We start from the raw sequence: 121,896 nt of genomic DNA, 5'->3' as shown, positions 1-121,896 counted from the left end.
ATGTTATTGACTTTTCTGTGAATTGTCATTGTACAGAGCCTGCGGGCCTCACCTCACCACACCTTCTAGGTCGTGAAATTGCACCTCGCATGAAAGTAGAGCCCAAATGAGCTGCTAGCGGGTCATAGCTCTGATTGTGTGAGGACTATTTAATGACGTGTTCCAAAGGTGAAAGGAGCTCCTTGTTGAATGTGTATGGCTCAGGCCCTGAAGCATGGACACATTATGATTCATTAATCTCACTGACCTCCTGGCACAGACATCCATTGATCCCTTTTCCAGGAACATCTGCCTTTGACATGAATGATATTCCGGCCTCTTTGACTCAATTAGACAGTAAGAAATCAAGTTTAGATGCTTCTTTGCTGTCGTAGACTACAAGATCTGGAGGACTGCACACACTAGAGGGAAGACCATGCACTTTAGTGAAGGAAAAGAACAACCAGAGAGTAATGCACCAGCTTCGCGGCTTGCGTTTTATTGTACATGGTTATTAGCATGGTTATTAGCATGGTTATTAGCATGATTATTAGGGCTCTAGTATGAATTACATTCCAAACATCTTATTCTGAAAGTCACAGATATGTAAAAAGCACCTGATCACGTGCGAACACAAGTCAAATATTTTGTTCACTAATTTTTCAGTTTAACATTAAATATCATATTCTTAATAAAGTAAGCTACATTACAAGTCATGTTCAATAATGACACACTGTTCAATTAAAATCAGATCTTTATGCTCCTTCTCAGCTTGAAGACTGGAATATTTGTTACAGCCTGTAGAAAAAGGGGGCAAAAGTTAGAAAATACATTTTTGCAGCCACACATGAAAAACATCACATTAAACGTTTAGCAGTCGAAACAGTATCTTATCTAGACTGATGCGTCAAATATTAGGAGAAAATAGCAATATTAAGTGTAAGGACTCTACGTACTATTTTTGCTTGGTCAGCTGGCTAGCTAAGCAACTCAGCCGGTAGACTAATGTTAGCCAACTAACATTAGCTAATGTCCACTGAATTAATTAGATACAACTACATTGACCTTTTCAGTAAAACTGTGAACACATAAAGCTGCTTCAGTACCAAGAGGCCTTCCAGCTTCAAGTACGGCTCGGCCTGACCCGCCATCCTTTAAGATCCAATGGACAAGCGTCCAGGCTTTTTTCTGTCCTGCACTGAAGTGGTGGAACGAACTTCGCCTGGGTGTCTGAACAGCAGAGTCCAGCGCTCGCTGTCTTCAAATGTTGACTGAAGACCCTCCTCTTTCGAGAGAAGTTGGGCGAAGTGTAGTGTAGAGTATTGGGGTCTCCATATTGACTTCTGTATTTAGTAGCATCTAAGCTTAGAGGGATCTTCAGGATCGAAGGGTATTTTCTGAGTGAACAGTGAAGCACTTTTGGAAGTCCTGTAGAAATAACCCAGCAAAATCATCCCACAGCCTCAGTCCAGCTTTTTGGGCCCTGAAAAAAGCCCAGTAGTTTTAGGAGTGTTTCATTTAAGAATATTAACATGCAGTTTCCCTCCGTTTTTAAGCTACCCTCAAAAAGTTGCTTGCCCACACTGAACGTGTACGCCAGTCCTCTCTATGCATTCAGTTGACAGTTATTAAAGAGTACTGCAGAGCCCTGTTTCGTCCAGTAATAATAGCAATCCATGGCTTTCCATACATCTCTCTTTCTCAGAAATCATGACCCCTGCAGGATCCGAAGTGTGGCCCTCTGAAAGACCGGCTGGGGTGCAGAGCGCCGTTGCCCACAGAGTTCCTCAGCTGCTTGAGCAACATCCACAGCAGGAGCCCCATCAGCAGCAGCAGGAGCGTGAGGATCCCCAGATACACACTCACATTCCAGCCCCATCCCACTGCAAGAGGCATGGAGGTGGAAGCCACCAGGAACCTCCTCGGGGCAGGCATCAGTTGTCAGAGACTTGAACGCAACAGCCCTGGTTTTTCAGGGGGGTCCCAACCCAGGGAGATGTTTTGGCTTGAGATGTAGCATCCTAGGTTTTTGAATCTAGGACTAGACCTCCTCCTTTGTCCTCATTTCTCCTTTGTCCTCACATCTCCTTTGTCCTCACGTCTCCTTGTGAGGAGGAAGGTCTTGTAGTGTCCTCTGTTGCTGGCAGAATGAGGCTGCCTTTCCAAACCTCTCTCTGCGTCTACCGAGTGTTGACCCCTCCCCTAGTGCTGAAGGACATTCATTGCCCTGACTTATGAGCCGAGGAAAGTGTGCGCGCACACGCACACACACAGACACACACACACATGCATGCACATGTTCATTCTCAAACAGATCAAGTCTCAACTCAGCAGAGGGAGAAGATAATGAATATCAAAATGTCTATCTAGTGCTTTATTAGAGAACCACCGTGTCTGTTTGACTGTCCTCGTCATGCATGAGTTTCATGCAATAAGAAAAACTGACAAAATGTTCTCGGCATCATCAAGACCAGATGAAGGCTTTTACCCTTTTATCCATATTGATGCTAAGCTGCATGATGATGAAGGCTTTGTGCACCCTGTTGCATGCATTTGCTTATAATTAGGATAAATAAGCCCATAAAAAAATCAGAAAACCTGTTTAGCATAAGCTTACATTGGTTTTAATAAATTGTGCATATTCCCTAATGCACAGCATCCTTAATAATATCATTATCACACCGCTTTTATTTTTATTTTTCATTATGCAGACGTATTCCCAAATACAGAACATGACATAATCCCATTTATTCAGAACATCTCAGCAGGTGAAAAGATATCCATGTTAAGCATGACAAAGCAACGTTAGAACACACCCATGGAGAAAAGGCCAGTCAATAACAAGAAGGTTATGCATCAGAAATTTACTGCTTTTACTATGTTTATGAGACTTTTGCATTTGAGAAGTGAAATTCAGAATTTGTTGTTCTTTTACAGAATAAGAGTCACTGTCATATTAACTCACCTGAAAGAATTGATTCTTAGACAGACGAGTATAGCAGGCTGAACAGTTCCTAGAAAGCCTCTAGCCTCTAAGTATCTAAGCAGACAAATAATATTTATAAACTTAAATAATTTTCTGAATTGTATAAATCATTTATTTAATTAAATAAATAATTCCCTCAATTTAATAAATTGTTCTTTTAATTTAATACATAATTTCCTAAATTATTTCCTTAATTTAATAAATTCTTTCCTGGATTTCCCTAGAAAAAAAATATTTAGAAACTTAAATGGTCCTCTCAATAATAATCTAATAAATAATTCCTTCAATTTAACAATCTGATCCCACAATTTAATAAATCATTAATTTAATTTAACAAATAATAATTATAACTAACCGTCATTTCTAAACTGAGGGAACGTTTTAAATTAAATTAAATTAAATTAAATTAAAGGAACGAATACATGTAAATTATGCTAAATATTACTATTTTCATATTATTTTCCTATCTTAATATTTTAGAGGCTTCATACAGTTCAGATAAACAACTTAACAGCTATTAAACATCAAAATTAACGTTTATAAATAAGAATAAAATAAACGTTTAATCAACAGAGCTTCAAAAGCACACGTTTTTAAATGATAAAAGTCACAAAAAATTTTTATTAATATTTTAACTTTGTCTTATTGGACGGACTATATTTCTGAGGCAAAAAACACGTCATTCTCCTGCTTAATATTGATTAATATATTTAATTGATTGCTTGTTTATAGAAGAGCGCGCGTTAACACATCTCCATGGAAACCCGGGATGCGTCAGAGACTCCAAACATGGCGCGTCCGAGGACACTAGCAGTTTGCTAGCTTTGCTAGATGTTTGTTTACATATTCGGCAGGTTTATCTGCTCTTCTGATTTGCAGCTTTGGGGTATTATATATATTATAGGCAAATGTCAGCTTGTTTACGTCCGTCCAGATCAATAAGTACTAGCTGCTACGAGGGAGAAGCCTGTTTTAGTAGCTAGCTAGCATGCTAAGCTAACTAGTTAGCCTTCCAGTTAAAAGCAGCAGCACTTAATCCCGGAGTTAATCCACTCACTGAGACCATGCCTTCATTCTCCATCTGACCACGATTAAACCTGCAAGAAACAAGTGGGGAAACATAGCTACATTAGCTATACATGACATTGCTGTCTATCAGCACACAGCAGCAGCTCTCAGTGACTGAGACACTGTGATCTAGTGCTACATCGACATATCCACCTGTGATCAAGACAAAAAGAGACGATGGAGCTTAGCTTAAACCATGTTGATTACCTTCAGGTAAGGAGCTTCTCCTGATACTCCAAACCAGGGACTGTAGAAACTACTAACTAACTCCAAAGTGCTGTTGGCTGCCTGTATGTGTACATGTGTATTGCACTGCTGTGCTGTGAGAGTGTAGGTTTGGTTCATCTGCAGGCCACACAACCAGCCATCCTGGAGGAAACTGAGAAGCATGTTGCTGACACAGATGAGCAGGAGTTTGTTTTCTTTCTTTGTCTTCCTAGGTTGGAGTAACATCTCAGAAAACGATGAGACTCTTGCCTGCAGTGGGACGAAAAGCAACACAAAAGGTGATTTCTAAAAAAGGTCCACTAAAAATCCAATATACGCATTTTCCCCTTACTTTAAATGTAGTCGATTGGCCAGACACCGTCTCACCCATACATGCACATACACAATCAGACCAAACAATTCAGATGGGCAAATGTGGAGAGAAAATGTGGAGAAATAAGCTTTTAAGAAATGAGTTTCAAAAGCTAAAGCACATTTTTGAACCATAAAATTTACATTTACATTTACAGCATTTAGCTGACGCTCTTATCCAGAGCGACTTCCATGGTTACTCATATTACAGAGGAGGGCCAATGCAGTGTTAGTTGGAGTCTTTCCCAAGGACTCTTATTGGTGTAGCGCACCCAGACTGGGAATCGAACCCTGGTCTCCAACATGGTGTAATAGCTCACTGGCAGCTAGTGGTTTTATCTGTTGCACCACACCAACCACCATAAAATAAATAATAAAATAAAAAATAACATGAAATATATAATATATAATAAAATGAATGTCTTTGGCCTTATTGGACAGACTATATTTTTGAGGCAAAAGACATGCCCATTCTCCTGCTTATTTATTAATTTAGTTTGTTTGCTTGCTTGCTTACAAAGGTAAAGGTGCACGTATTCGTCACTGTACAGTGTGGACTGTACAGAGAAATGTGTCCTCCGAATTTAACCCATCTGGTAGTGAACACACACTCACACACACACATGTGTTAGGGGCAGTGAGTACACACACACACACCCAGAGCGGTGGGCAGCCAACTCCAGCGCCCGGGGAGCAGAGAGGGTAAAGGGCCTTGCTCAAGGGCCCAACAGTGGCAGGTTGCCGAGCCCGGGAATCGAACCCACAACCCTGTTATCAATATCCCGGCGCTCTAACCGCTAATATCTCCTCATCTCAAATGTGTTTGATTGGTTGGAGTTACACAAGTAGTTCATTATTTTGACTTTCATTGCACCTCAACCTAAACGTATGTATTAGAATATGATCAGTCGCACATTCTTAAAGCAGCATAATGTATAAATTGTTGGGTTTTTTTGCTCCTGGGCTCCCCCTGCAGTTGCAGAATGTAATTCACTTTTACTCCACTGTTGTAAATACAAATCAAGCTTTGGGCGGCCCCTCATGGGCAGCTGTACACATGCGTTTGTTGACTATGTAAACTGACAGAAGAGTGTGGTAGAGTAATTCTACAGGATTCTGCACAAATATGACTCGGATTAAGTAGTGTTAACCCACACAGTTCTGGAGAGAGGTCTGAAGCTGCGATTTTAAGGTAAACTTGCTACATAATGTTGCTTTAACTAGAGTTTTTTTATTAAGTGCTGTGTTTTTTTGTCTGTATTTATTCATTCAGGTTGCTGTTGCAGACCACGATGGTGTAGTGAACTGTTTTGGGATGAAAAAAGGAGAGGCTGTTGTGCGTATTTAAATTGTTATAAATTTGATAATAATTCATCTCTGCACCCAGTGGAAATTAATAAGAACAACCTGTCTGTTTTTTTATTTGCCCAGCCTGTGTTCAAAAGTCTTCCAGGGCAGAAGATCTCCAGGCTGGAGCTGGGAGGTGCTTTGGGCACCCCGCAGGAGAAGATCTTTGTGTGTTCTGGCTCTGAGGTCAGGGGCTTCACCAAAAAGGGCAAACAGTTCCTCTCCTTTGAGGCCAATCTGACTGAGAGCATCAACGCCATGTGAGTTGGTATTTCTTTATCCTATGCTGTGTCTGACATGGGTTCATATGAAGCATTAATATTTGAATGTTCTTGGCAGGCATGTTTCTGGGGCTGACCTTTTCGTTTGTGCCAGCTACATCTACAACCACTACTGTGACTGCAAAGACCAGGACTATTACCTGTCAGGAGACAAGATCAATGATATAGTTTGTTTACCTGTGGAAACAGTGGGGCGCACTGTGCCTGTACTGGCCTGTCAGGACAGAGTACTGCGTGTATTACAGGTGAATGTGCTGAATTTTTCCTTGTCTGCCTATTATTTTACAGTTAACAGTGAAAGTGATCATTAAAAGATAGTAAAAGCCAATTAGTATCATGTGAATGAGACCATGCTGACTGTTATTCCAGGTGTCTCCATGTTTTTGTCCTAGGTCAACCCTTATCATTCACTCAGAATATATTAGTAAACGCCTCAGGTCCTTTAGCCCAGTATGGTCATTTATTCCACATTCTTATTTCCTAAAGGGCTCTGAGCTGTTATATGATGTAGAAGTTCCTGGACCTCCATCTGTTCTGGAGCTTCACAACAGAGATGGAGGTAAGCACTGAAGTCTATCTCTGAAGCAGAACAGTTAAAAACAGAATGGAAATATGTAAATATGAGTCTGCGTGTGTCTGTGGTTGTCTGTATGTGTCTTCTTCATGTGTAGGTAAGAATGGAGAGGAGGTGCTTTATGGAACGGCGGATGGAAAACTGGGTCTCATCCAGTTAACCAGTTCGGCTCCTGTCTCTAAATGGGAGGTGGACAATGAGAAGAAAAAAGGAGGTATGGAATGATCTTGTGTAGTAGGGGCAACTATAGTGTATGAACAAAAGTATTTGGACACCTGCTCATTTATTCTTTCTACCAACATCAATGATATTAAAAAGAGATTAGCCTCTTTCTGTTGGAGTAACTATCTCTGTCCAAGGAAGAGAGCTTTCTGCTAGATTTTGTAGGCGAATTGCTGTGAGGATTTCATTGCATTCAGCGACAAGAGTGTTTGTGAGGTCAGGATGTTGGATGATCTCCACTCCACCTCATCTCAAACGGATGGATGGAGCACCCACCATCATTCAAGAGAACACAGTTCCACTGCTCCACAGCTCAGTGCTGGGGGCTTTTTACTTCTCCTATTTTATTGGTAATACTTCTGTACGTGGACTAGACAGGCTGTGTTTGCACATTTGCACATCTGTGTCAGCAATGGGTGCAACTTAAAGTAGCTGAATGCATTCATTAGAAGGAGTGTCCACAAACATTTGGATATATAGTGAAATGATGGGCAGATACTGTAGATTCAAAATTATAAGAACTGTTTGTGTCTCATTCTCTTCCCAAGGGGTGCTGTGCATCGATACGTTTGACATTCTGGGTGATGGTGTGAAAGACATCCTGGTGGGCAGGGATGATGGGACAGTTGAGGTCTATGGATTGGACAGCTCCAACGAACCCACACTACGTTTCGAGAATGTATGTGTGACGACTAAATCTGCAGAATAGGTGCTGAATGTTGTTTGCTCACTAATCTGTGATATTCTGTGTTCAAAAGGTTTTGTCTGAAAGTGTCACATCAATCCAGGGGGGGTGCGTGGGAAAGGAGTCATATGAAGAAGTTCTAACAACGACCTACACAGGTCAGAGACTGATGTGTATAGCTTAGAGCTGCACAAATGGGTATGCTGAGCTGAGCTTTACATTGTGCCATCTATGTTACTCAGTTTCTGTCAGCGTTTTAAGATAATTTAGCCAAGACCTTAACTTCTAACCTCCTTTTCTGGTTGCAACGTCGCTAGGTTGGGTGTCAGGCCTCACAACAGAGCCACAACAGATGGAGGCGGGGCCAGGGGACGAGGTGAAGATGAGCCGAGAAACCCAGGCCAAGGTGGCCACGCTAAGGTACAGAGTAACACGCGTAATGCCTAACACAACACATATGCAGTGCTTTTCATTTATGAATGATTCAAACAGCAGGTGCTTTTAAGGGGGATCTCTGTTATTAAAATGTTACACATTCAGCAACACATGGTAGTGATTATTTACATAAAACTGACCTCTGGTTCTCTATAGAGTTTCAGTTTATTCATATACAAGCCCATGCTAGGGAATACTGGAGATCTAAATCACTCCTGTATTATACATAGGCATATAAGTACACCATGTGGACAAAAGTGCTGGGACACCTGCTCATTTTATTGTTTCTTCTGATATCAAGAGTTGATCCTGCTTTTGTTGGGGTGTCTCTACTCTCCAGGGAAGGCTTTCTACTAGATTTTGGAGCATTGCCATGAGGATTGCATTGCATGTAGCGACAGTAGTGTATATGAGGTCAGGATGTTGGATGATCACAACCCCACCTCATCCTGACTCCCCAACTCATCCTAAAACTATTGAATTGAGCACCATCATTCCAGAGAACACAGTTCCACTGCTCCACAGCTCAATGCTGTGGACTTTATACCCCTGTGGCCCACGCATGGCATTAGTCACCAATGGGTGCAACGTAAAGTAGCTGAATGCTACAACATTTGGTCATATTGTGTATATTTGGCTTGTAACAATGTAATAATGTATTCTTTACTGAATAGTATTATAGGAACATAGAATAATCAGTATCATCACAATATATGTACACATTATTTGATTAATAATCAAATAATAAATCATACAATAATTCTTACATTCTAAAGTTGATTTACTTAAATTATTTAAATTTGATTACTCTCTGGTGTTGTGTTGTTTGTTGTTGTTGTTTGCAGGGCGGAGTTGGAGCAGCTACAGGTGAAGGTCATGCAGGGTCGGGAGAAGTATCAGCAGAGCTCTCAGTCCAGCACAGCCGTGTCCGCTGTGCCCGTCTTCAGCATCAATGACAGATTCACCCTGTGCCAGGATGACGCCAGCTACAGTCTCACACTGGAAGTGCAGACTGCCATTGACAACCTGCTCCTACAGGTCAGCACTCTCATGTGGTCAGGAGTTTAACTGAACTTGAAATATCTCAGAAATTTGCTCATTCATCTTTTAATGGATTCAATTAAATAATATATCTTTATGCATGTTGTTGAACAGAGTGATGTTCCTATAGACCTCCTAGATGTGGACAAGAACTCAGCTGTGGTCAGCTTCAGCGAATGTGATTCAGAGGTAAAACGCCACCATATCGTCTTCATTTATGCTGCACCACAAAACAAACAGGGCTGCCATTTTTTTTGTCTATTCAATTCTTCACTTTTTCTCCATGTTTCTTACTGCCAATTAATCCACCCGTACATAGCTCCCCCTAGCACTAGCAATGCTCCCAACACTAGTAAGAATCTAGGAATCCTCTGATACATGCAAAAACCAGCCTCTTTTTTTAGCTGGAGGTGGGCAGCTGTTGGCAGACCCCGGTCCCACAGCTTCACAGGACCAGCTAACAGAAGCCTGGCCTGGCCAACATTGTTTAAGAGTAATGAAGGGGGAAAGCTCGGCCAATTGTGCTCTCTCAGACTCTGAGGCTGTGATGGTAAAGCAGCATGGCTCGGGATTCAAACTAGCGACCCCCGGGCCATAGTGGTAGCGCATTAGCCTGCTGAACCACTCTAAGTCCAGGATTTTCCATTTAAATAACATGGACCTATTGTGTGTTTACAGTTACAGTCTGTTTATACACTTTTTTTTTCCTCCATAGCCAAATGGAAATTTCCTGCTTGCCACCTACAGATGCCAGGCTAACACCACAAGGCTGGAACTTAAGGTAACTGATATTGACTGACTGTCAAAAATGATTTTCTATTGAAATTTCTATTAAAATATTGTGTCAGCAGAAACAAAATGTGCCGTTACCAGCTCACAATACCATAACATTTCCCAATTGTAGTGTACAGTGCATTTGAAAAGTGGTTTTAGGACTCACATACTGGCAACTGAAAGAGGATTCCTTCATCTGTGTTCAGTTATTTAAGATAAGATAAGATAGTCCTTTATTAGTCCCGCAGTGGGGAAATTCACAATATTTATATCCATTGATTTCCAGGTGAGGTCAATCGAGGGTCAGTATGGCACACTACAGGCCTACGTAACTCCACGTCTGCAGCCCAAAACCTGCCAGGTGCGACAATACCAGATCAAACCACTCTCCCTCCACCAAAGGACTCACAGCATTGATCAGGACAGGTGGGCATCACATGCAGTTACCACAGAGCAGTACAGTACTGTGCAAACAACCATTTTAAAAGCTGTTTATATTGCCAGTACGAATACAGTGCTGACGAAATGATGGCGCACACATGCCTCTGTATTTATTCTGCTGTTAGTGCCAAATAATTGCTTTTCCTGACCTCTCTCTGCCTTCTGCTTTCTCTAATCTCTCTACAGGCCTATGAACACTCTGCGGCTGGTGGGCCAGTTCAGCTTTGCAGAGATCCACTCGTGGGTCGTGTTCTGTTTGCCTGAGGTGCCAGAGAAAACCCCAGCGGGAGAAAACATCACCTTCTACTTTCAGAACACTTTTCTGGGAACGCAGCTTGAGGCCAGCTACTGGTGAGGCCAGTAAAGAACGCCTTAGTTGAAGAAGTACAAGTTCTCAGTAAAGATATGAAATGCAGTGGAAGGTGGGAGGTGTACACATAAATGATTAGGGATATAATCATGTGATGATGCATGATGTGAAGCATTTAAATATGACTCAGGAACTACTGTGCGTACATAGTATTGGGGTATAGATGATGAACCTGAATGTATTCATAGGGTTTATTATGGTCAAACAGAGATCAGTTATAACAGTACAACTCAACAGCATGGATGCATTGTTATACTTGTGTAATTCTAACATACAGTAGATGCCCTGGTAGAAGAACTGCATGTACTGTAACTAATATTTATTGTGTGTGTTTTTGTCCTCAGTAAAGGTGAAGGCAACTTTAAATCAGATAATATTTCAACTATATCCATACTGAAGGATGTTCTCTCTAAGGAGGCCACCAAGCGCAAAATCAACCTGAACATTTCCTATGGTGAGTTTCCACTTACACAACAAGGCCCTGAATGGATCTGTTCCAGATTAGGGAATTTACCATATACAGTAACTAAGTATACAGTATATAGTAATGTTTTATATATTGTTTTCTATTAATATGCTGCGCTGACCTTGTTTTATTGGCACTGCTTCAGAAGTGAATGAAGATTCTGTAAGCCACACCCTGAAGATGATTCACCCCAAGCTTGAGTATCAGCTCTTGTTGGCCAAGAAGGTTCAACTTATTGATGCTTTAAAGGTAACCTGCAATGTGGAGTTATGAATCAACCAAAGCTGCTTATTTGTAACGTATTTGACTTTATGTACTCTATTGTTTGTGTGTGTGTGTTTGATGTACAGGAGCTGCAGGTGCATGAAGGGAATGCAGATTTCCTGATTCCAGAGTATCGCAATATACTTGACGATTCTGGTCGTCTTTTAGAAGAATACAAGAAGCAGCCTGCCCATCTGGAAAGACTGTATGGTAAGTGTGTTTTGACTATATGGTTTAGTTTGTTTTGAAAAATAAAAATAACTCTTAAACTAACATGTTTTTGTCTTCTCGCAGGCATGATAACCGACCTCTTCATTGACAAGTTCAAATTTAAAGGGCAAAATGTCAAAACTAAGGTTTCCCAACTTCTTGAAATATTAGACAACTATGACTTGAATTCCCTGATGGATTTTTTCAATGATGGTTAAAGAAAAACAGCCAAAATCAGATTAAATAGATTATAAATGGTTTCCTCTTATTTATTTGCTGTAGAACAGATACATACGTTGTATCATGTTACAATAGTGACGAGTCGTCTGTGTCATTTTCTTATTGTCCTGTAAGATCATATTTGTATGTAATAAATTTCTCAAGTTCTTATATGTTTTGTTTGTGTTGTCAAGGGCTGTTTCACCCTCCTCCTGTATGAGAATGTTAATTGTGAAAACTGAAAGGGAAAAGCTGTATCTTTCATTTAATCTGGAATCTGGATATTATGATATCACAACTTATGTAGACTAAGGTGTAGTCATCAGTCATCGGCCAATTTGGCTGTACATGTTTCAGAATCAGAGCTGGACATTAAACAGAGGCAAGCAAATAAATCATCAGAAATTCTGAAAATAAATAAATAAATGAATGGAAGTTGTTCCACAGGTGGGGAGCATAAAAAATGAACTCTTCTTAGTTTTGATTCTGAGTCAGATAAACAAGTGAATCAGAGATTTATCCATTTAATGCTTTATAGATTAAAATAGGCTTTTAAATAAGAAGAAAACACTGTGCACTCCACTGTATTTGTGGATGTCCTCTCTCCTCTCCTTCATGGTTGCAGTGTACTACACATATAATCAGTGTAAATTTAGCTCTCTTAGAAGCCTACATTCAGAATTTGCAATATTTTCTTCTTGTCAATTTAGAAGGCTCTAAGATAGATCCAGCATCAAGCCATCCTCTATTGCCCATATCCACATTTCTCCCTTTTTAAAATATATAAATTGTGCCAATATTTTCATCTGACATGAAAACATACCTGATCAGATTAGTAGAATTCTAGTGGAAATAACATTTGCTATGTGTAAAGCGCTTCTAATATAAACATTTTATAGAATTTATATGTGAATAACTAAAAACTACTGAACATGCAAAAATGGCTTAGAAAATCAATAATAATGAAAAAAAAATTGTCTTAAAAACAAACAAAAATATGAGTTTTTAAATAAGAGTTTTTACTAGTATTTTTATGTTGTCTATATATTGGTAATTTATCTATGTTTTGCATCTTGTCTTGCTATCCCTTTGTGACATTGTGAAGCCATCAGGTTCCTGAATAAGATGTGAACCTTTACCAACACCACTGCACTCGGACACTTTATTATTAATACTATATACATCACTGCTATGGACAACATTACTAAGTCACTTTATACAACAGGAATAAACATAATCATACATATTTATATTTAGCTCCACTCTCTCTCAGACTATACCTGTCTCATAAATGTACACATCAAAGAATTTCTACAGATCCCTTCTGTCTTTGTATATTCTGTATTTTGTGTATATTTAGTATTTATTAAATATATATATATATATATATATATATATATATTATATATGTTTAGTATGTATATAGTTTTGTCCTCCTGTAGAGCATCAACCTGAGCCTCACCACAAGCATTTCAATGCATAAATGTCCTGACATGTTGTGCATATGACAAATAAACTTGAAACTTGAAACTTGAATTTCTCCACTGTGGGACAAATAAAGGATTATTTTATAAGATAACATAAGATAAGACAGTCCTTTATTAGTGGGGAAATTCTCAGTGTCACAGCGGAAAGGGATAGCAACAAAAAAAAGTAGATAAATAGATAAATAATTAAATTTACACTATATACACAATATAAATAAGAATAAAAAATATTGCAATAGCAATATTATTTACAGGTTATTGCAAATGACTCTTAATTGCACATATGTGTGTGTGTGTCTTATTACAAAGAACTGGTGGTGGATTTCCGCAGGTGCAGACACCCCCCTCCATCAGTGAACATCCAGGGTATGAACATCGAGAGTGTGGACTCTTATAAATACCTGGGTGTTCATCTGAACAACAAACTGGACTGGTCAGTCAACACTGCTGCACTCTTCAAAAAGGGCCAGAGACTCTCGCAGGCAGACTCTGCCTACCGAGGAGACTGAGGCCCTTTGGGGTGCAGGGAGCATCTGCCATCTTTTATGGAGTGGTCTGCTGGGGCAGTAGCATCCCGACGACAGATAATAAGAGACTGGACAAACTCATAAAGAGGGCCGTCCGGCTCTGTCCTGGGGTGCTCTTATTTTTACACTATCTTAATATCTTTTTTTAGCTCTTATATTATATTATAATCTAATATAATGTAATATAATATAGTATAATGGCCTTTTGCCCGTTTTTAAGGGTTTGAAGTAGATCCAGCAGCAGGCTGTGTGTAGTCTTTTGTCCTCTGAGGTCCATATTGTCCTCATCTCTCTTTTTAAATTTCCTCTGAGCCAATGAGCCTCTCCCCCGACTTCTCAACGGCTCAGGCGCTGCCTCCCTCCCGCTTGCCGTAGATCAGTGACGCAGCGCCGTGCCGCGTCCTGATTGGACGGATTCAATAGTCGCGCGCTACTTGAACTGAGAGCAACAAGCCGAGCGCAGCGGCGGCGGGTCCGGACAGCACCGACACAGCCTCGGCTCAGCCCGGTTATAGCGTGTTCTGCGGGGCCACACACACACACACACACACGATTATGGCGCTTGTTCTGTAGCTCAGCTCACACTCCGGACTGTTGTTGGGTCGCGCTGTTTGTTTGTTTGTTTATTTGTTTGTTTGCCGCACGCGGTGATTTAGAAAGCTAGCACGCTCTCGTTTGTCCGGCTGTCTCCTACGGTAGGTCGCCTCCTCCGCAGCCGCGTAAACGCACCCCTGCCCCGGCTTTAATGGTCGTGGAGCACCGCTGCTGGATCGTAACGCTACTTTAATTAACTGATCCTCGAGTCGCCTTTTAATCTTCTCACTACAGGCTGCTGCTGCGTTTATCTACCTTCACCCCCCTGCGAAAATGTCCTCGCACGGAAGCGTGGTCGATGCTAGCGAAGCGGCCTCCGTCCGGAACCAGAACCAGGAGAACCGGCTCTCTCTGCGTGGCGGTGGCGGTGGCGCTGCTGCCGCCAAGAGCAGGCTGGAGAACCAGGAGAATGTGAACCCCAGGCCCTCCAGCAGGACCGTGCTGGGTGTGCTGGAGAACAACCCGAGGAGGCAGCCCGCCCTGCGCGGCTCCAAGCAGGTCGGTCGGTGCTGCTGGCTGGCTGGGGCGGCTTGGGTAGCTAGCTTGGGTACATTTGCCGGGGTAGCTTCAGCTCTTTCTTTGGGCTGGGGACGTTGTTTCCCTCCTAATTTAACTCCATAGCTAATATTGGGCAACTTCCACTAGCTGGCTAAGTGGTTAGCACTGTCCTGCTTGAATGGCCTTCATTCATTCACACACACACTTGTTTAGGTGTAGCTACCTGCCTTTCATGGGGCAAGTTGGTGTTTTTTGGAGCTTTAGCTATCTAGAATTGCCTAAGCTGGTTACTAAACCCTTGATGGCCCGGTGACATGTGTTAAATACCCGAGGATCTTCCCTCCTTGTCCCAGACCGCCATTTTACCGCCTCAATACATGGTGTGTTGACACTGGGCTTCAGCAGCCTCAGTGCTGGCTGGCCAGCTTGCCCTGCAGCCAAATAGTCCTTTAAAGTGTGTGAATTTAATTGATCAGTCTTTAACTGCTGTGTCTTGCTCTGTTTACTCCTTACTTATTGACTAGGAGGTGTAATAGATTGACTTTTCTCATTTCTAGGCCAATGTACACCAAGCACAGTCCTGCAGACCAGAAGACCATGGCAAGAGCTATGCAGAGAAGCCCACTGTCAAGCAGCCTGCTTTTCAGATCCACGTTGATGAACCGGATGGTGCCTGCTCCAAGAAGCAAGTCTGCACCAGGAAAGCAGCCATGGACTGCTCCCCGCTAACACTAAACCCCACAGTAACCCGGTTAAGGCAGCCCCTGGCTACTATCGACCTGCCTATGGACCTTAGTTATGGTATGTGAAATGGCAGCTGCTGCATGCAGTGCTCATGTTTCTTGCAACGGCGTGGATTGGATGTTCTAACGCCACCTTTTGTTTTAGATTCTCCCATGGACATGTCGATAATCGATGGTGAGGAGAGGCTGGTGAATGTAAATGAAGTTACAGACTACGCTGCTGAAATTCACACACATCTGAGGGAGATGGAGGTAGGCTGTAGACCTTCTTGAATATGAATCCGTGTGTCAGGTTGTTGTGTTTTTAATAACTAGTCCTTCTAAGAGTCCTTTTATTAGTCCCGCAGTGGGGAAATTCAGTGTGACAGCAGAAAGGGATAGCAAGACACTCAGTTACAAAAATTTAGATAAATAATTTACACTATATACACAATATAAATAAGAATTAAAAAAGCAATAAACAACATTATTTACAGCAAAAAACTCTTAATTGCACATGGGGGGGGGGGTATTGCACATAGTATTCCCTGTGAATTTCCCCACTGCTGGACTAATAAAGGACTATCTTCTCTTCAGCTTAAATGCAGGCCCAAAGCAGGCTACATGAAGAAGCAGCCGGACATCACGAACAGCATGCGTGCCATCCTGGTGGACTGGCTAGTGGAGGTTGGTGAGGAGTACAAGCTTCAGAATGAGACCCTATACCTGGCGGTGAACTACATCGACCGCTTCCTGTCCTCGATGTCTGTCCTGAGGGGGAAACTGCAGCTTGTCGGCACTGCAGCTATGCTATTGGCTTCGTAAGTTTCCTGAAAGTCTTCTGCCGTTCTCTTGTGTTCCACCTGTGTGCAGCTCTGCTCATGTGCTTACTGTTACCCTGCAGGAAATTCGAGGAGATCTACCCCCCGGAGGTGGCGGAGTTCGTTTACATTACGGATGACACCTACACGAAGAAACAAGTGTTAAGGATGGAGCATCTGGTGCTAAAAGTGCTGTCTTTTGATCTGGCTGCACCAACGATCAACCAGTTTCTCACCCAGTACTTCCTACGACAGCGTGTCGACAACAAGGTGGAGAGCTTGTCAATGGTGAGTGAAGTCATTTGTGGTGGAACACATTTGTTTTGAGGCTTGGTCATCTTATTAATTCCTCCTTTTTTAATTTCAGTTTCTTGGAGAGCTGAGTTTGGTGGATTCTGACCCCTTCCTGAAGTACCTTCCTTCTCAAACAGCTGCTGCAGCCTTTATTCTGGCCAACTACACTGTTGCAGGGGGTTCATGGGTAAGTTGTTCATATGCATACATGCAAAAGCTGTCTCCTGACATCAGTTTGTTTACCAAGTAATCTTCCTTATGCCGACCTAACTGTAAACTGTGCTCTTGTGTTTCAGTCCAAGGCTCTTGTGGAGATGACGGGCTACACACTCGAAGGCCTTATGCCATGTATCCAAGACCTACACCAGACTTACCTCGCTGCTGCCCAGCATGCACAGCAGTCAGTCAGGGAGAAATACAAGGGCTCAAAGTAAGCTATAAGTGCACATGATTTTATAAGCTTGTGTTCCTGTACACCTGAATACTTTCTGACCTGTGGCTTCTCCTCTCTTCTAGGTACCATGAGGTTTCTCTTATTGAACCCCCAGGAGAGTTGATGTTGAATTGACTTCGCCCATCCTGTATTATATGCTCCCAGATTGCAGACTCTAACAGGAATTTGTCTTCGTTTTAAAAAATGTTACAAATTCCTTGACTCCGATAATGGACACCATGACCTTTTGTAGAGGTTGTGGTGAGATTAGCTTATGTATATTTTTATGTGCAGTCCTGTAGGATTGCGGTTTTAATGCTTGATGTACCCAGATATTTTGTACAGGAGGTAATCGAGCACTGTTTTGATGCTTTTTTTTCATATTTTTTAATGAAACTGACTCCAGTGGTGCTCTTTACAGATTGTAAAGAATTTTTTTTCCCTCACAGATGCCATCTTAATAAAAGTTGCCACTGGTTTTCTACAATGTTGACTCCTGACTATTTCTCAATGTAATTGAGTTGTGCTGTTTGTGCAGTGATGCTACATTCAGCACTGACCCTTTCTTTATATGCTAGATGATGTTGATGGTTAATGTTTGAGTGCTGGTGTGATGAGGGCATCAACATTGCTATTACATGAAATGTACCCAAGTCATTTTCCTTAAATGGTTGGCTGATGCCAGGTTTGCAATAGGAATAAATGCCTGGGCAAGGTAGAGTCTTGACTAATCTCTTATGCAATCATTCAGTTTTTCATAGTCTGTCATGCCAATCATTTTTACAGTGGGTGCTGTGTTCTTTACACATATGAATCAATAGAAATGTGCAGGTGACTACAGCTAGGGTGAGGAACCTTTGCCTTTAAAAGATGGGTAAAGTTGAGTAAACTTTAGCATTGCTAGCATAATTTTGTACAATTACTATTGGGTGGTTTAAGTCCACCTAAGGTGTAAATTGGTCTAATCACAGAACTTAGGAAAAGCTTGTAAAGCAGTTGTTGACCATTAACCTAATTTAATGATTAGTACACAATCTTTCCTTGAGAGTCGTATTGAGTGGCCATCAAATTCCTTAAAGTAGATAAGGTGAGCCATTTGTGGATCTGAAATTCAGTCTTTACACATGCAAAATCTGCATGCTATAGGAGGGTGTACATGCATATATATTGGCACTGTCACAACCTTTCATCTCCATAATAGCAACTTTACAGAATGGTAAAATAGTTCAGTGGGAGTCAAAGAAGCAAAAAAAGTATTTGTCTAGTAATGAAGTTATGATGCAAAAAAAAAAAAGCAGAAATGGAGAAACACTGTGATGGTGATCTGAAAGACCACTGAATGGTAAAATAAATATAAATAAAGTGTAAAACATTTGAATTAGAATTAGTTTATTGATTTTTAATTCACATACAACAAACATGGTAGTCAGCCGAGATAAATATAAATCTTAAAAACATCGGAGCAAGGGAACAACCAAGTTTTCTTTTATTAGGAAAAAACCCTAAAAGAAATGCACTTACTTTGAACAGGTAACATTCAAGGCAAGCATTTTTTGGCTGAAGGGGCTGCAGGTTCTTAGGCAAGTGGGCAGTGCATGAAAAATGACAGTTAAATGGTTAAACAGGTTGTTTAATAATGTAAAATAGGAAGATCCAAACAAATGAAGCAGTGATTGTTCCCCACTCCACCTCTTAAAGTTGATCATCAGTTCTTCACTACTCGTTTAAAAATGAACCTAGTTCAACAGGTTACATTTAGATTTCAAGGTAATCCAGCTCAAGACAAACAAACTATACAATCATAAAAATGGAACAAATGTGAAACTGAAATATACACATGGATAAAGACAAGAAAATCTCTTTCCCTGCATGGGGACATCTAATAAACAAGAACTACCTATTCATTTTTTTCTCTATGTTAAGCTTAAATATCTTCATCCAACCCTAGGAGAAAAATAACAGACATACAGACACAGTTGCCATTTATAAATAATCCCTCGAAAGCACTGACCAAAGAGCTGCACTGATGTTACAGTGCACGGAGTGCAAAAGCAAGTCAACTAGTGTTGTGATGCTGCAGCTCTTCCAGTCTGTGTTCAGCCTGTGTTCAGCCTTTTCACTCAGTGAAGTCCCTCCAACGCAGTAGCTGCATTCCATGCAGAAGAAGAGATTGGTAGGAAATCCACCTCTGAGGACTCAGAGACTTTGTCAACCTGCTTAGAAATCTATCTTGGAGCAACGTCCTCCTACCTACTGATTTTGTAGGAGCCTGTGTGCGTGTGTGTATGTGTGTGTGCGCATGTATGTATGGGTCTGTAGGTATGCATGTATATGAGTGTTTATATAAACCAGTGTGTGATGGTGGTCTCCAAGTTGGGTTGATATGGAGAGTGAGAAAGAGAGCACGCGAACAGGACAGAGGGTGGTTAGACACCTGTAGGAGCCAGGCGGCTAATGAAGGCGATGCTGTTTAGGCACATTCTTCTGAAGAAGGCAGGGCAGGCGGGCTTCATCACAAAGTGCTCCAACAGAATCCTCAGCTCTGTGAATAGGGTCCTAACAGGAAAGACAATCAGAGCAAATCTTACAGTGAAGACACGGCACGCAAAGCCACTGATGCTTTAACTACACTCGCTCCCAACCCTGCTCCTAAAACTTTTAGTGGTTTCCTGCTCCAACACACCACCTTTAACTCAGGAAGGGCTCATAAATGAGCTGATTAGCTGGATCAGGTGTGTTGGGAGCAGGATGTCCTACATGAACAGGGCTAGGAACCACTGACTTAGGCCAGAACACGCAATAATAGGTAGCACTCACCGACAGTAGGGGTTTCGTCTGGAGGAATAACGCAAAGTGAGGAATCGGTAGTAAATGAAGGGCTGCAGAAGACTGCCTTGTCCACTGTAAAGACCAAGCAGAGGTCATTATGGTCCATGTACATTTGAAACAGACTTAAAAACAAAGCTAATTAGATCAGACATGCCTTTTCATGTGAGTGGGGGTTTCTTTCCACAAACCAAAACATAGTGTTTTATATTTAACAAAAAGATAAGTGACTTAAACCAGAAATTGAGTGTAAAACTACTCATTTTCTGTAGAAAAGCTAAACAGGACTCATACTACTTCCATAGCACACAAAGTTTTCTGGCTTCACACACTGTGAGTGACCAGCACAGAGGAGAATACAGCCAGGAGTGTTCATTCAGGGCCTCAAAACCCAACCATAGCAGCAGTAAGTGCCGGCCTTGGTTAATATTCATGGATCTTTTCCTCCAAAAAACTCTTTTGCCACAATTGTTGTTGTGTGTATTCATGACTCCCTGCCTACTAGTTTTGCTCAAGCCCTCATTGGCTACTGCTTATGACTGAAATTCTCGAGCAGTAAGAGCAAACATCTCTCTTTGAACTGTTCACGCTACATAAGCGGCCGGATCCGGATCTATGTATAGCTGCTCTGTGACAACACCCATTGTTAAAATGGCTATAAAAATAAACTTGTCCTGTCACAGGCGTACGCAGCGTTTTTTCACCAAGCTAGGGGGTCTGTCCCAGATCTTTATCTGCGACAGGAAAATCAGGGCTGAAATCGCACCGTGTCCATTTGCCATTAGGCTCGTCTACCTTACTAAAGAGGTTTGACTGTGGTGTGCTTGCAGTGATCCAAATCCAAATCTGGCTAAAATGTACTGATGGTGCTTTCTGGTATGCGTTTATTGGTATTTCTCTACTGTAAAGCATAAAAGGTCTACCTGAAAAGCATGAAGACGGTGGCTGGCATCAGGAAAATCTCATTGCAGGCTATAAACTTGAGGATGTTCTGCTGGTTGGCTGTGAGCTTGTTCAGGAAGTTCCTCACAAAAAGGAGACTTTCTGGCCCCATTGTCTGAAAAATATTAAAATGAAATGCAGAATTTAGATGACATGATAATTTCCCATAATACAGGTATACATGATACTACACTAGAAACAAAAACTCAATGATGAGCAGAGATACTCACATCAAGGACCTTCTTAGTGTAAGTGGTGGCATGAAGTAGAGAGAAGAGGAACACTGGAAATATGCTCACTGAAAACAGCAGTTAAGGACACTTTTCACATCTCATTTCACAACAGTTTTACAACGGACGTCCGTCTGCTGCCCCACAAGAGGCTAAAAGTTACTTGTACAAGTTCGGTTCACGTACAATTGAATAAATAAACGTCAGCGGTGCAGCGTAAAAGAAAGGATACTAGTGATGGGGTAAGAGTTGACTAGGATGAGGGAGTAGAGGAGGTAATGGCAGCTGTCCTCCTGTAAAGCCTGGGCCAGAAACGCTCGGCTCAGTTGGAAGCGAGGCAGCCTCTGATGCAAGCGCAGAGCACTGGTCAAAGCGTTGGCCAAGAGCGCCCTCTGGTAGAAATTTGCAGCTGCCAGGGGTCTAAGAGAAACAAGAATAAGTCAGCCACCTACTGTCAAATTGAGGTTCTTCCTTGATAATTTCATATCTTAAAATTAACATGTCAGTCACAGAAACATGCCTGCCTCCAAACACCTGTCAGCTTCAGTTATCATTTGGCAGAGGTTATTAGATGTTACTAACCCGAGCAGAGGAAGAATAAACATGATTGAGCAGTACACTGTGAAGAGACGCGAGAGCCACATGGCCGTCTCCAGTTTGTTACTCAATAGGAATTGCTGTGAACACACACACACATACCCACAAACACACTTAAATCTGCAATCTGGGAAACAGCATTCAAGGATTTGTGTTTGATACCGTAAAATATGACTTTAAAAACCAGGGTCTATGAATCAGAGACTCATTATTTGAGCTTCAGTCAAATATTTATTGCTACTTACCGCTGGTCCAGCCTGGGGTGGTGGAGGCGGCGGCGGCGTCCGCTGCTCTGTATCAGCCATGTCTCAGGACAGGGTTTTGGTCTTTCCTCTGACAGAAGAAATATTAAAGAAAGATTAGAAAAAAATACTGTTAAAAATAAAACTTGTGATGTTAGTCGTTTCTTCTTTACTTCTTAACATTTATCAGATTATAAACTAAACAACAGAATATATTGTGGGAACTCCTGTTTCCTGAAAAAGGCAAGTCTGATTTGATGCAATACTATGGAAAACTGGCATCCCTTGCTCCTGGGCTCCACCTACAGTCAGGAAATGTAATTTGCGCTTTTAGCCACCCCTAAAGAATTTTTTTTCTGGGCAAGCTGAGATGTACAGAACCATCACTGAAAGTGCATGAGGACTGAGACGGTTGCGCAATATTAGCATATGTTACACCATTAGAAATAATACACAGTGATACACAGTTGTCGCAAGCGTTCTTCAAAGTTACATGCTGCACTTCGCAACAGCATGAAAAACCCCAAAATGACAAGGATAGCGACGCTGTTCTCCCCATTACTGGTCAGTGAAGCATCAGCATGATTCTGAAGCTGCTATTTAAAAGGTAAAAATGCTACATAATATTGTTTTGAATGTCTGATCAAATTAGCCATGTCTGTATTTCCCGCTGAAACACAGGCTGTAAGAATTTGCATTAACAAGTAAATTTTAATATGATTTTCTTTAAAGTGGCCTCTTCTTGGTCAGATCCAGTGACACAGTGAGGGTCAAAGCAAACGTTTGGTAGTCTATTAATACATCTGAATAACAAATGTCTATGTTTCTCTTGAGATAACTACCATTATCTTCATCACAACTTATTTTTTCTAGTGCTCTCTAATAATAGTGATTTTTTTTTTCTAGTCATTTATATTTGTTTTCTAATGAAAAGCAAGTTGTGATCACTACAAAACTTCTGGCCTTTCTGGACTCAACGTGGTGAAAACGTGGCGGTTCACTGGTCAGTTTGTATAGGAAACACAGTTTGTGGACATCGCAAACTCTGGTTTCTTTGATCATCACTGGAAAGCAGTCTGTGTATATTAGGACTGTGTGTTGGCAAGAACCTGGGAATACAATATGAATCACAATGCAGGGGTTACGATTCAATACAATGCGCTATACTGCGATACTGTAAGCAGGGCAATATATCGAGACTTTCTACTTTCTAACTGAAAGTTAGATTATTAAAAACATACCTGCACGTACATAAAATCTTTTGACTTTTTATCCAATCAGAACAATAGGATCTGAAGACATCACTGCTATCTAGCAGTCGTTGTTTAAATCCACTACAAGATTTAATAAAACACTCATGTATTGATGCATGAGTTAGTGAGGGTAGTGTTAATAAAATGGCATATCACTTCATTTTCCAAATATGTCACAGTATTAATAAAGTTAAAAGGCCTGTACTACAAAAAAAATCATTACTCACCTTTTTTTTTTTTTTTTTTAATTAAGTGTTTGATATACACTGATAAAAGTACTACAGTATAAGACCCCTGAGGGACTTTTGAGATTTTGCAGTTTGAAACTGTGGAGGAACCTCTTTGAAAGTGCTTTGAGGAACCTTCAACAACCTTTTCTTGAAGCTTCCTCAAGACACCTTAAGAGGTTCATCCCCCGTTTCAAATTGAAGAACCTCCAAAAGTTTCTCAAGGATCCTAAACACTGTTTACACATTTCCAAAAGTACCATACATTCTGATAAGATGGGGCTAATCCAATTAAACAGCCCACATTTAGACATGCATCAAAAATCAATACTGTTTTTTCAGGAATCGAATCAGTATTGCAAAACATAATATTACGATACGCTGATATATCAATAATCTCTTACACACCTAGTGTACAGAGTAGCACTATCTCTATAACTGACTACCATTTACTCCACTATTTTTACAGCGTAATGATTATATTTATGGCATTTAGCTGACACTCTTATTCAGAGCAATTTCCAAAATCACTCGTATTACAGAGGTGGGCCAGTGCGGTGTTCGGAGTCTTGCCCAATGACTCTTACTGGTGTAGCGCAGCACAGTCACCCAGACCAGGAATCGAACCGAGAACCTGGTCTAGGACATGGTGGTCTAGGACATCTGTTGAAAACTAATTAAACTAACTGACCTCAAATGTATTAAAAAATATTAAAAAATTAACTAAGGGGTTTATTAAACCGAGGGACTGTTTCAAAATATTGTCTCATTATATTTTGCATATTCATTGTTTTCTTCCATCACATCTTAAGGACCTCATAGAAACCCCTGCCTTTATTTTTTATATTATAAAATATAATAAAATAGAGAACATCAGACAGGCAGTACCAAACCCCAAACCCCAGATCAGCCAATGTCCACTAAACTGACAGCCTGGCTTCTTTGGCCATTAAGCAAAATACAGGTGCTAGCCACCAGTAAACCTGAATAAATGCAGCTTTATAATGAATTATTCGTGTTATTTGACCAACTAAGCAGCTAAGAAAGATGAAGCTAGATAGCTAGATGGTGGAGTGGTTAGAGGGACGTTAGCAGTGATGGCTATCTGGCTGGCTAGCTAAGCTAGCTAAGCTAAATTCTTCAACGTTTTCTGAACCTGATCCCAAACGTGTCACCCTGATTCATTCAGCTAGATATATAGCTGGTATAGTAAACGTCTAAACCTCTATCTAATGTGACTGTAGTTAACCCCAGTGCAATCAGCTAGCTAACCGGTTTCAATAGAAAGATCTAGAAAGGGGAAATTTTGCTAACGCATGCTAACCTACCGCTAGCCAGCCCACCGCTAACACAGCTAGCTAGCTAGCTAGCTACTAGCCGCCAGCCTCCTCCGCGGCTCCACCCTTATTAAGACTTACGTACGGAAACCTTAAACGCGATATCCAGATGTATCGGTACCTGAGATATTTTTAAAGAGCCTGTCCCGGTTGGAGACTTCAGTCGAGTCCAGATCTTCTGCTGGTTCTGCTGGTTCTGCTGCTGCTGCTAACGGGACTGTCTGATCAGCTGACCTTGCAGCTCCTGTTCTTCTCAGCGGGGCGGCACTAGCTCACACAGGCCGCGCACTGCCAACTACCGGACGCTCGTTGAATTACACTGTAAATCAGCATCAGTACAAGACTAATGCCGTTGTGGCTGAATTCAGTCAAATCCTCACAGACATGTTCCAACATCTAGTGTAAAGCCTTCCCAGAATATTATATGGATCGATAGGATCCCTTATTGGTACTGCGTAGAGTGCTTGGTATTGCAATATTTCATTACTGCAATTTGTGGCTGGATGCAAACAAATCCTCATGTACAGCAGAGCGTCTCGCAGAGCGTCCCATTCAACTGCTTTGAATGGGATTTGGCATAATAAGAAGGGGTGTCCACAAACTTTTGGACACACATGTCGATATTGTGTGATGACATCATGAGGTTCTGCATTTACAGAATAAGAGTATTTACACTATGTGGACAGAAGTATTGGGACACTTGCTGCTTCGTCGTTGTTTCTCGACTGTCTCGACTGTCCAGGGATAAAGGCTTTCTGATTGATTCTGGAGAAACATTGCTGTGAGGATTTGGTTGCATTCAACGATAAGGGCGTTGGTGAGGTCAGGATGTTGGATGATCACCACCCCACCCCAATTCAGTCCAGATGTATTGGTTAAAGTACCATCCATCATTCCAGCGAACACTGAATGGGGGGGGGGGTTATGCCCCTCTAGCCCACGCCTGGCATTAGGCATGGTGCATGGTGATCTGCACCAGAGAGTCCTATTCTATTGGCAATACCTCTCTACAGAGACTAGACAAGCTGTGTGTGTGGGTGTACATCTCATTGAATTATTCACGTATGCAAGCACGTGTGTGTGTGTGTGTGTGTGTGAGAGAGAGAGAGACTGTGAACGCAGGCCTGTGTGAAGATGCCGCGAGCCCAGCAGGTGCAGCAGGAGAGCCCTGCAGCTGCAGAGATGCACCGGCGCGGTGTGGTCAGCTCACAGCAGACACAGGCCGTGGGGAAGGACACTCTCGCTGCTTGTGGAGTAGAAGGACACTGGGGAGACACTGGTTTTATATTTACAGGGGTCAAACACAAGCAGAAGAGGTCAGTGTAGTGGTTGCTAGTAATTACGTGCACACTGGCTGCAGTTTAAAGCCTCGACTCCGGACCTGTAGTCACGTGCGCTAGCTAATTAGCCCCCTTAGCAATTAGGGTTGAAGCACAGAGGCTCGGTGGAGCTGCTGAACTGATAGCCCTGCTTTCCTCCCTGCAGCGCGGTGCAACGTCTGAAATAGAGCCATAAGATCCAGCTCGTGAAAGTTTAACATGCGGCTGACTAGCTGAGTTGATTTGTTAATGTGTGTGTGTGTGTGTGTGTGTGTGTCTCCACCAGAAATGCTGCAGTTCGAGACTTTGCTCCTGAAGCAGTTGCAGAGGCAGCAGAGCAGGGCAGAGTTTTGTGACACTGTCCTAAAGAGTCAAGGTGAGACCTGTGACTTATAGACAGGCCTAATAAATCCTCCAGTTAAGGCCCTTACTGATGTGTGTGTGTGTGTGTGTGTGTATGTATATATATATATATATATATACACACACCCCTGTTGAAGAGTCTGATCAGTCCAGTCAATCCACCGATAAGCTCAGCAGAGCGAAATGTGTCCTCTGCATTCTGCATTTAACCCATCTATGGTAGTGAACACACACACACACACTAGTGAATTAGGGGCAGTGAGTACACACACACACACCCAGAGCGGTGGGCAGCCAACTCCAGCGCCCGGGGAGGAGAGAGGGTAAAGGGCCTTGCTCAAGGGCCCAACAGTGGCAGCTTGCCAAGCCCGGGAATCGAACCCACAACCCTGTTATTGATATCCCAGCGCTCCTGATTGTCTCCTCATTGGAAAATGATTGTTGGGCACTGGAGGCATGTCCCGGTTAGAACTTGTTTACAAGCACTGCTAATACTACTGATGCTGTGAATACTGTTAGTACTACTAGTACAACTACTGCTAATACTATGAATAGTACTACTACTACTGTTACTGCAACTACTACTACTGCCGCTACTACTATTACTGCTGCCCTATACTATTGTTATTATCACTACACCTGCTGCTAGTAATTCTACTAGTACTACTACTGTAAGAAATTCAATGTGAATCAATCTAAATCAGTCTAAAAAAAGTCAAATTATCTGTTATATTCACAACTGATACTCCGAAATGTAATGTGAATTTACATTTCCCCCTTTTATTTATTCAAATGAGACCACTTAAAGCCACTTGTTGCTCCAAACCAGTATCTGCTATTGGCCAATTTATTATTTTTATAGTAACATTAGGTACGATTAGCTTCTATGATAATCTTATTTTCAGTCTAGCTCTTTATGTGTATGATTTTTTTGTGATTATTTTAATTGGTAACTATTAGCAGGAGTTTATGTTAAAATGGAAAATGCCAGTTTTACAGTATTAAAAAAACAGTTTTTATGGGAATACTGGAAATGTTTTATGCGTTTGTTTAGCCTGCATAGTGAACATCCTTCTTAGAGTTGGCCTTAAAGCAGCATAGTGTAGCAATTATACCTTAAAACCAGCTTCAGGGTCATTTTGAAGCTCCACTCACTGTAGCAGGGAGAATGGCGTCTGTCATTACCACTCCAGGCCCAAATGCTGCTACTGCCCTATGGAGCTTTGGTGGACCTACAGGAAACGTCCCGCCAGAGCAGTCATAAATGATACCATAAACAATGCCTCAGTCCACATACTTCTTTACGTTTAGAGGCTGCATCTGTATGTCTCAGCTTGTCAACAAATGCATGTGTAAAGCTGTCCATAAGGGAGCGCTTAAAGCGTGATTTGTATTTACAGCAGTGGTATGAAAGTAAATTCTGCCCCTGACTGTAGGGGGAGCCAGTGAGCTCACATAATCCTGCTTAAAGAAATCTTGATTAATGCATTGCTGTAGTTTTCTATGACAGATATTTTGGTGTATCCCACACAACTCTCAGACAATCGAGGAATTCCTGGATATGTACGTCTGGTGGAAAAACACTGTTAGCTGTACATTGTTTGTACCTTTATCTCTCTCTCCTGTCACTGTTTTCCAGGTGTGTCAGTACCAGTGCACAGCTGTGTGCTTTCTGCCTTCAGCCCCTGGCTTTGTGGAGCTCTGTCGACCATGCCAGCACCGCTGGCTGGACAGAGACGGCTCATTGAGCTCCAGCGTGTGGAGGCCTGCACGCTGCTTGGCTTGGTCAGCGTGCTGTACTCGGGTGAACTGGACGCGAACAGAGAGGACGTCCTGTCAGCAGCAGAGCTGCTGGGCATCGAGCTACCTGAGCGGCATGTGGAGGAGAGACGAGGGGGCAAAGAGAGTAGAAGAAAAGATGGGGCAGATGCCGAACAGCAGAAGGGAGGAGCAGTTGGACCACAAGGAGCAGTTGGACAGCAACACAAGAGTGGAAGCGATGAGGAGAAGATAAGGGAGAGCAGCACACAGACTGTGTGTGACCGAGAGACAGATGAGAGAGAGACCCAAACAGATCATATAAGCTCAGACCATCAGCAGAACTTCCATATGACTTACAATGCAACATGCTCCTCCATCGTTCAAGGACAGGGCACTCCGATTCATACCGGCTCTCCTCAGGTCACGTTTACAATGCAGGGAGCTCACAGGCCTCCAGAGAAGACGTCTTCTTCCAGTAATAATGTGCTGGCTGTGCTCCCTGAGACAGAAGTCAGTCCAATAGTGAGTGAGCCTCTATGTGTATCCCAGTTCTACCTGCACCCCCCAGAATTCTTGCACCAGCAACCCCCTTCTCCTGTCACTCCCCATCCTTCAGCTTCCAACAACACCTATGTGGAGCTTGGACCCTCTCAGTCTGGAGGTGGGGTTGTGTTGGGGGGTGTGGACGATCATCTTGTGGAGGGATTTGAGCAGTTTGAGGGAAATATCCCTGCTTTCATCAACTACTTCTTTGATCCTGTGCACTCTCAGACCTCAGGGAGAAGTGGGCGGGGCCGTCCAAGGCTTAGGGGAGGTGCTAGAGGGGTGAGGAAGGCCAGAGCCATGTCCAAAGAAGAGACTGTTAGGGGAGGAGGGACAGGGAGAGGAAGAGGGAGAGGGAGAGGGAGAGGGAGGCAGAGTTACACTGAAAGGTGGGGATGGGCACCGAGGCTGGCCTGGAGTGGACAGGGTGGGGGCAGAGTTGGCAGGAAGTTGGACACCAGACCAACGGTCAGACTGACTAGAAGACGGCGAGGCAGAGGGGCATTGCTGGAGGTGGGAGAGGGGAGAGGCAGAGGGAGGCAGAGGCAGAGAGGCAGGAGGGTTGCACATGCAGGCAGTGAGGGACAGGTAGGTGTGTAAACGCATACCAAGCTCATGAGCCTTTAAAGGGTCTGTGTCAGAGGAAACGGGATTTTCTGGCTTGTTTAAAATAAAGGTGAAATACACTATATGTCCAAATGTTTGTGGACACCTCTGGCTAATCGAATAGGAATCTCTGGAGCAAATGAACATGAACGTATTGCGCTATTTCTAATGCCAGGTTTGGGCTAGAGGGGTATAGAGCCCACCAGCATTGAGCTGTGGAACCGTGGAACTGTGTTCTCTGAAATGATGGTGCTCCATCCTGACATCCTGACCTCACTAATGTTCACTGAATGCAATCAAATCCTCACAGCAATCCTCCGGGATCAAGCAGAAAGCCTTTCCTGGACAGTAGAGACAGTTACTCAGTCTTTTAATACCTTTAAATTCAGAAAAATAGAATGATTGAGCAGGTGTCCCAATATTTTTGTCCATATAGTGCAGAATTTGTTAAATATAATAGACAGTTTAAACTGCAAAAAATGTCTCAGTGACCTCACAACACTATTTACATATGACCGCCTTTCTTAACCAATCTGTCTCTTTTGTCTCAGGGTGGTCCACTATGCTCGAGCAACCCGAAAGGTCAACCTGATTTATGCCTTTTGCCGCTTCCTCCTTGTTCCTCCAGTTTCTGTAAGAATACCATGGACGCTCCGGACCCATCCCTGTTGCACACAGTATCCCTCCCACCTGCTCCACAGACGTGCACCAGACCTATGGACTTGCTTCTGAATGACATCATGGCAGGACTCAATTTTCTACCTCCCATTCATGCAGACAACGAAGCCATCCAACATGGTTTCGTGAACACCACAACTCCCAGCGCTCCATCTGCCCCAAAACCTGCATATCCCAAGCCTGCGAGTGCTTCCCAACACCAGCCTGAAGGCGAGCTGTGTGATATCCTTGATCAGTTTCTTAACACCTTTGAGCAGCATGTTGGCAGGTGTGATTTAGCCGTAGAGGAGGATATGTCAGACGACCAGTCACGTCATCACACTGCTGCCAGGAACATGGATGGAGCTCAGGCACTCAATGGAGACTCCACCACTGATTCATGGAGCAATATATACACGCAGTTGCAGCCTGTCAAACTACACTCGGTTCATCGTTGTGCAGACATTCCCACGCACTGCAAACATGCTTCTAACACATTCACCCCCAGCACGCAACCTCAGCCAATCAGGACTTCTTCTTCTAACGTATCTGACATCCACAGTCGACTCCGCCTCTCGACAGCCTTGAGGCGGCTGAGTTCATCCTGGGACAGACGAGCCAAGGGAAAGTTGGACAGCACTGAGAAGGAGCTTGCAACTCAAAGGATGACCAGAAGCCAGACCATAAAGAGAAAGCTAGGGCCAACTCCAACAAGCCTTCCAAGTCCACCTCCGGTGAAGAAGACGTGCAGAGAAAAACAAAATAGAAGGCAGAGGCGAAAACGGCGTCCCCACAGGCGAAAACGTGTCCAGCGTAGGGTTGCTGCGTGCATATGTGAAGGTACAGCAAGGAACACGGAAGCAAGCCAAAGCAAAACCACACCAACACAGTCAGCCAAAGGCACGACACAGTCCCACAGTGAAGAAAGGCACTTGGAGGCAAGAACCGAAGACAGTAGACACGTGTTAAATGGTCATGAAGCAGGAGGAGACCTGGAGGCCGAGCCTGTACCTGCAAGTTCCTTGACCTGCCAGTCGCCTGTAAAGAGCAGAGGTGGTGGAGATTATATTCAGATTGCCTCCTCAGCATTTGAGAAGATGAGAATGCTCCTGGAGGACCAACAAAGGAGAGAGGAAGAGCGCTTGAGAGCAAAGAAGATTGAGAGAGCATGCAAAGAAAACGAAAGAGTAGGAAATGCGGACGTCCAGAGAAGTGGATTCAGAGCTGAGGGGGGGAAAAACACTTCACATGGTCATTTGGGAAAAAGAAGAGCAGAGACGACTGCTGGAAGCATGATGGAGGCACAAGAAGAAGCCAACGAAAAGATGAGAGAAGAGGCACAAGAGAGAAAATGTGGAACCGGAGAAGTAAGATGCAGGCAGGAAAACGAGGAAAGCATGGCCACAGAACTGGAGCAGACGATGACTGACCACTGCAGCACACCATCCCAGATGAGCCGGTCGCCAGGTTTAGGTAAGAGGTCAAATGAACTCCTCATATACGCTGAGTTGCCAGTTTATTTAGGTAACCACAACCATCACCATCAAAAGACCTGAAAATGGCATGATGGTTGATTCTAGATATACTGGTTCACCTAGTATCACCTAAATGACTGATATGCTGGACTTTGGGTGTGTCCTAATTGTGCACTTATTGCTCATACTAACTAGTTTTTGAGTGTGTAGTATAGATAAAAGTGTTGAGTTGCAAAAAAGTTGAGTATACTCAAATATCCACGATGCACACTCAGAAGCGGTCAGTTTTTGAGAGTGGTTACGATGGACACTTATCCCACAATGCAATCTAAAACTAATACCATGGATGCTCCCAACACTAGGAGGGTGAAGATTAGCACGTCTCCTACTACCCAGGAAGCCAGCCAGCACCTTTTTTCCAACTGCCGCTGATGGAGCATCGCTAAGCAGCCAGTGTGCTTAGGGGAAAGCGTGGCTCCCCAGCTCCGATACAACAGCTAACAGACACCTGTGCTGACCAGAATGTTGGGAGGAAGTGCTCTCTCCGACTCCGGCTGCTGATGGCACACAGCATGACCCAGGGTTTAAGCGATCCTCGGATCAGAGCAGCGTCTTAGTCTACTGGAGACACCTCAGTCTGGTTTCATGAGTCCATGAACCATATTTTGTGTTAGTGGTCAGTGCTAATGGTGATGTGAGAAACCAGCACAATCATGCTTTTCTTGAGGTTAAAGGAGGTGCAGCATTCTATTAACCAGTACCTAGTGTACCTAATAAACTGACAACACAGTGTATAAGCAGCTGACCATTTGTTCTAGAGCAGGACACACAAATAGCCTTCCAGTGTGAATACTTGTTGTATATTGCAATTGCTTCTCTTATTTGCATGTGCAGGGTCTGTTAAACCAACCCAAGAAACAGAGGAACTGACGCTCAGGAGGGCCAACTTGGACACAGGCGAGGTGACTCCAGCCACACCTTCTGAGACATTTCTCTCACGTTCACCCCCCTGCTGTAAGCTCTTACCCTCCCACACACCTGAAAAGGACGTAAAAGAATCAGCGGGAAGCTCGGAGGATGATGAGGACGTGGATGTGTTGGAGGTCTCTAGCACTGCTTCTGAGCCCATCGCTGTGCCTACTGTCATCTGGAAGGCAGGGCTTAGCACAGAGGACGAGGAAATGGAAGAAGACATGGATGTGGATGTGCTTGCTGTGGAGTCAGATTAGCTTCCTGCTGACTCCTACTACTGTACTGGTAAGATTTATTTTTGGGATCCAGAGAGGTCAGGTTTTTTAATGATTACCGCCCCACCTCACCCCCAACTCCCCACCTAATCTCAATAAATTCTTAATTAAATTAAATTCATTTTTAATTCTATTATTTATAAATACATTTTACTGGTAATTGCATATATCTGCACTGTAATCCTGAATAGTAAAGTCCAGGTCCATATATGCATAGATTAATTCTGATCAGTGTAAATGCTAATTCCAGATATCTCTTATTTAGAGTTTATAATAAGAGATTTTTTGTACTAGTCAAAATTACATTAGATATTAGATAGATGTAACTTCTGCTTGATCACTATTGTTTTTAGTAAGGTGCCTGTTGACGATGCAGCAGAAGCTGAACCTTCACCCGTACCTGGAATCTGCTGTGACTGGAGTTCTTAGAGAAACAAATAGAACTACTCTACATATCCATCAGGATCTCCACTTCTGAGGTCAGAAGTCCCACTTTGCATTATGTCTGTGGTCATAAACTGATTGACCCGTTGAGTAGCAGAATTAGAATGGACAATGTGCAAGATGCTTATGGATGTTTTAATTTTGGAAACTGAGAGAAGGAGAGGGCAGTTTATTAGTTTGGTGTTTTGAACAGCCTGCCCTGAGTTGGGATTTCTGTGTCTGACTGTAAGTGTCTGTTGCACCGCTGTTGACGATGTGCCTGTAATCATAAGCCATGTTTTCTTAGTGTTTAGCGATTTACTCCTCCTTTTTGTTGAGTTCAGGATTAAAGAGTTGGTTTCTGCTTTCACTGTGTTTCTGCTAGTATGTACAATAAGGGTGGGAGCAAACTTTTCTTTAAGAAAAAACATCCTTATCTGATGATAGATTCCACAAATAAAAAAAAAAGAGGTTAAAAAGAGTTTTTCTGACATTACATGTTATACTATTTAATATCTCATGAGGTCCCCTTATGTTTTAAATAGACTATATTGCTAAAAGTATTGGGACACATCTCATTAATCATTAATTACTGCATTCAGGTGTTTCATTCAGTCTCATTGCCACAGGTGTATAAAATCAAGCTCTAGCCATACAATCTGCCTTTCTTACACACATTAGTGAAAGAATGGGAGGTTCTGAAGAGCTCACTGAACTCCAGCGTGGTTCTGTATGTAATAGGAGACACTGCTGCACCAACAACAGCCAGTCAGCTGGTGAAATTTCTTCCTCCATCAGCTGTGAGTGGTATTATTATTGAACAGTGGAACAGTTTAGGAGGAACCACAGAGAGCAGCTCGGCCACCACGTAAAGTTACAGAGCAGGGTCAGGGCCGAGTGCTGAGCTCAGAGCAGAGTGCAGAATAGTCTCCCACTCTCTGTTGAACTGCTGAAAATCGTACTGTTAGAGCTGCAAAGGGGGGCCGACTCCATATTAATGCCTGTGGGTTTAGAATGGGATGTTATTAAAGCCCCTGTAGGTGGAATGTGTGGGTACGTGTGTATGTACCAACAACAGGCATGAAGACTTTCTATTTCTTGGAATTTAATAAAATGAAGATTCTTTTTTAAGAAATTAATCTTTTTTTTAATTAATTTATAATAACTAATTCAAACTGATGTCAGGAAGGATATATATGCTTAAAACAGTATGGTTTTGAGCCTGAAACTATGAGTTCTATGCCCTTTGGAAGTCTGTGAGGTCAAGTTAGTGCCATATCTTGCTTAAGCTTTCACAGAAAACATGCTTTAAAACATTGTTTTTAGGAAAGTATAGAAATTTTATCTTTTCTTCCCAAAATTGTTCAACTAGAGCTGTTTTTCTTATGATATTTAACTGATTGAATATTTGATTAAATCTGTTTTATAGTTAATTAAACCTAAAGAAATTGGAGGAGAACAAAAACACAGGTTAATATTTTACAGATTTAAATAATAAATAATAAAGCCGTCCAGGTCTGAAAACTGTAATAGAATTATTGGGTTTACACACACACACACACACACACACACACACAATAATCAGACACACTCTCTGAAGTGAACATGCGTTTATTATGCATTTATTGCTTTATGATACTTCATCTCCCTCCTACACACACGCACACCTGAGCTGCTCTTTGCCGATCGATCGCCTGGCGGAGATGTGGCTTTGTGTATTGGATAGGTGGAGCATTCTCAGGGGGTGTGGCTTAGCACCTAACAAGAAACTGCGATGGACACCTGTGTGTGGGACAGGATGGCTGTAACGGTGTGTGGTTGTGTGTGGGGTGTGGTAGTGGTGGTAGTCTTGGTGTTCTGCTGGCGATAAAAAGACACTGGTGAGGAAAAACAGCATGTGTGTGAGATGTGTGTGCCGGGCGGCTGGGCGGTCAGTGGTGTGTCTCTTGTAGAGGCTGCCCTGTTAGTGCTGGATCCTACGGATGGACTGGATCTGAGGAGTCTGACTGTGGGAGCCCCAGTTTTTCCAGTGCTGATAGTCTCCACTGTGCCTTTCACACTCCATGATGTACTGCCTGCCCCTGTAGCCTGGGAACTCATAACACACAAAACTACACACACACACACACACACACACACACACACACACACACAGGTATTAAACATCCAGACAAATAGAGAGAGTGATTAGCAGTAGGGTTTGGCAAAATTATGTTATATTTTTGTTATTAGGATAAATGACATCACACAAAAACCTTGTATCTCCAAAATGGTAACTTTCAATGGAAGTAACTTTCAATTTGGAGCATTTCTATTGGTCCGTTCATCATAAAATCCTGATACAATGCAGAGAACAGCAGCCAGATTCACGACAACCAGTGTATAGTAACTGCTAGAGCTGGGCAATATGACAATATTTTATCATATTGTGAAAAATTTTGTTATCGTGATGCACAATAGGCTTTTCTAAGCATATCGAGAATATGCTTAAGAAACACTGATCAGCTGCAGGTTTCATTTACATATAATAATTTTCTTTTTTTACATCGTGATATAGTATTTTTACCCTATTAAAGAGCAAAGCCCTAGTTACTGCCTAGCCTACATAGCAACAAGTAGCTGATTGGACACTGACACATTATGAAAGTCTAATTCTGTTTGTTTACAAATATAAATGTTGTAAAATGTTGCAAATCTCTAAATTAAATCAAAATAATGTTGCTGTTCTTTAGCAACCGTGACATTCTTCCTTTTTTATTCTTTATTTTAAAATTTCATAACAGTGGACCAATAGAAATGCTCCAAAATGACTTCCTTTAAACCTCTGTAAAGTTGCATTTTTGCCAGTATGAGGTTTTTGTATATTGTATGTTGTAAAAACTGTAAAAATCCATTATGATGATCCATATCGCCCACCCTTAGTGTGTGTTTGTGCATATGTAAAGAAACTCACGCGCCACACTGCACATGCATGGAGCCCACTTCCATGCCGCACCAGCCCATGGCCTGCAGAGAGGGGTAGTCATCGCACAGCTCCGCACTGCGGCCCAGGAAGTTCTCCCTCTCGAAGATCATCATACGACTGCTCTGGTGAGCCTGTGGGCACAGTTCCGTACAGTTACAGCAACCCTACCTACACACAGCAGTGTTGCACACACCTCAAGCTTACATGTGTTTGGTGTGTAAGTATTAAGAGTGACATCATACATTTATTTATTTATTTATTTAAGGATATTTTGTCTTAAATTTTCCTTCTCATTCTAAAATGAGAGTTAAAATGAAATTAAAATAATACAACTAAATGGTATACAATTATAATAAATTATACATTTATATTTCTATTAGGAATTATAAATAATATCAAAATAAGTTACTTTTGTGAAATTCTTGTTAATTTGTATTTTTAATAATTTAATAACAAATTACTATATATTTGTAATTAATCAGGAATGCACTATTGTCTATTAAGTATCTATAAGAGACATGTAACCTTTTATTGTTTAATGTTTGTGTTATTTAATTTAATAATGCTTTGTAATGATCTGGTTTACATGGAATTATATCTAATCTAATGTTTATCTAATTAGCTAGAGTTTGATTCCCTGGCTGGACAAGCACACTACACCAATAAGAGTACTTGGGCAAGCCTCCTAACTCCACATTCTCGTATCAGCGTAACATGATTCGAATGTCCGCCAAACGCCTTCAATGCCATGTAAATCAATTTCTTTGTTCACAGAATTATTATTATACCTGGCAGTTGATGCCAAACACTTGAACTGTCACTGACCATAATTGATTCTAACATTGTGCAATCAGTGCAGTTGCATCAGTACCAGCAGATCAGTGCATCACTGCATTTTTACACCCCTGATAATCCCCCCGAGTGCCGCCTGTGTATACTCACAGCGCAGTAGATGGGCCTGAAGGACATGAATCTCTCCACGTGGTAGGCCAGGTTTCCACAGTAAGAGTCCCAGTGGGGGTACTCTCCTCTCTCCAGAACGAACTGCTGTCCCTGGAAGTCATGGTGCTCATAACCCACCCAGCTGAGGAGAGCGAGAGCCAGTTTAGCACTCAGGTACAAACAGTTCATCTCTCAGTTCATTGCAGGAATGTGGGCATCCCCTTTTTGTTTATGTTCTAAGTGAAAATAAGTACAGATTATCTACAATCTGCAGGAATTATGAAATATCCGAATTGTGGTAGGAGGAACCTGCCTGAGGCCCTTTCTTCTCTCAATGTAACATCCTACAAATGCCTGTCTTTATCTTCTCTGTCCATGACAAGGCTTTTGCACCCCACCACCACCCCGTCACGTCCATTTAGCTTATATCTCATATCTCTCAGTCCTAGCTCCACTTATCTGTCTTGATCTTCTAGCTCGAAGCAGATACCAGCTGAACTTTAGCCTGAGGTTCAGAACCACATAAACGTCCCAACAAGTGCAAAAATGTCAGATATTCTTAAACTTGTGGGGGGACATTGGGTATAGTATAGTATAGTATAGTAGAAAGCAGTACACACACACACACACACACACACAGAGACACACAGGGCTGACTCACGAGCCACTCTCCACGCGGATAGAGCGGATGTTGTCGAAGCCGCACTGCTGGATGTTGCAGCACTCGGAGGTGAACTCCTGACACTTGCCCTGGAAGTGTTCCTGCTCGAACACGGTCACCTAAAACCCAACCGCAGAGAAAGTGAATGGGGTGTGTGTGTGTGAGGTAGGTCTACACATAGTGTAGTATAATCGGTGTAGACTCCACCAAACCTTTCAGAAAGGTATACCGGTAACGCTGTGGTTATGAAAGCTATTCCTACTGGCCTGATGTTGCTGTGTGAAGGGGGAGGCCAACGTATCAACCCCCACTAACTGGCGAGATGCTCTAGGAGGGTGAAGACTAGCACATGCCTCCACCATATGTGAAGCCAGACAGTCTCTTTTCAAGCTGCCGCATGAGGAAAGAGTGGCTCCCCAGCTCCGATACAGCTAATAGACACCTGTGCAGACCAACATCACGCTAGGAGTGATGTGGGGAGGAAGTGCCATCAACCCACCCCTGTTCAAATCCTGGGTCATGTTGCTTGCCATCAGCAGCTGAAGTCAGAGAGAGCACGATTGGCCTTGTATTTTTTTATATGCAAGTGATCTATTCTCTCTCTGTTTCCTTTTGTCTTCTTAATTTCATTTAATGTTATTTTTAACAGTAGCTAAGATCTTGTGAGCTAGTCTGAACAGAGAGAACAGAGCTCGGCTCCTCCAGGTTTCTCCTGGTCGCCCCCCAGTCCAGCCAGCACATCGTGGAGGATGTGTTCAACTCCATCATCAGCAGCAGCAGCAGCAGCTCACCTGATTTACCATCATTAAGCCCTGATTTACCACCAAACCAGGTGATGATCTGAGGAGAACTCTAAATAACACTAGACCCCATGAGAGAGGAGAACTTTGGAGATGTTCTAATGATGAACACAGTGATGGAGAACCTCCACCACCACTTTCTGTAGGAGTGATATTATTAGTGTTTATTCTATGAGGAAATAAACTCTCACAGCCCAGATAAGGAGCCGCACCTCACCAATCTCTACACATTAAAACATCTAATAAAAACATACCTTCCAGAAGGGAGACATTCCCATGCCGGAGTTCACCATAGGGTGCATCATGGCAGATCGGTTGAATCGATACATCTTTATTCCTAAGGATGAAGAAGGAATGAGGATGATGATGATGATGATAATAATAATAATATTAAAAGCATGATGGATGCTACTGAACTTAAACACATGCAAAGTCTCACAGGTTGCAGGTTAATGATGCTAAACACGGTGTTAGTAAAAAAATTTTTAAAAATAATAAATATAAAATTTAGCAGTTAAAGAAGGTTAATTAATTTACAGCAATTAAAGTAATTACAGGTGAGCTGTAAGTCAGACCACGTGGTACAGTCTGTTGGGTTTTTTTTAATGATATTTGTGGATTGAAGCCCATTAATGAGTCTCGCGCCTTACCGTTTTAGTCACTGACTCGCTTCTGTAACGCCTGTCTCGCGTGGAGCCTGGAGGGAACCTGGCGCCTCGGTTTTATACCGGCGCGAGGGATGATGAGCGCGAGAGAGACGCACACGTGGAGCGCATCTCTCTCTCTCTCTCTCTCACTCACACACTCTCTCTCTCTCTCTCGCGTGCTCGCCAGCTCAGCACATACTATAGAGCGGCTGCACGCAGCGTGGCTTTGTGCCTCGCGTCAATAGGAGCTGAGAGGGGCGCGTGGAAACGGGCGCACAAAGGGGGATGTGACCGGTATGTTCGCGCAGGTCAGCAGTCCGCACAAAGAGAGCAGAATAACGGGGATTAGCGCGCGTAGGTGCCTATGGGGGAGCGCGAGCGAGGGTGTAAGAGAGAGTGCATGATGTATGGAGGTGAAAACTTTGGGCTGTGCACAGAGCGTCAGGTTGGGACAGGCAGGGGTGCAATGGATGGAAGGGTGGCTGTATTGATGAGGGGGTGGGTGGAGGAAATGGATTGATGAATGCAGTGGTGGATGGAGGTATGGGTAGATGAATAAAGGGATGGGTAATGGACAAATAGATGTAGTAATGGGTGGATGGTGGGATGGTGCAATGAATAGGTGGATGTGGTAATGGGTGGATGGACCAAGGGGTGGGGTAATGGATTGAGGGATGTGGGTATGGTGTAAAGGATAGATGGGTGATGGGTGTAGTGAGGGATGGATGGAGGTATGGGGTAATGGATAAATGAATAAGGGGATGTGCAAATAGATGTAGCAATGGATGGATAGTTGGATGAATGAATGCATGGATGGGGTGAAGGGCAAATAGATGTAGTAATGGATAAATAAATGGAGGTATGAGGTAAAGGATAGATAGAGAGATGGGTGAAGGCATGGTTGGGTGGATGGATAGGTGAGTGGAGGTATAGGGCACTAATGGGTGAGCCCATGAGTGACCTGTAGTAAATAATGGGTGAATAGATGCATGCAGTGCATCAAAGGATGGATGGGTGGATGTCGTACCTGATTGGTGGATGTACACCCCTTGAAGAACTTGAAGAAGTTCTGTGGAGGAACCACAAGATGCTTTGAGAAACCTTCAAGAATATATATATATATATATATATATATATTTTTTATTTTTTTTTTTTTAAGGAAGAAAATGGTTCCTAGAGGGTTCCTCAAAGCACCATAAGAGGTGTCAAAGCTCAATAGTTTCCTCCAGGATCTTATACTTTAACCAGTGAAGTAATGGATGCGTTGTCCCCTAGTTCCTATGAACAGATGAAGATGAATGAGATGAAATGGTTGTAGCTGAATGGCAGAGGCAGGTCATTCTGACAGAGAGAGAAGTCTGACGACGGCATGAGTTTGGACGCTGAGTTTGGAGGCAGTCCACGTCCAGTTGTGGCCAACTCTAGTAATTTCACTCCCACACATTTACACAAGCTGCGCCAGTGACTCTCCCCTCCTAGACTGTACACACTCTTCTTTTGTACAATAAATTGATACAGTGCTATTAAATGACTTGGAATTGGAAATAATATATACTATATAATAATGTGTGTATATATATATATATATATATATATAGGACAGGATCTTATTGGTGTAGCACAGCTTAGTCACCCAGACTGGGAATCGAACCCCAGTCTCCCACATAGTGTGGTAGCCCCGTAGCAGGTAGTGGTGTTATCTGTTGTGCCACACCAACCACATACCACATATAGTATACAGTAATGGCCATAAGTATTTGGACAGTGACACATTTATGTGTCATTTTGTATAATTCTCTTATGGGTAATTTTTTACACAGTCCCTCCATTTTCACAGGTTCAAAAGTAATTGGACAAATGACACGATGCACAGTTTCATGGCCAGTTGTGGCCTGTTTCCTCATGATTTCCTGACAAATTAAGGTCTGCAGTTGATTCCAAGGATTTGCTTATTTATCTGAAATCTCAGTATGTGGCCCAAAGACGTGTTGATGCTTTTAGAAGGAGGCCAGTATTAGACTGATCAAACTAAATCAACCCATTATACAGAGAGAGAGAGCAGAAACCTTAGGAGTGGCCACAACGCCAAGTCAACACACTCAGGAACACACTCAGGATGGAGTTACATCACTAAGTCTACATTTACGAGACGCCTTCAAAATGCAAACCCCTGGTAACTACAGGTTCAAGGTCAGGTTAGAGTGTGAGAAACCATCTATAAAAGCCTAAATAAAGAATAAAGTCCCACTCACTAAAGTGCCATTTTCAGGCAGTATGCCACTAATTTTCTGGAATTAAGTGATAGCATTCCCATCCAACTCTTTCACCCACAGTTAACCCATGATTAGGAATAGCCTAGCAACTCTTTTTAATTGCATAATTAAAAGTATTGAAAATGTAAACAAAGCCATTCAGTGAGGTTTGTTGTGGAAAACTCCTTTATCGTTCACAGTGGTGGTGAATGGAACCAGACGTCCAAAAAGTTTAATGTCTTTTAAAGCTGCATCACAGAAAGGTCTTAAATGAAATGTTTATGAATATGGGGAGTGAGGTCCTAGAGATTCGTTTACAGAAGTTTCACAGTATATAACACTGTTGGGAAAAAAATTCCCCTTTAATTTTTTATTATTGCCATTGTATGAATATTCCTGGAGCTGTTTGCCTGGTAATTGTAGTGTAATTGGTCAAACCTTGGTATAAACTGTAGCTTTGATCATTCCTAAATACATCAAGCCACTCTTTAAACCTCAAAACATCCAAGCTACAGTTTATTATGGATAAAAAAAGTTGAATACAGCTGTTATATCTATTCTTATACCAAAATTAACAGAAGGGACTTTGGAACTAACCTTCCTAATGACTTCTAATAGTCATTTCAGTCATTTCAGAGTCTGGTCATAATGAGGTCCCATACTCTATGTTGCTGTGTATGTATCTCTCTCTCACTGTCCCTCTGTGTCTCTCGTCCTCTGTGGTGATGATGTGGGGCTTCTTTTCTGTGTGTGTGCTGAGCTCAGCGAGCCCCATTGTCGGGGGCTAATCCCCACACACTCAGCGCCAGGGTATAAGAGCCAGAGGCATGGCCCTGACACACACACACACACTCTCAGAGTGAACTTGGGTACAGCCACACTCACTGAACACACAGGTAAGGCAGGAGAACAAGAACCACACACATGCATAACATACACATATACATACACATATTTGGCACATGCATTGATTCATATGACACATTATCAAAGCTGAGGAAAGGTTGTAACCAAAAAATAAAGAGACGTACATTTCCAGCTGCCAGGCCTTTAGGCCTGACCTGGCCATTTAGCTTCTGTTTAGCCTATGTGGTGTATTTTTTAGCCTCTCTCTCTCTTCTTCAGGCATCATGTCTTCCAGTGGAGATAAAAAGACCGCCTCCCAGACCGACGGCAAGGCCGCCCAGACCAAGAAGTCCGACATGGGCATGGGCATGATGGCCTACAAGGTGAAACGCAGCTTCACTCGTGCACACCGAGTATCTCAAGCAGAGGGCATTATCAGCTCACTCGGCATGGCCTAACACACCTCTCTCCCTTCTGCTTCAGATGTACGTGTTCGACCAGGAGAACTTCCAGGGCCGCATGATCGAGATCAACGCCGAGTGCATGAATGTGTGTGAAATGGGCATGGACAGAGTTCGCTCTCTGCGTGTGGAATGCGGACCGTAAGTTTGGAAGGTTTCTAGGCATTGATGGTTGAATGGATGGATGGATGGATGGATGGATGGTTGAAGAGAAGGTTAAATGGATGGAGGGATGTATGGTGAGCTAGCTGAAGGATTGACACTGATGGATAGAAGCAGCCTTGCCTACACAGTGTGGTGTACGTTCCTTGGCGTCTCTCTCACACACACATCTCTGTGCAGTTTTGTGGGCTGGGAGCAGATGAACTTCTGTGGAGAAATGTACATCCTGGAGAAGGGTGACTACCCCCGCTGGGACTCCTGGAGCAACTGCCAGAAGAATGACTACCTGCTGTCCTTCAGACCTGTCAGAATGGTGAGCAATTCTTAACTATGGCATGTAGAGACTTTACCTCTAGTGTCAATATGTTGCACTCATTTACATCTCATCTGCTTCCAGGACCCCGAGAAGCACAAGATCTGCCTGTACGAGGTGGGAGACTTCAAGGGTCGCAAGATGGAGATCATGGACGATGACGTTCCTAGCCTGTACTCCTACGGCTTCACCGACAGAGTGGGCAGCATCATCGTCAGCTGTGGAACGTAAGTGTACAGCAACCTCCCACAGCAAGAAACATCTAAATGTGTAGAACAGGAGTTCTCCAGGGTTAGGAACCACTGAGCAACAGCACAGCCTGGTCTTGCACTTGATTGGAGCTCAGCTTTTTGTGTCTGCATGAAAATTAACATCACTTACTGACCACAAGGACTGTTCTGTCTTGCAGCTGGGTGGGCTACCAGTACCCCGGCTACCGTGGCAGCCAGTACCTGCTGGAGAAGGGCGACTACAGACACTTTAACGAGTACGGTGCCCGCTGCCCTCAGATGCAGTCCATGAGGCGCATCCGTGACATGCAGTGGCACCCACACGGCTGCTATACCATGGCCAGCAAGTGAGGCCCAGGCCAGGAGCGGAAGAGACGGACCGGAGGAGAAGCAGAGGTGCGCCGGAGGAAGGAGAGGAGGAGAGACGTCTGAGGCCAAACGCGCCTCCCTGACCGGGACGGACGGTTCCATTCTCCCGTAGATTTAAATATAAATAAGGAGGAGAGGGTGCTTACGGGTGACAGACTCTCAGGCTCACGCTCTACGTTCTACTGGAGGCTTTTTTTTTTTTAAAGCTCCCAGATCTCCACACGTCCGTGATATAAAAACAAAGCACCCCCCCTCTTCCTCTTGCTTCCTCTCCTCTCTTTCTCTCCTGTGTCAAGGCTTTTTTTTCTTCTTCTTTTAGTTTTTATCTTCATCCGCCCCAAACCACCCTTCCTCACCCTTCCCCCTCCCCTTCCCCTGCCCCTAACCAGGAGGATGGAAGAGAGAAGGAGAGATGAAAAGATAAGGAAAGGTTTCAGCTCCTGATCTTTGGATATCTCCCTTTGTCTAATGTACAGAATCCTGGACATTATTTCAATAAAAACCCAAAAGATTGAAACCAAACCTCTGTCTGTTTGTAAATCTCTCTTATTTCTGAATGGCCTACACAAATGAATATCCAATATCTTCAAAATTCACCAGTGTTTGGAAATCAAGGGGATTTATAGGGTGCTTGTCCTCTTTTTGCTGTAGTAGCAGCCTCTACTCTTCTGAAAAAGGGTTAAACTCTAGATGTTGGAACATTTACAAAAGTGCTTTGATATTTACCCAAGAAAAACCTCAGCTAGTTTGAAAAAGCTAAAAATTAGATACCTCAAAGATACCTCTAAGTTTAGACACTACTAAACACAAGTCAGTAAGGTGACCACTCTGCTATTCGCCCAAGAACACTGTGCTGTGGAAATTCAGACACTGTCAGGTACCAACACCACTCCAATTCACACCAAAGGTGCTAGATGGAGCTCCATCACTCCGGACACTCATCATACTAGACATTCATTATGCAGAGCATCCTATTCTACTGGCAGTGCTTTTCTACTGAGATTATACAAGCTATGAATGAGCAACGGAACTGACTGATTTTCAGAATTTCTTTATACTGAGTGTCAACAATACAAATGTCAGCATCTCCCACATTCACAAAGCCCGAAACTGTGTAGGGTAACTCCTTAAGTCAATGTTTAAAATGTAAAATATATTAAAATATTATAATAACAATAAAATGTACTTTTTTAAGAGGTAAAATGATTAAAATAATAAAAAATAATAAAACAGTAAAATTATATCAACAGGTAAACCCATTTATCACCCAGTGAGAGAGACAGAGACAGAGGGACGAAAAGCACAGTGAGGGGGTGAGAGTACCTTTGGGTGCCACCCCCACCAAACTGTGTTAAATTTACTGTAGATGAGACGAGTATAGTGTCAATTAGGTGTATTGAAATTTTCCCCCTGTTCAGCTGAAAGGGATCAAAGTTAAAGTAAACAAAACTGTAGTTCTGTGTTTTAGACACATTTATTCAACATTTATTCAGAAATCAATGGTTTTAATGGTGAATGCGACCCCCTTTGCTGCAGTTACAGCCTCTAGTCTTTTGTATAAGAGTAGATATTAGAACCTCCTGCGCTTCATAGAGTGGGTTTTTATACTCCTCCGGCTGACACTGGATCTGCTCCAGAGCACCCCAATTCCCCTGGCAATGCTTTTCTATAGGGCTGTGTGAATGCTAATGTCAGCAATGGGTTAACCCGAAAGCAGCAGTATTTGAGATACTTTAGGACAGATGTTCATGAGACTTGCGAGTAGAAATATGATTTCTGTGAATATATTCTTTATTAAAACCATTGTTGAAATCTTGCCACATCAGTTCCTTATCAAACTTCAGGCAAAAAAGGTAAGTGTTAAAACCAGCAGGCTAAAATAATGCTCCTGGACCAATTAACAGCAAAGCACCACAACCTAGTCCTAATCAGTCTGATCATTAACAGCAATTAAAGCAAATGACCAGGGCATGAGCTCCCCACTGAGGCCAGCAGAGGGAGACATTACACCTGTCTCTTGTACGTTGTATAAGAATATATGGAAAATACTGCCCTCTAGTGTCTGACTGTGGAGCACAGTCTCACTGTACCGTTCAGAAGAAATTCCATTAATATATATTTAAATATATCAAATAAGTTCTGCATAATTCAATGGTTAAGAGGTAAATAAAGGCATTCAGAGAAGTGATTAGGTGTGAAAGGCTCCCTGCTGGTTTGGAGCTGGATAGCCATGACCGATATTAATCCAGTTTGTTCACCCTTAGCTGCTGTAACACCTTCCAGGCTTCTGGGAAGACTTTGCACTAAATCCTCACATTTCTGTGAGGATTTGATTGCATCCAGCAAAAAAGAAATAAATAAATACAAATGAACGAGGTCACAAACTCCACTCCAACTCATCCCAAATGTATTGGCTGGAGCTCCATCATTCCAGAACCTAGTTCCACCGTCCCACAGCCCAACACTTGGGGGCTTAATGCCTCTCTAGCTGATGCTTGCCATTGGGCATTGGTAACCCCAGGCTAATGTACTCCACAGCATCTCAATCTACTGGTCAGAGCTGTATGTGTGCATTTTAATGCCTATGCCTGGTCATATGTCACAGTAGCCACTAAAACCACAGTAATTAGTAGACGACAGTAACCAAAATCTTTTATTAAACATTTCCTTTCATGTACAACTAAACTGAAAAATAAAACTGTACAAATCTCACATCTTTCATTACTTTAGAAAACAACGATCAAATACTGCATTTTTTTTTATAGGTCTGGTTATATATGACAGATTCTTCAGTGAAGATCCTCTGTGATGTGATATCAGCGGGACATCATCCTCACAAACTCTAAAGGGGAAAGAAGGAGAAATGGGTGAGGATTTGACCTAACGAATTGACCTAAGATGGGGGAAATGGTCACTAGTGGCATCCAGTACCAGTCCTATGCACTGTTTTTTTTTTTCTTCTAACCATTTACTGTATATCTGTAGTTCTAAAACATCCAATCCAAAAAGTTTTCAGGAACAACTGAAAGCAGGAAAAATCCGAGCAGGAAATAATATGCTGCAGATTTTAAGGGGGGATCCAGAGGGCCTTGGGTACGCCTGTATGACTGCTACAGTAATAGCAGATGATATAAAGACTGGCTATCTCACACTACTCTCTTCTGATTATGCTGATTATTTTTATGTCCATTGCATACTAAACTGATGACTAGGGATCATCCACTACACGATACGTTCACCAGTCTGTAGACATCTTCTCATCCATTAATAGGCAGTTTGTCCCTCCTTTGCTGCAGCCACAGCTTCTACTCTTCTGAGAAGGCTTTACACTAGATCTGCGTTTCTTAATCCTGTTCCAGGTGACCCACAAGCACTGCACGGTTTCAAGTTCTCCTCAACTCAACACACCTGATCCAGCTCATCAACACATAATCCAACCCTTCATGAGCTGGATCAGGTGTGTCGCAGTGGATCGCCAGGTGCAGAATTAAGAAACATGGCACTAGATGTTGAAACACTGCCTGTGAGGATTCAACTGCATTCAGCCATTAGAGCATTAGTGGGGTCAGGTACTGATGTTCAGTGATACGTTCTGGATCACAAACACCACTACAACTGTTGTTTGTTGGCTTGATGTTGGGGTGTGAAACTGGCTTGATGCCCTACTAAAAAGGTACTGTAGAATCTGCGCTCTGCATAAGCTCAACCACATACAGTGTGGCAGTGTGTTCACAGAACTGGCACTGTGGTCTAATAAAGATTTTTTTATATATTTCCGGACCTTCAAAGTCCACTTGGCCGTCTCCATTGAGGTCCACATCCCGGATGATCTCGTCAATCTCTTTGGGGTTCAGCTGTTCCCCCATCAGCTTCTTCATGGCTTCCCTCAGTTCAGTAATACTGATCTGTCCATCGCCGTTCGAGTCGAACTGCACAACAACACAACACAGGTCAGTAAATACTGATGTGGAGATACTTAGGAATTGTCTCAAAGAGAGAGAGCGTGGATCTAAGCTTTTACAGAAAGGTGCTACATGTGTTCCTGCAGTCCATGAAGGCCTACAGAAGTGCATTAGTTATATGAAGAACGGTGTGAAATTTAAATAAGTGCTGTATGATTGAGTGTTAGATCCAGCAAAGTTAGAAATACAATAAAATATGTCTCTAGAACTGCTAATTAGGCCCTATTTTTCCAATGGGACCATTTAATCAACACCCATGTGTTAAATAAGCTCTATTATTGTGGACATTTATCACCATTAGCTTAATCCTAATGAAATTTCTAAAGAAATCTCTTTTATCAGGCTTTTGGAAATGTAATATTATCTTCCCAGGGCTAATATAATATAAACAAAGGCTACCTTTGATGCAATTTACATTCCATCCATGTAAGCCCCAGATGAGGATGTACCTCTTTGAATGCATCTCTTAACTCTTTGACACCGATCATGTCTGCAGTTTCTGCAAGCATTTTGGGCCCCATCAGCTCCACAAAGTCTTCAAAGTCGATTTTACCCCCACCTACAAAGCACACACACACACACACAGAATAGCAGTTATTAAATTGATGACCACTGGGTGGAGAGTGATTACTTCAGCATAGCTGGTTCTTAACCCTGGTTAAGGAGTACCCTTGCCTTAATTTATTCAAACACAAGTAGGGGTGGCTGGATCAGGTAGATACAGGTGTTTTACAGACAACACAAAAATGTCAAAGGCAGGGATACTCCAGAGCCAAAATTGAGAACCAGTGTGCTTTAGGGCATTTTCACACTCGTCCTAAATACACAAGTCTGCACTCAGGGCTGCACCCTCATATGAACCGTGGATCGATGGTGCAATTTCGAACATCACTTAAAAAATAGTAGGACCTCACTTTTCTCATTTTGCTTGGATACAAACACTCAGTGCTTTCTGGAGTCATGGCAATTCACAGAGCAGGAACACCTGCAAACAAGGAACCGTTTTCATAGGACAAGGTTCTTAGCCAAGCTATTGATAAGTAGAAGCACTTGACCGAATTCTCCGAGCGTACTAGTGTGAAAAAGTAGTAGTGTGTAAACGCCCTTAGTGTGGTGTGATTTGTGCATCTGTGTGTCTGGCTTGTGATGTGACTCACAGATTTGCTGACTCAACTCGATGAGCTCCATCTCTGTAGGCATGTATCCCATAGTCCTCATGCACTCGCCCAGGTCCCTACAGTTGATGTAGCCTTTGTTCCTGTCAAACTCTTTAAAGGCCTCCCGCAGTTCTGCAGACACCAGAAAATGGCACGGTAATGTAGGCAGACAGTTTGCGCATGTGAAGTGGATTGAATTGGCTAATTGGTGGAGTATGAGCTTCCATTACTCGTTAGCTACATTAGTACCATAGTACCACTTTAAAGGTGCCAAAGAATGCTCAAATTTACCATTTAAAATATTATATTATATATTAAATATTAATATTATATAAATACTATATTAAATGTAAAAATAGTTCATATATAATAAGTTTGGTTGAGGATAGAAATGCCCAGATTTTACAAGCCTATTTACCAACCTGCCTGCAAAATTGATTTTCCTTTTGTGAGCTCTTCTTCTACTGGCTGGTTTATGACACAGTCACATAGCGTAGTTTTATCACTGTAACAGAAACACTGTAATTATTTTTTGTAATTATTCCTGAGTTTTGCTGTCCTCTTGTTGTGTTGTCTCAGCATGATGTGCTGCTAGCAAGCCAAAGTGATTGTAGCTGAGTTAACTTTTAGCCTAGCACTTTCTTGCGTTCCTGGACTTGACTTTAATGAGTCTGACTGGTAAAAAGCTGAGCTAGTTGAGGTTGTTTTCAAGGGAGCGGACAATAGAGAGAAGCAATGGTAAAGGCTGGTCTGCTAGTCTTAGCTTTTAGCCTAGCAAGAACCCTTGTTTGCTGCCCCAGCTTTCACTTTCCTTTGTGCCAAGTTCACGCTCACCTTCTGCGGACACTGGCACAGGGAAAGCTGTGGTGACAAGGCCTGGAGTCTGGAGGTGATGTTCTGCTCTCCAGTATGAACACCACCATATTCTCTTCACAGTTCACTCTTTCGCCAGCTCTGACAGCTCTGACTAGTAAATAGGGATTTTGGCAATGTTGGGGGTGTAATTCTAACATGCCAAGACTGTGATGTAACAATTTTAGTGTTTTGAAATTGGCTCGTTTTTCAGCTCTGTTTTGGTTATGCTGGATTTTTGTTCGATTAGGGAGGAAACCATGGTTTGTCAGTTCCATATACCCAACTATACCCAACGATGCAAAGATAACTGCAGTTGTCCATTCTAGGGCACCTTTAACCTGAGAGGCAATATACTGTAATAAAAGGAATTCTTCAGTGGATGTTTCTACAAGTACCTTCTATCTCCTCGGGCCGGAGCTCCCTGTCCTGTTGCATGTGAGTAAAGTGACACAACAAAAACATTAATTTAGACACGTTTATCTGATCACAAACATTCGCTCTCCTTGCTTTCCTCTCCATCTCTCTATCCCAGACCATTTACATCATGCTAAGCATCCCACTAATGCTAAAACTTGTAACTCTTGTAAATATGCAAAAGGTGAGTGGGTCAAGGAGGTTTAAAGAGACGAGAACATGAACATGTGGAAGCGTTATATAGGGCAGGACATCCTGTATTCTGCCATCAGTTATGTACACGATGTGCATTAGTACACTGTTCAGCATGGCGACTAGATTACTGGGGAGGGTGTTGCATGGCAGCAGGCACAGATAAGGAGATTTAGTAGGTTTAGCTTGAGGAAGACCCTTAACAACACACACACACACACACGCACACACGCAATGTTCACACTGTGACCGCAGTGGGTGACGTTGTTTGATTGAGTACCACAGGAGAAAATCCCAGGGCTGATTCTCTTCTTCCATTTACAGCTTTAGTTATAATACCCAATACTGTATATTACATACTGGCTACACACACACACATACATACGCCCTCATCCATACTGCCCCCAGTGGATTACGAAGGGTTGAACCCAGGCAAACTGCAACTGCGGCTCAATCCTTTCTTGTTCATTTGGGTCACGCTACCATTCCATGTATATTATCTGATGTGGTGGGGATCAATGTAGGATGCCAAAAGCCAAAATGCATACTCTTAACTCTCATAACTCTTAAGTAATGCCGTAGAAGAACCACCTTTGGTTCCATGTAGATCCATGTTTAAAACAGAGACGTGTGAGTGTGAAGAATCCTTAAATTGGTAAATAATTCACAAACTCACAAACATGGTTCTTTATGGAAGGTTCTTGAGGAGAAAACCTCTTCGCCTCCCTCATCTGTGAATTTCACAGTAATTGGATGGATATTTCTCCAGATTCACCCTGAAGACTGGTTTTGTATCATACAAGTAACTCTCCATCGTAAGTGTGTTTGCTTACTGAGTCATGTGTATAAATCCAGTCAGTGGGGAACTCTCAGGGCTTTCTAGGCCTTAAGAAAAGACCTAATGATTTTTGGTCGTTTTCAAAATAATCGTGCTTGATTTTACAACTGTAAAGAATTCTAGTCTTTTTCTCAGTGTTGGGACACAAGTAATCAAGTGGCGAGAGTGCCGAGGCCGCAGTGGTGTTATTCCTGTCCTCGCCTGCTAACTTGACCTCCCTACTCCTCGCTGGATAGCAGACTGACGCTAGCGCTGAGTTGCATGTTTAACCAGCATAGCTGGGGTAGCCTTTGGGTAGCCAACATCGACTGTTGTTATTGTGTTGTGTTGAGCGAGAGCCAGCGTAATCAAATAGTATTAAGACTAGCATTAATGCTTTTATTCAACATATGTTAAATATATATAAATATAAATATTTATATATGTATAAATATATACAACATATACAATTCCCTTGTGGCTCCTAACTAACATTAGCTCTTTATTGTTTTGTGATCATCTGTGGGCAGCACAGATTGCTACTAGCTACCCAGTCCATGGTCCACTGATCAGTTTGTACTGCGCATGTGGGAACCTGCTCAGAGATAGGTGGATCAATTTTATTGGAAATATGTCGCTGTAGTTCCACAGGGCATTGTAAATATGCCACTGACTATAGCAGTCTAACCAGGGTTCAGTCAGTTTTTAGAAAGCAGCAACAGCAGCTCTAAGCCAGATCTTATTAGTGAAAGTGTCAACCTGCTATTAATGACCTTTATAAGCCTCAGATCAAACATGGAATGTCATTTACAAGCTTCAAATATCTCTGTTTTTAATCCAAATGTCTACGGACATACTACTAGTATACCATAGGATGTTGTATTATCATACAGGTCGTACAAACATTTGTGGGCTGCACTGAACATCTAGTTTGTTCTCACTTTCAGATGGATATAAGAATTGTATGATTATTTCTAATTTCTTATAAACTTATTTATAGATTTTGAATTCTTTTATGCAGTGAAATTGTCTTGTGAGCTGAAGATTCTCCCACTTCATCAATTTGAGATGAGATGTGAAACTAAATGGGTATACTGATGAAGGATGATGGTTGTTCAGGGCACAAGGACGATGCACATGGTTGAAGTGGTCAACTGTTAAAACAGCGATGCTTGGGATGGAAATTGTGGTTCTATATACATACGATCCGTGTCTGGACGAAGCCCTGCCTCAGGAAGACGCATGCAGGCCCGACGATGTTGTGCAGCATAGTGCAGTTTTGGACCAACGCACTGAAAGGCTGCTTAAACTCAGAGTTTACCTCCTCGTCTTCATCGTCCTCCAGCTGCAGTGACCCTGCCCCATTCCCTTCAGCCACACCCTTGGGGTGGGGCCACACATCAGTCAAGACATATGAAATAATTAGTGCCTGCTTTGGATCCGTCGTAGCTAACTGCAGCCTCGCAGACCAATGGTGTGAAGCCTCAGGCTTTGGCAGAAGAAGCCCCTGTTTCCTAGTTTGGGTGCATGGAAAGGGGAAGGCTTAAGGTCAGCTATCTCCATAAACACAGCATTGACATAAAGAACCTGACTAACTAGCTGGTTAACTTCTTCTGCCCAGTCTGAGGGCTTGGTCTGTGGAGGTACAGCCATAGGTCACCTCTTTGGACACAGAACACGTACCTAACTGCAAAGCTGTCACACATATTGTGAGATACCTTCAACGAAATGCAGCTGAAGCATAAGCTTAATTTAATGTAGTAAAGCTTGAAAACTTGTGACTGAATTCAGCTAATTTAAGCTGCGCCAATTGCTGAGATATTCAACCATCATAGGAAAACATTGGCAAAAGAATGGGACGGTTTGGAGAACCACACTCGAGCCTGAGGGGTATAATAGATGTAAAACATAAAGCATAAAACTATGCTATTAGTTTTATGATTGTGCCAAATTTGAAAATGTGACCTGTAGAGACATCTAAAAAAATTACAGACACATCTCAGTGCCTTCTTATGGGAGTGTTTTGGCCACAGTAGTCCTGTACAAATACTATTGCACTTATCCAAAAGCTCTACATGAGCCCAAGAGTCACCAGGAATGACGCATGAATCAAAGTTGGAACTAGAAGAAGAACAACTGCCTACTACAACCACACTAACTATTGCTATTGTGGCTGAATGCCATCAAATCCTCATAACAACATCTAACATAAAGGCTTCCCCGAATCTCCAAGAGAATGGCAAGCTACACTGATGCAAAGACAGCCTACTTTCAAGAAGTACATAATTTTATTTGTAGGTTTGGCATCCTCACTATTGGACTATAATGTGGAAAAGAGTTAAAATAAGGGTCTTAAAGGTGTTCAAACTTTTGACTGGTACTGTACTGCACATTATTGGCTTACTAAAGCACTGTTATGAGATACAGATCATGAACTGTCTCCTATAAACCATTTTTTTAAATTGTAGACATGTTCTAACACACATCACCACAGCTTCTCCAACAAAGCCTTACCTTCTTCATGTTCTGCCTCATTGCTGGATTGGTGCAGTTCCCCATCACTGTACTTCCTCAGAGTTGTGCTGCTCTTTCTTGCTTCTTTTGCTTATCTCACTCTCTACTCTAGAGTGTTCACTCTTTCTAGGTGTTCAGTCTACAGAAGTGGGCAGTTATGTGACCTTGAGCTTCATTCATATTAATAGCCCTCATATTAAGAAAGACAGTCTTTATAGTCAAACACTCAGTCCCCGGTTTGCACCTGAAGCCTCTCTGTGACCTTCACTCATCTCTAAACACACTCCGGTTAGTGTGAGCTAACCTCACCTCTCTCTCTCTATCTTTTTACATCCTTCCCATCACTCCCTGAGCCATCCTTCTCTTTCTGCACCTTCTTACTAAGGCTAGCACTGCTGTCATAGACTGTTGGCCCATGCAAATGACTTGAGCAAGAAGGATGAGAGAGAAAGTGAGAGAGAGAGAGAGAGGGAGAGGGAGAGAGCGTAGGGTGGGGCGAACGAGTGAGTAGATGGAAAAAATGAAGCCTCTTTAATCCCACATTCCAGATTAAAGATGCAGAGTAATGGAGATGATGGTGGTGAGGGAGCAGGATGGAGAGTAAGGCGATTGGGAAAAGGGAGAGAGAGAGAGAGAGAGAGAGAGAGAGAGAGAGAGAGAGAGAGAGAGAGAGAGATTGATTGTATGTCCTGCACTATATGTCCAAATGTTTGCAGACACCCCTTTTAAATGACTGCATTCAGCTACTTGACGTTACACTACATTGCTGATACAGATGTGCAAATGCACACACACACACACAGCTTGGCTAGTTTCTGTAGAAGTCCTGCCAAAAGAATAGGACTCTCTGGAAGAGACAAACATGAGCCCATTGGCACCATGCTGCCTAATGCCAGGCATGGGCTAGAGGGATATAAAGCTCCCCAGCATTGAGCTGTGGAGCAGTGGAAGAACTGTGTTGAGATGAATTCAATCAAATCTTGTAGCAGGCTAAGCTCTTTGATTTTGGAATGAGCAAGTGTCCCAATACTTTTGACAAAATGACAACTTTACAGAAGAAGGAAACAAAGTTCTGAACTTTCAATGGAGGCCAATGTAAAAAGATTTCAGTCCGAGTCATTTTGGAGCATTTCTATTGGTCCATTCTTCATGACAAGAGGTCAGGACACAATGTAAATAACAGCTGCCAGACTGACATTATGTCACAAAGTGAAAAATGGCAGTGTATTTTGTATGTATGCCGTTTGTATGTGTGTGTGCTGGGCTGTGCCTCCAGGCGCATGCATTAATCCTAATGTAATCACACGCCACTGTGCAGTAATGCAGCAAACCTTGACCCGCGATCTATGCTTTTAGTTTACTGAAACTCACCTTCTATTACAAGCCGACCTGGGTTATAATCAACGGTAATCCACCTCCCACCAAACACACATACACAAACACATTTACAAACACATTTATCTGTATTTTTCTCAAATATGAAGCTTTGGGAGGTTATTCTTCACACATCATATGTGGTGTAAGCTGCAGTTGTACACAAAGGTTTGAGCACCATTATAAATGACATGAAACAAAAAATGACAGAAAAGGGCCTTATTCACCAATTGCTCTTAATACTAATTCGTGCAGTTTTCTCAAAGATTCTGACATTCAGCAGTGCTTCCTTATTTGGGATTTGTTTTTTGCTTCACATTTTATGAGAACAGTGGGATCCATCATTATAAGAGCTGAGCTGTGAACAATTCCGCACTTTATAAATAACCTGACAAAGACGTTTTGTTAATACCTTTCTCAAATTTCTTGCATTTTCTTTGATGTTTAGGTCAGGACTGTAAGGGCCACTCCAAAAGCTTCACGTTGAGTCTTTTTAGGTAGCCGCTGCTGGATGTTGAGGCACATTTTGGATAATTCTTTTCAGCTTCAGCCTTTTTAACAGATCGTTATACATTTGCATCCAGTACTAGCATTTCCTAGTATTCCAAAGGTAATCCATTCCTCCCTCCACCCATGCAATATTGCCAGTGCCACTGGCAGCAGCACAACCCCAAAGCATGGTAGGTCAACACCTGTTTCACAGTTGGTGAGGTATGCTTTTCATGAATGCACTTCCTTTCTTTCTCCAAATGTATTTTTGCTACATGTCAGTCCACAGCACTTTTTTCACTCAGCAAAACCTTCCTATGAGAAGTATGTTTTTGAGGTCGTATAGAGCTCCTATTGACCTCCATGGTCAGAACTACCCAGAACAACCATTCCCTAATAACAGTCTGCACTATAAAAACTGCAGCCTTGGAAAATGGAGGCTATATTTTCTGAGAGTTAGTATGGGTTTTGCAAAATCAGAGAATTAATAAAGCTTCCTCTTATTTTTTACATCTTACATTTACATTTATGGCATTTAGCAGACGCTCTTATCCAGAGCGACTTACAAGGTAACTCGTATTACAGAGGTGGGTCAGTGTAGTGTTAGGAGTCTTGCCCAAGGACTCGTATTGGTGTAACGCAGCACCACAGTCACCCAGACCGGGAATCAAACCCTGGTCTCCCACATGGTGTGGTAGCTCAGTGGCTGGTAGTGGTGTTATCTGTTGCGCCACACCAACCACTACATCTTAGTCTTCTTACAGCATACATCATGTTCAAGAATGCACTGATAAGATCATAGCATCAGCTCAGGGTCTGCATGCTGTGTGTGTGTGTTCATCCAAGTTCAGATTAGGTCACACTTGCAGCAGCTTGCCATAGGATTGTTTATGACCAGATGGGCAGTGATGTGCTAGCCATTTTTAGACAGCTTCACATGAGCAACTGTGTGTGTGTGTGTGTGTGTGTGTGTGTGTGTGTGTGTGTGTGTGTGTGTATTTGTGTGTATTTGTGTGTACCGAATACAGTGTATACCACTGTATGCAGTAGTAGTTATACTCTGATTATCTATACGATCAGAGTAATGTCTGACTTAAACTATACATCTTACAGCAGCATAGCAATACTGTACTGAGATTTCTATGAGGTGTCATTAACCATGTAAACCTTTGGCCTATCATTCAGTTTATATTAACATTAAACATTTCTGGGAAAAATCGAATGTATACAATTTGCCATGTATACCCCATGTTACGCCACTATCTGTATCTATATCAGTTTAGTACTCTACATATCTGTGTCTGTATTAAGATTTGCACTGGATGTGGGGGTGGCCTAAACCTACAGTGTTGTGTTTAGGTCCTTTGAGCAGCATTTCATTATGCCTGTGTGGTTTAGGAACAGCAAAGAGCAACAAAAAGCATGTTTATATATGTATTTTAATTGATTTATTTATTGAAGCCCCACCAGGAGAGATCTGCTACCATGTGCACTATGTGTGATCTGCATTCAGTGGCAGCTCTGCTTAGAAATTGCAGGGGGATGTTTTCAGTCAATAAATTTGTGAATATAAGCATATTGTGTGGATTGTGATGTGCATGGGAGGGGGGTGTAGTTTTGTAGCTCTGCAAGGCAGTGGTTGGGTCAAAAGGTTGCTTAAGTAAATAAGCAACAGTGTAAATGTAAACCTTACATGCCCAGGTTATAACACTGCCTCCACCATGTTTGACAGTAGTCCATACGACATCCCTACTTAAAACTGTCCATTTCCAGTGACTGGACCACTGGACAAGGCTATCATCTGATGTTACTAAAAAAGGTTTAGCTTATCCCTAATCTAATTAACTAACCCTGGTGATACAGCCCTCATCCAGGAAGGTGAGTGTTTGAGGTTGGGTTTCCCTTCTCGCTGCTGATAAAATGTCAATACTAAGTGATTACGCCGCCCATGTAAGACAATCCTAGCATGAGAATGTAATACTATAAGCCAAAGATGGCGGTCTGGCTTAGTGCGAGAGGACAGGCCTGCTCGTGTTAAGACACCTCATTTAATCTTTGATCTCGTGTCAGTCAGTCACCTCACCGCTTGACTGGGAGGGAACTTATCTGTGTCCGAAATCGCCACTTCTATCTTCACTGTGCAAGACTGCTTCCACAAACATCTTCTTCATGGAAGAGTCAGTACACCAGTATTGGCTGCCCATTGTAAGGCAAAGTGCTGTATAAATAAATGTTTACTTACTTACATACTCATAAGAAGGAAACCTTAACTGTGGCCTCATCGCAAAACTCAAAATTCGAAGTATGCTACAGAACTTTTGGGAATTTTGGGAACAAGTGCTGTGCAATTAGATCACTCAAAACTTATATACAACATACATATACAACTAAAAGTGTACCCCTACAAATGTGTTACATTTGCACAAAGATATGTTGTATATATTATCCTATTCACACTACAGCTCCCATCCACCAGTGGTGCTGTTTTGCAAAATACACCCTACCTACACTATCTGCCAACAGTGTAGCTACAGCTATGTCTGTGCTGCTTTTCTGCATTATGGAGCTTAAAAAAAAAAAAGCCAATAATGGATGGAATCTCCTGCAGAAACGGCAAAGTTTCATATTTTACTGGGATTAAGTGGAGGATTAGGGTTAAAGTTAGGGTTAAGGTTAGAACCGGATGGGCAATTCTGGTCCTGTAGGGGTGCTCAAGCGTACCTGATTTGACTCACCTGTTAATTGGCAGGTTTAGTAGGCCTGTTAGAGCAGGACAATCAGCAAGCAGTGCTGGAGATTCTGGCCCATGTTGCCCACCCCTGGGTTGGGGATTGGGTGAGGGATATTAGGATTAGAATTAGGTTTAGGTGTAAGGTAATACAATTTCGCTGGTTGTTTGTCTCATTCTCTGTTCAGATGGTTTGATTTCTGAGTGCGTCAGTAACTGATGCAGATGTACAATGGTGCATTTATTCATACGCATTGTACAAATCCTAAAATAGTCCTTTAGTCACATATGTACAAATTCCTCTTGAGACCTGGCTGTGATGGGAACTGATTAGGTCAAAATAGAACTATTTGGCCACAACCAGTAAAGGTACATTGGAGAAAACATAGAACTGCATTTCATAAAAAGCATACCTTGCCAACTGTGAATCATGGGGGTGGTGTTACTTCCAGTGGCACTGGAAATATCCTGAATGCAAATATCACACCATATGTTAAAAGGCTGGAACTGAACGAGGATGGCTTTACAACAGGATAATGATCCAAAAATGCCTCCATGTATACCTCACAATCCAACATGGACTTTTTGTAGAGACAAAAAACTGAAGCTGTGGAATGGCCCTGACAGCTTTCTGGCTTAGAACTACAGGCTTTCTGCAAAATAGTGGGTAAAATAAAAAGAAGTACTACTGCAAAAAATACTTTTAGCTGCAAAAAAGCATGTTCAAGCTCTGACAAAGGTGGTATTACTATGTCCTGTATTGTGTAAGGTGCCAAACTTTTGCACAGGCCTACTTGTGCTTACTTTACTTTAGTCTAGTGTAGCTCGTATGGAAATACACATTGCCGTTTCTCAAGGGATTTGGCTGTTGTGAGAGATGCAGGCCTTTCAGGCCATTCATCTTGATGATTAATGCCTTCACTTTCCAAACAAAACATGGATCATATCTTTAGAGAGGGAATAAATTATTAAATAAACAAACAGGAACCACGGGTCACTTCTCAGCGTCTGTCATTTCACAGAGTGTTTCGGTGGGTGAAATAAGAGAGCAGGTTGTGGGTGTATAGGTTGCCATTACCTAATCAGCATGACGAAACACTACACATAAGGTCACTGATACAGAATGTTGAGTAGGCTGACACTGAACACAAGCTCCATAGCTTTCAACCTTGATTGCTTCACTTACGCATTATTTTTGTGTGTAATTTGTGTAATTTGCTGAGACCTGACTAAGTTATGAAGTTAATCACCAGCCTAAACATCAAGTTCTGACTATACTGCTTTTGACTTTGAGCTACAGTACAGGTGAGACAGGCCTTAATGTACACTTTCAGGTAAATGAAGTCAGGTAGAGAAGATGCATATGAGCCGAAGGATCTGAAGGTATGCTAAATAATGCAGCACAGCAAGACGTCAGCCGCCTGACCACAGGGTCACTTGGAGAAATAAGAGTGTGCTCAGGACTTTAGGCCAGGTGCAGAACACAGCTGTGATTCTCACCTAGTCGGGCTGAATTGAAGGTAGTACAGCTACATGAATTTGGATGAACATGTGGCTAAAATGCTGTTCCACGACTTTTCAGTCTCCTGAGATGAAGAACCAAGGTTTTAAAGAACCTTCACTTGAAGTAAAGGTTCTTTACCAAGAACAAACATGGTTCTTTATGGAACCAAAAGTGGTTCTTCTATGGAATCGCTCAAAGGACCCTATGTAACACCTTTACTTTTTTAAGAGGTTTATAATATACCATTCACTCCCTAGCCAATCAGCCATAACATTAAAACCACTGACATGTGAAGTGAATAGCATTGATTATATGGTTATAATGACATGTCAGGTTGTGGAAGCAGGAAAATCGGACAAGCATTGGAATCTGAGCCACTTTGACAAGAACCAAACTAGGATGGTTAGATGACTGGGTCAGAACATCTCCAGAACATCAGGCAGGTCTTGTGGCATGTTCACGGTATGTAGAGGACCAAGTAAGGGCAATCGGTGAACCAGCGACAGGATCATAGACACCCATGATGGCTCATTGATGCAATTCATGGAGGTCCAACCTCACAACTTACAGGACTTGCTTAAAGGATCTGCTGCTAACATCTTGGTGCCCCATACATCAGGACACCTACAGAGGTCTTGTGCAGTCCATGCCTCAAAGGGTCAGAGCTGTATTGGTGGCATGAGGTGGACGTATTCAATATTAAGCAGGTAGTTTTAATGTTATGGCTGATCAGTGTATATGGAGTCTATGCTGCAAAAACAGCCCATTTTGAAATATGTTGTTGTGATGTCCCAAAAACCAGCGCCTGCCTACACCTTAAAGCTGTAAATCCGTCCTCACATCAACCTCACATACTGTATGTTATTAGAATCAAGCAGTAGCTTGTAGGTTTGTGTGGGTATTTGCATTATGTGATCTTACTTGGCCAAAAACTGAGTCCACTATAGGCACTAGGTCGACGTCTTCTTTCTCGCGCTGCTCCTCACTCTCAGCGCCACCGTCCTCCTCCACCTCCTCCTCCCCATCCCCCCGTCTTTCAGGTGGTGCATTCTGCCTTTGTCGCCGTTTAGGCGTAGCATTGCTGCTGAAGGCCTCTACCACTCCCATTTCAAGCTGCTTCCTCTGTTTCTCCACCTTCTTCTTGATGGCAGCTTGAACCTGTGGGCATCAGAAAGCAGGGGTTACTTTAGCTATCACAAACATCTGATCACTTCTGAAGCAGCACTGATTCATAAAAATACACCATATGGACAAAAGTATTTGGACACCTGCTCATTCAATGTGTCTTCTGAAATCAAAGGTATTAAAAAAGAGTTCATCTTGCTTTTGTTGGAGTCTACAACATTTTGGAGCATTGCTGTGAGTATTTGATTGAATTCAGCAACAAGAGCATTAGGGAGGTCAGGGTGATGGATGACCACCTTATTATCTCATCCTCCACTCCTTAGCTCATCCCAAAAGTACTGGATGGAGCACCTTAGTTTCCAGAGAACACAGTAGTTTCATGGCTCCCCAGCTCAATGCTGGGGGGCTTTTTATACCCCTCCAGTACCCCTCCATTAGGCATAGTGCCAATAGGTTCATGTTTACCTGCTCCAGAGAGTAATAGTCTATTGGCGATACTTTTCCACTACAAATCTGTTGTGAAACATGACCTTTTGAATTCTGTGAACAAATATTATCAGATGTGTCACATCATGGGTCAGGGAAGCAGGCCTGGAGCAACTGGAGACTGCTAAATCTGCCTGTCTCAATCTACTAGAGAAATTAGCTTTTTTCATTTTGCCATTTGAGCTGCATGTGGTTCGCTTTGCAACTTACCTGAACTGTCCAACTTTATTTAAGGATTATAAATAAAACATATATTTCTACTAAAGATAAGATAAGATAATCCTTCATTAGTCCCGCAGTGGGGAAATTCTCAGTGTCACAGCAGAAAGGGTAGCAAGTAGATAAATACTTTACACTAAATACACAATATAAATAATAATTTAAAAAGGCAATAACAATATTATTTACAGGTTATTGCAAATGACTCTTAATTGCACGTTGGGGGGGGGGGTGTATTGCACATAGTATTTTTACATTAAGGGACCTCTGTTCCCTGAACATGTGTGTGTGTGTAGTTAAGTGTGTGTGTGTATGTGGTCCGCTGGGAGCAGTGCTGGTTGTGCAGTCTGACGGCAGCAGGAAGGAAGGACCTGCGATACCGCTCCTTCACACACTTGGGGTGAAGCAGCCTGTCACTAAAGGAGCTGCCCAGTGCTGCCAGAGTCTCATGCACGGGGTGGGAGCTGTTCTCCAGCATGGATGCCAGCTTGGCTGTCATCCTCCTGTCTCCCATCACCTGCACTGGGTCTAAAAAGCACCCCAGGACAGAGCCGGACGGCCCTCTTTATGAGTTTGTTCAGTCTCTTATTATCTGCTGTCGAGATGCTACTGCCCCAGCAGACCACTCCATAAAAGATGGCAGATGCCACCACTGTGTCAAGTGGCTTACTAAAGGGCTAACGCTAGCAAGGTAGATAGACCCTAGCTTGTGGTAGACAAGCTGTAAAGACAAAGAGACACTCCTCACACTTAAGTGCTGGTAAGTGATACGAGTTTTTAAAAAAATAAAATATGGCCAATTTAAGTTTTTTTTGTTTGTTTTGTTTTGTTTTGTTTTGTTTTTCAGTTCATGGGTAACAAGGCCTAAAACCAAATCTAGGTTCTTTAGCTAAACAAGACACTTTGAGTGTGTGAAATAATTGTGAATAGATCTCTCCAAGCTTTAAAACGTCAACCAGCCTCAGTGCAACTCGTTGCAGTTAGCAAACCAAGCTAAAATGTGTGCCCCGAAAAACGTATAGCCAGACTAACTTGAATGATTATGCAGTAACTGATTCCAGAGCATTTTTAGTCAAAACACCACCTTACTCACATTTCTCCACTCCACACTCACACCATTAAACTCAGAGCTTACATCATCCATAACTGAATAGTGACCCACATTTCTTGTCCAGTCATGGCATCTCTTTTTAAATAGCCTGAATCATCAGAACCTACTTCATATTTTGAGGAAATCTAATCGGATTCCATTTTCACATTTTCCGCTCAATTGAAAAAAGCAATTGGAGCAATTGGTTTGTTTTTCTGAGCTCATGTGTCCGCACACACACACACACTCACACACTCTCTAACACACTTGGCTTAAGCTCAGCCCTCTACACCTTATACTGATAACCTGACTTGACTTGACTTTATTAATTCATGTTAGCAGCAAAGATACTGAAAAACGAGTGGAGGTTTGCATTAATACTTAATAAACTAATTGACTTTATTTCAGCATCATAACTTTATGTAAAGAATTTAAGTGAATGTAACAGGGTGTGAAAAAGAATGGACAATTTGGATTTTAAACATTTGGCATTTTCTAATGATGCAATAAGAGAAAAACAAATAAACTAAATTAGAAATACACGTTTTTGTGACTTAATATGCAATGCAAATAACATTTAGAGGAATTAACCCCTAATTAACCCCTTGAATTGTAGGAGTATTAGGATTAGTAGTAGGTTTTATACTGTAATCACCATGAATTGCACTGTAATGACTGTAAAAGCATGTAAACAGTGTAATAATGACCTAAAGTTGGCCCACTTTTTGGCCCTAGTAGTTTACCAGGTCAATAAAAACATGACATGCAGGATATTTGGGGCAATTTAGGATAATGCTCTTAAAAATGAAGGTGCTCCAAAGGGTTCTTTGAGTGATGCCACGGAAGAACCATTTTTCATTCCACAGAAAACCATTTTTATGACATATGTGTGAAGAAAAATAAAGGTAAATAAAGGTTCATCACCCTCAAAAATGGTTCTTCTATGTAGCACCATTATTTGTGTAGTTAAACAACTGTTCATTTCTCCTAAAGCAGCCCAAAGTAGAAACAATGTGCAAGCCTTCACATACACACACACACACGCGCACACACACACTCACACACACACTCACCTGTTTTGCTGTTCTCTCTGGCGGAGCACTCATTCCGGCAGCACTGCCTCCCCCTGCTGCTGATCCCTCTCGAATGATCATGAACATCCCGGCGACTATCTGACGCTCTCGCTCGTCCTCTCATACGCTCTCTCTCTCTCTCCCTCTCCCTCTCGCTAACTATCTCTCTCTCTCCCTGAAAGCTAACACCTGTCCTACCCCTCCCTCTGTGCTCCTCTCTAAAGTTTCTACACTGAAGCTTCTGCTCTCTTCCTTTACATCAATCTGCTCTCCTACACTAATTTGAGCTCAAAATTGTAAAAGATGAATGATATCTAGAACCTCACAGATGTGCGGTGGTCTTCTTTAGCAGCTCTGACCTTTTTCAAAAATCAAACCAATCAGATTTAATGTTCTGATACTTCCTTTGTCATTTCTGCCGTTTCTAGCCCTGCAGTGATGTTCCTCATAATGGTCCGTTTTCCGCTTTCCTCCAGGTCCCCTCAGCCCCTCTCTCGGCCTCACCTCATCTCCTTCTCTCCGGGCAGGGCACCGTGGGAGTGTGTTTTATGTGGAGGGGCAGAGAGACTGAAGGATACGGTGTCTGTTCCTAAAGCTCTTTACTTCTCTCTGGTGACATGGTATCCATCAGATACCTCCTTCTCACTTTCCTTATCTTTCATTCTCCTCTCGAGCCTGTAAGGATGAAGGGTAGTCTCTGAGATGTAGGTGGTGGTCTGACGTACTCCGGTTGACCTTCAGGCCAGGTGAGACGAGAAGTTGCTGCAACAGTGAATGGAATACAGTGTGACGTACACACACACACTGCACCTGGATCATTTTTATATTTTTTTTATGTAGATGCTGCACATTATAAACTCCTGATAATAAGGGTACTCTCGCTTTTGTAGCACCTTTAGTCTTTAAGAGTGTATAGCACTGCATAGTGTAGTGTAGGGTACAATGCTGCCTGACTTCAGCAGCCAGAGCCTGAGAGAGCACAACTGGGGCCCTATCTTACACCTTGCTCAAGGGCCGTCATTGCTATCCTACACCCCGCCAACAGTCTATCTTCACACCTTCCACCTGCGTTGTTTTAACAGCAACACTGATGGGCATGGTGGTCTCAAAATCAGGTGTGTTCAGGTAAATTTCTGGCATATTGCTGTCTTGGCCATAGAAAACACAGGTGCGCCACTGCAGCTATGCAAATGTTTACATCAACAATAAACAAATAAACAGAATAAAAATAAAATAGCTTTGGTGTGGCGCAACAGATAACGCCACTAGTTGCCACTGAGCTACCACACCATGTTGGAGACTGGGGTTCGATTCCCGGTCTGGGTGACTATGCTGCGCTACACCAATAAGAGTCCTTGGGCAAGACTCCTAACACTACATTGACCTGCCTCTGTAATACGAGTAACCTTGTAAGTCGCTCTGGATAAGAGCGTCAGCTAAATGCCATAAACGTAAATGTAAATGTAAATTCTAGAGGTGAGGCGCTCCACCACTTCAGCAAGCCTTCCCAGACCGTACACGATGCACCACTGAAATAGCAATCCACAAGTCAGATCGCACCTGGCTCTTAAAGGGAATGGCAAGCGACACGCTGATTGGTTTATTGCACGTTACACCCAAAACACTCCGCACAAGGCATGCTTTTCACGTTGTCACAATAGCAAAGACACACTGATTCCCTAAATCAAGCTGCGTGGTGCGTCGTTGACGTCTCACCTAAAGCTAATATCGCTAATAAATAGGGCCCTTGGACTTAAATGGCTTGCTTGCTCACCTACCAAGATGAATTTCAGTCTGCTTCCAGTTTTATAAATCACATATTTCCATCTAAAGAAATTCCAATTTATTGAATTAGAAAAATGCAGCGTATTAGCCGAGATGTGTTAGGCGGCTACAGAGTGTAGAAATTCACTTCTGTATGCAGGCTCTACAGCAGGAATTTGTTTACAGCAGTAGTGCTACTTACTACAGAAATTTGTTACAGTGCAGGGCTGAGTACGAACACCAGCCTTTTTAAAAGTGCTTTGGATTAAAATCGTATACAGTGCCTTTACTTGGTAAGTCTTAGTCCTTAATATCAGCCAGCCTCCTGAGTTGCGCAAATTTCATAATACAAAATGTTTTTACTTTATATATTCGAAATTAATGTAATATTTGTCCCCTTCTATAAAACACCAATTAGCGAATTATTAATGATAAACATGCAGATTAATTCAGGTCCGTTTAATTTAAATCCACTAAATTTTCCATGTTTTAAATTGCTTAAATAAATAAATGCAATAAAGAACAAATGATTGCATTTGTCCTTGATTAGGAATACAGTAATTACTAATTAGTACTAATCACTAATTGCTGCTTTTGACCTTGATGTGGGTGCCTCATTAAGAGCAGCTCACAGTCACTCTGCTGGTCCTATTCTCTGTCTTTATGCCTGTAGTGCTTGTATTTATCCCCACTGGTCAAGCTACCGGTTCTTATTGCTTGCTGGTCTGAGATGAGGAGATACTGTGTATTAAAAAAGCAGTAGTTGGACAGTTCTCTGTTCGTGGAGAAATTATGTTTGCGGGGGATTGGGATTGTGGGGATTCGGCAGGTGTGGTCTTTCATCCATCTGATTTTATAGCTCTACAGAAAGCAGAAGGACCTAAGTGCTTAGGCATATTCAAGAGGTATTCAAAAAAGTGAGATGAGCTGAGATGGTAGATCCAACAGGGTCAGCACTGAAGTCCCACATTACATCTGCAACCTTTTTACCACCTTTACTGTATTGTGATCAGTAAAAAAGCTAGTGACCCATTCATTATTGTTTATTAAAAAAAGAGCATAAATGATTTTTTTATTGTTTTCTCAGCTGCTTAAATAACGTGGGGGTCTGCATGTGGGCCTACATTTCAATTCCTTGTCTCTTAATAACATACATTTCAGCGTAGGATATACAGATTAAAACAACACTAGCATGTAGCAACATTAGCATGTAGCATTTCTTACCTTAAAATAACTGTTTTAAAGTCATTGTGATGCTCCACTGACTTGTAATTGAGAGAATAACGTCTCTATCGTTGCTACTCCAGGTTCGGCACACTGCTAACTGCACTGTGTACCTTTGGTGAAGCAGGCAGTAAAACGCTTACGAGAACTGTGTAGCGCTATGTAACCCTGCAGAGTCCTTATTGGCAAGTCTGTTCACTCAGCAGCCATCTCTGCAACGCCGCCAGACAGCTATTTCTAGTCATATAAGACCAGGCTTCTATCTCTATAAGTGAAGAGAGAGACCAAAATACTGGAAACTAAAGGTCAAAACAGCCTGCCTTTCCTCCATCACATAGGGCAATCAACATACTAGGCCAGACCTGTTTCAGCGTTGGATCAGACTGAACTCCTCTTCTCCACATGTTCTTCCAACCAATCCTACAGGCCACACTTCCACACCTTGATTCAGTCTCTTCTCTGCCTCTGGAAACTGCTACAAACACTTTCCTCTCCAGTTAACTCTCTTCAAGACCAGCAGGATCTTTCTCACTTTCTCCAATGAGTGGAGATTCAGACCTAAACCTCTCCTTCCTAGGTTCTCATGAAAGTAACTTCTGCAAAGTCGTCCTTCTACAGGGAGAAACTTGAAGCACTGGAATCTGATACCATGCAAGCTCTTCAGCACTTTTCAAGGTTTAGGAGGTCTTATCTCCCAAACCTTCTGCCTCTTCCACCACTTATTTCCCTTCCCCTTCTGATCCTTTTCCCTGACTGCACACCTCCCATAAGGCAGCATCCTTATCCTCCTAATGATGTTCTACAGCTTCTCACATCCAACTACATCTAAACATTCCTACCACCTTCAATGTTTCTGTTTTTTAAGTACCTCCCAGGATATTCCAGGACCTTCTTCCATTCATTAATTTCATTCTAAATAGGGCCCATTTGGGGAGCCCAACTGGGTTCTAGTAATACGTACAAACCATTTAACCTCTTGAGACCCTGCATCCTCATATACTTCCTTTTTTAAAGTTTGGTCTCATATGAGGACATTGTTTTTTGCAAAAATGGGTTCCTATACAAAGACTAAGTTCAGTTTTTATACTTGTTAGGTCCTACTAATCCCATATAGGAGAAAATGAAAAGGCACACCAAGCAAAAGTTAAGGTCTCAGGAGTTTAAGCCCACCTGAAACCCACCTAACCCACGTTCCGCTGGCTGGGATCTCTTGTCTCTGTTTCTTACTCAAAACCACCTCCAGGATCCCAACCCGTCTGTCTTTAAACCAATGCATCCTACAGAAATCGCTTCAGAAGCTCCACATGGCAAGATCAGAAGATCCAGTTCTTCAGCCTTGAGAAAGCAAAGGAGAACTGGGTCTTCATGGGAGTGTTTTCATGCTGTCCTCGATGCTCCTTGGCGTAGCTTGCTGTTAGGACACAGCTTTACGGGACAAAATAGGAATACACATCTGGGGAAACTGCCCAGTAGACTCTCATACCCCCCCTCAATAAACTGGGCCTGCAGGAGGTTCAGTCAAAACATTGGTGGATGACAGAACATTAAAGACTGAAGAACTGTGTAACTACAGGTTGGTCACTTTACAATGCTATTGAATTACTGCACATTAGGAGAGAGAGAGAAAAGGAGAAGGAGACAGGGGGATAGAGGAAGGTAATGAGAGAAAGGGAGGCTGGGAAAAAAAGGAGATGGTGGAAAGGCATGAATGCTAATAGACAGAAATTGGAGCTTGTAATGTAGACAGGGTCTATTGTTAATTGATCGTGTTCATGATTTGAGTGAGAATGGTGCGTGCGGGTAAATGTCCGCAGCGCACTCAGCTGGGATGGGATTGAAGTAGTTAATGTTAATGTGGGCACGTTAATGTGGGTAAGGATAGATGGTCTTAGACTTGGGTGGTTTCGTTCATTACCTGGTTAGATAATGATGATTAAGATGATGATGCCAGTGATTGGTTGATGATCTTCACCACATTGGAGTCACAAACCACAAAGTTCTGGCTACAGTTTGTTGTGCCCTCTATATAGAACCCAAAAGAAGTTTCTAGAAAGCTGACAGCGAGATATTATGTAATCAAAACTCTGTGTGTATGTGTGTGTGTGTGTGTTTGTGTCATTTAAGTAACTGTGTTGAATTGTACCTTAAAACAGTGGTAAAAATGGATTAAGTGACTGACGGGATTATTTCCTGTGCCAGGTTAAGGGCAGCGAGATTATATCGCGGCCCAGGCAACCCTGACAGGTGAACTGTCTCGTTTGGATGAATTAAACATCTCATGAAAGCTATCTACCTGCCCTTCTCAAGAGCACTGTGAGACTGCCTTGTAGTGGTGTCCAGACAGTGGTCAGACGTGTACGTTACGGCGAGCTGTATAGCTCACTTTGTTTTGGTCAAAGTGACTCAGAGGAGAGTGAGGGGGAACCTGACACTTTTAGTTTTTTGCTAAATAATTAAAAAAAAAAATTGAATGTGAGCAATATTAATTCTTGGGTCATTTCTACCACAGCATGAATAATCTCAAAATGACAAAAAAAATAAAAATAAAAAAATAAAAAAACAGGGAGCAGGTTATCCGATTTAGAATTCGAATTTACGGAGAGAAATCAGTTCAGCTTCACAGGCACACCTTGATTAACAACAAAAGAGAAAAATTAAAGAAAAGACATTCAAGAAAAAATTATTTTGATGGTCTGAAGTTAAATCCAATATCAAAAATAAATTCTCTGACTGTGCATTAAAGGTTAAACTCTAATGCAAATGACATTTAAATCAACCTTAATGAAAATACGTCACTTGAATAGGCATTATGAAAATCAGTTACTTTATTAGCCTTATGATTGGTCATTAAAACTTATCAAAAATTAATACTAATATTTAATGTTGTCTATCAATAAACTACGTCAACATTATCTAATTAACATGCTGTAAACCACTTTCGCTCTGGTAACATCATCAACTCGGATTTAAGCCTGTTTACATCCAGCCATGCCGGACTGGTTTATTTTGGCTATTGAGAAGACCCAGAGAATGGCTACATTTCTGGGGCCCTTATGCCCATCCAGAGCAAGACAATGGCAATGGAAGCCAGGAAAAACTCTCAAGATGGTAAATGAAAGATTCGTGGGAGGACCTAAGGAGGCTCAGGAGAGGACCCCATTGTCCTCGGGGTGACGCCAGAGAAGAGTAAACTTCTGTATTGAACTTTCTTTGTACTGAAATGTATATGCAAACAATCAATTAATTGAAAATTAATCAAAACCCACTAATCAATTATTGTGTGTGTTCATGGTACTGTCAACTTAAAAACATGCTGCCACGTGTGTAATCACGTGACTCCACCCGACCATTTCGATAACATGGAGGAGAACTGAGCAACTAGAGCATCTTATATAATCATTTGTTAATCATAATCAAGGTACAATCATCAATATATCTGAAGTCTTAATTATATTAATATTATATATATAAATCGCCATCATATTTATATATTTCACTGCAAGAAATTGAAGAAATTGTCTTTAGAAGTTGTGCTAAGAAGTAGAATAAAAGTTACTGCGACCAACAGTCTTGAGTGGTTTACTGCCTTTATAAAACAACATAATAAAACACAAATACTTGATACATTTATTAAGATTATTAATTTATTACATATTAACAACTCAAAAAACTCAAAGAAATACATATATTTTTTTAGCTTATTTAGAGTGGCCAAGATAGTGGATGCTGGATAGTGGCCTGGATAGTGCTGCTATCCTCTCGATGTGTCCCCTTGGCGTGATGTGCTGTTAGCACACAGCATTGTAAGATTGTAGCTGGTTAGCTTTTAGCCTTGCCCAGACTTTTTTATCCAGGTTTAGCTTTCTTAAGTCCTACCACAAATAAATAAGCCTGTGCTTTCCCTTCTGATGTGTGTTTAGCTCCAGTTTGGTTCAGCTGAGGTAGGCAGTTTGTTGTTGAGTTAGTCAGTGATGGAGAGAAGAGATGGTAAAAGACTATTGTAGCTTTTAGTCTAACACAGGAAAAGTCTCAGTCATGAGGCCTGGTTCACATAGCCACCTATATTCCCATAACCAGCAGAGTCTGGAGGTCATGAGCTGCTCTCGAGTATCAACAAGGAGTAGGACTTGCTTTGACTAGGGCACTTTCCTGAATGGGCAGGGTTTATGTCAATTTTTGGGGGTGTACATAGAGTAAGTCAAGATATGCACGTTATGTAACAGTTTTGGGTTTTTTTAATTCGCCCGTTTTGTTTCAGCTGGATTTCCTTTTGATTGAGGAGACAACAGTGTTCACGGTTCAAAGTCGGTCACTTCCATGTACTGAGCTCTCATTTTTTTAATTATGCCATAGAAAATACAGTTTTCCATTCTAGGTATCTTTACTGAGCGAGTAAAGTTTGATTAATAAGGCTGTGCAGTTTGTTGCTGCACCAATCAAATTCCTAAGTCTTAATTACAGTGAGATCAGAGGCACAATGGCTTTCAGTCATCAGCCTGTGACCTCTTGAGTGATGGCTAGGTTTCCTGATTGGCCTGGTTCTCAGGTTTCTGGGCCGCCGCTGTTTCTACACACAGACACAGATTGTAATCTCCTCTCTTTTTCAGAATTCGAACCATGACCTTCCCCATAATCCCACTCTTTGATTTCTGACAGCAGTAGAGGGAAAGAGTGAGGAGAAGAAATTTTACTTCAGTGTGGTTGAGAATTCGGTTCAAACAGGGACTGGCTAAATCATCCTAGCCTAAATAATGGCAAAAATGATCAAACACTGAACACTTTCATACATACTGAATAAAGTCATGCACTGAGTAGGCTTGAACCATAACATTAGCACCACCTGCTTAAAACTGATTATGTCCCCCTTGTGCCATGACAACAGATCTGACCATTTGAGGCATGGACTCCACAAGAACTCTGAAGGTGTCTTGTAGTATCTGGCACCAAGACGTTAGCAGCAGATCATTTAAGTCCTGTACGTTGTGAAGAGGGGCCTACATGGATCGCATCAATGTGCCTAAGGTGCACATGACCCTCTCTGAAGGGGGTTCACTGATTGTTTTTTCTTGGAACACAAAAAATCCACAAGACCTGCCTGATGTTTTGGAGATGTTCTGACACAGATGTCTAGACATCACAATTGGGCTCATGGTGGTGACTGAGTAATACACCTTAGTGTGTAATAGACCTTGATGCGTTTGCCCCTTAACATAGGCCATGGGCTTTTGAAGGGGTTAAGGGGTTAAATAAAGTAAGCGAAGGCTATGTAAGTCGGCATTACTCAAATTCATAATTAGGAGCAGTTGCTTCTATGGTAAGTTACTGGCAGTTAATATCATAGATATTTAATGACTAAAATATATGAACATCAATATACATAAATAAATCCACTTTTTCCTGTACATTTAAAATCATCCAATTTTTTGTTTTTTGGAGGGAACTGAATCATTTAAATTAATCGAAACAGAGTATTTCAACACATAATTATGTTTTCCCCGCTTGTAATCAATACATTCTTCAGGTGTTTTGTCCACCCCCCCCCCCCCCCCCCATTACCAAATAACAAATAGTAAAAGTATCCACTCAACAGGACATAATAGCCACATAAATTAAGGATATATTATAAAAAATAAATAAATAAATAAATAAATAAATAATAAAACAAACTTAAATAGAATTGCTGTTTTAATAAATCAGTGACTGGACTCCATCACTTAATGAATATATTATTTGCTCCATTTGGTAAACATCCCACACCTTTTGAATCCATAGCTTATATAGTGGGAGGTGGGAAGGGGTCTTGTAAATGGCACCTTTTTAACAAATCACTGACTCATGATTAAAGAATGAATCTAGCTTTTTTTTTTAAGATGTTACTCATGATGCTCTTTATGACAAATTGTCTACATACAATAAAACCATTTGATATAAATGATCAGTTGTAACGACCCAGAAAAAAAAAACTTCCAAATAATTTCATTGCATACCTGGACAGATTGAGATCTGTTGTAGCTTTACAGATAATAATAAGCATTCAGTCGAAGAACCCACATCCATGCTCCACTGACTTTTCCATTTCTCCATTGCCCTCTCTCGCTGGGTTTTCACTCCCCCTGGTGGAATACAATCAAACACCTGCCTTACAACTCTGAGCATGGAGCACGTCTGAGAAATGACTGAAACTCAGAGTTACTTACCCAATGAAGCTCCTCCACTATTAGTCACTGAGGACACTTAGTTTGTGGCGTGTCAGTATGACTGGTCATGCTATGCGGTGGGAGTGCCTGATGGCTTGTATCAGATGCAGCTGATACAAGCCATCAGGCTCTAACTTAGAGCTCTAACTTAGAGCTGCACTGTAGTTACCCTGTTTTATCACTAGGCTCACCATTCAGCTGTTAACCAACTAAATCTGTTATATTTCAAAGACAATGACAACTACATCCAACTAGGTCTCAGTATGAATAATGATAGTACACCAACATATGTGTCTCAGGGCTCTTACAAACAAAGCACGAGAACCCCAGACTTTAAAGACCCACTTGAATCCAGTTCCGGGTCCAGATCAAGGTCCAGATTAGAAGACTTCTATTCTACACCTACATCTACATCTCAGTTCTAACACTCAACAACAACCTGAAATTGACTCAGTATCTGGGTCAAATCCTGGAGCTTCCAGGGAAACTGGCCTGCCTTGTAAAAACCCTTGCCTCTTTCCCCCCTTTGGTCTTCCACTGCTCCTGCCGTACTTACCCCAACCCCTAGTTTAAAAACGACATTACTGTCATATTTAACATCAGTTTCACAGGCTCTTAAGTTGAACCATGTGACGTACTTTGCATAGTCATTTCTGCATTATGGTCAATAACAAGACAATAAAACTAAGCTTCATAGAGGTTTCATAGAATAGGGTTTTTCCAAGCATTATTTCAGATCAAAGTCAAATAATTTAGGCCCAAAGGAACAGCCTTAAATGATCCAGACTAATTCTGAGTCACCCCCCATAGTTTGCATAGTTTTACTGTAAAAGCCTTTTATATTAGATTATTTTAGATATTAGTAGTATTATTTATTTCTGACCTCACAATTTTATTTGCTGAAGAGAAGCAGCAAGGGACTCTGTAAATACCAGTCCATCCTTACCTATTGTCCTAAAATATGACTTTTTTATAAGAGACAGTCATACGTCAGATGTTATTTTCAAGGGAAACCTAGGACTTCATGATCTAGTACTTCTCGCACAGATCACAGCAAAGCCAACTCTGACTCTATATTCTGAGTCTGCCATTCTGTTCCATCACAAGGCAGGGTCTGTACTATCACAATAAATGATAATGTGTTAAAAATAAATTAAATACAGATTTTAGATGGAATCCAGTTGTGTGGAGTCAAGAGTTAAGGCAACAAATGGTGGACAATGTCAACTCTAATAAAGATTGAAATGGTTCAACCCCTTAAAAAGCCTATGGCCCGCCAACGACAAACCTCTGTTACCAAGGAAAAGCCCCACCTGTTTGTACAGAAGTCCCTGTAGTTACTGAGTAATACGGCTTAGTGTACGTTAAAGGGTCTAACAGTGTAACTATAACAGAGTTGACTGAGTTTAACCTTTCCATACGTAAAATACACCCACAATTCTAGAAAGACCCACATACATAAAGAGCTCTGTATGTATTAGTATTAGTTATGTTAGCAGCACTGATTATAGTAAAAGTTGCCCGATTTCAGACAGACTGTTTTTCCTTTATTTGAAACCATTACATTGTTTACCTAATGACTTGATACCCTGTGTACCCTGGACATTACATTTTTGCCTCTTTGCACCATGATACTTCACTTTTTTTCAACTTTGACCCTTTGGTCTCATATAAGGACATTGTTTTTTTTTTGCAAAAACAACTTCCTGAACAAAGACTAAGTTTAATTTTTATACTTGTTAGGTCCTACTAATCCCAAACAGGAGACATTAAAAATGCACACCAAGCAAAAGTCCATGTCTCAGGAGGTGACTAGTGCTTCAGGGGATTCCAGTGATGAGGAAGTAGGAAAAAGTAAAGTACAAATAATGAACGACAGTACAGCAAATCATCTGCTATAAAACTGGACTCATGTTCAGTGACACACTACATTTTCATTTGAAGTACTATTACATTGACCCCTATAACCAGTCAATCAAATGCTAACGGCTGTTCATTCCCAGAAGCCTTGTGTGATGACCTAGTCAGACCTCAGACCTGGCTGTAACTCCTGGAATATACATATAATATACCTTAAAGTGTACATTCACATACAATCCCTCCAAATAAATGTGCTTCAGATGGTTATTTGAGTGATGCTTTTGTTATAGAGATGTTGAGTGTGAATGTCAAGAACCTTTAAATTGGTAAAGAACCTTTACATTACGTGAGGGTCCTTCAGACCTTTAAAAGGCCCTTGACTCTCGCACTCATCTCCATTACAAACACGGTTCATTTTGAATCCAAAGGTGGTTCTTTTGTGGCATCGCTTAAGGAATCATTTGTAGCACCCTTATTTGCTTGCAATATCCTTGCAATACCCTCAGAAGACCCATGCCTCCTTGTTTAGTGTATTTTTTTTCATTATTGGTCCTTGTCGTTTGCAGCAGAACATAGTAGAACCTCACTGTTCACAGCAGAACCTAGTAGAACCTCACTGTAAAACATTTGTGGGCGTGTTTGGTGATCACAGAAGTTCCAAGAATCTGAGTTTAACCTACTGAAAGGATGACCGTATAGCCATTTTCTAAAGAAGCCTTGGTGTCATTCTGCTGCAATGAGGAACTCCAGGATGGCAAAATGTGTGCATACGCATGGGGTGTGTCTCCTTATCTGGTAGACTGAGTACAAATCATTGTTTCAAGTAAAATAATACAAATAATGTGTCTCAAAGAGTAATTCATTTTTCTTATTCATACACACTTATTTAAGGCCTTTTAGGGTTTTTAAGGGTTACAAACCAACAAATCAACAAAATGGAACAAGATGAAAATGACAACACCAGCAACAACATCTACATGAAGATAATAATGAGACAACCACCCCAATACAAAACAAATGGCCTAAAGGTCAGAGAAGGAGGCCTGGGATCAGAAGGTTGTCCATTCAATCCCCTGAACCCCCAATGTCTCCCAGGGTGCTGAGATAGTTGCCCACCACCCCAGATGTGTGTGCAGTTGCTGCCTATGGTGTGTTTTGTACTGTAATTGCTTACTGTAACCTAATTACATAGTTCTGTACATATACATTATACATTACATAAACATATACATTAATATACATTAAATTAAATAAGAAAGATTGGCTGTAATTACTTCACTAATAGGAAATATTTTCCACATCCGATTTAGCTGGGTTTTTTTACTTTTCCCACTGACGCTTACATTCCTACTAATCATTAACCAAAAATGTGCATGACACACTGTATTGTTACAGCCCTGTTTGTGTGTGTGTGTGTGTGTGTGTGTGTGTGTGTATAAATACAGGACTGCTCCATACGTAATGTAGACTCTAAAAACCAGAACACCCTTAATCCACTGAACTGAGCTAAACAACTGAACACTTCCATCATCTTCACCTTTATCCTCTTCTCAGCATCTTTTTAAAGGTAGGCCTGCATAGAGCATTGCTTTATATTTAGTGTACACCGATACATAAATAATGCATTCAATTAATATTATACACTGGACTGGGGGGCGTCCAGGAGAAACCTGGAACCAAGCTCTGTTCTTTAGACTAGCTCAGAAGATCTCGCCTACTTTCTTCAGAATGAGAAATTCCTGTTCTTTTTTACTGGATTTATGTGCATCTGCATCTGTTCTGCAGTACAAACTAAACTGAAAATTTTAATTTAAATAATAAAATAATTCAATTTAAATTATGAGAGAAGGAGCGTACAACCTCTGTACAGTACTGTATATTGAAAAAATACCAGGAAAACATGCCCTTAACTCTCATGAGGAGGGCTGTGGAGATGTTTAATGAACACCAAGATGTAAATCCATGGCTTTTTGAAGAAATATTATTAGTATTTATTCTACTGATAGTGTTTGTAAATGTAAACAAACACTTCTCAGATCAGCTTTTTCCTTCTAATTTTTCATACAGTATTTTTCCTTCATAATTTTTATACAGTACTGTGTATTCATCTTTTCACTGTCCTGCAAAAAAATAAATAAATACATTTCACTTTGTGACATAATGTACATCTGGCAGTAGTTATTTACATTCTGTCAGGATTTCAGGATGAGCTGACCAATAGAAATGCTCCAAAATGACTTGGAATAAAACATTTTACATTGACTTCCATTGAAAGTTAAGAAAGTTGCCAATTTGGAGATGCAAGGTTTTTGTGTGACAGTCATTATATATTCCAGTATGAAGTGAAGGAACTGCAGTAGGAGGATCTGCAGTTATACACGTGTCTGATCACATATCTGATCTGATAATACATTATGACCCAAATGGTTTGTTGGTTTAACAATATTTGAGGGCCTAATTGAGGAAGCAGTGTGTGTAGGGCCATGGCCTTACTGTTAGCAAACAAGGAAACTCTGACCGTTGCTATGAAGCCAAACTGTTTACAGGAAAGATCACTGGACAAGAAGCAGTCTAATGTTAAATAGAGTTATTAAAAACAGTTAAATTCTCACAATGGACAACTTCCTTCCCTCTGTTGATCTTGGACCTCATAGACTTCTGAAGCTGATGGTTAGATGGATCAGGTAGAGTCATTTGGGGTTTGGAGCTAACGTAAAAAGTAGGTCTCCAGGAGCACAGATGGTTCCCACAACTGTTTTTCTTCTGTTCTTCTTTTTCATGAATGGGACAGATGGGGTACCCACTGCTCTTCTTCTGTTCTTTGATTGGCTGGTCTCTGGCATTTCTGCCTTCACTATCACCGGACATGCAAAGCGTGACACACACTGATATCACAATGGAGGCACTGCTCGAAGTCGCAAGTTCAGCTTGCAGAGACGAAGCACAGGCCAAGGGGCAGAACTACAAAGAACCAGTAAGAATGTGCGGATTTGGATGAGTGGGGTGTGTTAAAGGGCCATATCATGAAAAATGTGATGTAAAGAATGGTCAGAACTGGGGGCTGTCAATACAGTTCACTCCGCATCCCCATTTTAGTTAAATATGTTATATAATGTGTATATGCAATCATGTGAAAAACAATGTGCACCCGATAGTACTATGGGTTTACATATCAAGAGATGATAAAAATATCTGGTCCTTAAGAGGTCTTAAAATTATGTATTGCTGCTGTGCTTGAGGTCATTGTCCTGTGGCATGACCCAATTTCGGCCGAGCTTTAGATGCCTCACATTTGACATTTGTATTCTACATATAGAAGAATAATACAAATACAACAATGTCAGATATAGGCCCTTTAATACTGTCACACACTTGGAGGGGTGTAGATACACGAATATATGTCAAGAATAAGTGTTTGATTGACTCTTTGAGTGTGTGTTTCTGTGTGTTGTAGGCCCTCTTGACAGCACAAAGCCTGCTACTTGCATGCTTAGGTGTTTCGGAGGATGCAGGCCTATCATCATCAAAGTTAATAGAGGTGCTGGAAGAGATCATTTCAGAGAACACTAATATCGACAATGACCTGGGTGGAAGCCCAGCCCACCACTTCAATGACGAAGTGTTTGAACAAGGGCGTGAGATCATTACTCAGGGTGTTTCTGTCATCAGAGCCAGCCTACAGCAAGATGACTTGCAGGCAGCTAGGCGTGCACTTGGGGCCGTCACCCATACTCTCCAGGTGAGAAAACATGCCTTTGTGATAAATGACCCTAAACTTACCCTAAAGTTTCTACACACAGGTCTCAGAGACCCCCATGCCAGTCCAAGTGGGTTTGTACCAAGAGCAGTGTAAAAACATGGACTGGCTAGGGGTCCTTTTGGACTTGGTTAGGAACTTCACAATGTGGTACATATATAATTCTTTTGACATTTTTTAAAAATTAAAATACATGGACAAAAGTATGTAGACACAACTTTTATTAAGTAGTGAGTTTGACAATCAGATGGTAGGGTGAGGATTTAGCTCCAACAGCTTGAATCCATGGATGCGACCTGCATTGTGTCAACAGTCCAGGCTGGTGGAGGTACTGCAACGGTGAAGGAATGGTTTCTTGGCACACTTTAGGCTGTTAATACCAATCAATCATTGCTTGAAAGCCACAAATTATTTGAGTACTGTTGCTGACCATGTGCATCCCTTCATGGCCACAATGTATCCATCTTCTAATGGCTATTTCAGCATGATAATGCTCCATTATCTTGACAGTGAGTTCAGAGTTCTCCAGTCATCTACCTTCCCATCCACTAGCTCTGAATCCAGTTTAAAGACCTTAGGGATGTGGTAGAGTGAGGGGTTTGCCACATGAAAGTGCTCTGAAGCTGTTTTGAGAGTAAACAGAGGCCAAGACCAGCACAGGGAAACTGGTATAGCAGTATAGGGGGTTGAACTCCATATTAATGTCCATGGTTATGGAATGACATCTTCAGTAAGCACAAACGGACACGATATTTGGGTGTCCGCACACTTTTGACATGGTTAGTTTTGCTCTTTGTGCTCTTCAGTGTGTTGAATGGTCTTTGGCTATACGTTTTGTTGTCTGCAGGATTTCTACAGTCACAGTAACTGGATTGAGCTGGGAAATCAGGACCCTTACCAAAAGTTGCTGCGTCCTGACCTTCAATTTGACAACCTTGCAGGTGTGTGTATAAACATACAGTGAGTCCAAGAAGTATTTGATCCCTTGCTGATTTTCTTCGTTGGCCCACTAATAAAGACATGATCATTCTATACTTTTAATGGTAGATGTATTCTTACATGGAGAGACAGAATATTAAAAAGAAAATCCAGAAAATAAATCTAAGGAATATATATTAATTGATTTGTATTTCATGGAGTGAAATAAGTATTTGATCCCTTAGTATTCATTAGCAGTTCTGGCTTTTACAGACCAGTTAGACACTCCCAATCAACTTGTTACCTGACCTGAAGCCACCTGTTCTCACTAATCACTTGTGTGAAAAACACCTGTCCACAGAATCAGACAGATCACACAGATTTCAAGTCTCCAACATGGGTAAAACCAAAGAGCTGTCACAGGACCTCAGAGTCAGAATTGTTGACCTTCACAAAGCTGGAATGGGCTACAAAAAGATTAGTAAGGTGTTGGATGTGAAAGTAACAACTATTGGTGCAATTATCAGAAAGTTTAAAGAGTATAACATGACAATCAACAGACCTCGGCCCGGTGCTCCAAAGAAGATTTCGCCTCGTGGGGTGGCAATGATGCTGAGAACAGTCAGAAATCGTCCTGCAACCACTCGGCAGGAGTTAGCAAATGACCTGAAGGCAGCTGGGACCACAGTTTGCAAGGAAACAATTGGCAACACTTTGCGCAACAATGGATTCACATCCTGCAGTGCCCGAAAGGTACCCCTGCTGAAGAGAGCACATGTGGAGGCGCGCCTCAAGTATGCCAATGATCATTTGAAAGATGAACCAAGTTATTGGGAGAAGGTTTTGTGGTCAGACGAGACCAAAATTGAACTTTTTGGCCTCAACTCCACCCGCCATGTGTGGAGGAAGAAAAATGCTGCCTATGACCCCAAGAACACTGTGCCCACCGTCAAGCATGGAGGTGGAAGCATAATGTTTTGGGGGTGTTTCTCTGCCAAGGGTACAGGGCTACTTCACCGCATCACTGGGAAGATGGATGGAGCCATGTACCGCACAATCCTGAGGGACAACCTCCTCCCCTCTGCCAGGGATCTGAAAATGGGCCGTGGTTGGGTCTTCCAACATGATAACGACCCTAAACATACAGCAAAGGCAACAAAGGATTGGCTCAAGAAAAATCACATTAAGGTCATGGAGTGGCCCAGCCAGTCGCCAGACCTCAATCCGATCGAAAATCTATGGAGGGAGCTGAAGGTCAGAGTTGCCAAGCGACAGCCCACCAACCTTCATGATTTAGAGAAGATCTGCAAAGAAGAGTGGGCCAAAATTCCCCCTGGTGTGTGTGCTAAACTTGTGGTTAACTACAACAAACGTCTCACCGCTGTGCTTGCAAACAAAGGCTTTGCCACTAAGTATTGAGTGTGTTTGGCAAGAGGGATCAAATACTTATTTTCCTCATTGAAATACAAATTAATTAAAATATATTCTTTAAAATTATATTCTGGATTTTTGTCTTGATATTCTGTCTCTCCATGTTAGAATATATCTACCATTAAAAGTGCAGAAGGATAGTGTCTTTATTAGTGGGCAAACAAAGAAAATCAGCAAGGGATCAAATACTTCTTGGACTCACTGTACATGTGTGGTTATGTCTGTCTCCTTGTCTTTGTGCATGTGTGTATGAAGGCATGTGGAAAATGTTTGTATTTCTCCTGTTACCAGATGCAAACACCCCAACCTGTAATGACTGTCAGGACAGAGAGTGTCCTAACGTTATCCTACCAGAGATCCTGAGCAGAAATACACTCACTTCAGGATACGTGAGGCCTACTCCCCAAGGTAGTACCTACAAAACACACACACACAAGCAGCACTCACAATGTTCACTGAAGGAACTGGTTTGGAGTTATTTTGGCCTCCCTTTCTCTCTTTCTAGGTAAATGTAATCATGGTGACAACACTATTGGTGGGATCAACAAGGATGTTGGTGGTGGGAATGTGGCACCAGGTGCCATTGACCCTCACATCGCTGCTCATGTTGTTGCGACTGAAGCTACTAAGAACCTGCTGCAGGACATTCGCACCGCATTCGGAAGTGCAACGTTCCTACGGTACATACTCTTAAAATTTACACAATCCCTAAATGTTAAATAGGCCCCCACTCTAAGGCCCTCCCCTCTCATATGTAGTGTTTCAGTATTGTGTCTGCCTGTTTACTATAAGAGACTATAGGCCAGTGTGACAGCAAGACACTGATATCTGTGTCTGTCTCCATCTTTCTCACTTATACAGTTTGCTGGGTATTACTCGTTCATCAGTGGTGTGTTTTGTCATTGACACGACTGGAAGTATGACGGATGACATTGCACACGTGCGGACACTCACTGCTGACATGATCAACAGCAAAACTGGAACTCCAGATGAGCCTTCCTTGTACATCCTGGTTGAATTCAACGACCCTGGTTAGTGTTGATGTGTGTGTCTGCGGTTTCTGTCAAATGTGACTGCTGTCATGCAATAATCTCCAAAATTGTAACTTTATGAATTTTTTAAACTATTTTTATTGGTTTATTTATCATGAAAATTGAGACCTATTCCTTGTTATATTTATTATATTTAACATAGGTACATATTTATATTCTGTTCCATATTTATTATTTATAACACTATTTGGTTTCCATCTATCTATCTATCTATCTAAATATTTATTTGTCTGTCTTTCAGTTTTTTTAACATTAACATTAAAATGAACAACTTAAGAAAAGATCAAAACATTATTTTTCATTTTTCAAAACATTTATTTTTTCATTATTTGTTTTATTACCACCAAACAAAAACTTTTTATTTCCATGTTTGTTGTTTTTACTTTTTTTACATAACGTCAGTCTGGCAGTTGTTCTTTACATTGTTTCAGACTTCCCTGATGAATGGACCAATAGACATTCTTCAATATGACTTCTAATACAATGTTTTTACATTGTCTTCTATTGATATTTCTCCTTCTCCATAAACAAACTATGGCAGTAAAAATGTCTGTACTGAAAAATGCCACCTTTCAGTTTAGCACTGTCATAGGGTGCCACGTTTTCAACCAGTCAGATTGTAGTTTTTTTTTGTTCTGCTAGAAGTGCCCCAGTCCACTGTAAGTCCTGTTACAGTAAAGAAGCAGTACAGCAGTAAACAGAGTTAATCTGTTTAGAATATATCAGGAACATTTCCATAAATGCCTGTGCATATATATTTATGACTGTGTTGTGTGTGTGTGTGTGTGTGTGTGTGTTTGTGTATGTGTGTGTGTGTGTGTAGACGTAAAGCAACCAGTAAGTACCACAGATCCTGAGGAAATGATACGCATGGTCAACAACATTAGAGTTGCTGGAGGTGGAGACCCACCAGAGTATAGCCTGACGGGAATTCAGGTGTGTTATAGTGTGCGTGTGCGTGTGCGTGTGTGTGTGTGTGCAGTTTTTAATTTAAATTCTGTAACTGTAGCTGCATCCTCCTTTCTTCCTTTAATGATTTCTATGTTCCCCCACCAGTATGCCCTGTTAACGGCTCCTCCCTCATCAAACATCTTTGTGTTTACTGATGCCCCTGCCAAAGATGTTGAACTTGAGAGCACTGTGAAATCTCTGGCTCAAAGCACACAGTCCAAGGTTAGTCTATTTATAAATAAACACACTTTATAGCATTGTTGTCATTGTTTAGCATTGTATAGTGTTGTTGTTTTGTGCCACAATTATGTCTGAAGCATTACTGGCTACTGTGATTTATCAGTCTACTCAGACTTTAGTAGAGCTCAGTAACACTGAGATGAATAACTGATCAGCACAGTGATTTATCAGTCTACTCAGACTTAGTAGAGCTCAGTAACACTGAGATAAATAACTGATCAGCACAGTGATTTATCAGTCTACTCAGACTTAGTAGAGCTCAGTAACACTGAGATAAATAACTGATCAGCACAGTGATTTATCAGTCTACTCAGACTTAGTAGAGCTCAGTAACACTGAGATAAATAACTGATCAGCACAGTGATTTATCAGTCTACTCAGACTTAGTAGAGCTCAGTAACACTGAGATAAATAACTGATCAGCACAGTGATTTATCAGTCTACTCAGACTTAGTAGAGCTCAGTAACACTGAGATAAATAACTGATCAGCACAGTGATTTATCAGTCTACTTAGGCTTTAGTAGAGCTCAGTAACACTGAGATGAATAACTGATCAGCACAGTGATTTATCAGTCTACTCAGGCTTTAGTAGAGCTCAGTAACACTGAGATGAATAACTGATCAGCACATTGATTTATCAGTCTACTCAGGCTTTAGTAGAGCACAGTAACACTGAGATAAATAACTGATCAGCACAGTGATTTATCAGTCTACTCAGGCTTTAGTAGAGCTCAGTAACACTGAGATGAATAACTGATCAGCACAGTGATTTATCAGTCTACTCAGGCTTTAGTAGAGCTCAGTAACACTGAGATAAATAACTGATCAGCACAGTGATTTATCAGTCTACTCAGGCTTTAGTAGAGCTCAGTAACACTGAGATACTAAATAACTGATCAGCACAGTGATTTATCAGTCTACTCAGACTTTAGTAGAGCTCAGTAACACTGAGATAAATAACTGATCAGCACAGTGATTTATCTTTTTGACAAACAACATGTTGTATGTGTTTGTTTGCATGTGTTGGTCTGTGTGTGACAGATATCATTCCTGCTGACCAATGGCCCATCCATCAGCAGCAGAAGGAGGAGGAGAAGTGTCGTATCAAACCCATCCAACAATCTGTACCAACAGCTGGCTCAGCTATCGGGTGGACAGGCAATCGAAGTCTCCAAAGCCACAATTTCTCAGGCCACTTCAATCATTCAAGACTCTGTTACATCTTCTCAAGTGAGGAGCATACATCACACACATACACACACACACATCAAACCCAGTCTATCCTTCATGTACTCTTTCTCTAAATTTACTTTCCATCATCATTTGTTGTTCAGTTCTCTGTTTTCTTTTGGTCCTTTATCTTCAGGTGACTCTGCTCCAGATTGACTCCACTGGGCCGGATACACTCTCCTTCATTGTGGATCCAAGAGTTCAGAGTGTGATCTTATATATCACAGGGCTGTCAGTCGAATTCAGCCTCCAGAACCCCTCAGGTAGCACATGTTAAATCTTAAACCTTTATGACTATGGAAATCATACACTAGGTCTGGTATATTCAGTCTTTCTCTGATTCTGTACTGAAATGCATGCCAACCAAACCCAATTGTAAAATGTGCTGTGTTTCAGGAGTGTCTCAGGAGAGTACAGTTGAATCAGGCCCGCTGGCTTCAGTATCTGCAGTGGGAAATCTATTCACAGTGCGTCTAAACGAAGGGAATCAAACCGGCAGATGGCTCATCACTGTCAGATCTTCCCAGGCTTATTCTCTCAGAGTTAAAGGTTATCTAATGCTGTGGTTTTATAATTAGTACAGGTGGAAAATGCCAGGATGTTAGAAATAGTATTTTGGTTCATACTTTACTTCGGTATTTATGAAACTGAACTTTTTACTCAACTACATTTCTTTACTTAGACATTCAGAGTAGTCAAAGGCCATGAGATTCACGATGCTGTTATTTAAAGCATGACTAACTCATGTTAAATTTCCTTTTTTTTAACATTTTTCACTGATATAGCTTTATATAGTTGTACTTTTTGTCGTTGAAGCCTATTTTATTCAATTTGTATGGTTTTCTGAACCATAAACAACCAAATATCCAACCTCTCTGTATCTCTTTTAATTAATGAGGCTGTTTTTGTTACTGGACCTTTAAGACCTATATGTATCTATTTTGATTGGCTACTTCATTCAGAAAGCAGTCCAGGCTAAATACTCCTTCAATGTGAAAGGGTGGAGCTAAACTGCTGTAGGCTGAATAGGCGAAAATAGCAGTAAGCCCCCCAACAACGGCCATCCCCAATATCTGGCTATGTAAATGTGTTGGTTTCTTTACATCACAAAAACATTCACTTAATAGTTTCCATGTATGGACTGCAAGGAGTAAGAAATGAACAATACAAAAAGCTGAGGAAAGGTCTCACTGATTTTGACCCTTTTTGTAAATATGCATTCCTCTTCAGGGCGAAGCACATTGGATTTTATGTCCCGGTTTGTGGAGGAGTTTGGTGGACCACATCCAGGGTTTGCTGAGATATCGGCGAGGCCCCCTGCAGGTAAGCCGGCCTGTACAGCTGCTGTAACTTGCCTCTTGGTGCTTTTCTGCACTTTTCCTGTTTTCTTTTTTGCTTTTCATGAGGCAAATTTGGTACCTGGAACCAGGTATGTTTTAGTACCTGCTTGATTATGGTTCCACTGAGCACTGATTGGCCAAAGAGGATCGTCACTCTACACGACACATTTCAGACATCCAGCACAAACTAGCCATTTGTGAAATCTCCATATTAGACTCACTAAGATTGTTAGTGGGCTAGCTATTTGAATGGACGCTAATTATAACAATCGGTAGCAGTATATTGTATATTGGCAGTATATGGGTGTGTGTGTACTCACTGCCCCTAGATCACTAGTGTGTGTGTGTGTGTGTGTGTGTGTTCACTACCACAGATGGGTTAAATGCGGAGGACACATTTCGCTGTGCAGTGCACACTGTACAGTGACAAATACGTGCACCTTTACCTTTACCTTTTTACCTTTTTTTGCTATCGCTATCTGGCTGGACATTGGCAAATGCTACAATAATAACCTCACCTTCAGATTAAGCCTTAAATTAAGTGATATCTTAAAACTGAGACATGGAATGTAATATATATGATCCTTGCATGTCTGTTATGAGCCAAACATGACTTTTAAAAAAACATCTAACACAGCTAGCTACCAAATTGATTTATTTACCACTAATTCTTCACTTTAATCTCATAACAGGATTGCTATAATGTCATTCAGAATCTATAAAACGTGTGTGTGTGTGTGTTACAGGTCAGAACGCGATTCTCCGGCTAACAGTAACAGGCGTTGACATGCTGTTTGAGGTGAAACTGAGCTTGGTGAGCGCAAATGGAGAGCTTCTAAGGAACACCAGTGTAACAAGACTAAGGCAGGGAACGTATCTTGCCAGAGTGCCTCCCCTACCGGAAGTCCCATTCATTCTGCTCCTGACAGGGGAGGAGGCAGATGGACAGCTCTTCCAGAGGCAGTCGACGACTCAGATCCAGGCATCGCAGCTCACTGTGCAGGTTAGGAGATAAAGCAATAGAAAGAAAAAAAGGATGGAGAGGTTTCAGACACATAACATGTTCTGAGTTTCTCATTTCAAGACTTCAACCTATGTCCTGCTTTAACCTGCTAGGTCCAGAAAGTGGTCATCCTAGTACCAGGCCAGTCCATCGCTGTCCCATTCACTGTGGAAGCACGTGGGATCGAGGGTGCTTTGGATATACAAGCCCAGGATGATCAAAGATTTGTGAGAACATTTAATACTAGGTAAATACTTTTGGCATGGACGACACAGGCCGTACTTATCACTACAAACTGGTGTTTCTATAAATGTATTAAATAGAGATGCAAAGAGATATTGGTATTATCAGACAGATGTTTAGATTTAACTGAGATTTTTAAATGGTGTTGCATAAAATAAACATCAGCATCAGCAGATTAGCACATGGAAATTCCTATTCTAATAGTTGTGCAGCCCTAATATTACACATATGAGAATTTCTCTCACTTTCTAAATCAGTACTATTTGACCATGTATTGCTAAAATTACAGGCCAGATGTTTGCAAATGTAAATATAGGTTTAATAACAAGGAGCTTGTAATAGTTAGTAGGCCAAGATGCAAGAGGTGGGCAAGACTAGAGGCAGAAACCACAGATTGAAGATGTTATTAAAACCGAAAGAACAATTAACCAACCAAGCAACCAAAACAAAAGGACAAGCCATCTAGGAGAAATTCAATCAACAAGCCAAGATAATACACACAAGAGAGCACTCAGTATGCAACCAGAGAGATTGGCAATGCGAGCCAAGAAAAGTGAGCTTAGAACAGACAGGGTGTAAACTAGACACAGGTGAAAAGCACTCGTACTCTGAAGATGACGACTGGAAAACCTAACCATGTGTTTGTATGTGTGTTTGTCCCAGCTTACATGTCAGTAATGTCACAGATAACGCTACTGGCTGGCTGGGTCTCACTGTGCCCACCGGAACCCCACCAGGCACCTCCTCAGTCGTGACCTTAGAGGCCGAGTCAACTGCAACTCGTCAGTCAAACTTCGCCCTCCTTCGTGTTTCCGTCATCCAAGCAGTATGTAATACAATTATACAAAATACAAAAGAGTTATTTTAAGACATATGGTAACAAATACACATCTTATATATGTTATCATTTTTTAAACTTGCAGTTGATTCAAATCAAGGGTATTAAAAAAATATGCTTTCATTGGAGTAACTGTCTCTACTGTCCAGGGAAGAAGGCTATGTACTAGATTCTAGAGCATTGCTGTGAAGATTTGATTGCATTCAGCTACAAGAGTGTTAGTGAGTTTAGGATATTGGTTGACCACCATCCCACCTTATCCCCCAACCTCCCGACTTGTCCCAAAAGTACTGGATGGAGCACCAACCATCATTCCAGAGAACACAGTTTCACAGCTACACGGCTCACACCATGCATTAGGCAGCATGGTGCCAATAGGTTCATGTGAATCTGCTCCAGAAAGTCCTAATTCTATTGGCAGTACCTCTCTAAAAGTAGCTGAATAATATATTCAAGATTCAAGATCATGGAAATTAATTAGCCTCTGAATTACATTTCCAGAAGTCAGTTATGCTGCTGTTTAAACACTCCTGCATGAATGCAGTAATCACTAATATATATGTGTGTGTGTGTGTGTGTGTGTGTGTGTGTACATCCCACAGGTCATTGACTTCACCCCGCCTGTGTGTCGTGTGGTTAACGAAAGTCTGGACTGTCCTACCCAGTGTGGGAATGCTACATGGGAGGTGACGTTGCTCATGACGGACGGTAACGGAACTGGACTCCAGGCTCCGCGCATATCAATCACTCTTCCAGATACGACCTACAACGAGTCCACTGTGAGCATCACTGAGGTTACGGATGAAAACGGCTACAATGCCACTTTGCTGACCTACACAGCATCCTGTTGTGTGACCAATGTGGACATTTCTGCAGTGGACAAGGAGGGCAACGTGGGCCGGTGTGACTTCAGCATCAGACGGCCCAGCACTGCTGCACCTCCTCAAACCACCCTCACCAGCCCAACAACGGCCAGACCGACCTCCAATACCATCAGTACAACTCCCTCCAACAGCCCCAGATTACCCGTACCCCTCTGGACCACTTTGCTGCTGCTAGCCCTTACAGCTCTACGCTTCTAGTAGAGCTACATTCAGTGTTCTACACTCGTACAAGCACTTTATGAACTACAAACCAACAGCTGTACCTTTCCATATTGCTGAGGCCAGGTGCATTGAGTACACATTCAGTCCACTTTCTTGTCTGTCTTCGTGTTCACGCCCAGCTAGGAATGCCATTTTTGGTTTTGTTAAAGAAAGATAATGCTTGAACTACTGAATTTTACACAGTGATATGTGAATATGGGTAGATTTGATAAAACATTACATTTTCTAGTGTTATTGCATTATTTACACTGTAATAAATTACATTTACAACATTGTTGTCTGTTTTTTATGAAAAGGAACAAGGCTGACATATGGGTTTGGGTCTAGTTGAACTTTATACCACCTATAAAGTGGCACCCAGATGACCCAAAAAACATTTAACATAGCAAAACATTTAACACAACAGTATGCAGCAATTTTATCTTAAAACAGCAGTTTCAGAATCACGCTGATGCTCCACTGACTGTAACAGGGAGAATGGCGTCTCTGTCATTGCCACTTCAGGCCTGAATGCTGCTACTGAACTATGCAACTTGGTGGAGCTGTACTGGACTTCTTGCCAAAACTGTGTAACTCTGCATAACTCCTGTAGTATTACTCTACCACCTCAGTCCACATGCTTCTTTACCCTGGGATGCTGTTTCTGTATCTCTCAGCAAATGCACATTTTCAGCTGTCCACAAGGGGGCCCTAAAAGCGTGATTTGCATTTATAACAGTGGAGTTAAATTACACTCGAGAACAGTAGGGGGAGCCCATGAGCAACAAATACCAATACTTACACAATGCTCCTTTTATTATAAACATTTCCTCATAATAATTTAGGCAATATTATGTATTATTTCCATCGTTTACAGTGTTTTAACAAGTAAAAGGGCTTGGAGCAAAAGTTTGGGTGCCCTGCATATGCATTCCCTGTCCTGTCTACTTAGTCACACCCAATTTGGAAACTTCTTGTAGCAGCTAAGTTCTTATTTGGAGGATTTTCACCTGTTTATCTGCAGAAGGCTTTAAACTTTGTGAGATTCCTGTACTCTGGCCGTATAGTAAAGAAATGGAGGGCACTCTCTGCTACTTTTGCCCATGCTGTGTCTTTTAAAATTTAAAATAAATATTAGCAATATATACATGGCAATATTTTGCAATTGCATTTAGAGCATTTGTCTGGCACTCTTATCTTATAATGACTTGCATTAGAATGATAGTATTCAAAAACTTGACAAAATTTGACAAAAAAAGTCTTTATGTTAACAGTTTTTAGTTTTACCTAAGAATGATAGATAATATATGTTTATAGACTCATTTTACACTCTATTACATTATAATAAAGGCAAAGTATAATAATGATATTTTGATGGATTGTTAATATAATGTTCTAATCACATAATAAACTGTAGAACTTTTACCACACTGTCAACAGTTTTTGACAGTCTGAACAATTAAAAATAAATACTTTGCATGACAGTTATTTTGTAATATATTTTATACAACTGAAATGTCTTGATTATTGTTAAAAATAAAATGTAACAAATTAAAACTATACAAAATTGTTTAAACGAGTATCTGGGTTTAATTTTAATTTATTATTTATTCAATTTATTATTATTTATTATTGAATTTATATGTTAATAATCATAATAATAATATAATAAAAAATACATTTAAAAACCTCAGGGGTGTGGCCTGAATTTACTAAAGTGCAAAACATTAAGTACAATGCTGCTTATGTACATAGGTAGACAGAGCTACAGCCTCAGCTTCTCAAGCTCTTCTAGCTGCTAGAACTCCAGTGGGTGACATTAGACCACCAGTTTTCATTGGTGGAAAACCACAGTTAGTCTGAAATCTGATGCTATCACCAGTGCAGATATTTATATCAACTCAAATAGAAATATAAGACTGGTTATTTATCTGTTGCTATTGGTTTGTCTTTAAGCAAACTGGTGTTTACCAATGAAGTGGTATTTACAAGTGGACAATACTGGATGATACACAAATTCATGAGATGTAACGTATACTGCTAACTTGACCTTTTTCAGTTTGTATTTCCGTATGTTAAATGTTTGTTATTACAGTGTATAACAGCTGAAAGTAGTTAATTTGCAGTGGGGTGAATCATTTTGCTTGTAACTGTAAGTACACACCGTCAGTGTCTAACAGGTCACAGCTTGTCACATATCTCTGCACCTTATTCCCACCACACTAACAGTATTGAGTTATTCAAATCTGTTATTGTATCTATTTCCACCTAACCGCATTACGCTGTTAACGGTAAAGCCTCCTGACTTGACTTGACTTGACTTGAAAACACAAAAGGGGAGGAGATGGATCAGATCCAGCTGCACCCTCCAGACTTCTGGTTCTGCAGATTCTGGGTGTGCTTTATTAGTTCTCATTAGAGTCAGTTCTTCTCCACAGCCTGAAGACCTAATCATTTACAGCATGGCACCATTTAGGCTTTCCTTAATTTCACTGTCCTTCTTGTGTCTTCTGTTCCATATGGGAGCTCTGGTCAGGGTAAGAGTCCATTCAGTGTTTACTCAGTGTTAGTCAACATGCAGTGTGTGTTTGTTAAATAGACAGTACACCTGTTCAGGTACACCATCTGTGTACCTGTTTAATGTCACTGATAGCAATAGTGGGAGTTTATTCAGCTGTTGATGGCTGTATTAGACTTGATTTCTTGTATCCCAGCCTTACACGGCCATCAACCTCCATAACTGCAGAAAGACCATAATTTAAAAGATGTATTGTTTTATTAATATTACTATTATTGGTGATGGGTGGGGTTATGGGACATTGAGATGGGGGTAGAGTAACAGGGCGTTGAGGAGATGGGGTGTTGAGGAGATGGAGTGTTGAGGAGATGGGGTGGAGTAATGGGGTGTTGAGGAGATAGGGTGGAGTAATGGGGTGTTGAGGAGATGGGGTGGAGTTAAGGAGATTGGGGTAGAGTAGTAGGGTGTTGAGAGATGGGGATGGAGTAAAGGGGAGTTGAGGAGATGGAGTGGAGTATTGGGGTGTTTAGGAGATGGGGTGGAGTATTGGGGTGTCAAGGAGATGGGGTGGAGTTAAGGAGACTGGGGTAGAGTAATAGGTTGTTGAGAGATGGGGATGGAGTAAAGGGGAGTTGAGGAGATGGGGTGGAGTATTAGGGTGTCGAGGAGATGGGGTGGAGTATTGGGGTGTTTAGGAGATGGGGTGGAGTATTGGGGTGTTGAGGAGATGGGGTGAAATAATATGAAGTTGATGGGGACAAGATGGGGGTGGAGTAAAAGGAACTCTTGAATGGATGCGTGTGTTTGTGTTCTTGTGTCCTGAAGGTCAGTTACACTCCGCCGGTGTGTCGGGTGCTGAGCGGAAGTTTGGATTGCCCGATCCCGTGTTGGAGTGGTATGTGGGAGGTGAAGTTACTTATGGTGGGCCATGAAGGGAGTCCAGTCTATTCCAACACGACATTGGGCTCCATGGACAAGCCTATCAACTTCCCGACCAAGACCAACGTAACTTGGAATAATGCTAAGGACGAAAATGGCTACAACGCAACTCTGATGACCTTCACAACGTCCTGCTGCAGTTACAAAGTGAAGATTTTCGTAGTGGACAAGCGTGGCAACACGACCCGCTGCGACTTCAGCATCAGATGGCCCAGCACCACGGTGACTCCTGGGACTACTGGTATTGGTACTGGGATTCCCCGGGCTATTGGTCACCAAGACCATTCATCACTGTCCAACAGCCCCAGAATAACCGTATCACTCTGGACCACTTCGCTATTGCTAGCTCTTGCAGCTCTGTTGCTGTAGTATAGATCTAGGCCAGCAGGGATTAAGCCTAGTCTTGGGCAGCATTTTTAATGGAGATTATCAATTTAAAGGAAAATGTAGTCTAGAACTGGGTTTCTTAGTGTCCTACACACCGACAATAACCGCATGCACTTATTACAATCCTTAAAAGCCCATTACAGATGCAGAGCTTTACCTTTTAGCATTGCTTAGGCCATGTAGCCTCAAGTGCACTTTCCATTACAGCCTCTTTGAGTTACTGCCCAGATACGAATGCTGAGACTTTTACAAACTGAGTTGTATTCTAATTGTATACTAATGCCATTTGGTGTGAGACTGTTGTATTAATTACATTATAATAAAAAGCATAGTATATTCACAACACTTTGCCTTTTTGAAAGTTAACCCTCTGGAGTCGGTGAACATGCTGGCCCATTAAATTTAATAGCTGCAATCTAAAGCCTAGGCCGCAGCTGATGCTACATTTCTCGGCCGCTACGTCACAGAAGGCAGCCCAGAGCGATTGGTGGACGCAACTGATGTATCCTTCCCAGTCAAAAGTAAAAACAGCAGCACGAAAATGGCCAAGAACGAAGCCTCTGGAGCAAAATTAATTTCCAGGATGAGTTGCATCTTATTGCGATATCCTACGTGACTCACATCCGGAGTTATGAGGCTATGAAGAAGGTTTCAGAAACTAGTCCTCTGCCTTCTGCTGTGTCTAACTGGTGGAGTTCAGGGACCAGAAGCTGGGGACCTCATACCTTCGCGTCTATGCTTGATTCTTAATCTGCATTGTGGTCCGTACTTGTGGACTGGTGAAACATCATCAGTTGTAGCCCAAGTACTGCTATATTCTGGCGTATTGCTGCTTTCTTGGCAACGGAAAAACACCCTAGTCAACAGTCAAACGTTCATTGCTATCTTGGCAGTGAATTGTCAACACAGGCGTGTGCCCAACACTCAAACACCCCAGCTTGTTACGCACATGCAGCAGTGCACAAACCCATAGCACGTGCCAGTTGGCAGCTATGCAGACTTTTACATTAACAATATATTCCTGCTGTTCCCGTAACTAACCTGCTCGTGCACCTTTGCACACAGCTTGAATGAGTGGGTCCATTTCAGCGTTGGACATATCCAGGTAGCTGCGCCATTGAAATAGCAATCCGCAAAAAATAGCAGACCGCACCTGGCTCGACATGATTAATTAAGAGACTTAGTACATGCCTTTTTTTGAGTGTTTCGAGTCGCGCCAGGCTTGGTGTTCCGTTGTTACGATAGCAAAGACACACTGACACACCCTAAATCAAGCTAAACGGTTCACGGGTCGCCTAAAAAGATCGCTTAAATAGGGCCCATAGTGTGAACGCAGGCTAGCGCCCAATTCAAGCACCAAAACAATTGATCCACATGAGTAAAGGTATGTTTTCACAGGACATTTTTCAGGTTTGGGGTCAGATTATCTCTTTTCTTAATGCCTGAGGTCACATGGGGTCTCATTATAGTGAGAGCTGAGACGGTTCTAGACATTTTTATATAAACGTGGATATTATGTTCATATGCAAGTGCCTTTAAAGGCCAATTTAAGAAGAAACGCAAAATTGAGAAAATGAAGGCGTATAGCTTCTTCAGCATGTCGTTATTACCAGAAAATATCTTATGAGATGGACAAAACTATTGGGACACACCTCTTAATCAATAAATTTAGCACCTACCCATACAGTCTACCTTCAGCTCAGCGGTTAAAGCTCCGGGCTATTGATAACAGGGTTGTGGGTTCGATTCCCGGGCTTGACAAGCTGCCGCTGTTGGGCCCTTGAGCAAGGCCCTTTACCCTCTCTGGAGTTGGCTGCCCACCGCTCTGGGTGTGTGTGTACTCACTGCCCCTGTGTGTGTGTGTGTGTGTTCACTACCACAGATGGGTTAAATGCGGAGGACACATTTCGGCCAGTTCGACGTTTGGGCCCAGTTGCTGTACTCAAACCAGGCTGTATGTGAACACTTGTAGGAGTAGGAGGAGTGCAACTAAAACAATAGCTCTCTCTCTCTCTTACACACACACACATTTCCTCTCCTCTCTGTGTGCCATCTGTGCACCGACAGCCTATCCACAATCTGACAAATGAGGCTAAATTCATATTTTATCCTAATTTTATAGTTCCACCTTAAATATTGCTGCTACTACCCTCTGCAGGGCAGCTCCAGCTATCCAATTATAATCTTCAGCCCAATGAAAACTCAGCTGGGGAGGAGTTGGGTCAGATCAAGCTGCATCCTGTGAACCTGGTCTCAGTTCTTTTCCCCAGCCTGGAGGTACTAAAGACTTACAGCATGGCAGCAGTTACAGGCTCCTCATTTTTGCTGTTCACCATGTGTTTCCTGCTCAACATGGGGACTCTGGTCAGTGTAAAGGTAAGTTCGCCTTCATGCAGTCACAGAGTTTATTCAGTTCATTTATTGTATCCCAGCCTTGAACTGTATGGGTTTACACCCACAGTAGGCATTTTACTCTTCTAGCCAGCTGGCTCGCCCACATCGACTGATTTAGCCATCTGCCAGGCTGAGCCCCTTGTCATCTGTGGACCACCTACTAACTCCTTTTATGTTTGTGACCTGGGGGTGCATTAAAACCTAAATATGGCTGTACATTATACTAGAATGTCAGACAGGCCAGTGGTTCATTGCAAAACAGTGAAAACAGCGGTAATACTCTCCAGTGTTTATCTAGCTAATATGCATGCAGGGGTTTAAAGGGGTGGTCAGTCAGATTGACAGGGTGGTACATGGCATTTCTGCCCCATCATTGGCTTTTATCTCGCTCTGACTTTAAGGGGGTTTGTCATCAGCAGAGCATAAATCAAATTACACTGTCCTCTCCGACTGGAAAACGTGGGAGCACCACGTGCAGGCTTATTGTGCCTAAATTTGACTCCCCGCCAGAATCCAACTCCCCCTTCTTTAGCAGCATGGGCCACCATAAGCGGAGCGAGGCGGAAGTTTATGGGGCTCAATCCCCGGATGTTACTTTTTAATTTTTTTTAAAATATTTTTTTCCCCCATTTTTGATTTCTCTGACTGGACTGGCAAAGTCATCGCCGTCAGTAAATGTTAATAAATAAGCATGCCGGATTGCTTCTGACGTGTGTTTACAGATAAAGCCCCGCCCATTAGGAAAAAGAGCCAATCAGCGTACTGTTTACGCTGCGAGCGAGGGAGGGTCACTGTGCTATTGGGGAAAGCCACTTCCTCGGTGTGTAGATCTGCAGATCAGATTTTATGCATTATCTATTCAGGAGATTTTTGTCAGATTTTATCAGTGATTTAAAACCACACAGTATATTAAAATACAAAGTAAAGTGACCTTCATTAAATGGAGTTAATGGAGTTATGAAATAACTGAAGTTTGGGAGAAGGACCACGCCCAAACCCCTCCTCTCCATTATTACACTCCCGCTCCTCTTCTCGTGGGTCATATTTGTGCCCCAGCTCCTCCGTCTCTTCCAGCTCATGCTCTGTATTTGCTCAGTAAGGGGTATGGTCTGGCTTCAGAGCTCATCAGCTGAGCCGCCAGAACTCTGGTCCAAGTTTCTCAGAGAACCCCTTGCTTGCCTCAGCTCGCAGTAAGCGTGGTCTGCACCTTGTAGCCACCTCTAGACATCCCTTTGCCACCCCTGGGCCACCCTAGACAAAATTCCTGGATCAATCACCGGTATTATTATATACTTATTTCTGACCTTTGTAAATTTTATTTCAACAATAAGAAAATAAAATCGTCCATTAGTCCACAGAAGGATTGCAAAAGACGCTGTCGTATAACTTCTGAATGTATGTGTGTGTTTGTGTGTCCTGAAGGTCAGGTACTTCACTCTGCCGGTGTGTCAGGTGGTGAACGGAAGTTTGGACTGCTCGAACCCATGTTGGGAAAAAATGTGGGAGGTGACGTTACTCATGACGGGCCATAACGTCTCTGAAATCATTCCCCACATTTCAGTCTTCTCGAACAAGATCAACAACATCACGAGCCATACAGTCTTTAATAATGCTAAGGATGAAAATGGCCGTGACGGGATTTTGTTGCACCACATAGCGTCCTGTTGCAAGGACAACATAACGATTGCTGCAGTGGACATTCGTGGCAACAGGGGCAGCTGCGACTTCAGCGTCAGATGGCCCAGCACCGCGGTGACTCCTGGGACTACTGGTACTGGGATTCCCCGGGCTATTGGTCACCAGGACCAGTCACCACTGTCCAACAGCCCTAGAATAACCGTATCACTCTGGACCACTTCGCTATTGCTAGCTCTTGCAGCTCTGTTGCTGTAGTATAGATCTAGGCCAGCAGGGATTAAGCCTAGTCTTGGGCAGCATTTTTAATGGAGATTATCAATTTAAAGGAAAATGTAGTCTAGAACTGGGTTTTTTAGTGTCCTACACACCGACAATAACCGCATGCACTTATTACAATCCTTAGAAGCCAAATACAGATGCAGAGCTTTACCTTTTAGCATTGCTTAGGCCATGTAGCCTCAAGTGCACTTTCCATTACAGCCTCTTTGAGTTACTGTCCAGATACGAATGCTGAGACTTTTACAAACTGAGTTGTTGCCTTATTGTATAATATTGACATTTGATATGAGACTGTTGTAATAATTACATTATAATAAAGGGTAGTATATTCACAACACTTTGCTTTTCTGGAAAAAAAAAAATTAAAAGTATATCGTATTAAAAAAAAAAGACATTTCTGTATTACCTGAAAATATCTTGCCTTAAAAACATGTGGCATGACTGATACATTTAATGTCTAATACTTAAGATGGTTGAATATTTACCATCTATGTTAATCAGTCACCCAAAGACTATGTTCAGACTACCAGCCCAAAATGAATTTGGCATATCTAGATTATATGCAGATTGATTTCTGATAGTGTGGACAGCCCAAAACCACATGAAATCACATGTGGAGGTGCTTCAAACTGCAAATACATTCAGATTGTATTATTATACTTACACTGTTGAGTTTCATAATTCGCAACACGACAGAGAACTACCACACCCAGGAGCATCGCATTGGGAGGGGGTTAGGATGACTCTAAGGGCCTAACAAAATTTGAGTATTTTGGCAGAAAAGTTCATTTCATGAAATCTGCATATTTGTGATTTTATGACCTAACCTCATAATAACAAGATACTCTCTCCTAATTACAAGATATTTTGTCAATTATGAAATACTTTATATGACATACTACTAGTACTAGTACACTGACATAGTACTAAGGTACTTTCTTATACTTACAAGACATTACAAGTAATTATGTCACAATTACATGTCATTTTTTTTACGATATAGTATCTATAGTACTTTCCCAAAACTGAGATATTATTATATTAAAGGTGCACATATTTGTCACTGTACAGTGTACACTGTACAGCCAAATGTGTCCTCTGCATTTAACCCATCTGTGGTAGTGAACACACACACACACACACACACACACACACTAGTGAACTAGGGGTAGTGAGTACACACACACCCAGAGTGGTGGGCAGCCAACTCCAGTGCCCGGGGAGCAGAGAGGGTAAAGGGCCTTGCTCAAGGACCCAACAGTGGCAGCTTGCCGAGCCCGGGAATCGAACCCACAACCCTGTTACCAATAGCCTGGCGCTCTAACTTATATTATAAAACTATGATTCAATTACATCATTAGTTTTCCCTACAAGATAGTCTTCTGTAATAACTCTCATAATTAAGAGATGTTCTGTCACAATTCTACACAATTCACAACATAATCTTCCTTTATAACCAGATACTTTCTAATATTTACTAGATGATGTCACTGTCAGTTACATCATTTTTACAACATCATCTCATAATGAGATACTGCCTCCTAATGACAAGATATTCTGCCGTAATTACGACATCCCATGATTTTGATATTTCATGATAACGAGATACTTTGTCATCATAATTACATTAGACATTGTTTGGTTTGGTTGTAGACAGGTTGGTCAGACACTAGAGGGCGCCACAGTTCCCCCAAATGAAGCAGTTAAGTCGTAACAGGTGGAAACCCGTTTGCTGTTGAATAATTTAAATATTCAGGTAAGTTTTCTTTGCTTTTTAATGTAAATATATCATCCTAAGTTATGAATAAGTGGTTACACACTATTTTAACGTGAGTTTTTAGCTGTTTAGCTCCTGTCCTTCCTCCATTCATTGAGTCCTCGCTCACGGGCTCCCTCTGGCGGGGGAAGTAGGAAGTGGCCAAGCTCCCCATTCTCCGGCTCACTCCGCTGAACACCTCCACTATAAATCCTATAATGCCCTGAGCTAAAGAAACAACAACGACCAGAACCGACACTAAAGGCATTAAAACAAGAATACACAAATCAACAACCATTAAAAACAGAAAGAAACAGAGGAAATTTGCAGGAAACAGAGCTTGCTTTGTTATACACACACACACACATGTATATGCACTACCATTTACTAGTTTTAGAACACCCTCCATTTTTCCAGTAGTCCACTATCAGTGCTTCATGGCCCACGCAAGCCTGTCTTGCTTGTTTTGCCATCGTAGCGTTGACTTTATTACTGCCACTCCACCTGCAGTCAAACCTGCAGCTCCTGCAAGTCCTCTCTGCGCAGCTGAGACAGAGACCTGAGCCAGTGTTAAGATGAGCAACCAGGTGTTGTCATGTGAGCTGCCCATCACACAAGGTGCTGACTCTCAGAAACATGTCTTCTGATGATATTGTGGGTGTGAGTCTGTCAGACCTCTTCCTCAGAGGACAGAGCAACACTTTTAGGAGGTCAATATGGTCAAAATTGCCTTAAAAAGTCCTGTCTCTCATTACTCTGGCTTTAAGACAATATAAATAATCATTTTGGTAATCCTAACTGACCTAAAAAGGGAAAAGTTTATTTTAAAATTATGTCAGACAGTGAGAAAAGCATATGTGCATATGTGTCTTTTTATAGTGTATGTAAACTGTATGTATAGTGTATATATATATATGTGTGTGTGTGTGTCCATATATATATATATATATATATATATATATATATATATATATATATAGCAACAGCGTTCAGCTGAGTGATACAGTGATTGTCCGGTTAGAACGCTTCTCAATTAATCAGCACTGACATAAAGGATCCTTTAATATGAGCAAAATTAAAGCTAAAATAAAAAGTACAAAAGCTGCTCTTCAGGATACCCTTTATTACAGATAGACTCAGAGCAATAACGAGGATAAAAACTAAAGAAAAAGAAAATACAGATTTTTCACAAAGCTGGCCTACAGAAGCACATCCGTCTGTCAGAAAGTAGAAAGAATATGGACACAGTACTTTGGATAGAGCCATAACAAACTGTTGAGCCTTTAGAAACATACAAACCAAAGGACATTGTGTGACTATTTAAAGAAAGGCTAAATAAAAACACAACCGGGCACACTTAGGTTCTGTATGGGGAAACTCTTGGGTCACAATTCGGTTCAAAATGAGAAAAAGGTGAGATTTAAAATAATGCCATTACAGTACATGCAATTAAAGTCGCTTAATGATCTGCATGGTCTTGTCTGAAACACTGTCTGAGGAACTGCTGTACATGGAGAAGCACATAACTGAGATGTATGGGTATGTATGTATGGGTTCTACAACGATATGACGGAAGCACTGGCGAGACCCTGGTTTTGTCATGGGATTGTACCATCTTATGCCATGATGATGATGGAGTGTATCATGTACCTGTGGAAGACCTGTATTAAAGATCCACCAGGCTGTTGTGGTGTTTGGCGTATTTCCAGAAGAATGGAAAATGTATGAAAAGAAAATGTGCAAGTTTCCAGTTCAAGCTGAGAAGAGCACATAAAAAACCTACTGACAACAACAAATGACAAAGATCTGCTTAAGACTGCTTTATGGGACACAATGCACAAGACATGGTGTACTGAGCTGGATGGTAGAAGGAAAGTATGTCACGTCGGATACTGTTCTTCATTTATTCCTGCGAGATCTGAATTCAGATGTTTAACATAGCAAGTAAAATCACTTAAACTCTAAGAATTCATCAGAGTCCAAACGTCCATTCTTCATTTGTAACTACACACGTTCCACAGTAGCTAAGGGATAATGAGCCTCAGGATTGAGATTATGATTGATATACATTGTGATAAATCATCTAGATTAACAAACATTTGCAGTGGTGGTCCTTTCCCTGACCACATAGATCAGTGGTCAGGCTTTGGGCAGGAGCTCTGTAGCAAAACCAATTAAAATCCCTAATTAAGGACAGAGTAGAGTTTTGAGGGGTGTGTGTTGTAATTGGTCATTAATTTACCCCCACGTAGCCATTAACCCTAACGTAGCCCTGGCTGTGTGCTTTGTTTTTAGATATTAGACAAACCTCTAGCCTACTGCAGGCCTTCTTGTTTTCATATCGTTAGCTTTAGCCTTTAGCTTGGTCCATTTATTTTATTAAAGCTGACCATTTTAGTCAATTTTACACTCAGAAATAATGTGGTTGCAGTTCTGATGTACTGAGGTACTGTAATTGGCTATGAGTATTTAAATACTTTTATTCTGCAAAGGGTAAATTAGTGCTTTTGTAAGTATTTTTGCTGTTTTCTGAAAGGAAAGGTTAGATTACAGGCTACACTCATTTATTATCGCTTCTAATTTCACAACCTTTTTGAATATCATACTAATAAACATACATATATATATATATATATATATATATATATATATATATATATATATATATATATATATATAAAATGTATTTGTTTATTTATTTATTATTATTATTTTTTACATAGCCAATTACCCAACCCACACGTTTGTATTATTGCATGTAATAATACTAACGTGTTTTCAGAATGCTTTGAGGAAAGAGCCGGGTACCCACATCTGATGCACCGGCAAGGAGATGCCCGTGTCGGCCAGCAGATGAGAGCGTCACCCAGAGAAAGCAAAGCCAGTTCTGCTCTCTTGGGCTCCTGCTGCTGATGGAAGGCAGCATGACCCTTGCTGAAGGTAAGTTTTAGTTAGCCAGTGGTGACGACTGACTGAGTTACTCAATAACTCAACCACGGCAAGACAATCGCAAAAAAGCACTGGTGGAGTGCGCTGCACTGGTGGAATGTGCTCAGTGTTGCAGGCAGATACGCCAACAAGGCCATGTATGGTACAATGCACTTTTTAGCACATCCTCAGAGCAGAGCATCATGTTTAACTAACAGGCTAAGTTAAGAAGCTGCAGTGTAAAGTAAAGGTCATCTGACAGTCACACATTCTACTGTAGCTTTATTATTAGATACATTACGCATCTGTGGGCAAATTAAAGAGGGCCGGATACTACAACCGAAGTTCTGCTAAATAGGGCCCAGTTCCCCCAACAGCATCCTATTGCTAAGAATGGGCAGAGAGAGAGATTTCTGTGTGAAGCTTGTCAGACCATTTATGAACAATGTTTATGCTTAGATGCTTTTGGGAAATCAAGCCCTGAATGTTTTTATTGTTCTAGTGATGGTACTAATGGTCCTTCTGTACGGACATATGCTAATACCTCTGGACACATCAGGCCAGTGGTAGCCTCAAACACAGTGACACCACCACAGTCAGGACGAGGTCTCAACATAGTGGTTAGGAGTTAGGAGCTCAACCTACTGCAACGATTTGGCCAAAAAGATGGTGTTTTACTACATGTTTAACTACATGAAAAACGATGCAAATTGAAGTGGCAAGGAACGTCTGGACCCACGGACAAATCCACAGAGTTTAAGGGGTTAAAAAAAACTCCAATTAGCATTGTCAATGAGGTGCTATGGTCACATGCTGTTGCTGTCAGGCACTGGAGAAGCACTGATGTCGTTTGAGGTGCTCTGTGTCGCTGAACGTCTGGCTGCAGTGGCCGCACTGCAGAGTGTTCCTCTCACCCCTCTCTCCGCTGTGAATCTGCTGGTGCCGTTTCAGGTACTCCACTCGGCTGAAGCGTTTGCCACAAGCGCCGCACTCATAAGGCCTCTCGCCCGTGTGGATGCGCTGATGCCGCTCCAAGTTGCCCAGGCGGCTGAAGCTGCGGCCGCACTGCAGGCACCTGTGGGGGCGCTCGCCCGTGTGTACTAGCTGGTGGCGCTCCAGCGAGCGAGAGTGCGTGAAGCCCTTGCCGCAGAGTTCACAGCGGTGCCGCCGCTCGCCCACCTGCACACACTCGTGGCTCTTCAAACCCCAGGCTTGGCTAAACGCCTGGCCGCAGACGGAGCACTGAAAGGGCCGTACCTCAGCCAACGGGCACGTGTGTTCCGCCAGGTCGCTGGCTGAGTTAAAGCCACCACCACACTGCGGACAGAAGTGAAGGGGGTCGCTGCCCTCTCGGCCCGACTCCTCCTCCTCATCGTCATCACCCTGGCTCCCGGTGGCCGAGGGGAGTTCGCCGGGTTCTGTTTTGTGTGTTGACGGGGGGCCGCCGTCCTGTTGAGAGCTGCACAGACCATCCAGGCCAATAAACTCCACACTTTCTGCAGCGCTCCCGGCGTGGGAGGAGCTCTCTATAGGAGGTCCCGCCTCCTCCCGCTCACGTTCTGCCTTTAGAGCAGTCTCGAGCCCACTGAGCTCATCCCCGCTGGTCATGGGTTCCGCTGACAGCGTAGGTGGCTCCTCCCATGCTTCGCCTGCAACTGATCCAGAACCAACAGAGGCCGGATCCAGCTCCCCTGAACGTTCCAACACACATTAACACACGTGTTAAATGATGTAGTTGAGAAACTATCAGCTCTGGACCTGTTGAGTACAGTGTGGTGATCTCTCTGTTCAAAAACACTCCACTAATTCAGTTCAGCAGGTCATAAGCTTTGACGAATATTGTACATATTTATGGAAAGGTTTATTGTGACATGCTATACACTATATGTCCAAATGTCTGTGGACACCCCTTCTAATGAATGCAATTAGCTACTATACAAACATACAGCTTGTCTAATCCCTGTAGAGAAGTACTGCCTCTCTGCACTCTCTGGAGCAGATAAACATAAACCTTCCATACCTAATGCCAGGTGTGGGCTAGAGGGGTGTAGAGCCCCAGCATTGGGCTGTGGAGCAGTGGAACTATGTTTTCTGGAGTGATGGCTGGTGCACCATCCAATACTTTTCGGATGAGCTGGGGAGTTGGGGAAGAGGTGGGGTGGTGATTATCCAATATCCCAACCTCACTAAGGCTCTTGTTGCTCAGAGCAATCAAATCATCACAGCATTGCGCCTCCAAAATATAGTAGAAAGCCTTCTTCCCTGGCCAGCAGAGACAGTTACTCCAACAAAAGCAGGATAAACTCCTAAATACCCTTAGGAGACAATGGCTGAGCGGATGTCCTAATAAACAGCTTATTAACAGGTTTAAACAGATAAATCACCAAACTGTGCTCGACACAATCCCACCAGGACCAGAACCGGACACCACAGGTATAGAGCACAACAGCTGAATCTGTAGATCTGAAGCATACACATGTATACACTTATACAATAAAAGCTTGTGACACCAACAGTCTATTGTTGACTCTGAAATTAGAGCTACAGCAGCCTGTCAGTGGGAGAAAAACACCCCTCCAGGAGTTTTAGCATCTACATTTCCACTGTTCAGCACAAAGCTGCAAATCCTCCTTCCCCCACTGCGTGCAAAGCACTCATACAGTCTCATAACGCCTTGCCTGCCTTCGCTCCCACACACAGCCTTGCAGTGCTCACCGTGGGTAGAGCTGGTCTCACTCTGGCTCATCTGGAGCGCCTCCTGCAGCAGCCTCAGAGAATCTGACCTGCAGCCCTCCTCCTGCTCACACCGACCAGCAGAGAGAAAGCAACAGAGTGCATGACAATACATATGAGGCAGTCCTCCATGCCGTTCAGGCCTGTAGTGTTTATTGTGCACAATGCGTGGACCACAAAGCTCATTCTTAGAGGAACCGGACTGGGGTTTTCAGCCAAATTGTATGGCTGATCACCACAATGTAAAAAACCCATTGACCCAGATCTTCTAGTAGAAGCTGAAGCATGTACCCATTGACTTCTATTGTATTTGGGAATCACCGTTTTCCATCTGCTACAAAATATACAGAGTATTTCTTCCAGTGTGTGGTGGTGGTGGTTCTTTGAGAGATGCCATAGAAGCACCACATTTGGTTCAATAATTAACCATGTTTGTAATAGATATGTAAGCGTGTGAAGACACCTGTTCACAGGTCTGAAGAACCATCACTTAATGTAAAGGCTCTTTACACTCATACATCCTATATGGACAAAAGTATTGGGACTAAGTCATGGTTTCTTCTGAAATCTATGGTATTAAAAACAGTTTATCCTGCTTTCTACTAGATTTTGGAGGAGCATTGGTGTAAGGATTTGATCGCATTGAGCGACAAGCGCATTAGTGAGGTCAGGATGTTGGATGATCATCACCCCGCCTCATCCCTGACTCCTCAACTCATCCCAAAAGCCATCCATCATTACAGAGAACACAGTTCCTCCACTGCTCCACAGTTCAATGCTGGAGGGCTGTATACTACTCTAGCCCACACCTGGCATTAGGTGGCATGGGGCAAACAGGTTCATGTTAATCTGCTCCAGAGAGTCCTATTCTATTGGCAGTACTTCTTCTCTACAGGGACTAGACAAGCTGTGTGTGTGCATTTGCACATCCATATCAGCAATAAGTGCAACTTAAGGAAACTGAATGCATTCATTAGAAGGGGTCCCCAGAAACATTTGCACATTCAGTGCGTCTCCATTACAAACATGGTTCTTTACAGAACCGAAGGAGGTTCTTTGATGGCATCGCTCAAAGAGTCCTTTATTATAAGAGTGTATATCACTGGCACTTGGCTGGGTTGCTAAACTCAATATAAGCTTCTATCCGTCTCCTGCGTTGCTTCATACCTCTCCATCCTCCACCTCCCTCCTTTCTTTCTTGTTGTCTTGCACTCTTGTACACTCTCTCTCTCTCTCTCCCTCCCTCCCTCCTTCTTATCTCTCCACGCAGCTGCTTCCTCTCCTTCTATTGGCTGCTCACCTCCTCTTTAATGCCGGCCACCTCCTTCCTCTCCCCAGAGACACGTCTCCTCTCCTCCTCCTCCTCCTCTCCCTCTCTCTCAGTTGGCAGATGGACTCGGAACACGTCCCTCCTCTCCTCCCTCGCTCCTCCAGCCCCCTCCTCCCACGCAGCAGCAGCAGCAGCAGCAGCAGCTCCAGCTCCACCACCACCACCACCACCACTCCTCCACTCCTTCCCCTGCTTGGCTCCTGAGAGAGAGGGGAGGGAGAGGGGAGGGGAGGGGAGGGGAGGGGGAAGAGGGAAAGGAGAGGAGATCAGGAGGGGGAGGGAGACAGTGAGAGGAGGAGAGGGAGGAGAAAGAGAGAGAAGGGAAAAGCATGAGGAGAGGGTCGCCATTACAGCTACTCTCACTCCATGTTGGTTGTCAGAAAACAAACAAAAAAAAAAAGCAGAAAGGCAAAAAGGCAGAAAGGCAAAAGTAAACGCCCCCCCCCCCTCCTCCTCCCCTCCTCCATGTGCGTAATGCCACGCTACTGACTGACTGAGCTGTCCTTACTCGTGTCCACTTTGCGCTTCTTGGTCCCCGAGTCGTCCGAGGCCAGCAGGCCAGCAGCTCGGCGGTTCGTAGCCCAGGCCATGCCATATTTCCTCTCGTTCCTCAGTTTGTTTTCGGTCAGCCTTAGGCGCAACTTCAGGGCCTCGTTCTCCTTCCTGTTCAGGGAAATCTCCACCAAGTAGTCGTTCACCGTGTCCTGGAAGAGTTTGGTGATCTCGCACACGGACGCGCGAACCAGACTGTCCATGACTGCGGTCAGGTGAGCTTGAAAGGTCTTCACCGAGTCCGCCATGGTTTTACGCACAGTCAGACTAGCGCTCAGTGTTCACGCAGGCATTAACGTTAGCCTTGGGGTTTGTTGTGAACACATGCATGCATGCATACACACATAAATATGAATAGGAATAAATCAGCAGCCTGGCTAGGGGGCTAGGTTATCTCTCAGTCCATCACCTCTATCTCTCAGCCTGTCTCTCACATTCCTCACACAAGTCAGATTTAGCATTCCCGTGTAATCCTATAGGCTCACAGCTCACTCTGCAGCCCTCCAGCACCTCCTGCTTTCCTGCTGTATCACCGTTAAGACCCACTGCCACTCAGAATTAACCGGCTAATAAAGTTACAACTTAGAAAACACACACTCACACCAGCCCTGGAGAACAGATTGCGCACAGCTGCTCCAGCCTCTCGATTATTTACAAAAATTGGGGGAGATAATCATCCCACAACTGCTCAGGTTCTCTCAGCCGCTCTCATCAGCCCCTGAAATGATTTGAAATATTAATAAAGCCCTGATTTCTGCTGTGAAATAGAGAAAACCACTGTGCCACACCGCTCGGTGCTGTCTTCACCTTCCCAACTCAAGCGCTTTGCATTTTCGCCTACAATATTGTTTCCGGACGTCGTCCTGTGCGCATGCGCGAGCTTTGTTTATTTATTTACCGTAAATATCAGAAAACGCACACCCAGCTATCCACAATCATACATGTCTGTTATTTTTCACTCACATTAACATACATAAAACTCATGGATCTTTTGCTTTCCTCCAAAAACTTACAAATAATAACAATAAAATTCATTTTCATTTAGTTTTATATATATTTTTCACTTTTTTTTTTACATGAATAATGAAATGATGTTGATGGGGGCTGAGACTGGACAGCTAATGAAGTATCTAAAGCCTTTCAAAGCTCCCTCATATATATATATATATATATATATATATATATATATATATATATATATATATATATATATATAATTATTATATGATCTGCTCACAGTTTTGGGAGATCCAAAATATTTCTACTCCATTCATGCTAAAGTGTTGGACGCCCCTAGTCAACATTTCTGATACTGTGAATTGGTGGTAAAAGGAGAAATAATACCCAAAAGGCAAAAAGTGAGACATGAAACATTGTTTTCAGCATTTTAAACAAGAACAGGTTGGACAAACGTTTGCTTTGTGCTCTTTTATTTATCAATTTTTGTTATTGACACATTCTTGCTTAAAATATTAAATGAATGTGTTATATTTAACCTTATACCTTTGGGTAATCAGATCACATTTTGCTCTTCTAACTGTTTACAGTAACATTTGAGTAAACATTGGTTCCCAAATATTTGCGTGTTATTGTACATGCTGAGTGTTGTAAAACAAAAGCAAAACAGTTCCAGAATAAATCTTATTTATCTGAATAATTTACCACCATTGTAGCATCATCCACAGTACATATAAAAAGGCTATCTGGTCATTTTAAAAAAGCAAATGATTTCATGGCTATGCGCTGGGTGCATGGTGATGTCTGGTTCCTATTATTCCATAATAGTAAAGAAAGTCAGTGTCAGTGCCAATATATTACATTTAACCACTCTGCATAACTTTGGTGGTAATATTCACTGAGAATTACAACTACTTAATAATTATAATCACTGATACTTATTATAAGTAATAATTACTCAACACCTTCTAATTATTTAAAAAGTAATAATAATTCAGTAACTACTATTTTATATAATTAAGTACCAATTATTTAGTACTCACTAATTCTTTAGTACCTACTAATTACTCAGTAAGTAGTAACTATTTAGTCACTTAGATTTTCTCAATAAGTACTAATTATTTAACTATGTAGTAACTCATAATGTTTCAATAGTACAAATTATTTAATATCTACTAATTACTCAGTAAATAGTAACTATGTAGTAACTCATAATTTTTCAATAGTACTAATGATTTAATACCTACTAATTACTCAGTAAATAGTAACTATGTAGTAACTCATAATTTTTCAATAGTACTAATTATTTAATACCTACTAATTACTCAGTAAATAGTAACTATGTAGTAACTCATAATTTTTCAATAGTACTAATTATTTAATACCTACTAATTACTCAGTAAATAGTAACTATGTAGTAACTCATAATTTTTCAATAGTACTAATTATTTAGTACCTACTAATTACTCAGTAAATAGTAACTATGTAGTAACTCATAATGTTTCAATAGTACTAATTATTTAGTATCTACTAATTACTCAGTAAATAGTAACTATGTAGTAACTCATAATTTTTCAATAGTACTAATTATTTAATACCTACTAATTACTCAGTAAATAGTAACTATGTAGTAACTCATAATTTTTCAATAGTACTAATTATTTAATACCTACTAATTACTCAGTAAATAGTAACTATGTAGTAACTCATAATTTTTCAATAGTACTAATTATTTAGTACCTACTAATTACTCAGTAAATAGTAACTATGTAGTAACTCATAATGTTTCAATAGTACTAATTATTTAGTATCTACTAATTACTCAGTAAATAGTAACTATGTAGTAACTCATAATTTTTCAATAGTACTAATTATTTAATACCTACTAATTACTCAGTAAATAGTAACTATGTAGTAACTCATAATTTTTCAATAGTACTAATTATTTAATACCTACTAATTACTCAGTAAATAGTAACTATGTAGTAACTCATAGTTTTTCAATAGTACTAATTATTTAGTACCTACTAATTACTCAGTAAATAGTAACTATGTAGTAACTCATAGTTTTTCAATAGTACTAATTATTTAGTATCTACTAATTACTCAGTAAATAGTAACTATGTAGTAACTCATAATTTTTCAATAGTACTAATTATTTAGTACCTACTAATTACTCAGTAAATAGTAACTATGTAGTAACTCATAGTTTTTCAATAGTACTAATTATTTAGTATCTACTAATTACTCAGTAAATAGTAACTATGTAGTAACTCATAATTTTTCAATAGTACTAATTATTTAGTACCTACTAATTACTCAGTAAATAGTAACTATGTAGTAACTCATAGTTTTTCAATAGTACTAATTATTTAGTACCTACTAATTACTCAGTAAATAGTAACTATGTAGTAACTCATAATTTTTTAATAGTACTAATTATTTAGTACCTACTTATTACTCAATAAGTAGTAACTATGTAGTAACTCATAATTTTTCAATAGTACTAATTATTTAGTACCTACTAATTACTCAGTAAATAGTAACTATGTAGTAACTCATAATTTTTCAATAGTACTAATTATTTAGTACCTACTAATTACTCAGTAGTAAGTAGCCTATTCAGTAACCACTAATTGTTCAGCATTTACTATTTATTAACTACCTAAGCACCTACTAATTGCTCAAAATGTAAATGTAATAATTCTATAACTACCACTTTTTAAATATGTACTAATTTATTACTGATTAATTATTCAATAAGTGTAATAATGTACAGACTAACTATTTTAAAATGATCAATTACTCTATAGATACCGGTCACTCTGAATGTTACTTATCATTTGCAGTACGTGCCCACATACAGGCCTTTAGGGTTGGAAGGGTTAATGCAACCAAATCCTCACAACGATGTTCCATCATCTCGTGCTTTTCCAGAAGAGCAGATGATGATACCGGCCCAATGGGAGAACACATGCCTACAAATACCCCTGATTTTACGAGAGCAGCAGTTACCTCCAGTTTTGGACACCTGCGTTCACACACCAGCAGGGGGCGTACGCGTCTTTTCTGGCGTTTTATCACGTGACTTGAAGAGTCATCGTAATAAAACCCGGACTCTGTGGGAGGAAGAGGAGGAGGAAGAGGAAGAAGAGGGCAGGCAGTAGCGAATGATTGTGCTGGTCATTTGAAGCCCGGTCTGAAAGCTGAGCCTGCCGTCATGCCGATGTTCGTGGTGAACACAAACGTGGGGAGAGACAAGGTTCCTGCAGCCCTGATGTCTGAGATCACAGAGGAGCTGGCCAGGGCGATGGGCAAACCGGCCAATGTGAGTATGGACCATCACACGTGCATGCATGTACGCCTGATGAGCGTGTGTGTGTGTGTGTGTGTGTATGAAGCACACACATCTTCAGCTTTCAGTCATCTAGGTCAGTGAATTTCCCAGTTGCAATAAAGCGAGGCAGACTGGACATGTTATGTAATCTTGTAATCCCAAGACCTTCAATCATCATCATGATGAAGCTCTCTCTCCCTGCTCCATCAGCAAGGAGACCCTACAGTGTGCAGTTTATGGGAATTGGGGAATGGGGCAGTGTTATGAAGGAGCTCCTCCATTGACCATCTCTCCTGAGTCACGCTCAAGGTGAAAGGCATGTGGGATGCTGTTTTATTCATAGGTGCAGCAGTCCTGTAGGTGTGTAGTCAGTGGTAATCAGGTGTGGGGTTTTTTTTTTTTATTATTATAGCTCCCTCGTATAAAGTCATTTTTAATCTCCTTGTGTTTACCCAGGGTAAATAAAGGGTAACGGTGGCCTGGAATGGACAGTTGTATGTATCTTGGCATAGTTGGATCGGGATCATTCAGATGCAAAATTCTGCATAAAAAAACAATGTGAAACTGTAAAACAGGCCAATTCTTAACTTATCATATTATATTTATGCCCCCCTAAATTTACATACACCCATCCCTCACTCTGGCTGGTGCTGGTACTTGAGAATCTAGTACTTGAGTGCTTGTGTTTGTCATTACAAAGGGGGTCGCACCTCACCTCCATACTCTGCTAGGTATTAGAAAACGGGTTGCTATGCAAACCAGCAACTTTGAAATATCTCAATACCTGTAAATATGAAAGATTTGTCTTGTACGTCTATAAGGATAACATTTTATTGATCCCGAAGGAAAATGCAGAGTCACAGTACTGTATATTTTGCATACAGGGAAACTTACGTTTTCATACTAAATACAACAAAAGTTACAGAAGAGCTAATAACAATAAATAAAAATTGATGTGCAGGATTGATGTGGATATATGAAGCATCTCAGCACATTACAGACAGCAGGAGATCATTGGAGTATGAAGGTATATAACTTTGTGTGTGTGTGTGTCTGTATTTTAGTACATCGCTGTGCACATCGTTCCTGATCAGTTGATGATGTTTGGGGGCACATCGCATCCCTGCGCTCTCTGCTCCCTCCACAGCATCGGAAAGATTGGAGGCTCACAGAACAAGCAGTACTCCAAACTGCTGATGGGCATCCTCGAGAAACACCTTGGCATTTCACCGGGCAGGTATACAACCCATTTGCTTTCGTTAACTCCGTTATCTCCGTTATCTCCGTTAACTTTGCTTGGGCTGTCATTAATACAAAAATACTGCTAAAACCCACTGTGTTGTTTTATGTACAGTAAGGACAGGCAGGGGGTATGTTATTAACATACATTGGTCAGATGTAACATTACTACCACTGACAGATAAAGTGAAAAACAGTGTAAATCTTTAGGAAATTGGGCGAGCATAAGACACACTTTGACAAGAGCCAAGGTGTAAACGTCTTCAAAACATTAGGCAGGTCTTGCTATGCAGTGGTCAGTACCTACCAAAAGTGGTCTAAGGAAGCACAACAAGATTCAACAGATCTGCTGCTAATGTCAATAGGCATGGTGCCAGTAGGTTCATGTTTATCTGCTCCAGAGAGTCCTATTCTATTGGCAATACTTCTCTAGACAAGTGTGTGAATAAATTGGATCTATCAGTCATAGTTCTTGGCCCACTACTCACTTTTAATGTAAACAGTGCAACAGTTTTATTATTTAATTTATTTCTGTATTTATTTTTCAGGACCTACATAAACTTCATTGATATGGATGCAGCGAACGTAGCCTGGAACAACTCCACCTTTGGTTAAAGGAAATAAAGGCTTTTCCATCTATTTCCTGGGCACTCACCCCGTCGGCTACAGAAACAGTAGCCTGCAGAGCACTAAACAAATGGCATGTCTTACACAGCACTTCATGTAGATTATCTAGAACTGTGGCTTTTATTTTGTAGTTGCTTTTTGCAGACATTCCCATTTTCTTATACATTTACCTGCTGATGGTGGATTTCTCAGTGCTTCAAATGAAGTACAAAAGCTGGAAATGTAATTCTGTCAATCTGTGTAAAACCAGATTAATACATACTAAAAGTATTCTTATAATAAAATATCAAAGAGATCTAATACAGTTTATTGGACAAGCAGTTAAAACATGTCATAAAAAGAAAGGAGGCTGTCTGTGGTCTCCATGCTGTGTGTTATATGCAACACTGTCAAAGCTTAGGTAAGGCAATAAAAGTGTCAAGTCAAGTCAAGTGGGTTTCTATTGTCATTTCAACTACATACAGAGTACACAGTGAAACGAAACAACGTTCCTCCAGGACCATGGTGCAACATAGACACAGTGCACACAAGACACAAGTGCAACACAAACAAACAAGTGCGGACAGACAACACAACACAATACAGACAGAGAATAATAATAATTTAGAGGTAGTGTGCAAATTATGCAGTGTGCAGTACATATTGAATCCAGTGAGGTAGTAAAGTTATTAGTGCGACAATGCTTCCCATATTGTCTGGGGTAAATGGTGAGAGAGAGAGAGAGTGTGTGTGTGCATGGAACAGAAAAAAAACATCAGTCTCTGGAGTTGAGGAGTCTGATGGCTTGGGGGAAGAAGCTATTGCAGAGTCTGGTCGTGTTGGACCGGATGCTGCAGTACCTTCTTCCTGATGGCAGGAGGGAGAACAGTCTGTGTGAAGGGTGGGTGGAGTCATCCACAATGCTGGTTGCTTTGCGGATGCAGCGGGCAGTGTAAATGTCCATAACGGAGGGGAGAGAGACTCCGATGATCCTCTCAGCTGTCCTCACAATGCGTTGGAGGGTCTTGCTGTCAGAGGCTGTGCAGGTCCCAAACCAGGCAGTAATGCAGCTGCATAGGATGCTCACTATTTTCCCCTTTATAGAAGAGGGTGAGGATGGGTGGAGGGAGACGGAGGAAGTAGAGACGCTGCTGAGCTTTTTTGGCTGTAGAGCTTGTGTTCAGGGACCAGGTGAGGATCTCCGCTAAGTGGACACCAAGGAACTTGGTGCTCTTAACGGTCTCCACAGAGGAGCCGTTGATGTTGAGCGGAGAGTGGTCGTGTCTTGTTTTCCTGAAGTCAACAACCATTCCCTTGGTCTTGTCTACATTCAAGTGAAGGTTGTTGACTGTACACCAGTCTGTCAGCTGCTGCACCTCCTCTCTGTATGCTGACTTTACGAATATCTCCATGCTGGAGATGCTGTCCCCGAACCGGACTAACTGGGGCCTCCCTGTCAGGAAGTCCAGAATCCAGTTGCAGAGGGGGGTGTTGAGGCCCAGCAAGCTCTTGGTCATTCCAATTTTAATTGTTTTTCTTCAGTGTATCTGAATATAAACTTTAACTTCTCATTATTTATTATTAATTATTATTTGTTATAAAAATATACATTTACTTTTTTATAATTATGAATTTTGAATATGGAGTATTGAAATGTATTACTTTTTTATTTTATGCATTATTACCCAGCAGAAGTTAGCAGATGAAGTGAATAAGATATAAGATATAAGTATATAAGATATGTTGCATAGGTTTACTGCCAAAAATTGAGCACAGTTTGAGCTCCAAAGATGATACGTTCCAACCAAAAAAGACAGTGTACACATTATTTCTGCTTAAAATTGGTTTATAATTAACAGGCAAAGTAGGCCTCCTGATTCTGAACATGTGCTGGAGATAAGACTAAAAGTCAATAGTTACTGGTTAACATTGACAAGATAAGAACTGGTGTGGCACTGGTTAACAAAATTATCATATATATAAAATACAATTACACACTGATCAGATTGATAGTCCCAGTAATACTGTGTCACATTCTGACATCATTATTGGTAAAATAGGTGAGAAACTTGTTTAGAGTTAAAGCATAATGTAGTCAAGTAAAGTCAGATTTATTTGTAAAGCTTTTTACAACTGTTGTCATCACAAAGCAGCTTAACATAATTAGTAATTAATAAAAGACAAAGAAAAAAGATGAAAATAACGTAAGACATGAAGGATCAAAGACCCCCAGTGAGCCCCAACGGCGACAGTGGCAAGGAAAAACTCCCTCAGAGCTGGAGGAAGAAACCTTGGGAGGAACCAAGACTCACAAGGGGGACCCGACCCATCCTCCTCTGATCAGAACTATTTAAACATTATTGATAAAAATGACCAAACCAGATACAACAGATAGTTAATAGTGGTGATATTAATAGTGGCAGACAGCCACAAGTCCATCTAGGTTTCAACACGGCCACCAAACAGGCAGCAGCGGCAGGCGGGTGAGCCGCTGGTCTGCTATGGGTGGTGGTGGGTGGGGGGCCCGCTGGTTGGACCGGTAGGTGGCAGCTGGTTTGACACAGGTAGAGGGGACCTCAGCGGGCAATCTTCCAGCAGGTTGGGTTGGGAGGCCATTTACTCGGAGAGGGTAAAGAGAGAGAGTTAGTTCTGATATATATATATATTGACATGATTGGTAACATAATACTTCATGCTGGTTATTTCACCCAGTGGTGCTTTTTGATCACCGAGGGGTTCACAGACACACAAAAGTCTAGAGGATCAAGTCTAAGCCTATATACATTAAACCGTGTGGTGCCACTGCTTGGCCTTGACCCCTGTAGCTCATGCCTGAATCAATAAGACTATTCAATATGAGCGGTTCTTTTCGGCGACTCACTTTGGTCTTAAATAATCTATTAAAGCATCTAGTCTAAATACTGAGATATTTTTTACAGCTTTGAGAAACACCCAGTGGGGTCAGAGCGGTCCTACCTCCTCCACGTTAGGTGGCGATGAAAAAAGCTACCCTGTGCTTAATGATGGAAGGGTTCGATTCAGTTCACCGAGTCGGTTCATAGAAGGGACTAACTGATTCACTCAGAGGAGTTGTTCAGAAGTACAGCGCGCGCCAAAACCGCTACAGCAGCGTTCCAGAATGCCTCCTCGCGCTAAAGCAGGTTCGTTGTTTACTTAGCTATAGCTAGCTAGCTAGCACTAGCCTTCTAGTGCATTGTGGCTGAACGATATTTTGGTCTCGTTTTAGCCTTAAATGGCAAATTAGTTTGTCTGATAACACTCCAGGGTCGGGTTACGTCGTTTTCTACTAGAAGACTTCACTTATCTTGGACTAGCCAACAGTTTGGGCTCCGGGTGATGCCAACGCGCACAACGGACATGCCCTAAATGCCCTAAATGCCCCAAATTGTGTAGACATGCACATACTGCCCCTTTTTTCAGTGCCACAAAGGTGTTAGTGAGGTCAGGCTCTGGTGGCGGGTGGTGATGGAGTCTGGATTTTGTAACAGGGACCCACGTGAGAAAATGCTGAGGCGTACTGTCGCCCCCTATCGGCAACGTGAACGAAGTGCACACCCAACAATCAGCGAGGGAAAGTTTGTGGACACTTGCTTCTGAAATCAAGATATTTGCTTAATTGAGATTTTCTTTGTGCAGTAACTACTTCAGATCTCCAGGAAGGTTTTTATTGCTGATGATTTCAGTGCATTCATCCACAAGAGTAGCAGAGTAGAGGTCTGGTACTGATGTTGGATGATTAGGATGATGGGTTTAGATCACACTGCCCCACAGCCTGGGCTCCAGAATGACCTATTCTATTGGCAAAGCTTTTCCACCTCAAATGCACCTTAAATTCTGTAGACAGAATATTTGCACTCCAGCATTTCAGGTCTCTGCACATCCATTCACATTATATGTATTTTCTTACCTATACAATAAGTCAAACAGCCCCTCGGTTTTGGTTGAGGTTCACTGATTTAATGCTTAACATGAATGGTTAGATATGTGTGTGTGTGTGTGTGTGTATACATGTTTAGGTCTGTTTATCCGCTCAATTCTGATTTAACTAAATGGTGTGAAATATATGTGTGTGTGTGTGTGTGTGTGTGTGTGTGTAGGTCGTGGGGCGAAGCGCAAGGTGGATGCTGGTGCAGAGGTGGAGCCAGAGGCAAAGAAGGATAAAGTAAATGAGGCCGAACAAGACGCAGGCGATCTTGGCCAAAGAGTGGTCATCGAACACTGGTCAGAATCAGACTCTATCTTTTGAATTTTTTTTAAAGCTAAAAGATAGTTTTAAAAATAATGTTTTGTTTACATAGTTGACACTGAAATTATATATTTGTATATTTTCAATATATGTCTGATAGATAATAGTTGGGATGTGACTACCTTTCTAGAGCTCTCACCCAAAAAACAAGCATGCTTTTACATAATTGCTGTGATGTTTTTTTTTCTCAGTAAAAGCTGACGAGTGTATGGTCGGAATGCCGACGTGGTCCGTGAGGCACTCCTGGCTGCGCATCCCGATCTGCATGTGGTGCTCAACCCCCAGAAACCTCGCCGGAACAGCTTTGAGGTCACACTAGTGGAGGGAAGCAAAGGTAATGGCACAGCTGAGCACAAACCAGTGTCTACAATACTGATGTACTTTCACACACTATTTAACCAAAACTAGCAGAGTCTCGTTTCAGCACACTTTGTGATGATAAGCTAGATGATGGTGAAGGCTTTGATTCCAGGGGCAGGATTAGCCAGCCATACGTTTAACATTTACACTGCAATACCAACAGACCCTGTGATGTGATGAATAAAGTGATGGTTAAGCAAATGTACATTGTATATAGTTGTATACTGTTGATTATTCAAGAAATGACCAGTGTGTGAGATTTTGAGAAAGCATTGGGGCTATATGGCTCGTACAGCCTAAAAAAAATTAAAGCTTATAGCCATCAGTTTAGTACAGTGCAAATTGCGTGCCTAAATTATCACACTCTTGATTCATGTCTTTTTAAGTAACCCAAAAAGACTTGCTTGTGATTGCTACTAACTGCACGTTGCCAAAAACTAATGCTCACTGTCTGGGACCTATATGCATGCAATACAACACTACCAGTGGCACCTTAGCATATATTTTTATCACTTGTTTATAGATCCAGTGGGATTCTGTAAGTAGACAATATCCCCAGTGATGTATTTCTCAGCGGCTGTTTACATACATTTGCAAAAGTCTGGAAATGTGCAACAATTTAAATAAATAAATAAACAAACAAACAAATAAATAAAATAATATTTTTCTCAGCTGTTAGACTCTGACTAGCTAGCAATCACATTATTTATAAGTATGTTTTATGGATAAAAACGTTAAGAGCCATTATTTTCCCTTACTTCTTTTCTATGGCAGAGGTGGTCCTGTGGACTGGCATCAAGAAGGGTCCTCCCCGTAAACTGAAGTTTCCGGATCCTGCAGAGGTTGTGACTGTGCTTGAAGATGCCCTGAAGAGCAAGTAGAGATTTATGAGGAGATGGGTATGTTTGTCAATGAGTATGAGTGTCAAATATGTTAATAGAAAGTGACTCTTTCATAGATGTACTTTCATATTCATTAATTGCTTTTGGCAGAAGCTATTATTCACATACAAGTTGGATTAATGCTTAACAAACTTGCCAAAATGGAAATAAACAAAAATCACAAAAATGACTTTTATTTTTTATTTTAAATTTTCAGTCAATCATCTTTGGTTCCGTGGATGCATAATGACGAGGACGGACCAAATGGAAGACTTCCAGTCTGTTCTCTGATGAACGTGGCGTCCTGACCATTGCTTATTGCACCCTCCTTGTAATCTCCTGCTTTACCTCTCTGCACACATATCCCAATAGTTCAGGTCATCTGATCTGTTCTGACTGATCTGTGGTTTTACTGGTATAGTAGTGTTTGAGTAGACCTGTCGTTGTTTTCTTGGTGGATGCTTTGTGTATGTCACAGCAGGAGTTTTCAGTTTAGCAGGATATCTTGGACCGAAACTGAAAACTGTCCAGTACAAATATCCATCAGCTCTCCTCCTATTCAGCAGTCCTGTGTTTTTGTCTTGGGTTATAAGGCTAACTGAGTACTCCTGCTTTTGTAAAACACCAGTCAGCCCCCTAATCTGCACCAAGTTGGGGTTACAGATGCATCCTGCCTAAAACTGGATTGTTTTACAATGTTTTCTGTTCTCACCATAAATAAAGCTTCTATATTTGTACTTCAAATTTGTCTCATTTTGTGGCACACGGTTATAGTAGCAATGTGATCCTTAAAAATACAGTCTAAACAATCTAAAGATATTGTTTACTATAAAGGTAAAGGGTGTTTGTATTATTAAATATAGTTCGGTATGTGATGTATATGATAGATCATGCATACATTCTTAAAAAAAAACTAATTTATATGTAAAATATCATTTCAAATGTCTGCATCTCCATTTTGTATTCACTTCGGCATAATTTGAGATCGGCAGTAGTTTTATGATGAAAAAACCAATAGATAAAAATTCTCCAGAATAATCTTTTTACATTGAAAAATGTCTTTGTACTTAGTTGCCATCTTAAAGATGAGAGTTTTTCAAGGTTGGGTTATTTTTATGTCATTTATTCTGCAAAACAAACCAAAATCAAACATCAAAATTAACCACAAATGATACTGCCATGATAATTAATAATAAAAAAAGACATTTTTTAACTTATATAATTTATTAACATGCAAACACAATGCAGGACACTATATATATAATAGACATTAAATATATTGCAGGGCAATATATTTAATAAGGAATGTTATCAAATCACTGTTCAATATTATTTGTAATAAGCAGGAATTTGTTAAATGTATATATGACATTTCTGTCAGATCAAAGCACCTTTACATTGAAAACCTCGTGTGTGCTACTGTCTGACGTCATCGCCAGGCGCCCGAGCTGCTTGGCGCTGGTGGGTGATTTGAAGACCCTCGGACGCTTTTGGAGATTTTACTGGAAAGTAAGGAGGGAAATACAGCACTGCGCTCTTTAACGTTATTGAAACACTTGTAGGAGACATGTTTAATGATTCGGGGAGGATCTTATGCCCAGTAGATAAACCGGGCAGCCACGTTAGCTGCTGGTGCTCTGAGCTAAGCTAAGATTGCTAACGGGTGAAACGCCTGTGTTCATTTCCACCCACTAACCTGAACACATGGTGGGCTAAAATAAACAGCACGGGTTAATATTAGTCTCGTCGTTTTCTCATTTGCAGACGTCGTATAGTATTAGCACTCACTGAGGTAGTATTGATCACACCTGGAGTGTTAAAGGAGGGCATAGCAGCAAACAAGTGGTGGTTTTCAGTACAGGTGGCAAATTCAGGCCCAGGTGTTAAAAACCCACCCCAGGATTGTGGTCCAGAAAATGTTCTGAGGCGGGTTTGTACTTTCTGGACCTGGATTTGCCACCACTGATGATCAGCTATTGATAGTAGGAGTGGTTCACCCAAACAAATCCAATTGACCTAATTCACTTAATTACCCACTTACCCAAAACCTGCCTGTGTCCAATCTGTGCTTCCTTAGTCTTATCCTGAAGCTACCAGACACGTGTAGTTACCAAGAAATGGAAGTCTCCCAAATTGTACATGATATAATATTAGCTTTGTAGATAAATATTAAAGAACAGCAATAGAAAAGTGGATTTCCTGAAGAAAACGCAGCTTACGTGGTTCCCACTTCCAGGCTGTTGCTGTGGTATCCTCATGGTTATTAGGGTGTTGCTAGGTCGTTGCTGTGGTACACCGGGTGATTGCTATGGCTTTGCTGAGCTAAGTGTTTTTATTGTGGTTGCAAGACAGTTGCTAAATGTATGTAGGTGGTTGCTATGGTGTTGCCAAGTGGTTTCTGTGGTACCCCATGTGTTGGGTTGGGTATTATAGGTGTATTTGACTCCTATCACGTAACAGGGTGCACAAACCTTAAATTCAATTCAATTTTAAGTGGAAAAACTAATAATTATACACAGATACTGTGGATTGGGACACCAAACATGTCTTAACCAAGAGCTGTGTGGAGTAACATTGGCTTCTTTGGCAGGCTAATCAACCGGACATGGGTTTTGTCCCAAATTACTAAATAAGACCAAATGAGACCAAATGCACTAAACCATCCATAGCAGTGCATTTAGTAGTAAAGTGTGTACAGGATGACAGTGTGCAGTTGAAAATAATAATAATAATGATGATGATGATATGGTTTATTCTTCATCGTCTCTTTCCTTCCAGACATGAGCACGGAGGCCGCAGAGAAACCGGGCGAGGAAGGTGGGAGTTCTGGCGGAGGTGCTGGGACCACAGGGACGCGGTTTGACCTGGAGAAGGAGACCGAGCTCCGCTTCGAGGTGGAGGCCGGAGAGCGGGTCCAGCTGGAACTCCTGACTGGCATGGCTGAAGTGTTTGGCTCAGAACTGAACAGAAACAAGAAGTACACGTTCGGACCAGGCTCCAAGATCGCTGTGTTCACCTGGCAGGGCTGCAGTCTGTCGCTCTCGGGCAAAACAGAGGTGAGGATCATACTGTGCACCCGTTACTGACACCTGCGTTCAGTTGCTGAAGCACTGCCAAAAGAATAGGACTCTCTGGAGCAGATAAACATGAACCTTTTGGCACCATGCCTAATGCCAGGCGTGGGTTAGAGGGGTATGAAGCCCCCCCAGCGTTGATTTAGCTGTGGAGCAGTGGAAGAACTGTGTTCTCTGGAATGATGGACGGTGCTTCATCCAGTACTTTTGGAATGAGTTCATCCGACATCTTGACATCACTAAGATTCTTGTTGCTGAGTGTAATCAAAAATCCTCACAGCAATGCTAGAAAATCTAGTAAAAAGCCATCCCTGGACAGTAGAGACAGTTACTCCAACATAAGCAGGATAAACTCCTTTTTATATACTTGATTTCAGAAGATGTCCAAAAAAAACATTGTCCACGCCGACTGTTCCTGTGTGTGTAAGAATAAAAATATTAATTGAAATGTCATTAAATGTATTGTGTATCTGCTTCTTTCTGTCTGTAGGTGGCATATGTCTCCAAAGACACACCAATGTTGTTGTATCTGAACACACACGCTGCACTGGAGCAAATGAGACGACAAGCTGAGA

At 41.7% G+C, this 121,896-nt stretch overlaps 11 protein-coding genes across 11 annotated transcripts in view; 7 read left to right on the top strand and 4 right to left on the bottom strand.

The window, feature by feature from the left end:
• The first annotated feature begins 3,729 nt into the window (after positions 1 to 3,729).
• On the top strand, positions 3,730 to 12,112 carry bbs7 (Bardet-Biedl syndrome 7). The gene is made up of 19 exons (XM_072663218.1): positions 3,730 to 4,246; positions 4,474 to 4,539; positions 5,886 to 5,948; positions 6,044 to 6,219; positions 6,299 to 6,485; positions 6,727 to 6,799; positions 6,912 to 7,028; positions 7,585 to 7,715; positions 7,795 to 7,879; positions 8,039 to 8,141; positions 9,002 to 9,194; positions 9,312 to 9,386; positions 9,913 to 9,978; positions 10,258 to 10,397; positions 10,599 to 10,763; positions 11,127 to 11,236; positions 11,394 to 11,497; positions 11,599 to 11,722; positions 11,807 to 12,112. Exons 1-19 carry the CDS (start codon positions 4,211 to 4,213, stop codon positions 11,938 to 11,940), a joined length of 2,148 nt encoding a protein of 715 aa, XP_072519319.1. The 5' UTR covers positions 3,730 to 4,210; the 3' UTR covers positions 11,941 to 12,112.
• Positions 12,113 to 14,816: 2,704 nt separating this feature from the next.
• On the top strand, positions 14,817 to 17,804 carry ccna2 (cyclin A2). Its single transcript, XM_072663523.1, has 8 exons — positions 14,817 to 15,047; positions 15,605 to 15,848; positions 15,936 to 16,042; positions 16,367 to 16,590; positions 16,674 to 16,878; positions 16,958 to 17,071; positions 17,181 to 17,314; positions 17,401 to 17,804. The coding sequence occupies exons 1-8, from the start codon at positions 14,823 to 14,825 to the stop codon at positions 17,450 to 17,452; spliced, it is 1,305 nt and encodes a 434-aa protein (XP_072519624.1). The 5' UTR covers positions 14,817 to 14,822; the 3' UTR covers positions 17,453 to 17,804.
• An 885-nt stretch (positions 17,805 to 18,689) lies between these two features.
• Positions 18,690 to 25,215, bottom strand: tmem33 (transmembrane protein 33). Its single transcript, XM_072663222.1, has 8 exons — positions 25,093 to 25,215; positions 22,158 to 22,245; positions 21,898 to 21,992; positions 21,548 to 21,735; positions 21,316 to 21,383; positions 21,067 to 21,200; positions 20,135 to 20,218; positions 18,690 to 19,873 (listed from the first exon to the last, which is right to left on the bottom strand). The coding sequence occupies exons 2-8, from the start codon at positions 22,215 to 22,217 to the stop codon at positions 19,744 to 19,746; spliced, it is 759 nt and encodes a 252-aa protein (XP_072519323.1). The 5' UTR covers positions 22,218 to 22,245; positions 25,093 to 25,215; the 3' UTR covers positions 18,690 to 19,743.
• Positions 25,216 to 35,328: 10,113 nt separating this feature from the next.
• On the bottom strand, positions 35,329 to 39,062 carry cryba1l1 (crystallin, beta A1, like 1). The gene is made up of 5 exons (XM_072663075.1): positions 38,988 to 39,062; positions 37,934 to 38,052; positions 37,273 to 37,414; positions 36,319 to 36,461; positions 35,329 to 35,476 (listed from the first exon to the last, which is right to left on the bottom strand). The coding sequence occupies exons 1-5, from the start codon at positions 39,060 to 39,062 to the stop codon at positions 35,329 to 35,331; spliced, it is 627 nt and encodes a 208-aa protein (XP_072519176.1).
• Positions 39,063 to 42,515: 3,453 nt separating this feature from the next.
• On the top strand, positions 42,516 to 43,995 carry crybb1l1 (crystallin, beta B1, like 1). Its single transcript, XM_072663076.1, has 6 exons — positions 42,516 to 42,528; positions 42,758 to 42,861; positions 42,962 to 43,080; positions 43,282 to 43,414; positions 43,499 to 43,641; positions 43,824 to 43,995. Exons 2-6 carry the CDS (start codon positions 42,763 to 42,765, stop codon positions 43,993 to 43,995), a joined length of 666 nt encoding a protein of 221 aa, XP_072519177.1. The 5' UTR covers positions 42,516 to 42,528; positions 42,758 to 42,762.
• A 2,834-nt stretch (positions 43,996 to 46,829) lies between these two features.
• cabp2b (calcium binding protein 2b) lies at positions 46,830 to 64,099 on the bottom strand. The gene is made up of 7 exons (XM_072663655.1): positions 64,013 to 64,099; positions 60,941 to 61,177; positions 50,383 to 50,413; positions 49,133 to 49,264; positions 48,425 to 48,534; positions 47,795 to 47,942; positions 46,830 to 46,855 (listed from the first exon to the last, which is right to left on the bottom strand). The coding sequence occupies exons 1-7, from the start codon at positions 64,097 to 64,099 to the stop codon at positions 46,830 to 46,832; spliced, it is 771 nt and encodes a 256-aa protein (XP_072519756.1).
• Positions 64,100 to 77,848: 13,749 nt separating this feature from the next.
• On the top strand, positions 77,849 to 89,195 carry LOC140540755 (von Willebrand factor A domain-containing protein 7-like). Its single transcript, XM_072663183.1, has 16 exons — positions 77,849 to 78,031; positions 78,512 to 78,796; positions 79,662 to 79,755; positions 81,455 to 81,571; positions 81,669 to 81,843; positions 82,025 to 82,194; positions 83,039 to 83,151; positions 83,272 to 83,388; positions 84,449 to 84,637; positions 84,774 to 84,900; positions 85,034 to 85,186; positions 85,868 to 85,960; positions 86,724 to 86,980; positions 87,094 to 87,227; positions 87,887 to 88,049; positions 88,664 to 89,195. The coding sequence occupies exons 1-16, from the start codon at positions 77,849 to 77,851 to the stop codon at positions 89,141 to 89,143; spliced, it is 2,850 nt and encodes a 949-aa protein (XP_072519284.1). The 3' UTR covers positions 89,144 to 89,195.
• A 10,970-nt stretch (positions 89,196 to 100,165) lies between these two features.
• Positions 100,166 to 107,431, bottom strand: LOC140540754 (uncharacterized). The gene is made up of 4 exons (XM_072663182.1): positions 106,557 to 107,431; positions 106,019 to 106,248; positions 104,701 to 104,782; positions 100,166 to 103,676 (listed from the first exon to the last, which is right to left on the bottom strand). Exons 1-4 carry the CDS (start codon positions 106,846 to 106,848, stop codon positions 102,808 to 102,810), a joined length of 1,473 nt encoding a protein of 490 aa, XP_072519283.1. The 5' UTR covers positions 106,849 to 107,431; the 3' UTR covers positions 100,166 to 102,807.
• Positions 107,432 to 110,642: 3,211 nt separating this feature from the next.
• On the top strand, positions 110,643 to 113,191 carry mif (macrophage migration inhibitory factor). Its single transcript, XM_072663539.1, has 3 exons — positions 110,643 to 110,885; positions 111,959 to 112,131; positions 112,682 to 113,191. Exons 1-3 carry the CDS (start codon positions 110,778 to 110,780, stop codon positions 112,746 to 112,748), a joined length of 348 nt encoding a protein of 115 aa, XP_072519640.1. The 5' UTR covers positions 110,643 to 110,777; the 3' UTR covers positions 112,749 to 113,191.
• Positions 113,192 to 115,798: 2,607 nt separating this feature from the next.
• selenoh (selenoprotein H) lies at positions 115,799 to 118,991 on the top strand. The gene is made up of 5 exons (XM_072663466.1): positions 115,799 to 115,900; positions 116,858 to 116,981; positions 117,198 to 117,340; positions 118,141 to 118,265; positions 118,465 to 118,991. The coding sequence occupies exons 1-4, from the start codon at positions 115,879 to 115,881 to the stop codon at positions 118,245 to 118,247; spliced, it is 396 nt and encodes a 131-aa protein (XP_072519567.1). The 5' UTR covers positions 115,799 to 115,878; the 3' UTR covers positions 118,248 to 118,265; positions 118,465 to 118,991.
• Positions 118,992 to 119,675: 684 nt separating this feature from the next.
• The window catches only part of clp1 (cleavage factor polyribonucleotide kinase subunit 1), a 5,564-nt gene continuing 3,343 nt past the window's right edge, over positions 119,676 to 121,896 (top strand). Inside the window, exons 1-3 of the mRNA XM_072663525.1 lie at positions 119,676 to 119,756; positions 121,026 to 121,303; positions 121,812 to 121,896. The exon at positions 121,812 to 121,896 is cut by the window's right edge and continues 23 nt beyond it. Coding sequence (XP_072519626.1) covers positions 121,028 to 121,303; positions 121,812 to 121,896 — 361 coding nt within the window. The 5' untranslated portion in view covers positions 119,676 to 119,756; positions 121,026 to 121,027. The remainder of the gene's footprint in view (positions 119,757 to 121,025; positions 121,304 to 121,811) is intronic.

Source organism: Salminus brasiliensis, chromosome 19 (assembly GCF_030463535.1).
Source record: "Salminus brasiliensis chromosome 19, fSalBra1.hap2, whole genome shotgun sequence".
NCBI classification, from domain to species: Eukaryota; Metazoa; Chordata; class Actinopteri; order Characiformes; family Bryconidae; genus Salminus; species Salminus brasiliensis.
This window is presented reverse-complemented; position numbering and strand designations above follow the sequence as displayed.

Coding starts and splice junctions, on each gene's coding strand:
- bbs7 (XM_072663218.1), top strand. CDS start 4,211: ATGGAGCTTAGCTTAAACCATGTTGATTACCTTCAG. Junction 7,029..7,584: donor CAATGAGAAGAAAAAAGGAG/GTATGGAATGAT, acceptor TCTCTTCCCAAG/GGGTGCTGTGCATCGATACG. Junction 10,398..10,598: donor CACAGCATTGATCAGGACAG/GTGGGCATCACA, acceptor ATCTCTCTACAG/GCCTATGAACACTCTGCGGC.
- ccna2 (XM_072663523.1), top strand. CDS start 14,823: ATGTCCTCGCACGGAAGCGTGGTCGATGCTAGCGAAGCGGCCTCCGTC. Junction 15,849..15,935: donor GCCTATGGACCTTAGTTATG/GTATGTGAAATG, acceptor CTTTTGTTTTAG/ATTCTCCCATGGACATGTCG. Junction 17,315..17,400: donor GAGAAATACAAGGGCTCAAA/GTAAGCTATAAG, acceptor CCTCTCTTCTAG/GTACCATGAGGTTTCTCTTA.
- tmem33 (XM_072663222.1), bottom strand. CDS start 22,217: ATGGCTGATACAGAGCAGCGGACGCCGCCGCCGCCTCCACCACCCCAG. Junction 21,384..21,547: donor CAACTCTTACCCCATCACTA/GTATCCTTTCTT, acceptor TGCTGTTTTCAG/TGAGCATATTTCCAGTGTTC. Junction 21,201..21,315: donor ACACTAAGAAGGTCCTTGAT/GTGAGTATCTCT, acceptor AATATTTTTCAG/ACAATGGGGCCAGAAAGTCT.
- cryba1l1 (XM_072663075.1), bottom strand. CDS start 39,062: ATGTATCGATTCAACCGATCTGCCATGATGCACCCTATGGTGAACTCC. Junction 38,053..38,987: donor GAATGTCTCCCTTCTGGAAG/GTATGTTTTTAT, acceptor GTTGGGTTTTAG/GTGACCGTGTTCGAGCAGGA. Junction 35,477..36,318: donor ATGCATGTGCAGTGTGGCGC/GTGAGTTTCTTT, acceptor GTGTGTGTGTAG/TTTTGTGTGTTATGAGTTCC.
- crybb1l1 (XM_072663076.1), top strand. CDS start 42,763: ATGTCTTCCAGTGGAGATAAAAAGACCGCCTCCCAGACCGACGGCAAG. Junction 42,862..42,961: donor TGGGCATGATGGCCTACAAG/GTGAAACGCAGC, acceptor CTTCTGCTTCAG/ATGTACGTGTTCGACCAGGA. Junction 43,642..43,823: donor ATCATCGTCAGCTGTGGAAC/GTAAGTGTACAG, acceptor TCTGTCTTGCAG/CTGGGTGGGCTACCAGTACC.
- cabp2b (XM_072663655.1), bottom strand. CDS start 64,099: ATGTTCATGATCATTCGAGAGGGATCAGCAGCAGGGGGAGGCAGTGCT. Junction 48,535..49,132: donor CGAGTTGAGTCAGCAAATCT/GTGAGTCACATC, acceptor TGTGCTTTGTAG/GTGGGGGTAAAATCGACTTT. Junction 46,856..47,794: donor CGGCCAAGTGGACTTTGAAG/GTCCGGAAATAT, acceptor TTTCCCCTTTAG/AGTTTGTGAGGATGATGTCC.
- LOC140540755 (XM_072663183.1), top strand. CDS start 77,849: ATGGGGTACCCACTGCTCTTCTTCTGTTCTTTGATTGGCTGGTCTCTG. Junction 79,756..81,454: donor TCAATTTGACAACCTTGCAG/GTGTGTGTATAA, acceptor TCCTGTTACCAG/ATGCAAACACCCCAACCTGT. Junction 86,981..87,093: donor CATCGCAGCTCACTGTGCAG/GTTAGGAGATAA, acceptor TTAACCTGCTAG/GTCCAGAAAGTGGTCATCCT.
- LOC140540754 (XM_072663182.1), bottom strand. CDS start 106,848: ATGGCGGACTCGGTGAAGACCTTTCAAGCTCACCTGACCGCAGTCATG. Junction 106,249..106,556: donor GAAGCGCAAAGTGGACACGA/GTAAGGACAGCT, acceptor CCTCTCTCTCAG/GAGCCAAGCAGGGGAAGGAG. Junction 103,677..104,700: donor TGAGACCAGCTCTACCCACG/GTGAGCACTGCA, acceptor TGGAACGTTCAG/GGGAGCTGGATCCGGCCTCT.
- mif (XM_072663539.1), top strand. CDS start 110,778: ATGCCGATGTTCGTGGTGAACACAAACGTGGGGAGAGACAAGGTTCCT. Junction 110,886..111,958: donor CGATGGGCAAACCGGCCAAT/GTGAGTATGGAC, acceptor TCTGTATTTTAG/TACATCGCTGTGCACATCGT. Junction 112,132..112,681: donor CTTGGCATTTCACCGGGCAG/GTATACAACCCA, acceptor TTTATTTTTCAG/GACCTACATAAACTTCATTG.